The sequence below is a fragment of the Rhipicephalus sanguineus genome, chromosome 10 (assembly GCF_013339695.2).
Source record: "Rhipicephalus sanguineus isolate Rsan-2018 chromosome 10, BIME_Rsan_1.4, whole genome shotgun sequence".
Lineage (NCBI taxonomy): Eukaryota > Metazoa > Arthropoda > Arachnida > Ixodida > Ixodidae > Rhipicephalus > Rhipicephalus sanguineus.
In genome coordinates, this window is record NC_051185.1 from 116,615,656 (window position 1) to 116,759,834 (window position 144,179).

A 144,179-nucleotide genomic window follows, 5' to 3' on the forward strand; every position below is an offset into this window, starting at 1 on the left:
ACTCTTCTTCCGGCAGAAACTTCGAAGTTTCCGGGTGTTGGTTTTGCTTCCTGTTTTATGCCGTGATTGTTTTAGGTGTATGCGTTCAGCAGCGAGAGTGACATAAGAAGAAAAAAATGGTACATACAGCGTATCCCAGAGATCTTGGCGCCTTTGCTCTGTATTTACAAACTAAGAGTCCACAGTCGTTGAATTGCGGAAGAGGGAGCTCCTTGACGGCGAAGATTGTTTAACGAGGTTGTCCGGTGATTGCAGTCGCTGGGCGTGTCTTTCTATTATAGAAAACAGCCGGTCTGCTTTCACAAAAAAAACAACAAAAAAACAAGGTAAGCTCTCGTAAGTTAAATCTTATGCTACAATCTCTTTCTTTGTCGCTTCCAAACGACCGCGCTAAGGTGACCGGACTTTAGTGTGCTCAATTCGCTTGCTATCGGCCAGGGAAGAAAGCTGTAAACTGACCATGCTCCTTACTTTTTTTTTTTTGCTACGTACACATTATTCACGAACGTTGTCACCTCGGGCAAGAACTGGCTAGCAAGAATAACTTTCACTTTTCTCGTATTCACAACGAATAATCACGCATAACATATATCAACATCAAAAGAGGAAACATCACACCAATACCGTAATATTTATTAGAGATTGTGCGCGCCTAATTTATAGTCCACTTGTCATATTTATTGTATTGAGGTTACACCTGTTTAATCAAATGTCACATATAAATTACTGATTCTCCGAACTTCCTTTTTCTAATTCGAAAACATGTCCGCATTATTTTGGTGTCAATGCATATCGGTTTTCACCTGAAAGCCAACGTTTTCTTTTTAAAAATTTTTCAGAATTCGCCTGTATAAAACATTTTCTGCGTTTTAAAAAGGTTCTAATAAGCTATGGATAAGATGCTTATTTTCAGCTCTTTCTGCGGCATTTTGAAAAGGGTGTAAATATTACATAAGAAATGCAATGTTCGGACTGCTTACAATATTTCCTATCCGGAAAAACCACAAACTGCTTTCGTGCTCGTCGCATATTGTGTTGCCATTGATCGTTCTGAATTCGTATTCGGAAATCTCTACTGCACTTGTGCTCCCGTCGAGATACGAGGCACGTCCGCGCTGTTTGTATACCAACATCCTCTGCTGCAGAAACCTTCAACATTCTCACGCTTGAGCGTTTCTTAAGTTCGCACAGGCGTGGTTATTCAAAAGAAAAAAAAAAACAAAGCGTTCCTTACAAAATGCCATATATGGACTGACATAAAAATCTATATCTAGTAGGAGTGTGGGAATAGTGAAATTTAACCTCGAATCGAATAGTGCCGAATAGTGGCCAAAAATATCGAATATCGAATCGAATATTGAATAATATATTTATACGAAGTGTGTACTGCCGGCTACGGCAACAGAAAGAAAAAAATCAGGGATGCTACGGCGTGCTGACAGTTTTATTATTCACTTGTTCCGGAGGGGTTCTTGTTTAAAATTTTATGGGCGCGCAAGCATGTTGATAGAAGAGCCGCCATTCCAGCCAGAAGCGCCACTCCTAACCTCCTAATCACTGACAGAGGGGGGTACGGTAGGTAGTTTTTTTCCCATGGCCGCGCAATACGGCTCATCTGACAACGGTAATGCTGTGCTTCATCGCCATGGGCGCTCCGGGCCAAAAAACCTTCGGGCGCCCGTTCACAGCAGAGTTTTAACAGCGTGCCGGAACGATGGGAGTTTTTGAACGAGTGGTTCCGTGCGGCAGTGGCGACTGCCCAGCGTGAACAAATTTTTAGATGCGAAGCCAATGACTGGGAGTTCCGCAGGCCAAAGTCAAGACGTTTTACGGCGCTTGCGGCATACGCGACCGAACTACGCAAGAAGTCCGTGCCTTTGTTTCGGGAACGAAGTTATGAAGGGCTTGACAGTTTTCTCATGTGTTTTTCTACGAGCGGAAATGACATAATGTCCTTTAAGATCAGCATGCGCTAGCTCTTCAACCAGGGTATTGGCGAAAGGTTTAACAAAAAATTACACCATTTCCCGCTAAAGGGGACCATGAGGCGATGCGAAGCCGGACCACTTGCACGATCGCGTTCCGTTGGCGTTCTTTGGGCATGCTACCGACCTCGCGTCGTGGAACGCGAAGAGGAACGCTACGCGCGTCTTGTCTTCCCTCTAGCCTGGCTTTTAATTCTCACAGGGCGAGCGGGGAACGCGGTCGGCAGGCGTGCGAGAGAGGGGCAGCGTAGGAAAGGAGAGAGAGGGGGAGGGGACGCGCATGCGTTGGTGATCATCGCGGCGTTGCGCAGGAGAGAATTTCGGCATGTCTAGTCCGCGTTTCAGAGGACGAGTGGAAAGGGGGAGGGGTGAGGGGAAGTGGAGAGGGGGAGGGGAGAGGGAAGGTGGAGAGGGGGAAGGGGAGAGGTGAAATGGGAGAGGGGGAGGGGAAGTGGAGGCGGAGGGAAGAGGGTGAGTGGGGAGGGTATGCGCATGCGCAGTAAGGGTGGTCACGCCGCACACCACACTCTTATTCGAGTCCCGTATAACGTCCGGCACATAAGCGGCCCATTTTTATTCCACCACAAGGTACTCCATATAAGCGGCCCTTCAATCGCCATTAAGCGTGACAAATTCTGCGGTGACGGGCTGGGCCCGCTATATGCGGCCGCGAGCGGACGCAACGCTTATATGGAGCCCGGGTTCGTTGACGCGAAAATTTCTCGAGCGGACGCAACGCTTATACAGGGCCCGTTGTTTATGCGGGAAATTGAGATCGGCGCCGCGGCGAGAAGCGAGAAAGCGCCGAGCGAGCGTGCTCAAGGCTCGAAGTCCACGTTGACGCCGTGTAGTGTTTCCTGTGTTGGCACCGGATGCGGCCGGTGAACTCGAGATACAGCCAATAATACAGCCAGCGCCTCCCTGACCATGGCAATCGTATCTGATTTCGTGCGAAGCACGTGCGTTGGAAACGCAGCGGCCGTGCCGAGTTACGTCAGTCGCCTCTGCTGCCTCGTTCGCCTCGCACCGTTTTTGTTTTTTGCAGACGTGCCTTTGTTTCTCTTTACTCGTGAATACGCAAAATTATCACGCAAACAACGCCCGCGACGTCTACAAACTCAACGTGCGAAGGAAGTTTTCACCTTTGATAGCGTTCTCTCCCTGCTCACGCTGCTGACTTATCCCCCCTACAGTTCTCTCTCCCATGCGCGTCGAGCGGTGTCCGTCTCTTTTGCGCCCGTTCCTTGCATGGGCTCTCTGTTTTCGTTGAGAATTCGGTCCCGCGATCGTCTTGGAGTGCTTCAACGTTTCGGCAGTGCCGATCAGGCCCTGCTGCGTGGAATGTACACCTCGACCGACGTCAAAGGCATTCAGAGAGGAGCGTGCAGTTATGATGGCACGTGTGAGTGCAAAGTGTGTCAGTGCGATGTAAGTGTGAGTGCATCAGATTGCTCGCGTACAACCGCCAGCCAGGGGAACCAGGCGTGCCACATCAAGTTGCCTGGTGCTCTTACTGCGGGCACTGCCCCGTGAACCATACAAGACTGGGTGAGTTTATTTCGATGCTCCCAATCTTGTGTTGTGCTGTTAGAAACAAAGCACCGCTCCTAACGAGTCTCTATAGATCTGTGAAAGGCGCATCGGAAGAGCCTCTTGCTCGGACCTTTTCTTAGAAATGCATGAAGGTCGCAAACTGTCAGAAAGCGAAACACTGTTGCTCACTATTATGTGGTTCGCGAATCAAGAACGATATCAAGCAGCATCTGCAATTGTGCACCTGAAGCGGATCTATCTCTCATATATTGCTCAAAAACGGAATCAGTATTGTACTTGCATGACTATCGTAAAGCGTTCATAAACAATGTAACTATTTATCTGCGTTTAGGTACTGCAACAGATATAACTTAGATATTTATTTCTGGTGGAGAGTTGATAAATTACAATTAAGTCTATAGCTAGCTCATTCCATTAAAGAATTTTCTTTCGCACGACAATTTTGTCACAATTATGCAGCAATTTCCGGCGCAGCATATGAAATTAAAAAAAAAAGCTATTCTATGTCTGGCCAGACGACCAATACATATGTTTGTCATGACCACGTTGAAAGGAGATATTCAGGGTAATTTTACGCCCAATTATGCTGTATGCAAACACAAAATACTTTTGAATACAAGAATGTTTTTCTGCAAAAGAGCTTTAATTTCAATGAAAGAAAGACAATATTCAATAAGCAGGTGGTTGCACCACTCTCAGACGTGTGCATTGACAGCCGAAAGGACCTGCAAAGTTGTGATATTAGTCTATATACAACAGCACCATTCACTGCATGCATCTGTGCACACAAAGTGGGCCCTTTGAGTCTGCTAAAGTACTCTGACATAGATTTTGAATGTAATTTGTATCATTCACTCAACGAAAGATTATATGTCAAATTTCAGTATTAGAACATCCATGTAGATTGAAGTTTGTTTCCTTGGTGCTGCAAAGAATATTGATACTAGCCTATGTGTAGCCACCTTACATGCGTAGCCACCTTACATGATGACTGGGAACCGCTGTGTATCCTAGTGGTGACATGGCCTTTAGTTATTTCAGTGTGGACTCTGTCGCAACGTCCACCTTGTTTGTAGCAGAGTTCCTTTTCTGCCATTGAATAGGGTCCAGTCAATTCCTTTGGTTAAAATAGTTTAAGATAGTTCAAGTACATCTGTATGCACAAAGGCGTACACACATAAGCAATCATGTAAGTCAATGTAGGCAATCCATTCGGGCCTTTTTGATTGTCCTGTGGTTCTACCATTTCCCAACAGAAACAGAAACCAGGTATTTCCAGGTTTGCCCTGTGAGCGTGGCACTACAGCACTCAAGTTTAGTGCAAAAGGACATGCCCAACACACATGCCATCTGTCACCACCTATGATATGTCATCACTGAGAGGTGGCTACAGCCTACTATTGAAGCAAGCCAAGGCTCTGCTTTCCATAACTTATGGTCTCAGTCCGTCTCTCTCCCACGTCAACCTATGTTAAACAGCATGACGGGAGAGGGAAATAACGACCGGGCGTCACCCACTGCAAATTACATAACTGGTGGGCCGTTTAAAGATTCCAACCCATTACAAAGGGGTGAGCCTTAATTCTTCATCGTCATCAGTCGTCACGTCAACAAAGTGTACATAATGCCTTACAGACGTGTAGCTGGTGCCTCCCTTCTCCGCAGAATGACGAATAATGGCTTAGTAGGTGCTTCCCAACTTCACAAAAATTGTGATTTATGGCGTAGTGGGTACCTTTCTAGTGTAATTGTATTGTAGCCCCAAGAGAGCTTAACGGGCTCTAGAAACGCCGCTCTTCCAGCTTTCGCTGTGACTGTGCTGCGGTTTCAGCGCAGGCCTGGCGTTTTTTTTACCCATTTTCATGGAACAGATATATGATATGAACATTGCGTGCGAAACACAAAGAAACGCTTGCTTATACACTTGTGAGATCTGACTTTGTACTTGTGACTGCTTTGAATGCATTAGCAAAATTTCAAGCAGTGGCACCTATAGCTGCGTATCGGGGTGGCTGAAACTTATTTATTTACTGTGGCATAAACCACGCCCATAACAATGTCAATTTATGCACGGTTTTACATCTAAAGCTTGCAATATTTTAATGCTGGCATTCATCCATCCACTGCCTCTGAATTGTTAGCTTTTTGTATGAAGATGTGCTGTGCAGAACATAAAACATATATTAGTTTTTATTACTTTTTTCCAGTATCTTGCAGATGTCCATGGGTTGCCAGGGCCCATGATTGTTTGGAGCTCGGCAACAAAGCTTATTTTTTGTGCTTAGGACGAGCGTGTTACCCTGAAAGATGACTGCACGCTTAAAAAGACAGTTTTCTTGTGTTTGACCGTACATTACATAAAGGATGTTACCTACCCGTCTGCATTCGCTCAAACATTAGGACTAATTCAAAGTTTGCTGCACAAGGAAGAGAGTTTTCCATGTTGCTGGGCAAGCAGTAAACTGCGGGAGATTCTCGACAAGCTCAAGGACAACGCCTAATTTGTGTTCTTTTTTGTGCAGTTTTATTTCGTTTGTGTGTTTCTTGTTACATTATTAGGCTGGGTAGATAAGGCTGCTGGCTAGCTGAATTTTCACAAACTTTAGAGACACTTAAGTTTGTTTTATGTTCATGCACTTTTCAGTGCTCTTTCTTTTGAGGATACCTGAGTAGCACGTACATTAGCATTGGAATCTGTGGCAGATATAATGTGCAATAATAACTGTATGTGTGTGTGTTCATATATGCATATTCATTGTTCATTTTGTAGTTTTCCTCGGAGTATAACATGCACAGTCATCATATTATTTCTGATGCATGTACAATGAAAAGTCCTATTTATTAGGGCATCATATTAGCATATCACTTGTCGTTCATGCACAGCTGATACCCATGTTTTGAAATTTTATTAGCCACTACCTACAGAAAAGCTGCGTCCTCAAACTTCAGGCCTACTAAATAGAGGGTATCTAGTTTAGTCATACATTTGTGATAAATCATAGTACCTACGTGCACTACACAGCTCATGATATAGAACAGAATTTTTTTCACTGTGTATTCTACTCATATATTGCAAATTAAGTGCCAGAAACAGGCAGCAAGCACACCTCAAGCCCTTCGTCTGTTTCCAAGGCTACATATATGACGTCGATCAAGGCCCACTTACTTTCCATACTTCTTTGTTACTCTAGTCAATTCTGTGTTATCTTATTGTGTTTAAGTAAAGTTATTATAATTGAAGGCATTTAGGTAGCTCCTGCCATTTATGTGGTGCAATTTTTTATGTAAGTATTGACCTGCACTTTGCAAGAAAGTAGAGTTTTTTCTACGTATAGGCGTGCTGAAACTCAAGCTAGGTCATTATCAATTCTAGTCGGATGAGAAGGCCTGAAACCCCTACAGCATAGAAAAACAACAATCGTTCTGTTTAATTATTGGATCACCTCTTTCGCAGTTGTTTTTTTACCTTGTTTCTGTAAAAGTGTAAGATTCACTTATTAGTTTACAAACGCTGTATTTGTGTATACATTGTTGCTCAGTTTTGTTTGTAATTGAAAATAAAATATGTCAAACTACAAAAGTGTGCACTGGTGTTCAGGCTTACTGACTGTGCAAATAGAGGTAAGTCATGCTGTTTGGAAAAAAAACTAGTTAAGTTATGCAACATATTTATAGCTGTTACTGTCTAGAGAAGGACACAGGTGACTTGTGAGATCACAGGGCCAGTGATAAGATGCATGATTAAAGCATTGCAGAATGCATCAATCCATGCATGCCGATGATGGTACCGAGTCGCATAGCAATTGTGGTCATTACTGATGGAGAAACTGGTTAGGAATTTCAACTGAAGAGTTTTGAATGCATAAACTATATATGTCAGAATGATACATCCATTACAATGCTGCATTACTGAACGTGCAAGACTGTTCATAAAGAAAATTTTTATTGATGACCTGATAACCGATAGGCCACTGACTGCTTTTGGGACACAACTGCAAGGAAAGTGCACACATTCAAGGCCAAATTGCTAAGTAACTTGCTAGAAAATAACAAGTGGACTGCCCCCTTATTTGTTTTGAAAGGATAAGTTCACGAGATTCAGTTAGCTTAATCTGATCCAATAACAGCTTTTAAAACCACTTCAGAGAAACTACTGCCGAGATCCTTTAGGGGGCCACTATGTTCACAGGTGCTGAAGTGGAATACGTGGAGGTTGAGAATTGAGCAATAAGGAATATGGCATATATTTTAGGGTGATTTTATTATTACATTGATTATTTAGTTGACACAATGCCCTATTACTCCAACAATAGAGCATATAGGTGAAGAACCCTTGCGATGCATCCTATTGTATATGTATTGACACGTGCGCTCTGCAGGCAAGAAAGACAATGGGGGCATCAGTGAACATCAACGTCTAGTGGGTCTTCGGGATTTTGCCGAAGACATCATGTTTGTCATTCATGGTGAATCAGCAGTGCAGCCACACACGGACATAGGAAAGAAAGTACACAACACAGTGCTATGTGTCGTGTACCTTTGCTCTGTCCGTGTATGGTTGTGCTGCCGATTCATCATGAAGGACAACCAACTAGCCCAAGTTTCAGTCTTGTTAGACATGTTTGTGCCTGCTATTTTAAATGCGAAGCATTTCTTAGCGAACCTCAGCCACTTTGGGCGTTTCTATCTACGTATCTATCTATCTATCTATCTATCTATCTATCTAGCCGCCTACGTCTGGCCTCTCTCCTGGTCGTCTCCATAACTTGTAATATACCGAAATTGGCACAGCAGGGGATCAGTGTATGACGAACACGATTCACTGGTCATGACATGAATACCGCAAAATACCTGTCGCGTACGTCATGAAACCCTTTCTCTCGGTCACGTGTGGCACACACCGCATACCAGAGTTCATGTTATGCGGGTTTGTGCCACAGATACAAACTCTCAACCTACACAGGAACCGCGAACACACACATTGACACGCAAGGAAAGTGAAAATAATAGTTGTTGGGGTTTTCCGTCCCAAAACCACGATATGATTATGAGAGACGCCGTGACGAGGAGCTCCGGAAATTTTGACCATGTGGTATTCTTTAACATGCACCGAGATCGCACAGTACACAAGCATCTAGCATTTTGCCTCCATCGAAATGCGACCGCCGCGGCCGGGATCGAACCCACGACCTTCGCGTTAGCAGCCGAGCACCGTAGCCGCTACACCACCGCGGGGGGCACAAGGATAGTGAGCAAGCTGATGACAGAAGACCTTTGGAAGACGCTCAACTACCATGCACTCGTTGACGTGTTCCGCAACGTGGTCCACGTCGATTACGGGGTCAATTACGGGAAATTATAGGGTCGATTACGGGGTCGATAACGGGAAAAACCAGGGTCAGTGCTTCCTACAATAAACCTACCGAGAGAACCCGGCATCTCATCATTACCAGTGACTTCAACATTGATTTATCAAGACGCAACAACGTCTGGTCTTTATACTGCGTGAAAGAATGTTTGAATATGGACAGGACACCGAGAAACCTCGCTGCCACGTCCAGGAGAGGAGGCACCATAGATCATTTCATCGTAAGAGGCATACAGGACTTCCACCAGCTGTGCTATACCTCACACTTCACTACACTTAGACCCCTCGTAGCCGCGATCACGAGCGGATCTTATTAACAAGTCCGGTAGCTGCTGGTGCTCACTGATGACGGTGGTGATGACCTTGTTCAAGAACTGTCCAGAGCCCCTTCTACACATGCACATGGGTTCGTGAAACGTGCGTGTGTTCTCCTTCATAACGGACAATTATAAGGATAACTACTGCAACTGTGACTGTAACGTACGTGCAGTGCGCCTGCGCGTGACACATGGCTGTGTGTATATCCAGGGAAACTTTCCTGAATGAAGCTTAGTTGCGAGTAACGCCTGTCCTGTGCATATGTGTTTCTTTGCGCTGTTCGGATTCGCGCTATCCAGTATTGAAGAATATAAGCATTGCATGTCAGCTTACCGCGTCTGGTGTTGGTAACACCCATGTTGCTGTTGGCAGCGTTACGCAGCAGTAAACCACTGGTTATATAATATATATGCGACTCTTCAACATATGAGTGTGCGTATACCACTTCCACGTTTCTCTAGCATCATTCCGTAACGTTTCGCTCAATGTCAAAAATTACGCCACAGTCACCATCCCGCGCATGCTTCGCATAAGATCGATTCCCACGGTACGTGGGATCTGCCTTTTTTTTTGTGTCAACAAGCTGTCCTCCTATTCTTGTAGAACTTCTCACTGTCTTGTGTTTGCGTTGTACTGTGACAATATTCTCTATTTTTTCTCTCATGGCTCTGCATCTCATTGTTCTGCTCAGTGTACAGCTGCGCAGCAGCATAACATGTTCCTTCATTCAATTAATGCACTAAATACTGTCATGGGTACTCGAAGAAATGGCACAAAATGTAACAACAATTAGCGGTGCGAGATGAAACACCTAAATGCCACAGTTCTACAGTAATGGGTAAAGGGAAGGGCTTGGAGCAGAGAACAGAAGATCATAAAAATAAGGGACCCATGCATACATAATTAAGTACCAGTCTCGAAGAGTGATGGATTTGGACTCAATGCCTGACTAACTTATTGTAAAGAAATGTCTCAACACTGCAAGGGAAAGGCCATGTTTTGAAATGGTGCCAGAAAAAGAACAAATACAATTCAGGTCTCAACATTTAGTGAAGGACAAATCTAGTACAATATGCGAACACCCTTTATGTCTGACAGATGTTGTGCCGTGGTAAGTGCCACGGAAGGGGGCTGCATGTAAAGGATAATGTAGAATTGATCACTGGGTAAGTTGGTAATCCATGACTACAAAGAACTGCGCGAAATAAACTGGCACAAGGAAGACGCTTGTCCATGCGTCTCCTTGTGTCAGTTTATTTCGTGCAGTTCTTCGTATCAAAGAATAACAGCTGCACATTAGACATGTGTATGTCTGCATGCTTTTGTGAGCCACCGCTATATGAGCTGCTAAATCTGAAAAAATCTGCGACACTTGTGCTTGAACTACTACAGAATGTTTTTGTGTATAGCTAGTGTTGGTACTGGCAATAAATCTTGAATTCTCAAGCACAGTTTGTATTAGCTGCTGTACTAGCCAAAGCTGAAGATGTTGCATGACAGTTGATATTTAAATAAAAGTGCACGCAAAGCTACATGGTATGGAACAGGGGCTTAGCAAGGGTGTTTTTCGGGTGATGGGGGGGGGGGGGGTTCAACCCCCTCCCCCCCAGAAAAATTTTCAGTTTTGCTTGCGTATATATACACGCACACATACACATGCACGAACATACATAAAGTATGGTTGAACCCTCCTCCCCCCGAAAAAAATTTCTGGCTACGCCCCTGTTATGGAACATAAGGGAGGTTGACTGGGACACGTAAAGCTCAACATTTATGGGTGTGCTATTTGTGTGAAAGCATGCTTTTTATTTGCAGCTGTTACTTGCAATTATGACACGTATTGAGTATAAGAATTGTTCCTATATATGTACTATTTAGTATTATACGTTTACATGTCGCGTCCCGTGATCCGAATCAAGCAGGATGCTACTGACTGCACATTTTTAAGACAGGCGATTATTTATTCCTAGAAGCCAAGATTACTGCCCGAGTTTAGCCACTTTTAGCATTTTGCTAGTTTATACTTTAAAGCGTCGTTAAGCTCAAAGCATACTCGACTGGATCACGTGGAGTGAAGTAATACTGGCCCTTGTCGCCCAGATCACATCTCGTAGTCAAGGAAACAATCACTTTCACTCGTCGACAATGGGTGGAATACGAAAACTTCCTTCAACCTGCCACGTTCCCCAACACAGGGCCTCCACCAGATCGCTCTTCGGCGCTGATATGCGGTCAACTGAGGCATGTTGTAGAGCTTAACATTCATGAACCTTCAAGGTGCGAAACAAGTGCATATTTAATTTGGGGTTGTTATTTAGATTTCACAGCACCCATTAAATATTAGAATGTTTCAAGTTAATGTTTGCATTATTCAGTATAATTGTTCACATGATCCTTCTGAATCCTTCAGGCCACTTCTGACTTTTGAAGAAATAGCATGGTTTTATCCTTGAAAGCTGGATCATATTGTGACTTCATTCAATTTCAAGCATTGCTAGCTTCTTTTGATGCGACGCTTGGCAGGAAACAAATGTTCTAACGGGTGATGCAAGTGGTTTAATGCGTGGTATTTCCGCGCCAGTCATGCACTACGTTTCATCGTTTGTGGAAGCCAAGGGGAGCATCACTTCCAACTGTCAACAACGAACGAACCACGAGAACGAACAACCTCAGACCCGCCGTCCTCCCCAGCATGACAATTCCATGGCATCGCTCGTCGGCGCCGTCAGCCTCGAGCTCGGGTGACTGCATTCTTTTTCTGCGAAGGCTCGTTGTTCTTTCGACTCAACAACAACGTTTCCTTATCGTCTATACTGTATTCTTCTATACTATATATTATCGTCTATACTATATTCGGGGAGAAATGAGCGCGCCCGTTCTGAAAGCTGGTCCGTCGCCCCGTACGCGCTGCACTATACCAAACCCATCTGTTGCGCGAATAAGCGATTATGTGTTTTAATCCGATTCCCTGAGATGAACCTCAGCACAATACTGTCCGTATAAACGCACCGACATCAACGCGATGCTCGCGAAGGACGTGGGAGACTACTTCGCCGAGTGGAGATGACATCAGCTGACTTCCACCGCCTGTACTGCGTCAAACATCGCAGAATACTTTTCTTTGGCGGCTGGTTGCACGTCAGGGCACGTTTGGCTGCTGTATGATGTCGGCAAATGGAAATGCACTCGGAAACGCGTCGTATATGGTTCACCTCTGTCTCCGTGCGGGATGCGCAAGCCGTCGGACGAGAAACGTAATTCCACACACAAACTGACTATGACTGCCCGCGAGGGTTCGCTTAAGGTCGTGCACACGTATACACGCGCATTGTACGCGAACGATGCCTGTCATATATGCAAAAGTATAGCGTTGTAGCAGATCGTAAAATCGTCCAAGATAACGTGAAGTGCATATATAAAGCCGCGGAAGTCCACCCAGATCGTGTGGTGCGGTGGCGTAGTGGTTACAGTGTCTGCATGTCACGCGGTTGGCCTGGGTTCAAATCCCCATGGTGGAGTGTGTGTGTGTGTTGATAGATGGTTTGTGACTCTCTGTGCAGTGTTCTTGTGATGTGTAAATGCATATTCATGAGTTGGAAGGCTGAAAAGAACAAAAGAAAAAAAAAGAGGAACACTGCACGATCAACTACAATGTAGAAGAATTTCTTTTTTTTTTCTAAAAATTTGCGAAAAGTACCGCATATATTTCGACCGCATATTGAGCCGTATATAAGCCGGACAGATTTGACCTGAAATACCGCTTAACCAAATCGACGGTATGCGTTACTTTAAGCGGTCACTTTTAAACGGCCTTCTGGCAACGAGATGGCCTCGCATATGGAAGAGCCGCATAAACTTAGGCCGTATAAGAAAGAGCCGCTTAGCCAGAGGCCGCATAAAGAGGGGCCGCATGAAAGAGCCGTATAAGTAGGCCGCTTAGAGAGCCATTTATAAGCGTCGAAAATTTGACCTACTTTCTGCCTTATATGCGTTGTTTTAAGCGGTCGTTTGCTAAGAGTGCACCACCACCGGGTTGAGCTCCGCCATAAGATACTTCGCATCTAAAAGCCTACTGTAACGACGTTAGCATTTGTTTTAGTCACCCCACCCTAACCAAGTTGCACCATTGGTCTTTGTCGCGTTTTAGATATTCGTCCTGTCGAATTCTTCAGAACTTCGAATACTAGCTATTCGAAAGTCGAATCGAATTATTCGATTAGGTACTATTCGATTCGAATTCGAAACTCGAATATTTGCACACCCCTAATATCTAGACATACCAAAATATGGCGTCATAATAAGACCATATATGGTATATAAGGGTCATAAATGTCCATACCGGCCTAATTTTTAATATCTCCATTTACGGGCTCCTTATAGGATGTCATATGTGCATGTGTGTACAGCCATATATGGAAGTGCATGACCTTATGTGGAGCCGTATATGGCAGCATATGGGTTTATATGGACCGTTATATGACATTATATAAATTCATATATGACCATATATAAAACATACAGGGTGTTCAAAATTAAGCGTTATGGTTTTCTCAAAAAGTGAGACAATAATTATCGCTGCCAAGCGTCCAATTTACTAAGATTCAATTATGAACTTTATATTGAGTGCAGCAGGCGGGCATGTTTGCATTGAACAGTTGGAGGCAGTCGCGTTTCTACATAGTTCCACTTCGAAGAATTCTTCGAGCATGTCTGTGCCCCGACATATCGTGCTGCAAAGTTTAATTACGGTTTGCATAATTACACATGCAAGACAGTGAGCACTAGCGCAAAGCTCCTCCCCGATGTGCCGCGGCAGTTGCGTGCGGCGTTTAATCTGACAACGAGTCGATGGCATAGGCAAAGATGGTAACGGTTACCCTTTTTCTACCGGCAGGCGATAGCAAGCAATGACTACTCGTCACATCAGGGGGGGGGGGGGGGGGGGGGGCATTGCGCCGATCCTCCCCGTCTCGCATGCGTAATCATGCAAACCACAATTAAATTTTGCCGCGGGATATCTCGGGCCACAAACTTGCTAGAAGATTCGTCCAAGTGGATAATAATAATAATAATAATAATAATAATAATAATAATAATAATAATAATAATAATAATAATAATAATAATAATAATAATAATAATAATATCTGGCGTTTAACGTCCCAAAACCACGATATGATTACGAGAGACGCCGTAGTGGAGGGCTCCGGTAATTTCGACCAACTGGGGTTCTTTAAAGGGCCCCTCACCAGGTGACCTAACGAATTTTAGTTACACATTGCAAGTTGTTGCGAGCCCAATAAAGAGCATTATGCCGCAAGAATTTTTCTAATCAGTCGGTTAGAAGCTGAGAAAAACAATAATTTGTAGCGGCGCGAAACCATGATGCGAGGAGGCGAGCTGCAAACCCTCGCCGCTCGCCCCGCGTAGCCTTCGCAAGCCAAATCCCTTCCCTGCCCTCTTCGGTACGCGAGCGGAAGGATCACATAATGCATACGCATGAACACGTCATACGCACAGAATGTCACGAGCGCATGACGCGCCCGAACCAGCCCGAGCCCCCGAGACGCGAGCGGTGTTGTGGCGGCGTTCTTTGCGCTTCATCTGTGCAAGTTATGCCGAATGCGCCCTCGCCGATCACTTGGCTTTCAACCTATTACTGAGCAAGAAAGCTGCAACATTTGTACGCACGCGAGACTAGCGGTGCGCCGCATGAACATCTAGTTAGACGCGGGAGGATAAATGAGCCTAATGAGCGCTCGAACGCAGTAGAAAATTAGTTTCGTTGTAAAGGGTGGCGTCTGCACGATGCGCAAAGCGCGAGAACACGAACGCGTGCGAAACGGAGGTAGATTAGTCTCGAATCTCGCTGCGATTCACAGTAAAAATTAAAAAAAGAAAACGCACACATTCCGTTTGTGTATTTTATTATTGCTCTCAAATTTTATTCATCCATTCAAGCAACAAATTACAAAAACTACGCGTCGTGTCAAATAATTATCGCAGTGTCACGTGCTACTGTTGGCGACGTCAGGGTACACTCGTCTACGTAGAGGAGCGACGTCACAGCACTACCATCTACGTAGGGCCATTCTCTCATGCACGTCATCCCCTCATTCTCTGGGCGCGTGGACGCGAGAAGAAGGGCAAGCAGCGTTCAGCTTGAAATTTGACCCATTTACGCGGCGCGTAGCGTTGCAAATTTTTGCAGACGTAATGGTGAACGCCTAGTGCATGGATTGCGCTCGTCAGCTCAAAATTGTCAAACCTGGTGAGGGGCCCTTTAACGTGCACCTAAATCTTAGTACACGGGCCTCAAACAGTCCAAGTGGAACTGCGTAGAAACGCGACTGTCTCCAACTTTTCAATGCCAACATGCCCGATTACTGCACTCAATAAAAGCTCAATATTCCATCTTAGTTAATTGGGCGGCTGACAGCGATAACTATTGTTTCACCTTGTGTCTTCCTGGATGCATAACTGATCTGCAAAGGTGGTTCTCACGATCTTCCCAATGCTGAATTGCGACAAAACCATAAAGATTTCCTTTGAACGCCTGGTATATGAGCCGTATATGGCATTTTCGTAAGGGCTCTTCCAGTGACAACGTAAACAACTTGTTTGTTCAAGAGACTCACCTCTTCTACGACATAAATAACTTCGCTACTCAAAATAATGTATACTGAAACCTGCGAAGTCCCGCTATTGGCGGCGAGGAGTTACGGAGTCGCCCTCTATCGGACGCGCCTCGATTGCGTGCTAGGCAGGATGCCGCCGGCGCGCACCCCATAGGTTTTGCTGTCGGCGCTCTACAAAATCACCTCACGGAAGCCCTCCGGGACATTTCTGCAGGTACTTTCGAAAAGAAATATGTTCTTTCCTGTCAAAAGAATAATTTTCGACGAACAGGAAGCACAAGATAGTCTACAGTCGCTGTCTCAACGTTTATAGATACTTTTTCAGTTCCGTAACTCCTCCGCCGAAGGCGGCCGCCGCTTTTACCCAGGCAGTGAGAGGGCGCCAGAGTCGTGAATAGCGCTGTCGCTCACGCGGGTAGCGCGGGCACACGTGTTCTTTCCCGTAGTTGCTTCGCCGCGTGCGGTGCTGTTGTTGGCTTTACATGCGCGAGGTTACTCTTGACTGACGACTTCGGTGACTTCAGACAATCGAGCATTCTTTGCCACAGGAAGTCAAGCAGTTTTCAAGCTATGCGATGCCAACTTGTTTCGTGCCCGGCTGTACCAGCGGGTAGAAAAGCGGCACTTTTTTGCGCCGCAGCCCGGTCCGCCGCCTCTTGAAAGCTGGGTGCGAGCTATTTCTTGCGCCGATAAACCGCTGAGCAAAACATGTAAGACCATATACCATAGTGACTAAGTTTAGCCACTTTACCTTGCTTAGTGCATTTGAAAGCCTTTGTGCAAAAAAAAAAAATAAAGACGTCGTGAGGTCCTCGTCCAGAAAAATGCGATGAAAGACAGTGTGCCAACAGCTGTCCATGCCATTCCGTGACCTCTCAGGTGCTTCTGACGGACCATGGGTACTGTGCAGCATTACCAGAAGCAACGGCCTTTTTTTTACGTGACAGGCTACGTGGCTTTCAAATTGAAGCAAACGCGTTACGAGGTCTGCAAATACGATGCCCTTGGTAGGCGGGATTCCCTGCCGCTTGAGTCCATGCTGGTCACTGTGCGCGAATGTGTCAGTGGTAGCCTTTCAGAGAAACTGCTTGCACGTAAGCACGTACGGCAAAGCGTGCTTCCAGCATGCTAGCAAGGACACATTTTTTGGTGACCTGTTTTGGGGTGTGCTGAATACTCTTATAACGAGAGGCACAAACACTGTTGGCTTCACTTTTATTTACTCCCGTGCACTTCTTTGCGCAAGCCAAATGCTTGGAAAACAGCAGTACCATTAGGGCATAGAGAGAGCGCAAGAAAGCAAGCTTTAAAAATTAGTTGGCAGCAAACCTGCCAACACAAGCGTAGCCAGGAAGGGGGTGGGGTCAAACTTCCTCGTCCGATATTTTTCGATTTTGCATGTGTATATATCCACGCACACATACAAACACAAGCACGAACACACAAAAAATGTGATTGCCCCCCCTCCCGAGGCCCTAGCCTGGAATTTTTTTCGGGGGGGGGGGGGGGCACTTGCTGGAAACCTTGACTATTTGTCGAAAAACACCTATTTTCATTATTTATTTTTGGTAAAAACACATACTTAAAAATTTTCGAGGGGGGCCGGGCCCCTAGCGCCCCCCCCCGGCCAAGGGCCTGCCCCCCCCCCCATCCCCGAATATAATGCCTGGTTATGCTTCTGCCTGCCAACAATGCTGTGCAGTATGTACGCGTGTAAAAAAATTCCGTGTTCATTTTGCATACCAAGGATCTCGGTTTGCTTTCACAATGTAATATTTTTTGCGATGCCACCATATTCGAATTAATTGACCAAAATGCATGTTGCTTGGCGCTTTGAAACAATACAAATGCGCATGATCATTTCGTACAATGCAAAACTTTCGAAAACGTCACATAACGCGACGTTGCAAAATTATTACGCGCGGAATATGGTGCGCTCTTGGCTAGACCACATTTTTTCATGTTAATGAACGCACTAGAATTACTGAAATGATATGTGTCCGTCAGTTCTCGGGAAATCCGTGACGGGCTTGCCAACCGCGAAATATTCTCGGCGAATAATTCGAATATATTGATAGAGCAATGTTTGATTCGTACTACAAAATGTAAATTTCCCCGCGTTTGAGAGATGTTATGTAACCCTGAGTTTTCTACGTTTGAAATTCGTATTTTTGGAGCATGCTCAATAGCCAAACTAGTGTGGTCTTAACGAAACGGACATGGAAAGGCGCAGAGGGAAGCGAGCACGTTGTCATTGCCCAAAACTGACGCCTGCGAAGCGTGTCTGTAGATGTCTTTTCAAGTTCGTGAGCAATATAACGCGCACAAATTAAAGTAAATGTCCAATTAACGTTAAGCAAGTAAGGACCAAGTACAGTGTTCGCGCAATTCTCATTCGGCCGTGTGCAATAGCTCATGCAAAACCCTTCGTGCTAGCAGACGACCCTCGCTCTCCTAGCGCTAAGCGCGACTGCAGCGCTGTGGTGGCGGGTGCGGCGACAGGCCGCCTCCTCCCTACGCGCGCCGCGAGGAGATACGGAACTGAAAAAGTATCTATAAACGTTGTCGCTGTCTATCTCCAGAAAACCGAGCACCAGCTTCACGCGGTCACCGCGTTGGAGACCCCCGAACCGGCTTCTTGCGTGAAAGGTAGCCACTTCGCTGAATGCAAAATATGTGAGATATCTCGTTAGAGTACTGCCTGTATAACCAAACGGAGCATGACAGAAAGAAGCCTCAAGTCAGCGATCGCACGGGTTCGCGACGACTGACGGTGCCTCTGCATGTGTGAGCGTCTGCATGTATGCTCGTACTGATGGTTTCGCTTTTGCTACGAGAGCGTTTTGGCACCGCGCTGTGAACTTTAGGCCGCAAAATATGAGAATTTGTGAGTACACAACAACTACTGTTGCGCGGACTCTATCAGAGCAGTTCAAAAACAATTTCGTTACAACTACGGCTTCGGTGCGCATGGCAACTGTGTGATGTGCTGTCGCGACGATTCAGTGTTTTTTTAGGGGCGAAGCTCCTTAAGGCGGCACCCGTTCGTCCCTCGTAGTCGTCGTCGTCGTAGTAGTACTAGTAGTAGTAGTCGTAGTCCGTAACAAGTCTTACGCTTTGACCTCCAAGGTGGTGCCGGTGGGAGATTTTTCCTGTGCGTTGTTGAACAATAAAAAATTCGCAGCGTGCGCGTTAACTAAAAGCCGAATTCTTCTGTCTCTCATTCCCCATTAGCAGCCATTGGCATGTTCCAGTAGGAAACGTTAGTAGAAGTAGAAGTGTAAGTGTTAGCTAAAAGCCGACTTCTTCTGTCTCTCATTCCCATTAGCAGCCATTGTTTACCTCCAAGGTAGTGCCTGGTGAGATTTCTCCTGTGCGTGATTAAACAATAAAAATTTTGTTCAAAACGCCGTTGATTGATGAAATAAACCAACGAAAGACGCCAGATGTTTTGTAAAAGCAGAACGAAAGAACGCCAGATGTTTCTAAAGCAAAACGAAGAGACGCCAGCTGCTTAACGAAACACGCCAGATTTTTCTAAAGCAATAGTTTTCTAAACAATGAAAATTCACAGCGTACATGTAAAATTAAAGTGAGCTGCAAGTCGTCATAACTCATCGAACCTTTAGTGTAAACGCGCCCGATCTCACGTCGGTGATGATGTACTGGGCAGAATTCACGGAAGATTCACGGTTTACCGATGAACCTCCGCAGCTTCGCCCACTCATCTTCATTCACTCCGTGGATATGCTGTGATTTTTTTTTCCGGTCTAAATTCGTGTAAGTTTTAATGTCATTTGACGAGTTGTCTTCTCAGCGGGCAAATGCCGCTGCTTCTGTTTCTTTATTCAGTGCATTCGTTTCATTTGGTGCTCACGCAAAACGTGAGCAAATGCAACGCCTTTTTTAATGCTTCTTAATTATCGTTCCATTTGCATTCCACTGAACTTGCTGCTCTCTCTCATCAACAAATTCATAGACCAAAGCGTCACCACTTCGAGATTGCTGGTGGAAGGAGAAGTAGTCTACAAGACCGAGCATGGTAGTAGCATGCAACGTCAAGGAAAAGAAAGAAAATACAGTAACGTTCGCCGTACTTGTTCTGCAAACGTCGGCTGTGAACTAGGACCCACGTGAACTTGAAATAGCGGTGAATAAAATAGAAGTTATTGCAGTAACCAGCAGCGGCAAAACAAGATAGCAAATATTTGACGAGTCCCCCAGCACTTTTGGCAGCAGTGTCGTGTTTAACGCCAACAGGGTGGCATCTTTCCCAGTAAATAAACGAGGCTCCATCAAAATACATGTGGTTGGAGAGGCCCAACGTCAGTTTGAGAGTGACGCAAATAAATTTGGGACATTGTGTTTGCGTCAGGTGAACGCAAGCTTGACTGAAAAAATGTTATTGCCAGCATAAATGCAGCACACAGCCGCACCATTTGACTCTCGCTATGTACGTCCACCAGCAAACGTCCCGTAGCTTATGAAGGCGAAAGCCAGATGCCTCTTCAAACGGGAAGATTGACCGTCGCGGCGTCAAGACGAGTGACGCAAAAAAATAATCGTCACGTGATGAGGTCATCATATGACGTCATCATGACGTCACAGACCTCCTAAATTTGTAACTTCATTATGACATCACCATGACGTGACATAACGTGATGTCACATGATGACGTATTCACATGACATGGTCCCTTTGCATCGCTTCCATGATCGGTGATGGCGTTATCGTATGACGTCATCATGACGTCACAGATCGCCAAAATATGTAGCGTCATTATGGCGTCACATAACGTGACGTCACATGTTGAGGTATTCAACGTCATGGTCGCTTTGCATTGCCTCCGTGCACGGTCACGGAGGCCGTGCAAAACCGCGTTAGGTGCAAAAAGCTTTTGGAGGGGGGCGCGGGAGAATCAATACATTGACTGACAAGAAGATGGCTTTCGCCTTCCAGTCATCTTTGGCGAGGGCATAAGGGACCCTGTGAGTTTTTTTTTAATTCAACGTATCTAAACAATGACTTGCGCATCTGCAGGCGATTTTGTGGACGCTGAGCACGGGGCCTACGATCAAAAGGTCGCACGGGAGGGTTCTGAGATGATATCGCACGTGGTAAAAGGTAGCGCCTTTTCCATCCTGTGGCAATAAGCATCATTTCCCGGCGGGAAGCGCGCGTCAGCCATCGTCTCAGTGCGCGCTGTCTACTACTCACCGAACATCGCAGGCCCGACGCAGTAACGAAAGTCTTCGTCGCGCAAGCGCTTGTTGCACACAAGACTCGTAGCCGATGGCTACTTGCCGGTTCTTATCTTTACAACCCATGCTTCAGGCAGTTTCTTGTCCCGCGGTTACCGGTGCAGGCTGACACTAGGCTCCGTTGCGTAAGCCCGGCACTGCGGCACCGAGCGGTAGAGCCCCATGTTCGTCGCCTTCGGAGGCAGCCACTCTATTACAGTGGTTTCAATTGAGCAGAAAATGCGAGAAAACTTTCGTATTTGAACAGACCGCAGCGCATGTGGTACTTGAAACTCGTTTTCAAAGCACGCGGCAGCGCTCCACAAGCAGCCGACACGGCCGCTGAGACCACGTGATCCTGCCAAGCACGTCACGCAGACGGTGGCGCCGGCGTTTCCAGTGGTGGGCCTCGAGGCCAATAGACTTCACTTCCCGGCTTCCCTCAGTCAGCGAAATCGGCGCGTGCCTCTTGTATACGTGACAACGGGCGAAAAAACCACTTAAGGGATTAAAACTTCGCTGATCCTTCGCATGCCTCGGGCGATCACTGTAGTGAAACGTTCTATGTTAAACTTCGAAGAATATTTGCTGAAGGAGATTGCGTTATTATAGTCTACCAGATGGCGTTCCCGTGAACGACGTCACATTTTGAGCAAATATTGAGAAAAGAAGTCTAGCCAGCGCTCAGACACTCGTGTTAGGATTGAATCGCATTTGTCGAGAATCTTACTGAATGCGCTGTTCAACAAAAGAAGCGTTTTGGGCCAGCCATACGCGGAAAGTCTATGGCATGGAATTTCCCTTTGAATTCTTGAACTAGGAATGTCGCTGGTCTTGTGGAAACGTTGGCATCGAGCGACATTCTCTGTATTAGGATTTCCAGCACCCGAAGCATTTATCTGCTATGAATTAAGTGATAGAAACAAAAAAAAATTGCCGCGTATCTGCGTGGTTCGCTGCAAATGTCGTCGACAGGCGATAGTCTTCTGCCAGCCGTACTACATGAGTCCTGGTCTCAACCGCGACCACCCGTGATGCTGTTCCCAGGGCCACTGCCAGGTGGCAGCACCATATCGTCGGCAGAGGGCTTTTTCGTGCATAGCGTCGCATTTTCAGCGCAGCCGAAGAAACACTAGGGTCTTTAGAATTACGTGTCTATGTATTTTCTAGCGAAGGAACACACCACCTAATACTTACGTATTGATGTTGCGCCTCAGATATGCGTAATTGCTTTTTGATCGACAATGTACACAAGTATGAATGCAGCTACCAGTTCAAGATGGCTGGGCGTTCAGCAAGTGCTTAAACTTTGGCCAAGTGGCCGAATCGTGCGACAGACAGACAGACGGACAGAACAAAATTTCTGCGTTCAAGTATCCCCAAAAAGACTATTGTCTTTAAAAAAGTATCAACAAGCAGAATGATGCTACGAGTGTAGTTGCCGTAAAGCGACACCGCGTGACGGTGCATCAATGGGTGAACCTTTTCAATCTAACACGCCAAGGATGAGCAGGCGCCTTTGACAAAGCGCCTTGACACATGGTATCTACAGTATCTACAATAGCTTCGTAGATTACTAACTTGCTTTTCGAATGTCGTTATCACTATTTTATTGTTCGGCTAATGACTTGCTGTTGAACTTACTGACAGTAATTAGGACCGCATCCAAGGTAACACCGCCTTTAAGATATTCTGCGAGGTTTGCGTTCAGTGCACTGCGTGTTGTGACTCAACTGAATATGATTTATTCTTATTTAAAAGGGGTCATCACGTTTCGACACGTGGACTGCGCGGTTTTCAAGAAGTTGTATTTAAATCCCTCAATAGAAAAAAAATCGGATACGCAGCATCACACCGTTGCTCTATTATTAATCGTGCTGTACCAGAACCATGCCCTCGCGTAGCTGGGAATCAACGAAAGAACGCTTGGAACTACAAGGACATTAATTTAAGTCGTTGTACTCGCAACGTTCGCGACTACCTTCCTTTAATCCCACAAACACGTGTTCTTTGTAGTGGGGCACTCTATATTTTTGAAGCATTATTCAGACCTTTGAATTAGGACGTCATCAGCCAGGCGCTCACCTCGGCTCATAAGGAGAGTCAGTAATTAATGCAGCCCACTTCATTTGTGTATCGTGCCAGTGTTGCTGAGAATTTCACGTCGTTAGCGCCAGCTGGTCAGAATTCCGGCCAGTGAGAGAGTCGTGAACTTGATAAAAGTAAATTCTGAGAAATTCTGTGAAGGCGAGATCTGTTTAGGAGTCAACCTGTATAATGGGGCGCCGTCGAATATTATCGATCACCTCGATGAAGTTCTCGGATATCTTTAACCAAAGTTTTCTTATTTTGCCCGAATAGAAATGCTGCGACGGAGCAGTTCATGTTCGAACCCACTGCCTCCATCATAACAGAGCAATGTCATCACTAAATCTTAATTGACATGCAGTTAAGTCTCTGCAAACCAGTGGCCTCTCCCTTTCCCGAAGAAAGCAAAACCGGCTATCGCTCGACAAACTTGATTTTGTCGCGTTAAAGAACGCAACATTTTTTTTTTCAATATATGCTTAGCCGGCACTTATCGAAGTTCGTGGGATGAAGAGATAGGCACCTTTACTGCAGTCAGAGAGAATGCTGACTTCTGCTTGTAGACTGCATTATTTTACAGTCACCCCCGCGTTTGAAGCAAGTGTACTGTCGACCGCAAAAGTTTGCGGGATGTGCAGCGCGTGGCGGAGCGACGGAAAACTGCATTGCTGCGTCACCTACCGTGATGCGGCGGGTGTTGAGGCTATCGGCCTCGGCGATTAGCGACGGCGCGTTTAGACAACGTGCCGTTGCCGCATATAATCTCGGAGGCTGCGGCCGATAGCCTCAACACCCGCCGCATCACGGTAGGTGACGCAGCAATGCAGTTTTCTGTCGCTCCGCCACGCGCTGCACATCCCGCAAACTTTTGCGGTCGACAGTACATGTTGTTGACCCCAGTTATCAACCGTCAGCGTGGCCAGCTCAAGGGTTGCAAGATTGATTACGTCACAGCTGATGGCTAGCGAAAACTAGCGGGAACGGTGCGATAAGAACTAGCCGAACGTCACTGCCCTCGTTCGTTAAAACTTACAAACATGCGCACACAGCTTCCATTCGCAGGCGTAGTTTCCTACTATATTTACTAGAGGGAAATGCGGCGCTGCAATCTTGCAGCCACCATGGAAATGATGGGTAGTACATGGATTTGCCCAGTCTACGCGCTTGAGGCATAGAACGCACTTGTGGCTATGTTTATTGTCATGTTTTGACTTTTGTTTCTTACAAAAGAATGCCTCGTTGTGAAGCTCGTGAGCTCATTTGAACTGGTCCACCTAAAAGGTTCAGGGTGGTGTAGTGGGACCGCGGAACTGTTGCTGAACTTTGTCTTCCGACAAGGCTGTTTTAGGCCACATGGAGCCCCACGGAGGCGAAAGAACGAAGCTTATGTAAATCTAGGTACTACCCATTCTTCCCATGCTGGCTGAATCGTCCTGTGTTGCAGCTCCCTTCGATACTAGCGCCACATCTCCCTCTAGCGTACCATTAGGAAACCCTATGTTCGTAGGTTCTTCGTAAAGAAAATGCAGCGCGGGACGATTTCGCTTGTTTTTCGTGCAGGACGGGGTCCGTCACCTCCTTCGCCATTGAGACTAAGCCTACTGGAAGGCGAACAGACGTCACTTCCTTGCCCCATCAACATGACGTCGATGGAACCGGTGTCTGTCGTCTGGTTCCGCGTAGCAGACGTGAAGTTCAACGTGTCCAGCTACCTACCTCAAAGCGTGGACAACCACATGATACCAAAAAACGTTTACGCGTTGGTGGCTCCAGAACCACCGTCGGTCACTGTGCTGGGAGCTAGTGTTGGACTAGTGGACGGTGCTCATTGGAAGCAGCCACCATGGACGGGCAGGGCGTTCTTTTCGCTGCTCAGTGATCCACCAGCTTTGCTCCTGAACCGGCTGAATCGATCGGATACTGGACAGTACGTCTGCAACGTGTCGTACCGTAGTGACAACGTAACCAACGCCGGTGTGGCCGTAACCGAGGCTGTCGTCGAGCTATTCGTCGCGGGTGAGTTGCTTCATCGATGAACTGAATTTCACCTGTAGAAAGCTTCATTACTGGAAGGAGGCAAAAAAGAAAAAGAGAGAAGGCAGGGAGGTTAACCAGACATATGCCCAGTTGGTTACCCTACGCTGGGCCAGTGGGAAAGGGGAATGGAAAAATAAGAAAGAGAGATATGAGGGAAGGAAAGAAGCAAATGACCAATAAGTGCGCTGACGCGTAGGTGGCGGTGGCACTGTAGAGTTGTCAAAGGTATTAGCACAGGCCCGTAGTCCTTAAATAGCACAAAAGTGCTTTACCTGCCTTGTGAGCCGACGAGCGATAGTGTGTGTTTGAGTAAGGAGATTGAGTGTGCGTAAAATGATCCAGTGACTGCTTGTACACTTTTTTTTCCATCACTGTTCAGACCTCTCGAGAAAAAAAATCACAGGATCCCTTATGCATTGGCCTAAGACTACTCGAAGGAGAAAGCGATCTTCTCCTTTTTTTTCTCAGTCGGTGTATTAATTCTTTAATTCCTTTTGGTTTATAATTCTCAGAGCGAATGTCTCAAAGGCACGTACTTCGGATAATAAGGAAGGAAGAAAAAGTATGCATACACTGAGAACGTAATCTACGACAAAGAAAGCACTTGGCATATTTCCAAACTACGCGTCTGCATTGTTGAAATTTTGAAAGCGATATCTGCATAAGAGATAATAACTGTTGGGGTTTTACATCCCAAAACCACCATACGGTTATGATGGACGCCGCAGAAGAAGGCCCCGGAAAATTTGGCCATCTGGTGTTCTTTGACATGCAGCTAAATCTAAGTACACGGTCTCTAGCATTTCGCCTCCATCGCAATGCGGCCTCCGTGGCCGGGATTCGATCCCGCGACCTTTGTGTCAGGAGTCGAGTGCCATAACCACTAGTCCACCACGGCGGGTATGCTTGAGAGATAAAAAATGAGGGAAATTAAGGGGAGGGCAACCAAAAGTTCAATAAGGCCTCAATAGATTTCTGTTGAGACGACAGTTCGGATCGGCATTCTAGTACTGACCGTTCCGACTGGGACCTGTCGTCAAGGTGAGCCAACACAGCTGCTAGAGGCAGTCTCTGCGCGCTGTAGCGAGGACACTGACAAAGAATGTGTTCTATAGATTATTCAATGTCGCAGTGGTTGCCAGCAGCACTGTCTTCCATGCCGTTTCGGAAGGCAAGGTATTTGGTGAAAGTGACTCCAAGCCGCAGTTGGCAAAGCGCCGTTTTTTCGAGTCGGGAGAGTCCGGACGTGGGACGAAGTCGACGAAAAGTGTCCTGTATATGTGCTTGAAGCGAGGTACATTCATAACGCAAAATACAGAGACGACCTGCTGCGCACTCACTTTGGATGTATCACGTTTTTCTTTGTATGTTGATACTATGTGTACTGTTTCATGCTTCTTAAAACAACGGTAACTCCTTTTAAAAAGTACGAGTGTGGTGGTGCCTGAAAAGTGAATTTTCAAATATGTGAGCTATCACTCGACGACAGCCGGCACTGAATACCCTTTTTTCATGCTCTCAAGAAATGGCTTTCGAAAAATCAGTGTCCAATATATATTTTTCTGGTGAAAATGTCTTTATGTCCACCGCTCCCCGTCGTCTTATTCTGTTGCAAGTCTATTGTCCGAGTGAAGTGTAGAGGGAGCTGTTTTATTTTTTTGTGCTGGATTATATATTTCTGACAAACGCGGGTTCTCGCTTAAAGAAACCAATTAGCCTAAAGACACGAACGTACTTTCACTCAGTCAAGAAGCGCTGCAAGAGAAAACAAACCGGCTTTTTCTCACCTTGCGGCACTATAACAAGCCTCTTGAACAGGTCATATTGGTGCTTAGAATTTTTAACAGCATTTATTAGGGAGTTCTTTTTTTGTGTATCTGTATGTGTGTGTCCGGTATTTCGACATACGCAAAAGGCGTTTGCGAAATACTGGGTGGACGGACATTGCTGTTGACATCTTGGGACGCTTTGTCTGACTATAATTATTATCTTAGGTTTAACGTCCCAAAACCACGATATGATTATGAGAGACGCCGTAGTGGAGGGCTCCGGAAATTTCGACCACCTGGGGTTCTTTAACGTGCACCTAAATCTAAGTACACGGGCTGCATTTTTGCCTTCACCGGAAATGCAGCCGCCGTGGCCGGGATTCGATCCCGCGATCTTCGGGTCAGCAGTCGAGCGCCATAATCACTAGAAAAATACGTGTTTGTTTCTTTTCACTGGGTGTTCTTAAAGTAAATAAAATCGAGAAACTGCTTGGCTGCAATAAACAAGCTCTTATTGTGCAAAAGCACACTTTACAGCCACGTCAGGCGATGCTTGACCACTGCTTATCAAGTCAGCTTTTGAGGCTGGGCCACGCGAATTTCGAGAGTGGACCAAGTCAATTTTTGGAGTGGGTTTGTGCGTGGGCTAAATTGATTATTGAATTAGGTAAGGTCAATTTTGGGGCTGATTGAAGTCCATTTTAGGAGGGGGCAAAGGCAATGTACAGCACGCCCTGACAACGTAGGACTGGGCCAAGCCCATACTTTCCCGTGCCCGACTAGACTTATCAACGGCCAAAATAGGCCTAGTTCAATACAAGGTCAAACTTCGGGTGGGCTCATGCCGTGTCTTAGGGATGGTCAACGTACTAAACCATGCGTCAAGGAAAGAAGACTTTTAAGGGCTCGTATTTCTTTGTTAGACACCATATTAATGATAACTAACAGACAATAATGCCAAGTAAAGTATAGAAGATGTTATTTGTAGTAATTATGATATAAGTGGGAACAAAGTAAAGTGGACGAAAAGGTAACTTGCCGACGGCAGGGACCGAGCCTGTGACCCTCGAATAACGCGTCCGATGCTCTACCTATCTCTTCGCCCACTTTACTTTTTTCGTCATTATATCATAATTACAACAAATAACATCCCCTGTACTGTCCTTGGGATTATTGTCTGTTAGTTCTTATTAAAGCTTGCATCGCTATTTGTATCCTGCAGGGCAACTGTCAAATTGTGCATTGCTTATGTAAAGTATGAGCCCATGGATAAAAATGCGAGCACGAGTTAAAAATGAGTACAGCATCGTTCCTAAAGTCGAGCCCACTTTGATAATATCCAAGAACGCTTGATGATACTCGGGCTGTAACGTAGGCAAATCTTCAAACCGCGCAGCTCATTAGGTCGAACGCAAAGTCAACTTTTCGTGGTTTATTACATTGATGGCGGAGGGGGGGGGGGATGAGTGGGAGGGGTGCGTCATAGAGTATCTGATATTAAGGAAAATCAAGAAATGCGTAACAAAATAAACACGTGCAGTCTAACATCGTGCGATGCAAGGTCGACTTCCTCGAGTGTCTATAGATGGTGTGCGGCGAGCTCATCACATGTCTAGCTCGTAGCCGAGGCTGAGAACTGCAAGAGCCGCATCGGAAAGTGCCCACAGCGGGTTTCGCATGAAAAAGAAACTTCTCCGCGGCCATTAAGCCTAAGGAACTACCGATACGAGACTCTGTAGTTACGCGCATAATGTTGTACCTTCACATATTTTGCGTCTGCGGTGACTGTGGTTTGCTTAGTACGCTTAGTTAAGGTTGTTATCTGCTTGCGCCTTTGTTTGTCTGAAAGCTTAGCGACTCAGTAAAAGCAAAACATAAAATCACTCATGCTGTCTTTCAGGCAGATTTATGGCATACTTTATTTTGTGCCTAGACGGTGGAATCACTTAATCTCTCTGTCTAAGGGTATGCAATCAGGCATTTACGATTTCAATGTATTTTAATATTTCAGCCTTTTTCAAGCATAGGTACTTATCAGCTACAGGTTTCGGTGGCGGCGTTGTCGTACGTAAAATACCTGGCGCAGAATGCAGCCCTGGAAGGGACGGTTCACCTGCGTATTTGAATAATTGATACCCTGTAGATCGTGGGCTTTTCGGTGGTCAGCCGTTTCTCATATGGCAATCTAAATCTTTCGTCGAGGTCACTTGTCACTTGTCAATGTTGCCACATTTCATTGTTGCCTGGATATGAACGTGTGGCATGGGCTGACTTCTGGCCTTGTTGGTACGGTGTTTTTATGGCCGGAAAAAGTTCGCCGCTATATCGTATCTACACAGGATATCCCACAACATAAAAAAGGTGGGTGCTCGTGCAAACGTTGGCGTCGTGTTCACGGCCTCAAATAAGTTGGCTAAACTTTGCAAAAGCAGCAACCCAGTTGCTCAAGGAAGGCTTGGGTGCAGTAAGAACCACAGGGCACGTTACGTGCCCTGCAAGGAAGGTGTTGTTTACCAGATCCCCTTATCGTGTGGTAAGCATTATGTAAGACAAACGGGGCGTTGTCTTAATGACAGGCTCAGGGAGCACTGCAACAATGTCAGGAAAGGCAGCGATGGCTGGTTAGCCAAACACTGCACCGCGTGTGTTTGCGTTCCGCTTTTTGATAAATGTTTCATTGTCCGTAGGCATCTTGACAAAACTACTCGTTTAATCATCGAATCGGCAACTATACACAGGCTTGGCGAAGATTGTGTTAGCACCCCGTCACTATCGCTAACTAACAAATAACTTGTGTTCCTCGACGGTACTGTACCTGCGCATGCGTGATTTTTCCCAAGTGTATAAATATGTGTGATCACGATTCAAATAAATCATTTGTTGAAAGTTAGCGCCTGTGTACGTATTCTCCCTGCTTGTCCCGTCTTCATAATTCTGCGCTAAACGCTTCAGATATGAACGTGTGGCTGTCGTTGTTGCATGTAGCGTGTTGAGCTGCTAAGCACGTAGATGAAGCTCCCATTCCCGGCATGGAGGAAGGAAAATTTTAAGAGAGAGCATTGCGCACTACGAAAGAAAGAAAGAAAGAAAGAAAGAAAGAAAGAAAGAAAGAAAGAAAGAAAGAAAGAAAGAAAGAAAGAAAAGCAGCAAGTCAGGCACGCACACGCTAATCTTCGCTGGCCCCATGTTCTCGGTAGGGAAAGGGCTGCTGAAATTTGTTTTTTGTAATTAAATCAACTAGCCCCGTTCGCTGATCGCTAAAAAAGTCATCATCATCAATAGTACAATCATTACTGTTACTTTATTGGTTCAATCATTCATTGATTTATTCATGACCCTCCTAACGATGCGTTACACGAAATGTTCGGAAGGCGGTTAACAAGAAGTATACGATCACCAAGAACGGTCAGCGTTCTGTAATGCTGTTGGTTTTCTCAAATGCAACCGGTTGCTGGTGACTGCTGCCAACCTTCTTCCTTCTTTACCTTTATTTCTATTGTTTCGTAGGTCACCACATTCTTCCGGTTTGTTCACTGGTGCACTGAGGACGGCTTTATCAGTAAGGCCTTTCAGCTAATATTAATGATACCTAAGCTAATGCACGTATGCAAAGTTTAGATCCGCGTCGCGCACTTAGAGGCTGAGCTGTCAACGGTATAAAAGGCTTCGCGTAACGAATTTACGAAACCAGGCACATCTAAAGCCACTCGGGCACACTTCAGGTTTCCGGAACCTGATCCGCTTATCTTGTCCCCTGAAGTTCACCGCATAATTAGGTGCGACGCGGAGATGTATAGACACATGACCTGGTTTCAAAGTGTTGCGGAAGTTTGCCGCTTATGGCATTTCATCGCACTCGAGGATTTACTTACGCGCTGCCTACGCTGACGTCATCAATAAGTTCACTTGACAACCAGAGCCTGGCGTGTGCCCATTCAACTGCTTTTCAGACAATCCAGTTTCGTCGCTCCGTCTCCTTGGTATCTCCCGCGTTCCGCGATGGCATTTTGATACCAGGTGATATTATTAGTATCTTTCTTAGTAGCCTTTTTTAGTAGCTTTTTGTTTTCTTATTATGACACGATCCATCATGAGAACCACTTGTAGCACAATATAATAATAATTTGTGGGGATTTACTTTCCAAAACCACGAAATGATTACGAGAGACGCCGTACGGGAGGGCTCCGGCAATTTCGACTACCTGTGGGTTGTTTAACATGCCCCTAAATCTAAGCTAGAGGGCCTGTAGACTTTTGCCTCCATTAAAATGCGGCCGCAGTAGCCAATTGTAGCACAGTAACTGTCAAATTAGTACTACTGAAAATTGCTGCGTAACTCATCCACTGTGTGTGAAATATGTAACGGCCTTGCGGTTTCGTTCACTGCCAATGAGCGGCCACCAAATAATGTAAAATATTGTTTTAACTTGTTGTGGGCGCAGGTGCCTCTGTCAGGCGTTGCTCGCCATTTGCTCCTCTCCCTTCCTTGAAGTTGTATTCAATATCAGCTAAACATTAATTCATTCATTCATTCATGTCTTACGCACAATCGATTCCTAAAATGTCGTGGTACAACTCGCTCGCTACCATAGCCACAATTTACGAACGTTCCTGGCGTGGTAGAAATATTCCAAGATGCAAAACCTACAGCCGTGTGGCATTCCTTTTCTTTCGCCTAATATTGGTTTCGCGGCAACTGTATTGTTGTTTTTACAAAAATCTCGCATACAAATTAATGCGGCTTCAGTTGCTTTTTCGGCATCGCAATTCAAGGTGCGTATTGTTTTCACGTTTCTTGTCGACTACTGCTGCACAAACAAGGGCTGCAGTACTTATGTATGTATGTATGTATGTATGTATGTATGTATGTATGTATGTATGTATGTATGTATGTATGTATGTATGTATGTATGTATGTATGTATGTATGTATGTATGTATGTATGTATGTATGTATGTATGTATGTATGTATGTATGTATGTATGTATGTATAAAGGGAATTGATTGAGGGACTCGGTTCTTTGCAAGACGCAACCTAACGAAGCAATCAAAGCACGGAATGCGCTATCTGTAGGTTTAAGTTGTAGTGTAGTAAGTATTAGACAGGGGGGGTATGGATAAGGATATGGACAGGAGGTACGACAAGACAGCTTTCCGCCGATGAGAACTTTCGAAGGTGTGAGTTCAGGGCCCATAGGAAGCAAGTTGTTTTATTAGCGGAGCTGTTTACCTTCCCGCTGATCCATGACGGGTAAACAGAAGTGAGCATCATCATGAACAGGAACGTACTTTCTTCGTCCTCTTCTGCTTCACTCTAAGAACACATGCGCCGATTTCTCCGGCAATAACTCTGACAGGCATGAGAACGAGTACAGGCAGTGAGAGAAGAAAATGAGATGGAAATAAAGAGAAACAGAAAAATTCTTCGCGAGGCGGGATTCGAACCCGTGTACATAGGATCCGAAGACTAGCATCGTAACCACTTAGTTATCCAGGTACGCTAGCAGTGCATATCATAGCCTTCTATAGTATAGTATAGTATATTATAGTATGGTATAATATAGTATAGTATAGTATAGTATGGTATAGTATAGTATAGTATAGTATAGTATAGTATATTATAGTATAGTATAATATAGTATAGTATAGTATAGTATAGTATGGTATAGTATAGTATAGTATAGTATAGTATAGTATAGTATAGTATATTATAGTATAGTATAATATAGTATAGTGTAGTATAGTATAGTATAGTATAGCAAGGATGCGGGAAAGGAGCGTGAGCGTGAGAAGGAGGGCAGAGATCAAACGATAGCATAAAAAGAATAATAAAGAGAAATAGAGAGAAAATGATAGAAAGACAAAGCAGGCGAGCGAAAAAGAAAGGGGAGAGAGAGATAGAGGAAGAGAGAAAGACAGAAATAAATAGATATAAACACACAAAAATACACAGCAAACACAGAGAGAAGAGAGAAAAAGAAAGACAGTAAAAAAGAAAGAGAAAACTAAAGAGAAACAAAGCAGGCCGGAGGAGGGCAAAACTTTTATTGGAAACCGTTGAAAATGATTTCCTCCACTGCGGAAGTCGACGACGGTTAGTCGGTTGGGAGCACCTGCTCTTTGGCGGCTTGGCGTAATACAGAGACCACCTCCGCCTCTGCCCGCCTCGTGATCCAGACCTACTCGTCTGGGTCGGAGCTGAGCAGTGTGGCCTCCCACGGCTGTACCGTGGTAATTTGCAACCCCTGTGGGCTAACATGGATACGTATACTGGGACAGCCCCATAGCATGTGAAAGAGGTCTGCCCGGTGGGCTCGGCACAGGCTGCACTGAGGTGTAAACGTAGTAGGACTGTAGGATAGATGTAGGAACACAGAATCGGTGTCTACGTTCAGGCTTGGCGCCACTAGTGCAAAGCTGCCTTATTTTTTTCGTCCACATCAATTCAGTTCCATCTTTGTCGTCATACTACACAGCTGTATGAAAAGCAACTTAGAGAAGGCATAGAAGAGCAGTGAGAAGGCAGGAGGAATAAAAGTTTATTGTTCTAAACGGTATTGGCGTGCAAATCCCGCTTCTACCCTAAGTGGGAGGTCTCCTTATTCCAGAAGCTCCCTGGCCTTCGCTGCCTCATTGGCCCTCGCAACGAGACGTCGTTGTTGGTCCAGGTCCTCTGAGACGAGATTGGCCTCCAACGTGTCAAGGTCTTCGCTTTCTTGACAGGTGTTAGATGCACTCGGCGAAGGCGATTTGTCTGTGTGTATATGTGTATATTGCACGGGTACGCTGCGAGGATCAGGTATGCCAACGTGTAAGGTGCGCCGCAAATTGGACAGAGATAATGTAACGTCGAGCAAAATCTGTACATGAGTATACTTAGCATATAGATTTCTGCTTAGAACAAAGAGTTAACGATTTAAGAGACCCATTTGCACTCCAGTGTGTATAGGATTATGTTTAGAAAAAGTTTCTTTCATCGTAAGACGCTACGAACACTTAGTAACAGTGTCCGTACTACAAGAACACAGTAGAACACCTCGAGAACTGATGATTTAAAGCGCCAGCGGAAGGAGTAAGGCTACATCTTATCGAAGACAGTGTCGGCAATTGCTCTAGCTAACATTCCGACTATCTGATAAATATTTTTTCATGGTTTGGCAGCAACAACTGATGTCTATCGTCATTTCAATCTTCTCCATAATTAACAAACACCCTTTAGTTCAATAGGCCCCCAAAATATTCAAAACGAGCGAAAGTGCATTATGATAGGTTAATATTTCCAATTTTTTGCCGTGTACAACTTTTACTCGTATCTCAGTGCAGATATGGTACCGCGCCCCGGCCAGAGAGCGCATACTGCCGTGAAACTATGCCGCCAGACGGTGCTGCGCAGAGAAGGCGTGCTCAGAGTGCGTCATGTGCAATGCAGGACGCACTGACCATGCATGGGCAGTGCCTCAAGTTAATGCGGCTGTAACGAGGCTTATAGGCATAAAAACCGTTAGTGGTATACAGCATGCAATGCAGTGTCAATATTCTATCACCACATAGCAACGCATAAAAAAACAAGTGAGGAGATTTGAAACGAAAATCATAAGAAATTTAAATTGATATCAGATGTTTGCAGCGAAGCTGTCCCTGTGCCGTCATCGTCGTCGTAGTAGTAGGAGTAATAGCAGCAGTAATAATAGTAGTAGTAGTAGGTGCCACGCAGGTCACGTGACCAGAGGGGGTACTGATAAAAAAATAATAAAACAAGCTGATGCAGCTCAAAATGATTGTGATGATGATCAAACTTTTCTACGAATAAATACAACGAAATGATAATGATGAGGGTGCTGGCGAAAACGTTGCCGACACTTAGGAGCGAAATGTAATGCTTGATGAAAAAGGCGCGGCTTCGCTGTCCAACGGTTTTAACGGCGTGGAACTGGCTAGAATTTATTTTGAAATTATATCCGTTTGTTCATATTGCTCCTACTGTACATAATTGGTGAAAATGTGTGTGCCTAAAGAATTATTGTTACTGCAAAACTAAGCGCCTCACATTGCGCAATCATAACAATACACTTATAGCAATCAGCATAACTGGACTAGGAAAACTTTACTTAGATCCTGCATGACGCGCTTAGCGCGTAGCGGGGCTTCCCCCACGTGGGGACCGACAGGGAATACTCGGCGGCCGCTTCGAGGGCCTGCTGGACGGCCCATTGCTTGTCGGCGAGAAGCGAGCTTCGGAGGGACTTGTCCCACTTGTCCGAGGTTGAGTTGAGATAAGCGTTTCTACGCTCGCAGAGCATGTGATGAGAGTGTCGCCTTGTATCCGCTCGAGGGGCACGTGTCGCTGTGGTACGCGTTGGTGTAGAAAAGCGAGTGTTTGGCGGGGTTGGGGTGCGTGTGCGTTTATAGTACGCGTAAGGTCAGTGCCTGCGGCCTGTTAAGTTTCAGATGTGGGGGCGGAAAGATGCGGCGTCCCAGGTAGTATTGTTTTGTGATTTCGCTGTACGTAATAGGTGGATCCCGGTTGGCCTCTAGCTCGGCGAGATGGGGTTGCCCTGCGATTGCGCGGTCGATGAGCGCACGCGCGCGTCGTCGTGGGCAATCTCGTTGAGGTTGGACACCCGACCGAGATGGACAGGGAACCAGATGACGGTGTGGAACTTGAGGGTACTCGAATCCGCACTGCGAACGATGCGTAACGCTTGGTCGGAGACGACGCCGCGTTCTAAAGCTTTGATGGCCGGTCTGGAGTCGCTGTAGATGACTTCCCGTTTGCTGTCGAGCACAGGTAGGCTCATGGCTACTTGCTCCACCACTTCAGGGTCTCGGGCGAGGATCGTGGCGGAGGTGAGGATCTGCTGCGTTGATGAGACCGCGGCGAAGGCTGCGTTGTTTCGTTAGGCAGTGGTGTATTGATACTGACAAAATTGTACCTGCGCCGCCGTCGGCACTGATGAGGCATAAATCATTTCATGAGGATATCCGTACCAAAGAGTCACGGTTACCCTTCCATAACATTCCCTATAATACCTTATGGCCCGCCTCGGTGGTGCAGTGGTTACGGTGCTCGCCTGCCTACCCGAATGTCGCGCGTTAGATGCCGGCCACGGGGGTCGCTTTTCGATGGCGGCGAAAAACTAGAGGCCCGTGTACTGTGTAATGTCAGTGCACTGTCAGGGTAACTTATGGTTGGACGTAACGTCAGCACTCACGTTAGAGCACACGCGCCAGCATTATCGAAACAAAGTGCGCTTTACGGTGCGATGATGCGAATATCAGACGTAACGTTCGTTAGCGTATTCCTCCGAGGTCGAGCAACGCTGGAATATAGCTTGCTGAATGATGGGAATGAAACTGAAATGTTTATTAGACCGCTATAAAAGCAAAGCCAACATTGGCACCACAGACGTTAACCTGACACGACGCCTGTATCGTAGGAGTACACATGTAGGGTTTATTGCTTTGTTATAAAATTAGATACCCAGCACTATTACCATAATTGACGTTTCATTGACATTACGCCTGCATACGGTCTTTTTACAAAGCAATTTGTAGACCTGGCGTGACTCTGTGGTAGGATATCTGACTGCCACGCAGAATGCTTGGTTCCGATTCCTGCTAGGGTCCTAATTTTTATTCTTTGCATTCATCTGGTCTACGCTGCTGGTGCCGGCTTTTCTTAACGCTCTCGCATTTAAATTAACAATGTCCGTTCTCGCCGTTCCTGGGTAGTTATAAACTGTCAGTCACCTGTGGCGCATACCCGTATACGGCGTCCCGTGGTAAACGGGTATGTGCCACACGTGTCAGGAAGAAATGGTTTCGCAAAGTTCGCGACAGGATTTTAACGTTATTCATGCCATGACCAGAGAGTCATATTCGTCAAATCCTCTTACCCGCCCATGGCAATTTTGGTCTACACCATGTTAAGGAGGCGATCACGAGAGCACCCAGACGTAGGTAGCTAGATGGATAAAAATAAATAGATACGTAGATAGAAACGCTGAAAGTGCCTTTGGCTCGCTAAGAAATGCTTCGCATATGATATTGCCTTTCCGTGCCGGCAAATATTGTGTGTTACACCTTCTGAGAAAGGCTTCTTCCCCATTCGTTTGGATAATGCCAGGGGGCGCTCGTCCAGTGCGGATGTGCGAACACGTCGGCTCCCGTTTGTGCAAACGTTTTGGCACTGATTTTTTGCCTCAACCAGCAAGAACTGTGCATCATTCGACGCCGTTCCTTGCAGTGAACCAGCGGATACCAATCTTACCGGTGGGTGAAATTCTTGGACTTACTCAGGACTTTTTACCCCACGCCACGCAGACGCCTAGCGCGTCGACGCGTTTCTCGGGTTCTCCAACAGCGTCGCGACGACGCCTAACGCGTCGTCGGGCTAGAGCATGGCCTCCAACCCCAATGTGTCGGTTGTAGAAGGCATGGACATCAATCCAGAAGAAGCGGAGTGCGCAGGATGGATTGAAGTAGCCAGCAAGAAGAAACTTGCCGAGTGGGCGGATTGTAACGCTGGTAACGCGCCCACGACAGCGACAGGAAGCGGTAACGGCGGCTCCCGCACTACCGCCACACAGAACGTGTTGAGGCGTGTTGTGAAAGCTTCCAGGATCCCGAACCTTCCCAGGGATCACTTTAAGACCATTATACGGCCACGTGGAGGAATGGGTGTCAAGAAGACAGACCTTCTTATCTTCAAGCGCTCGCTTGCAAAGGCGGCTTCCCTAACAGCGGAGCAGGTGTTCGACGACACGCTGTGCACGAACCCCTTCCAGAACATTTTCGTCGTTGCCACGCCGTTCGAGGCGAACGCGCGCGCCTACGCCAGGGTCCAAGAGATAAGTATGGGCAAGACTGTCATAGGCTTGACGGCTTACGTGGCTGCGTCAACGGATCACTCCTTTACACATGTAAAGGAGTGATCCGTTGAATCAATGTGGATCTCAGTGACGCAGAACTGACGGAGATGATCGTCAACCGGAGGCACCCCGATGCTCTGGGAGTTCGAAGAATCAAGAAGACACCAACAGTGATCGTGTTGTTTGATGGACAAAAGGTCCCCCAACACGTCCTGTGTGATGGTGTTCGATACCCATGTTCCTTGTATCGCAGGCAAGTGGACGTGTGCTATGCGTGTGGTGATCTGGGCCACAGGTCCGATGTTTGCCCCAAGGGCGATGACCAAAAGAAATGCCGCGGATGCGGCGTGCAGTCACCGTCACCGGATCATCAGTGTGATCCAACGTGTGCCATCTGTGGCGGAGCGCACCCAACGGCGGACCGCAAGTGCAAGAAGCGCTTCCAGGTGCCGTACATCGTGCGCCAAAGACGGCGGCACCGCCGAAGGCGCGCGCGGCGTGGCTCCGACACAGCTGGTGGCGAAGAAGCAATGGCGGAAGAAGAACCCTTCTCCAGCCCTCATCGCGGCAGATCGGCATCGAGAGGACGCTCCCGCTCCAGAGGACGCTCCGGCAGCAAATCGCGCTCTCGCTCCAGAGGGCGTGACAAGGGCAGCAGCCGCTCCCGTTCCAGAGGACGATCGGATTCCAAGGGCCGAGTCCAGAAACAAATGTCTTGGGCGGACAAGGCCAGGATGAACATCCCAAGCGGCCAAGAGGTAATGCAGGGCATTTTACCAGAGCAAAAAAGAGAACAGAGATTTTAATGCTTAAAAAAGAAAATGCAGAGCTTAAAGAAGCACTACGTACGCTGAGGTCCGAGTTCGAGCTCTTCCGTAACTCGCGTGAACCCCGTGCAGTCATCACACCTATACCGGTTCAAGCAGAAGGGTTGAATAAGCGAAAGGCCGTTTCCCCACCCGCGACCGTGGAAAGCGAGGCAATGCAAAGTGACGAGTCCTCCGCTCAGGTCCCTGAGCAAAATGTACTCGCGTCTTTAGCGGCGATTGAGGAATCGCTCAAGCAGATGAGAGAGGCCTTAGCCGTTAATTCTAGCACAATCGAGCGTATGGACGGGAGCGCCTCCCACCTGGCACGTCGAGTAGGATTCCTCGAATCTAAAATGAAAATCATCGACTCTAGCAAACTCCAGACGACCAACACCGGTACGATTCCAAAAGCCAAGATAGTGCAGCAGGATTCGGACGCTACGAATTCGTCGCAAGCTATGCTCCTTCAATAAAATTCAACATGGCGGGCCAAACCGGAAACATAATTATCTGGCAGTGGAATTGCGCAAGTTTCTTAAGGCGTAAAGCTGCTCTACTGCAGCTCATCAAAGCACAAGCGTCAAGGCCGCACGTCCTGCTCTTGCAGGAAACCCTTAGCGAGAAGGTAGTTCTCTCGGGCTACCGTTCGATTAGCCAAAAAGGCGCAAATGGTAGAGGTATCGCGACGTTGATCAGGAAAGATACCTCCTTTGAGCAGCACGAAGTCAAAATTTGCGACTCGGATGAGAGATCCGGCCTCGAGGCACAATTAATTGCAATCATTCCCAACGGCAAAATCCGAAGTAACATCTTCGTTTTTAACCTGTATAGCCCTCCTTCGGCTTATAAACATAACATCCGCTCACTCCTTCATAGGGTCGCAACTGCCGCCAGATCGCACCCTTTAATAGTGGCTAGAGATTTCAACGCTCCCCACCCGTCTTGGGGTTATGTTACGAGGACAAAGAAAGGGGCCAATCTAGTTGCCGCCAGTATAGAGTTAAACCTAACGCTTATCTCCGACCCGCGTTTTCCCACGAGGCTGGGAAACTCGGTCGCCAGAGACACGATGCCTGATCTCAGCTTCACTAGAAATGCGGTGGTCCAGTGGTCCAACCTACAGGAGAACTTGGGAAGCGACCACAGCATCATAGAACTCCGGATGGAAATAAGAGCACGATCCCCGAGAACCTATAAATATACAGACTGGGACCTTTTTAGGCAAATCAGAGGTGAAGATGAGTCAGTACACGACACCTTCAGTGAACTTTTTGTAGAAATCCAGAAGGATGTCGAGAAGGCCACCAAAGAAATAGTCACAGAATTTGATGCCCCGGGGATGGATGCAAGGTTAGCGCACCTCTTGGACGCCAAACGCTCTCTCATCGAGAGATGGAAAAAGCAAAGGCTTAATCGCAGACTACGGAAAAAGATTGCGGAGCTCAATCGGCACATTGAGGAGCACTGCTCCGAACTCCACAAACAACAGTGGAGGGACGCCTGCTCGGCTGCGGACGGGAAAATGCGCAAAGGAGGCAAATGGACCCTCTTCAAACACCTCCTAGACGATGGACAATCCAAAGGCAATCAGAAACTAGCCATAGACCGACTTATTAATAAGGAGAAAATGGCAGGCATCTCAGAAGCTTCCCAATTTCGGATACTTGCCAACAAGTACCTTCCAATTAGCCAAAACTCAACTTCTGTCCCCCACCGGTATGAGGGCGTGCGTTCCCCAGAGTTGGACGCTCCCTTCTCGGAAGCTGAGATCAGGGAAGTGCTCCATAGCCTAAACGGAAGGTCTGCTCCAGGACCTGACGGAGTTACTAATCGGGTCTTAAGAAATTTGGATGATAAAGCCATTCAGGCCTTAGTGCAGGAGATAAACAGGGTATGGGAGGAGGGCGTCGTACCGGAAAGTTGGAAGAGGGCCACAGTGGTCCTAATCCCCAAACCAGGTAAATCACCCAGCTTGGATCACCTCCGCCCGATCTCTCTTACTTCTTGCCTTAGCAAAGTAGCGGAACATGCAGTGCAGAACAGGATCTCGCGCTACATCGAGAGGAATGACCTATTCCCATATAATATGGTAGGTTTCAGGCCCTCACTTTCTACGCAAGATGTCATGCTCCTCCTCAAAACACAAATAATTGACTTTCCAAGCAAAGATGTAAAAGGGGTCCTCGCACTGGACCTCTCTAAAGCCTTCGATACCGTGAAACACGACTATATTCTTAAGGAGATATCGGCTTTCAACCTGGGAGTTAAATTCTTCTCCTTCGTTGAATCCTTTCTCGAGAGCCGGACGGCGGCAATAAAATTGGGACAATCAATCTCAGTGCCTTTCAAACTCGGACGAAGGGGTACTCCCCAAGGGGCAGTTATCTCCCCCCTTCTATTCAACATAGCCATGCGCAAGCTGTCGGAAAGTCTTTCAACAATTCCTAATGTCGGACACGCTTTATATGCTGACGACATTACAATCTGGTGTCCCGGAGGATCGGAGGCGGCGGTTGAACAAGCTCTGCAGGGGGCTCTGGACGTTACAGAGTCATTCCTGGAAGGTACGTGACTGGCGCTTTCGCCAGAAAAGTCGGAACTCCTGCTGTACAGACAGGCTAGACGAGGTGCTAGGGGTCTCACCCCACTCGATCAGGTGCCCATTAGCGTTTGCACCAAGGACGGTCGCACAATTCCTAGAGTCGATTCTATGAAAATTCTGGGGCTTTTATTAGACTCTAAGGGATGCAACGCAAAAACTATAGCCCATCTCACCACAAAAACGGAGAATATTCTAAGATTAATTATGCGGGTGTCCAACAGGAAGGGCAGCATAGGCGAGGATATCCTCCTTAGGGCTCACCACGCTTTCCTCATGAGCCATATAATTTACAAAGGTGCTTGGCGTCCCAATCACGGCTAGCACAGAAAAGCTCATGAAGTTGGGAGTGCACAATACCACTTCGGAATTAATTGAAGCACAAAGGTCAGCACAAATAATTCGGCTATCAAGTTTCAAAACAGGAAGGCAACTGCTCGATGCGGCAGGCCTCCGTCCTATCTTCAATCAAGGAGAAACTACGCAACTTGATTATCTAACGAGGAATTCCTTTATTGTAGACCCACTTCCACGAAACATACATCCCCAACACAATAAAGGTCGTAGGTTGGCGAGGGCTAGGGCTTTCATAAAGCGCCTCTCCGGAACGGAGACAATTGTTGACGCGGCGCGCCACGCCAGCGGCAACAAGTTTTCCGTGGCAGTCGTCAGTGACAGGGGAGAACTCCTCTCAGCAGCTTCGGTGAAGACCTCCTTGGTCGATGTAGCAGAACAGCCTGCTGTAGCGCTGGCATTACTGGACACGAAACGCACAACGGTGTACACCGACTCCCGAGCGGGCGTTAGGGCGTTCGCATTGGGATTGATAGCCACAGAGGCAGCCAAAGTTCTCCGCAGCAAACCTCCCTCAGACACCATTCACCACATAGTCTGGTTTCCCGCTCACATGGGACCAGACGTACTGCCGGGTCACCTGAACCCAAACGAGATAGCCCACGACCGTGCGCGAGGTTTCACAAGCCGCGACGGGGTGGCCTCTCGGGTGAATTCGGGAGAGCTCGTCCAAAGTGATCCTCTCGTTACTTTTCACGAGATAACATCTCATTACAGAGGAGAGCGACAGACTTTTCCCTTTCCCCATTATAAGCTCCACAGATCACAAGCAAGCACGCTCCGCATGCTGCAGACGGGGTCTTACCCCTCTAGGGGCTTTCTGAGCATGCTTCATTCGGATATTGATCCACTTTGCCCAGATTGTGGTGAATTTGACTCCTTGAGTCACATGCTCTGGCAGTGCCCTGCGTTACAGGATTTTAAAAGAGAAGAAGACTGGACGACGGCAATCACAGACCCCAGACAAGACGTCCAGCTTCAGGCTGTCCAGAGGGCTCGTGAAAGAGCGGAGAGACATGGCCTCTCTGTTCCGACATGGGACTAGCCAACGGCTGGGTCGGGGGCTACCTAGTTGGCCCGCTGCCTTGCCTCTCAGTACCACAATAAAGTTGTTTGTCTGTCTGTCTGTCCCCATTCGTTTCTATCGTTTCGGACAGGTATCGAACCATGATCAGTCCGATCTTCTGTAAAGCTGAGTATGCAGCTCGTAGTGGTTTTCGGCGAGCTTTGCCTAAACAGCGCCGACACTAAAATATGGACATCGAGACAGAAATACGAGCTGTGCAAATAGGCTGCTCTCGCACCGACGGCGTGAAGAAACATACAAGAAGTTTTACTGTACTTGTAACTTGTACGTGAACAAAGAAAACAATGAAAACAACCTAGAAGAGAAAACGGTGAAGATTGAATGTCTGATCAGCGTCAGAAGCACGCACCACGATGCATAGCTCAGAGCCCAATCAATTTCTCTGGCGATCCTTGCTCTTCCCTGTTAAATATACTTGTTTAAATAGTGTTGGACAAGAACTGCAGAATGGCTATTTGAATCCAGTCGGCAGCAAACCAAAGTCTTTTAGTAAAACGTGCCGCTCAATAGCTTTTCTGAATGAGCGGGAACTCACTATTAAATGATAACGTGTACAATAAGGCCATCCTGACCGAACACTCTTAATTGGCGTTAAAGGGGCCCTGCAACACTTTTCGAGCATGCTCAAAAAAATCACAGCATATCGACGGGGTGAATGATGATGAGTGGGGCGAAGCTACGGAGGGAATCATCTGTAAACCGTGAAACTCTTCCGTGAAATGCGCCCAGTACATAATATAAAGAGTGTGAAACATCGTGTGTATATTAAACATCAAACTTTTATTGTACTGTTGGTTTACGTGGTCCCTTCATTATCACTTGTGATCGGTGAAATGCAAGGAAGAAGTCCGCTCCCGAGCGAAAGAGCGCCAAGAGCGACCGCATTCCCCGCTCGCCCTGTGCGAATTAAAGGCAAGGCTAGAGGGAAGACAGGACGCGCGTTCCACGACGCGAGGTCGATAGCATGCCCAACGAAAGCCAACGGAACGCGATCGTGCAAGTGCTCCGGCTTCGCATCGCCTCATGGTTCCATTTAGCGTCCCAAAACCAAACATATTGCTCAAGGTGTGCCTTGCGTTTTTCGTAGAAATAATTTCTTTATCATGTACAATAAGACGAAAAGTTGAAAGCTCACTAGAGTGTATCGCCCGCAAAGTATGTCTTTTAGTGTGATTTAACTCTCGTACGGCAGGGTCCTCGCGCCGTTGCCGGTCCACCTCGCCCGTTGACGATCGGGCGAGGTGGCTAAATACAACTACTACTACTACACTTTAAGAAAAACATCTGGCGTTCTTTCGTTCTGCTTTTACAAAACATCTGGCGTCTTTCGTTGGTTTATTTCATCAATCAACGGCGTTTTGAACAAAATTTTTATTGTTTAATCACGCACAGGAGAAATCTCACAAGGCACTACCTTGGAGGTAAACAATGGCTGCTAATGGCAATGAGAGACAGAAGAAGTCGGCTTTTAGCTAACACTTACACTTCTACTTCTACTAACGTTTCCTACTGGAACATGCCAATGGCTGCTAATGGGGAATGAGAGACAGAAGAATTCGGCTTTTAGTTAACGCGCACGCTGCGAATTTTTTATTGTTCAACAACGCACAGGAGAAATCTCCCACCGGCACCACCTTGGAGGTCAAAGCGTAAGACTTGTTACTCACTACTACGATCACGACGACTACGAGGGACGAACGGGTGCCGCCTTAAGGAGCTTCGCCCCTAAAAGCGCTGCCGATCGGTAGTCGAGGCTTCCGAGAACACGCGAGCCAAATATTATAGTGATGCGCACGGCCTGGAATTTACAATAAATTCTCAGTCAGCTGAAAATCGCTCCCTCTTCTCTCGACAAATGATGTATTAGTCCGCAAAATATGACGCCATTGTCGGCAGTTCCACCATTGGCTGATGTTATAATCACAGTAACACCCTCATTATTACTTTCGTTGTTAATTTTGAGTTCAATAAGTAGATAATATGTATGTTTATATTATGTTATCGCGTTAAAAACACCGAACAAACATTAATATTAGCACTTCCGGTCTCACCGACAGCTCGTCTGCTCGTAGTTGCGTGGTTCCGTTTTCTTGGCCATGCGCAGTGCCGAAAACGTGAATATTTCTGTGCTTTTGACCATCGCCGGTTGCCGTTGAGAGTGGCAGCCGTTCGAGTGTTGCCTCGTCAGCTGAGAACTGCATCGTCGGCACGTTCTCACGACCGACCGAGGCAGGGACGCAGCGTGTCTCCGATAACAATGCTGGCGTCCGGTAATGGCGGCGCTTCGGGGTCGTCTGCCAGTGCCGTCTTACGAGGCGGTGTATCGGAGTATGGGCCGAAACCGATCTCAGCTGTCATTCGTTCCAAACGAGCGCGCAGGTTTGCTTCCATGGTTGGCAGAGCGATGAAAACACTACGGCGTTCGAGGTGCACACCCAACATTACCAAACCGACGCGCAGTTTTCAAGCACGCGCGATACACAGTGCGATCGACTCCGCTCGACGAGAACGACGCAAGCCGACCGGAAGTGGCGGCACAGACCACGTGGTTGCGCCCAGACGTCAGAGAGAAAAAAATGAAGAAAAAAATTGGCCGCGTATCTGCGTGCTTCGCTGCAAATGTCGTGTAAAGACGATAGAAGAGGCGCTGTGTGAGATATGGACGCCATCTGGCAATACGTCGGGAACCATGAGTGCTGTGTTGCGTGCTGGCAGTCCCGGCGCAGCAGCAGGCGAAGACCGGCGGTGACCAACGCCAGCCAGCCCGAAAACGCGGTTTGGCGCGAAGCGCTGAAGCAGAGAAACCTCCGCACTCAACGAGTACTCTCCACACACTCTTTTATTTACACGTCGCCTGGGTAAAACAGGAACGCCAGAGCGGCGCCCACAACCGGCAGCCTGGAGTCCGCCCACAACGCTGCTTTTTCATTTTTTAAATATTTTTTTTCACCTTCTTGGCCTTCTCAAAACTAAAGTTTTTCAACACCAACCCATGGCATTCGTACAGTGCAATACAGAACCGAAACCGAAACACAACAATGAGCTCGTGCGAAGGGCACGGAGGAAGGCAAATTTCAGCGCAGTCGCATTTTCAGCTTTGTTGAAACAGCGCTCACTAGACGACGACGAAGTAAAAGAAGGCACAGGACAGGCAGCGCCTGTCCTGTGCCTTCTTTTACTTCGTCGTCGTCTATTGAGCGCTGTTTCAACAAAGTTGAACGCATACCAACTCGCTCAAGCTTCCATTCTTATGCATTTTCAGCGCAGCTTAAGAAACTAGGGTCCTTAAAATTACGTATGTATGCATTTTCTATTAAAGGAACACGCCACCTAATACTTACCTAGTGATGTTGCACCTCAGATATGCATGATATTTACTTTTTGATCGACAACGTTCACAAGTATGAACAGCCATACCAGTTCAAGACGGCTGGCCCTTGGGCAAGTGGTTCAACTTTGGCCGAGTGGCTGAATCGAGGGACGTGCCGACAAACAGAAAGACAGACAGACAGACCAAAATTTCTGCGTTTAAGTTCCCCAAGAAAGACTATCGTCTTTAAAACTCCGCCGGCGCTCTTGGGCGGAGCCTCGCTCCTCTGCGCTCCCTCCGTCGACTCGCTGCCTAGCTTTCCGCGCGCTCGCGGCGTTGAGTTGAGGGAGAAAGCTGCGGAACGTGATCTCTATAATTTGGTAACACCACTTAGACTTGACGGATTCGAAAAATTTTTGTGGCATATGACTCGTGAAGAGTCATACGTCAATAATGAGACTATTCCAATATAACTAAGGAAGGTGTTGCAGGGCCCCTTTAAGTGAAGCCGTTCGGGACTTGCGTGAACAGAGAGCGGATCCCATCGGCACTGTCGCCGGCAGGTGACTCTGTGAGCGTGTTGCGAATACGTGATCAAAGTGTTTTGCAAATACTAAACAATACCCACACTGTTAAGCTACTATAATTCAGTACGATTTGATCTTTTCACGGCTTCTCCCAAACAACTAATGCTGGTGAATACTCCTTATATGTAGTATCTTGTCATATATACCTGTTTGATTTCATTGAGACTAAGAGGAAAGGGCGAGCTGTAAACGTGTTGAAGCATATGTATGCTGTTATATGTATCTCTCAGTGTGCATAGTTCTTGCTAAAGGGAATCCCAAGCAGCACAAAAAAACGGAAGAAAACTGAGAGAGCGAAATAGACATAGAAGGAACTGTAATAATAACAATTGTTGGGGTTTTAAGCCGCAAAACCTCGATATGATGATGAGGGACGCCGTAGCGTAGGGCTCCCGAAATTTCGATCCCCTGGGGTTCTTTAACGTGCACCTAAATCTAAGTTTACGGGCCTCTAGCATATTCTCCTCTCCTGAAAATGCGGCCGCGATTCGACCCACGACTTTCGGGCCAGCACTCGAGCACCATAACAACTAGACCACCATGGCGGGTACAGAATCAACTGCAACGTGTTAAAGGGCCCCTAAACTACCTACGATTTTTTTTTCCCATTTCAAGTAAACACGCGCGTCGAGATCAGAATGCCGTCATGATCAAAAATAACAAAAGCAGCAACGCTAGGCACTGCGGGAACGCCACCAATTCAGAAAGCAATCCCGTGCTTTTCTTTGGGCCTTGCCGTCACTTGGTCGATTAGGTGATGTCACCTGGAGCAGGCGCTGTCGAGTGTTGGAGCGTGAACCTGTGTTTCTGCGAGCAGGTTGGCGCGCTCCTTGCCCGCCATCCTCGCATGGCGAGGAGGAGCACTTGGAGAGGATGAGAGACGAGCTGACGATCGGAGCGTAGCGAAGGAAAGAACGAAACGAGCAAGGGCCGCATTTCTATCATCAAGCCCGCGTAAAACCCTTATTACTGCACCATTTGGAAATATTACACCATTTCCCGCTAAAGGGGACCATGAGGCGATGCGAAACCAGAGCACTTGCACGATCGCGTTCCGTTGGCGTTCTTTGGGCATGCTACCAACCTCGCGTCGTGGAACGCGAAGAGGAACGCTACGCGCGTCTTGTCTTTCCTATAGTCTGGCCGTTAATTCTCACAGGGCGAGCGGGGAATGCAGTCGGCAGGCGTGCGAGAGGAGGGCAGCGTAGGAGAGGAGAGAGAGGAGGCAGGGACGCGCATGCGCTGGTGCTCATCGCGGCGTTGCGCAGGAGAGAATTTCGGCATGTCTAGCCCGCGTTTCAGAGGAAGAGTGGAAAGGGAGAGGGGGAGGTGAGAGGGAAAGTGGAGAGGGGGAAGGAGAAGTGGGGAGGGGAAGTGGAGCGAGTAGGGGAGAGGGTGAGTGGAGAGGGTTTGCGCATGCGCAGGGGGGGTGGTCACGCCGCACACCACCACCACCACCACCGGATTGAACTCCGCCATAAGATACTTCGCATCTAAAAATTTTCGCGGCTACGAGTTCATTGTAGACTCGTGCATAACTGTATCACCACAACTGCACTTCGACCTCTGGATGGTTTATGGGCCTCTTAAGTAAACGATCTTAGAGCACTATCTATTCAACAATGGGAGGTCGGTGTTTCTGTATTTTTAGCTGTATTTAGATCCAACTGCCAACGACTTCTACTGATATACACTCTAATATGCGAGAGCTGTCCCTGCACTCGAAAAACCTCTGGGCATTCGGAGCGCTGTTGAAGCCATATTTCATACGAGAAAGCGTACTCATTGCACAACACAACTGCGAAAACTCACAGGTTCAATTTGTTATTCGCTGAAGACGACTGGAAGCCGAAAGCCGTCTTCTTCTTTTAGAGTGCAGCAGTTTAGGGGCCCGGCTTGTCGTCAATCCGTGGTCAACACAACCAAGTGGTCAACACAGGCCCAAAACAAATCTAGGAATTCTCAGAACCCGGTTAAAGTAAACCAAACAAGGTCTAAAATATTTTAATTAACAGAAATAACCATGAAATCTTCGCAATAATTAACTTAAGATCGCTAGACGCTTCGGAAACGTGCGGCTGACGTTCGCTACGCGCGAGAGGGCGCCACCGCCTCGACAAACGCGCGATTGCTTCTCCCACCGGCACTTCTCCGGCGCCTTCGTCGCTACATCTGAAGGGGGAAACAACCTGGCGGAACTCGCTGCAGACGACACGTATCTCAACTGCAGTAACCAGCAGGAAGTCAATAAACGCAGCAAAAAGTAGAGCGCACGTCGCACACTGAATTTTCTAATCTCCCTAACAAGATTCTACTTGTGTCGGGGAAACCCTACCTGCTTACCTCAAACATTGAACTCAAACCTTTCATGCTGAAGCGTGATGGCGGCGCTCACTTCGTTAAGCGTCCCACCAGAGCGGCAATCATGCTGAGTTTAGAACAAATTGTTCTAGCCATCCCCAGAAGACTGCGGCTAGAGTTAAAGCAGACAAACCCCCGTATTCTCGAACACGCCTCAACTCGAATTTCGGTCTTCTCTTGACCGAGTTCAGCACAGCGCCGCTGCTCGACTGAAAATGACGCTGCGCTTCTCAAGAATCGCTGCATATTATCGCTGATATGCAGTGACTTCTTCTGCCTAAAGACAGCGCTCCCATCGACTTTCCCAAACCAAGGTGAAGCGTTGAGTGATTGGACGTTCCAGAATACGAGGGCAATTGATGTTAGCTTCGCAGAGCATACTCCAGCGCTGGGAGGTGGGTGCACGGCCGGTCTGGAGGCGCGCGCTCGCTCCTTCCTTTACGGCCTGCGCACGGGGGGTTGTTGCTACCTATGGCCGCAATTTCGTGGGGGCGCTCCGAGCCAACTGCTCCTAGAGTCACTGTATATGCTACCTTTAGGTAGCAGAGTTGCGCATAGGTCCGGCTAGCAACCACAGCTATGCGGTGAAGTCGCACTTCGTTTTTGCAGGCGACATGCCTACCGTGTCGCCGATTAACCTGTCTGGCGTGTCGAAGACCGGCGATAAACATTGGCTGTCGATGGCTAGTGTTAATTCAGTTCGCTGCAGCGGCGGCGTCGAGAAATAAAAAAAATTGGCCCAAGCGGCAGCTTCTCCGCAATGCACGGTTGCTAGCGGCGTTGGAAGACAGATGCGCAACTCTGCTACCTAAAGGTAGCATATACAGTAACTCTAACTGCTCCCTAACTCACTCCCGTCCGTTGCGGAGGCTAGCGCGCGCAGGGAGTGCTCGGTTTCCGACTTACCGTGGCGCTTTCTGAAGTTACTCTATATGGTATTCATGGTACCAATGCGATAGAAACATGGTAGCAAGTATATATGATGACTCTGGTAAATTCCACTTTACAGAAGTGGTGGCGCAGGCCGCTCAGAAGCCCGCTTCTGTTGCTCGGCAAGGCATCGACGCGGTTATAACACAGCCTTGTTTTTTTTTAGGTTTCTGTAACTTCGAGAATAAGTAAGAGGATGAACATTGCATTTGGTTGAGGAAAGGGTTTAATCATGCTTTAGGAAATGTTTATTTCACCTGTATGTGCCGGCCGTCGCTGTACTTGAAAATAACAAAATTGCACATTTTTTGTTGGAGGCATATATCTTAATTCACGCTTTAATATTGAAACAAATACTTCAAAAAAGTGAAAGTCGCTGCATAATGGGGACGACCACGCTGCAGACGAAGAGGAAACATAAAAAAACTTTCAGAGAATCCTTTCAATGGGAAACAGAATGTTTTCCTTGGTACTACAACAATATGCGCATGGAGAACTGAAAAAAATCACTGCTGGTAAAACACTGTAGTGACGATCACAGTTTAAAGGAGTCAAGTCTGTCACAGTCTGATATGCTTCCGCGAGGGCTTGTGAATAAAACCGGAAGGCCTGTCATTCTGATCTGTTAACTTTTTTGTGTAGTTAACAAGAAGAATCCGGAGAAACTTCTCAGAAAAATATGGTGGATCCCTCCGTCATAGGAATCGGAATAACACGAAAGTAAAGGGTTCCCTTACAGAAGTAACTGAATGTTTACTGTATATATATAAGATATAAGAGAGTTTGCACAATGTATATTGATGTCTGGCAGCTATAGCACCGTTTAACGTGGATGCACCCACTTTGATTATTGGTAGTACATCTCCATCCCGACGACTAACGTTAATGTTAAATGATTAAACAAATATTTGTGGTAGCTGCAGTAGTTAACGGTGAAAGCGTAATCAGATAACGAGATGTGATAGCCAGAAGAGCGTCGCATATTGAACGCAGAACTTGGTCGCCATCCCGCGGCATGTTAAGATGTGATTGAACACCACGGCCAGACTATGGTGGCTAGCTAGACTAGAGGGAAACGCAAAGCGCGTCGTGCGGCGCCGCTAGCCCAGCCGCGATTATTCTCGGGGCGAGCGCGTGAGCGGGGAACGCGGTGTTACAGCCAGGTGAGGCAGGCGCGCGTCGCAGAGCTCGCGGTATGTTAAGGCATTGACAAAATTGAACTTGTATTGAAAACGCGCCGAATGGGACGGACGTGTAACGCGTTGCAGGTGCTAATCGCAGAGGCCACAGTAATGACGAATCACTTTACTTTACCGTTCCCACGTAACCACTCTCCCGTTTACCGGGAGAGTGGTAGATATAAAAGGCGCGTTTGTAAAGCTTGCAGAGTCTGTGACCGTGGCGCAGTGGATAGCGTGCCCGGCATCTGTTGTTGCGGACCGAGCGGTCGTGGGTTCGATGCCCCGTTGACGGAACTTTTTTTCTTTGCTATCTGATCGTGCAAATCTTTTCGACGTCATTTCCGTGACGGAAATACGTCACTGAAGTCTTTGTGGACCCCGGCATAAAACACTTTCGTGTTGATAATACGAGCCAGCACTCTCGCGTGACTCTTGTCCACACCTTCCGGACAATGCAGAAGTGGTGAATCTTCAAGGTATGGCTCAACAGTCAATTGCAGAGTCTCGAGGATTTTCGTTAGAGGAAGATATTTGACTGCTTTCTCGAAGAACGTCACAATTGTGTCCAGCATTGATAGTAACTCCGGCTTGGGGGTAGTGTAGATCATAGGCTTCTTGCTGATGGAGAAGATGATACAAAGGGCTGCTCGTTTTGTTTGTCGTCACTATAGCACGGCGCATGTTTCGGAACCGACATCAGTGATGAGTTTGGCAATGTAACCACCTACATACACCAAGCCTGAATAGGCAACAGAGATTGGTGGTTTGCGAGGAGGTTCTCGCAGAGCTTCAAGTTCCTCAATAACATCTTCCGGAATAGACACCGCCGCTTCTTCAATGTTTTCGTCGCGAATGCCCATGTCTTTTCAAGGTAGCGCCTTTTCCTTGACAATGTGGGTCAAAGCAGCTACGACGGCTCTTGCGTCTAGCGCGTCATTGCCCCCGCACATTGCCCTCAATTTTCCAAACAACGCCTCTATAAGATCACTCTTAAATTTATTCGTGAGCACATAGTTTACTCCTTTTCTCAGAAGAAATCGGACTGTCTGCACTGTGGACTTCGTGGTGAAAAGCAGGGCAGTGTGCGTCTTGTCTGTAAAGTTTCCAACGCCAGCGGCGACAGAAGAATCCTGGATGCGCTTAATGTAGCCTGAAAATTAATTTTGCAGCCGCAGCAATCTAAGCACACGGGCCTCAGGCATTTTCGGCTCCATCGAATATAAGGTGGTCGGGCCTTAAAAAATATTGTTGTTGCTAGTAGCGCTGCGTGTGCGTCTTCTATGGCCGAGTGCCGAGAAAGGCACACTGTCGCCACACGCACCTGTACTTCCTTCGCCGCTTGCTACAACCGAAAGAAGTAATTAGCACGAGAAATTGGCCGGGCACAGCTGGTTTACAACACGAAGTGCATGCGGCGAAACGCGCTTTGGGCGGTTGGCTCGCGACGCCCTCACGCGGAGCGCGCCGTCGTGACTGTATAGAAAAAGTTCCATTGTACTCCCAGCGGCTGCTCAGGCCGTAAGGGAAGGAGTGAGCGCGCGCCTCTAGACCGGCCGTGGTAGGTGCTGCTGGAGCCGGAAGTCAGCCCGAGATGCTGTACTTGTTATAGAGTGTAACCACCATTATTGTTCTGGAAAGCTTTGCGACTTTCTGAAAAAAAATGCTTGCTTATAGTCAGATCGCTAAAATCCAAAATATTGCGTTTCTTTACCTTCTCCGCAAACATAGCAAACCCTTTAGTTGAATATGCCTCCATCACCGTATAATCGGAGTGACGATGCCATATTTCGTGTTCAAATTCCCAGCAACGCATTTCTCACTATATACTCTGCCTTTGTAGGGCCGCGCTTAAGGACCACGGATGTTTGATAAGGTGGGTACCTCATGAAACGCAAAAATTGACCGTCGGCGTCAACACGAATAATGCAAAAGATCATCACGGGATGACGTCGTCATATGGCGCAGTGATGACATTATGGGTCGCCATTATTTGTGGCGTTATTATGACGTCCCTACGACGTTACATAACATGACGTCACATGATGACGTCATCACATGACGTCTTCCGTAGGTCAAAGGTGGGCCGATCACGGAGACAGTGCAGAACCAGATGAGGCGCAGAAAGCTCGCGATGCCTCCGATTTTTGAGGCAATGCAAAACCACGTTAGGTGCAGAAACCTATCGGAGTGGTGCGGGGAGGATGAGTACATTGACTAAGAAGAAAAAAAAAGGCAGTTTCGCACTAGTGGTGGCAAGCCTGAAAGAACAGCGGAAATGGGCGGCCTTCCTTGTTTATCTTTGTTTTTCTCTTGCTATCTTCCTCTTTTTATTTCTCTTTCCCTCTATGTTGTCTATGTCTTTTTTATCTCTGCTTCTTTATATTTCTTTGTTTCTGTTTCTATTTCTTTCTCGTGCTCGCTCTTTCTTTCTTTTCCTTTCCTTTATTTCTCTCTCTCTATCTATTTTTCTGTTTCTTTTTCTCTTTCTTTCTATTTCTGTCTCTCTCTGTTTCTTATACTCTCTTTGTGTGTGTTTGTTTCTATGTCTTTTTCCCTGTCAAGTTATTTCTATGCCCTGTATCATTTTGTGTGTTTATCCCCTTTCTTTCTCTTCATTTCTCTCTTTCTCTTTCCTGTTATCTCTTTCTTTCTTTCTCTCTCTCTTTTTCTCGCTCTCTGTGCTCGTTCACTCGCCCATCCGTGTTATTACATTCCACGCCGGACAAATCGACGCTGCGCGTTCTGGGAGCGATGCAGAAGATCAAGAAGAGGACGAAGAGAGCCCGCGCCGGCCGAGTTTTACTGCGTTGCACGCGCCAGGCGCAGATGTGCTAGGTGCTGGGCGGTGCGAGATGCCATATACGGTAGAGGCCGTTCATGAGGATGATACTTTCGGTTCGCCGGAAACGGACAAACGAAAAGCTTAAACGGGTCCTGCGACACAAATTCACCATGTCGTTTTCATCGCTTCTTCTGATAGTCTGGAATGCGCCGATATTGTTGCACAAGTGGCAACGCCGAAAACGAAGCTGTTATGATTTTATTTCACCGGATAAACTTACCCACCTCAAATTTGTACTTTTTGCCGCCGCAATTAACTTGGGTTTCTTAAAACAGAAAAAATACGAAGAATGAGCGCAATACCGACGATTAGAAGAAAAATGTATAAAAAAGAAAAGAAATACTCCAAATTTGTCGCACCTCTGTTCAATTTGACTAAGTTAGAGCCACTTCATTCTGTGAGGTTAGGTGAAGAGCGGAGCTGACGGGCACACTCCCGCCTCTGCCCTCGTCGCCGTCCCTCAGAAGCGCCCTGCTCATCGGGCGCTCTTACAAAGCGCGATCGACCCATACTTACCACGCACGATCGCGCGGAGTTAGCGCCTAGGCTCGACTGACGCGGCGAAACACGTTCGAAGAGCGCACCGCTCCCTGGAGCTTTCTGAACCTCTTTTGGTGTTGCACTGCCGCCGGGATCAGCCCACCTTTGACCGATAAATGGTGGCGCGTGATGACGTCATCATGTGACATCATCGTTTGACGTCACGATGACTAAATGGTTACGTCACTAGTCCTGGTGTTCTGTGACTTCATGATGACATCATTAGGTGGCGTCATCGCTCACGCTGAATAGGTCATCCGGGTTTGTTTGTTTTTTGGCACCTAGACGGACGCCAAAAAAATCGAGATGGTGTGCAATTTTTAGCTCCGCTCTAAAAATGATAATTTCTGTGGTTTTTACTTGCAAAAATTAAAATATTATTATGAGGCATGTCGTAGTGGGAGGGGGGGGGATCTGCACAAGTTTCGACCTCCTGTGGTTCTTTAACATGCAGTTAACCTAAGTACACCTGCCTGCGGCATTTTCGTGACCATTTCAAATGCTACCGCCGCAGCCGGCCGCTCTAAAAACACTATAGTTTAAAAAAGAAACGCCGTACAACAATGAATCAAGTATGTTTTCACGAACGACGCGCATTCACTGCGTGTTGTTCTTTGAAAAAATTACGGATGAATTAGAGTACTACAACCTGCCCACAGAGGAAAGTTTATTGAACCGGTACACGCAAGCGCTAGAGATGCTTATAAACTAAATACTCATAAATTGCTTACACAAACGCTAGGCGCATTCTTATGCAGACTGTAGTAATGCCCTCTACGCTACTACCCCTTAGACGGCCGTACTTGAGCTACTGTAGCTGGAGCCAACATATACATTAGAACAAGGCGACTTGCTTTAAAACACAGCCCCATCAATTACTGTGGCAAACATTGCAAGAATATGAAAAGTATTTCTTGAAATACTGATAAACCGGAATGGCAGAACTGGCGTTTCAATCTTGTCCATACACCGTATGAGACTTTTAGCTCATTTAGTATCGATGAGCTTTCAGTAGGAGCTTTGCGATTTTCTGCCCAATTGAAATCACTGCAAATCATCACCTCAATGACATCGCTTGTGGTCGGCAGAATTTCTAAAGGCTCCCAGCGTCGTAAATATATTTAGAAAGTTCGGCAGCATGTTAAGCCGGAACTTGAAGGCGAATACCTTCTTCACACTTGGTAATGCATTAAGTTATACAATCGGGGACCAGGCTTCTTGAAATACAAGAGAGACAGATGATAAGATGCAGATGAACAGAATCACGCACAGACTTTGAGGGGCACATCAATTCTACAGGCGGCCGCACGGTTATGCTGAGCTTAGGTATTTCAGTAGCGTTTCCGTTACCTATTGCGCCTTCGACGCACACGTCCATGTTCCCGGATTCGAGATCATTGTTGACTATACGAAGATACCTCCTCAAGCTCAACACAGAACAATGGAACAAGTTACCACGCTCACTTGGCTTGAAACGTCACGTCCACAAACATTGTCCCGCTCGTCGTACCTCAGATTTCAATTTCAATTTCAATTTCAATATCAATTTATTTCGGACATAGTTACATAACATGAAATATGTCCACGAGGCAAGGCAAAAGGAGACTCGTATGTCTCCTGACGAGGCCTTCACCCCGGACTTACACGTCGGACAGCAGGAGCCAGTTCAGAGAAAATAAATACAATGCTCATTGCACAGCTTATATAAACAATATGAACAGTAAAAACGCATGGGACAAAAATTATACAAAGTTTACATTGTTCAGGTTTAACAATTTTATAAAGTTATACAATATGCAAAATTACATAATTTTCACGTTCATAGCAAAATAATTGTGTATTTCAAGGAGGCAGGAAAAGTAGCTTTACTTGTTTTTTAAAACGAGACATACTTGAGTTCTTATTGGCCAATTCGATTAGGGATGGGTATGCATTCAACAAAGAAATAATCTGATAATCTATAGTTTTAGTACCATAATTAGTTCTTGGTCTTGATCCCGTCAATGAAATAGTGCGAAGGTCATATGCCACTTGTCTGTTAGATATTTGTCTGAGAACATGGTACGATCGTGTTTGAATTCGCGGAAAATCATTGTTGCCAAAGAAAGCTTATGTAACTCTGAAAATGGTGGTACGTTGAGAGTTTTATACAGTGAGTCAGTTGATGGGGGAGGATGGGAAGAAATCATTTTTAGGCTCCTTTTTTGTAGAGAGGAAACACGTTCAGCATCCGTCTTGTTGCACGTACCCCATACTAGGTGACACTATGTTAGGTGGGAATGAATAAAAGCGAAGTACAATTGTTTTCTAACACGCAACGGCAATAAATATTTTAGCCTGTATAACATACCAAGAGACCTAGACAGCTTAGCAAGAACATAATTTATATGCTCGGACCAGCTGAGGTCAAACCTAAAAGCGACTCCCAAGAATCGGCAAGAGTTGACTGGCGTTATTATATTGCTGTTGATACTCAATTTTAAGTTATGAAGAAGTGGTTTATTTTTTGGACGAAATATTACGTACTGTGTTTTCTTTACGTTTATTTCGTTCACATTAAGCCAGGTATGAAGTTCGTTTAGCCAAATATTAGCACGCTGCTCTAATAAACGTAGATCTGGACCAGAAAAGAAAACGTTAGTGTCATCGGCGTACATAGCAATGGCGGGAGTAAACGAAATGTTAGCGATATCATTAATATATAAAAGAAAGAGCAAAGGACCCAAAATAGATCCTTGTGGGACCCCAAAGTTTATGTTACCTAAGTCTGACTTTAATTCATGAAGCTGTGTATATTGCATTCTGCCTTCGAGGTAACTCTTTAATAATGTTAGGGCCAGTCCACGGATACCATATGTCGTTAGCTTATGAAACAAGATTTGGTGTTTGATCGAATCAAACGCTTTTCGAAAGTCAAGAAAAATTCCCACTGTAAAATATCGCTGTTAGAAATTACTAAGTATCTTTTCTTTTACCTGCAGTAGAGCAGATTCCACCGATTTTCCAGATTGAAAGCCATACTGGTGTTTCGAAATAATCTTTTTAACTTGAATAAAATCGTACAATCGTTTATAAATAATCCGCTCTGCAATTTTTGAAAAAAGCGGCAGTACCGATATTGGTCGATAATTATTGAGGTCATTTTTACTGCCACCTTTATGAATGACAGTAACACGCGCAACCTTCATTTTATCAGCGAAAAAGCCAGTCTGCAACATTCTGTTGCAGATATAAGTTAGTGGGCCAGAGATGTCACAGATAGCAGCTTTAATCGGCGAAACGCTGATTTCATCGTAACCGGGCGAGCAGGTGTCTTTCAGTGCGAGCACGGTAGATGCTATCTCTTCATCTGAGGTAGGTGTTAAAAACATAGAATCCATGTACGCTGTGGGAATGTAGGAAATAGCAGGTTTAGAAGATGATGCTATCTTGGGGCCAAGAAAAGCACCTGATGTCAAAAAATGCATATTAAACTGATTTGCAAGCGTCGTGCCAGAGATGGCTGTTCCATTTATGTGTAGTTCAGTAGGTATACGTGGTCGTTCAATTCCTATAATTTTGTTAACAGCACCCCAAAGCCGTTTAGGGTTATTAATTAGCGGGGAAATCTTATTTTGATAATATGCATTTTTTGCCTTTTTTAGGTCTAAGCTTAATTTGTTCCTATACTTTTTAAACGCGAATAAATCTGCGTGATTCCTTGTTTTCAAGAAACGAGCGAACATGAAGTCTTTTTCTTTAATGCGTTGGAATAATGACGGTGTGATCCACTCTTTTCTAGCTTTTCTGTGCTTCTTAACCATAACATGTGGAAAAGCATAATTATAGTTCTCACTGATTTTTTCAATAAAGATATCATAGGCTTTTGATGGATCAGATTCGCGGTACAATTCATCCCAGCTAGTTTCACTCATTAAAGAACAGAAGTTAGTAACGCTAGTGGAATTTATTATCCGACGTGTGTAATTAGATTTTGATACTTGTTTTTTTAAGGCGAACAGAGCAAAAAATGGCAAGTGGTCACTCAATCCCGACGAAAACACACCAGACACTATGTTTTCCGGATTAAAACTTGTAAAACAGACATCAAGCAATGTGGTAGATTGTTTAGTAACCCTTGTGGGTTTATTAACGACATTTTCACACCCATAAGACGACATTATCTCAGTCAGATTTATTTTAACATTGCTGGTTGCAAGTAAATCTATATTTAGATCACCAAATATTATCACATTGCATTTGTTGAGAGCAGCAAATTCCAAAAAAGACTCAACAAATTCAAAAAATGTTTCTACCTTACTTTGAGGAGGACGATATAATAAAAGAACAGAGACCTTGTTAGTAACAACACAAATTGCTTCATAGGCATCATTGATAACAGTAAACTCATGAACAATGTCATAAAGCAGGTTTGCTTTTATATACAGGGCCACACCACCTCCCCGTTTATTTTCACGGAGCATAGAAATGTTGTTGTAACCAGGAAGATGCCTGACATCCATATTGGATCCAAACCACGTCTCTGAGAAGCCAATGATGTCAAAGCAGTATTTTAATATTTGCATATCTGCCTCCCATTCCTCTGCTTTGTTTTTAAGGCTTTGCGCGTTTAAATGGTATAGGGAAAGGGTTCGATTTGGAGAGTGACTACCGTTGCTTATTAGATTATTAAAGAGGTCTGCATCAAAGTACGACGTCATGGCTGCTGAAGATTACAGTCACTTCTTGCTGCTCTTGGCAGCAGTTCACGAGATCTTAGCTACATCGTCTTCTGACGCGATCCTTATCGCACGGGCGTTAGGTTCTTTTCTTGCAAAGATCCTGCCCTTGGAAGACCACACGAAGCGATAGTTTGCTTCCCTTGCTTTTTCTTTAGCAAGCCACAGCAATTTTTTGTTCAGGGCCGTCAGGTTGGGAAAAAACCGAATGTCGTCTCCAAGGTGTTTCAGACTACCACGTTTTGCAAGCCAGGCATCCTTGGTAGCCAACGCATGAAAGCGTATTAGTGTAACTGGCACTTTGTCTTTGTTTTTGCCGAGCGGAAGACGATGAAATGTTTCTGAGTTATTCTCGCTCAAGAGTGGTAAGCCAAGTCGTTGAGCAAGGTTGTTCAGTTTTTCAAGAAGGTTCTCGTTTTCGCTGTGGGGCAAGCCATGGACCTCCAAGTTGTGGCGTCGGCTATACTGCTGCAAATCGTTCAATTCTTGCTTTAATTTGGTTATTTCTTGTTTTTCTTGGCTCTTTTCGACAGCATCGACTCTATTTCGAAGGCTCTGAATGTCCTTCTCATGTCTTGTAGATACTTCAAGCAACTGATCATGCTTTTCTGAAATGTACTGCGCTGACTTTTCAATGTTTGCTACAGTTTGTTTTAGAACAGACAGGTCGTCTACTTTTGTTGTAAGTACATGCGCGTTTGTACACATGCGTGTACATACGCGTTTACTTGAGAGGTGTTGCGCGAAAGTGGTATGAAACATGCATTCTGGAAGACAGTGACGACTCTTGGAGCCAGTGGAGGAAAAAGTTTTTGACTGCATTCCGAAGCAATCCAGTAGAAAGATGGAACACGGCGCTTAATTTCAAGTCTGAGCAAAGCTGCCTTGTCGAGTACTTCTTTGAGAAACGCCGTCTTTTAAAGCTGGCGGAGCCTTTGCTTCCATCTACGGCCGTAGTTGCCTTAATAATGCATGGATTGCACACTAACGTGTTGAAGCAAGTGCAAATACTGTCACCAAAGACTCTAGATGACCTCCTCGCGTGTCTTCAGAACATACCATCAGCTTCGGAAACAAGCATAACCGCCGAGTCAAGCAGCTGTTTCAGTCGGAGTAAAGCGGACTGGTCAAGCCGCGCTCAGCGAGAACCGAGCCACCTCGCAAGTAGCACAGATAACTTGCCCTGGCGTGTTCCAAGAGGTCGAGTGAATAATATCGACACTGAAGCTCAGGAGTATTCGACAGAAAAAAACTAATAAACGAGGGTGATCAGTCCCACCCGATGACTCCAAATGAGACTGTTTATTTAAGTTGCTCTAGCCTACTTCACATTCCCGTCAAAGTAGGAAACAAACATATGATGGCTCTGGTAGACAGCGGTGCTTCTGTGTCCATTATAAATGCCAAGCTGGTGGATGCAAGTCGCTTGCATAGTGGAAGAATCCTACGAGTACAAGGCTATGATGGAAAAGTAACGTTGCATGATCAGTGGGCCTTTGTAAACATCGAGTTCCAGGGTCAGGAAATAGAGAGCGAAGTGTTGGTGATAGAGGGGGTGACGTACGACTTTTTGCTATCAAGACCAGATATAAAGAAACTAAAGATCAACGTGTACTGGGACGATGTGGTTCTAGTCGAAGGAGTTGCAAGGAACGAGACAAATCAGGGTAGACAAGATAATCTACGAGTTGTCAAGTGCGCGGAGGATATCGCAACGACCTACCCTGAACTTGTATGCATAGGAAGCTATCCTCAGGCGATGAAGTCCCACAAGGTTCCTTTCGAACTCGCTGACAAGACCGTCATCCGAAAAGCACCTTACAATATGTCAAGGGAGCGAAAGATGTGGCTCAAGAAAGAGTTGCAGGAGATGCTAGATGCTGATATCATACGACCTTCGGTATCACCCTTCGCTTCTCCCATAACGATCGCACCGAAAGAAGACGGAACCTTCAGATTATGCACCGACTACAGGGTTCTCAATCGTCAGACAGAACTCATACCATTTCCTATGCCGAAGATCGACACAATTATAGATGAGACCGGGGGTTGCCGACATTTTTCCCGCATCGATTTATGCAAAGGTTTCTGGCAGATCCCACTAACCGAAGAAACAAAAATGTACACCGCTTTTATCACGCCATTCGATCTCTACGAATACAACCGGCTTCCTTTCGGTTGGAAAAACTCGCCAGCGTGGTTCCAGAAGATCATGAACGACGTCCTAAAGCCATTCCTTGGTGTTTTTTGTAATGTGTACATAGACGACATTATAGTCTTCTCCAAAACAGAGGCTGAGCATCAGGACCATCTGTCTCAGGTGTTAAACGCCTTGAGCTTGGCACATCTCAAGGTTAATTTTAAGAAGAGTGCATTCTTTCAACAAAAAGTTGTGTTTCTTGGAAGAGTCTTCGATGGGAACACCAAAAGCACAAAACAAGAGTCCGTCGAGAAGATCTCCCAGTTGAAGAAACCATATGACGTCCATTCACTGCGTGTGTTTTTGGGATTGGCAGGACATTTCCGATCTTTCATAAAGGACTTTGCTGTCAAAACTAGATGCCTCACGCGCTTAACGCAGAAAGAAGTTCCCTTTGAATGGAGTGACGAATGTGAGAGAGTCTACCGTGACTTGGTGCACAGAATTTCTTCTGACCCAGTTCTGCGCATACCAGACTTCACTTTACCCTTTGAATTGAACACTGACGCCTCATATTATGGGACTGGTGCAGTGTTGTATCAAAAATGTATTGAAGCATCTGGCCGGGAAAAGCGACACGTAGTAGGTTACTACAGTTACACTTTCAAGCCGTCTGAAACAAACTACACTACTACGGAAAAGGAAGCACTGGCGGTTCTGAAGGCCGTTGACTACTTCCGCACGTACCTGGAAGGTACGAAGTTCACTTTGTTCACCGATCACCAGGCACTCACTCATCTCTTGAATATGACCCAAACTAAAGGGCGTATCGCCAGATGGGTGAATTACTTGCAGCAATTTGACTTCACCATCTCGCACCGACCAGGACCGCTTTTAACCGATGCAGATGCTCTATCAAGATTGATGGTACAAAACAACACAGAAAAATCTGAAGAAATCAATGAAGTGAAGCTGTGGGAAGGCTCAGAACAACTGGTTTTTACTGAAGGTCGGTATCAAGTCCCACCAACTCTTGTTTCCAAAGTGCTTTACTTGTACCACGATAGCCCAGAATCTGGAGGACACGACGGCTTTTGGCGTACCTACAACAAGTTGGTCAAGAGGTTTACGTGGCCTCACATGAAGAAAGACGTCAGTCAGTACGTTCGTTCATGCCATGTGTGTCAAGTACACAAAGTCAAGTATAAACAGCCTACGGACACCATGATACTACCTTGCCACTCGAACGTGCCTTTTGAAGTAGTTCACCTGGATTTCGCCGAACTTAACAAGAAACGGGAAGGAGTCAGAAAAACGCAAGCTTTTCTGCTGGCCATAGATGAATGCACCAAGATGGTCGCGGCACGAGCAGGAAAAGAAGATGCAAATAGCGTCATAACCCTTCTCGAAAGAGACATGTTTAGAACTACGCGGACAATCGTATGCGATAACGGCCCCGCGTTCAAGAGTGAAAAGCTAGCAAGATGGGCTCGAGATCACAATGTATCGATCAAGTTCTGTGCGCCATACCATCCTGCGGCGAATGGGCTTGCAGAACGTGCCATACGGGACGTGAAACAGTACATCAAGATGTACGATAGTTTTCCTGGTGGATGGAAATGTTCTTTAGAAGCAGCCGTAAAACATCATAACCGATCCTACACAAGTGGCTTGGGGTGCAGTCCACAGTACGCTTCTACAGGAGAGACCCCTATTCTGCAGGCAGACCGTGAGTTGCGACTCTTGGAAAACCTCAAGATTGTCGAGGAGAGGCAACAAAAATCCCAGGAGGAGAGGTACCGAAAACGAATGAAAAAGAATTTCGACAAGAGGCATCGAGCAGACATGCCAGACATTCAAGTCACCGACCTCGTACTAGTGAGAAAAGGAATAAGAGATTCCAGTGCCAAATTTTACGGGCCTTACTCTGTGACCAAGACAGCCACCCAGAACGGAATTTTGAAGACTGTCTGGTACACTGGTGAACGTGGATCTGTTGAATGTGCTTCAATTGGGAATGTCTTCAAGTATTACCCCAGGAGGGGTAATTAAAAGAAAGCGGGAAGGGTGAAGCGGTATGAGCCTTTGGACAGAAGATGAAGAAGCACGAGAGCCGGGGTAGGAAAGAAAAGGAGGATGAAGTTAAAAATAAAGCGGATTAAGATGGACGCCAGTTCCATACTGAAGCTTTAATGCTGTTCCGTTATTTTAAGTAGGAACACTACATAAGTATGGCCAGGTTCTTGGTTATTTCACTCAGTTGCTGGCTGAGAACTGTCAGCTGCGCTGCAGACTGTTTATCGGTGCTAGAATAGCCGCGAGACGCAGATATACGACATGCGGGACATTTCAGTTCCTTCCTCACATCTTCATTTTTACCCTTGTACACGCGTTCAGTTATCCCGGCACATTTCCCAAAATGGTAGTTTTGAAGGCAGTCAGCACACTTCATGACTGATTCATTGTCGTGAAAATCTTGATAACATGATAAGCAAGTATCTCCTTCCCCGGCAGCCATTGCTATAACACCCAGAGTAACAAGCAGGAACAACAGTAACGGCAGCAGCAGCAGGTATCAGCGTTGCATGCATTCAGTCTTCTTTGTTTAAATTATGTCACCACTTGATGCAACAAAGTTTTGCAAGACAGGTGTCCAGACTACAAGAAGCAGAATACCCCACTTGGGTTATCACGAGAGCTTGTGAAAAAGTGGCGAAAACAGTAAAAGCTAGACCGAACAGAACAGCTGATGGTAATCGCGCTACCACAAGAAAGAATTTAGCAGTGATTCCTTATGTGCATAGGTTATCACACGGAATTAAAAATGTGGCAAATCGGTACCATGTTGACGTTGTTTTCAGTGTTGGCCACAATTTGCGACAGGTATGTCCAGCCGTGCACAGAAAGTTAAATGGAGAAAAAAGTGACAAACGGCTAAGGTGCGCGGTCAAACATAAGAAAAAAATTGTAGATTGTCAAACTAACGTTGTATATAAAATTCCATGTTCCGGCGGTAAGCTTTACATAGGGCAAACTAGTCGATGCATAAACATTAGGATCCAAGAGCATGCGCGAAATGTTAAAAACGGCACTGGTTCTCATTTCGCTCTTCATTGTCGCAAAAGTGGTTGTAATCCCAGTTTTGATAGGACGGAAGTTTTGCACAGGCACAGCGATCAGCGCACACGAGAAATAATGGAAGCTTTTTACATGTCATTGGAAAGTCACATATGCGTCAGCCAACCTTCGGTAGCCTTGTCACAGGCTGAAATGTCTTATCTCAGAGATAACTTCCCTCATGTTCATGACTAATCACTCACGTAGGTTATTTTGTTGTTGTTGCTACTTTTGTCGCCTTATGCATACGTGATGGTCTTTTGATATCCTTTCCCAGATGCTATTTATTCTGTTCCTTGTGAAATAAAGTTTTAGTTGCGAGTCAGCGCTGTGGTCTGTTGTTTCTTCTGTTCGTCCTCGTTCTTTCGCGCGTTTTATTCATCCGAGAATACGTCTTTAGAAAACCTACGTGGCCACATTGGGGGTCATCATGGAACGTGGAACAAATTTCAGACCGCAGGTGACGTGGAATGACGAGTAGCCACTGACGGCCACCGGGAGTGTAGTTTCGTCGGTAAAGCACGTCATCGCGAGTGGTGAAGTGCTCGACTTGACGACGCAACGTGTGAGTAGATGGAGAAGCGGTCCGACCAGCCAGGATGTCCAGAATGGAGGCAAGCCACGGGTCCTTGTGCTGCTCGGACGGCATGTCGGCGATGGTGAGGGCAGTGGTATTACAGAGAGGATTTGTGCAGCCGGCAGGGTCAGACGAAAGGGGCGAACGGGAGAGGGCGTCTGCGTCCGAATGTTTGCGGCCGGAGCGATACACCACGCGGATATCGTACTCCTGTAGGCGTAACGCCCATCGGGCGAGGCAACCCCTTGGATGCTTTAGTGACGACAACCAGCAAAGGGCGTGGTGGTCAGTCACGATGTCAAAAGGGCGTCCATACACGTAAAGCCGAATTTTATCTATCGCCCAAATAATGGCGAGGCACTCCTTTTCGGTGACAGAATAGTTGCTTTCGGCTTTACTAAGAGTTCGGATTGCGTAGGCAATGACGTATTCTTGGAAACCGTCTTTCCGCTGCGCAAGAATAGCGCCCAGCCCGACACCGCTAGCGTCTGTGTGGATCTCTCTGGCTGCGGATGGGTCATAGTGTCGCAGAATAGGCGGCCACATAAGGAGGCGGCGCAGTTCGTTGAAAGCATTGTCACAAGGGGGAGACCACGCTGAAAGATCACTAGAGCCGGCGAGGAGCATGGTCAAACGAGCGATGATGGTCGCGAAATTGCGAACGAAGCGCCGGAAATAAGAACAGACTAATGAAGCTTCGGAGCTGTTTCATGGTAGTCGGTTTTGGAAACGCCGAAACGGCTGTAAGTTTGGCTGGGTCAGGGAGAATGCCGTCCTTCGACACAGGTTGAAAGCGCAAAAGACGAAGATAGAGAAGAGGCTTGACACACACACGAGCGCTGACTTACAACAGTATTTTATTCGGAACCGGCGAATTGCTCCAGTTTTACCTTTTGTCTACCTTTATTCAGTGGGGAGACCAGCGATACATACAGAAAGAAGGGATATGCATTGGCTCCTGCATTGCCCCTATTTTAAGCGATTTGTTTTTAGCTGAACTGGACAGAAACCTTAGTGGTCGCCTTCATGACTTTAGCATCACAAGAACTTTCCGGTATGTGGATGACTTTTTAATTTTTCTTGATTGCAATTCTGGCGGATTCGAGACGCTAGCAACTAGCGCACTTACCTTTTTTCGTCATGGATTATCACCCCTAGTTTTAACTCATGAGTTACCATCTAACAGACGCTTACGCTTTCTTCACATCAATCCTTTGTTATGCGACCAACGTGTTTACTGGAATTTTGAGCCGCGCGCGAATAAACCGTTGCTCCCGTATGCCTCGGCACACTCGAAGCTGGTAAAAAGGGGTATTGCGAAGTTATGTCTGCCCAATGCTTTGCGTAGGTCTTCCCCCGAGCTCGTGAGTGACAGTTTCTATGAGCAGGTTCTTCGCCTCAGGGATGCGGGGTATCCCTCGCATGTACTCGTTAGCGTTGCTGAAGGCCTTCTGAACCAAATGGCACCGAAGAGAACCATTTCTCCGCCTTCAAAAAGTAAACTAGCAGTTATTCCGTACATTCACGGTTTTTCACACCGTCTAAAACGTATCGGTGAACGTGCAAACGTTAGAGTTGTTTTTTCTGCTCCAGATAAACTGCGATCTTTGTGCAGGTTGACTAGCGTGTGTGCCCCCAAGAATAGTGAGTGTGATAAGAAGCACAAAAATTCTTTCGTTGACTGCGCAAAAGGCACAGTTTATCAACTGCCTTTGACTTGTGGCAGCTATTATGTTGGCCAAAGTGGACGATGCCTTAATGATAGGCTCCGGGAGCATCGTTACAACGTATCCGAGATGAGAGGGGGGTTTTTAGATGCACACTGTAGATCTTGCGCTGTTATGACCACGTGTGACCCGTCTTACGACGAGTGTTCAGTTGTGAGTAGAAATAGAAATAGGCTAACCCGCGAGATTATTGAGGCGGAGTTAATTGACAGATTAGGTGACGCATGTGTATCACAACCGTCTATTGCTCTTTCTAGGAAAGAGTTATGTTTCTTGCGTCGGGAGATGAATTTTGTGCCGACAGCGCACACGTGATGTGTCACGGCTTCTGTGCTATATATGTGGTTGCCTGGTTCCGAATAAAATACTGTTGTAAGTCAGCGCTCGTGTGCGTGTCAAGCCTCTTCTCTGTCTTCGTCTTTTGCGCTTTCAACCTGTGTCATGCCAAACCAACAAGCCCAAACAGCTACCCTACCGTCCTTCGAAACCACGTGGCCTAGGATCGTAAGCTCTCGAGCGGCGAAGTGGCACTTCAAGTTCAGTTGCAGTCCAGCAGCGGAGAGGCAAGCGAGAACTTGCTCGAGGCGGGTTAAATGGGTCGAAAAATCGGTTGAAAAGACGACAATGTCGTCTAAGTAACAAAGGCAACTATTCCACTTGAGGCCTCGAAGGATCGTGTCCATCATTCGCTCGAATGTAGCTGGCGCGTTGCACAGGCCAAAGGGCATGACTGTGAATTCGTAGAGCCCGTCGGGAGTGACGAAAGCTGTTTTTTTTCGCGATCGGCCTCCGCCATGGCTACCTGCCAGTATGCAGAGCGCAGATCTAAGGAAGAGAAGAATTCTGCTCCCTGTAGGCAGTCTAAGGCATCGTCGATGCGCGGCAGAGGATAGACATCCTTGCAGGTTATTCGGTTGAGACGCCGGTAGTCCACGCAGAATCTGATGGATCCGTCCTTCTTCTTCACCAGCACTACTGGAGAGGCCCAGGGACTGCTGGATGGTTGGACTATGCCACGTTTGAGCATGTCATCGACCTGGTCACTGATGACACGGCGTTGGACAGTTGACACACGGTATGGGCGCTGTCGCATTGGTGCCTGTTGACCGGTATCAATATGGTGAACAACAGCTGACGCTCGACGTAAGGAAGGCTGGTCGTGGTCGAAGGAGGCTCGAAAACGCTGGAGGAGCTTGACCAGCTGTTCCTGCTGCCCAGGCGTGAGGTGGAAGTCGATAGATTTGCGGACCAGATCTATAGAAACTTCGGTGTCAGTTTCAGGTGTAATGGCACAAGTCGGTAGTGATGGCTTGTCTGGAAGCATTGGTTCTTCGAAAATGCAATCCAAGGTCTCGAGGGTCCCCAGACACTCGCCATGTAGTAGGATATACGGGCAAGCAGAGACGTTGCACGCGTAAAGTGCCGCGGAACCATTGGAAAAGTCGATGATGGCAAATGGGAGGAGGAAGGTTCGATGGCGCGCACTAGCTATAGGTGGTTGAAACAGTAGGGTCGAATTAGTGGCAGCAGGCGAAAACACAGGCACTAGAAAGGCAGACAAAGGCGCGACGTGGACGTCGGCTGCGGCAAATACTTTAGGCGCACTGCGGTCGTCGAGGTCGGAGCACGCAGTCGTCAATGTCAATTCAGCACGAGCGCAGTCTACGAGGATCTGATCGGTAGAAAGGAAATCCCATCCTAGTATGACGTCGTAGGATGAGCCGGGAACAACGACAAACTTGACGGCATACCAAACTGTGCACTGAGCCGTCGGTGATATGTAATGCGAGGTCGCCGTACGCAGGGCAAGATTGGTAAGCGGCGTTGTGACTTTTCTCAAATTGCGGCACAGTTTTTACTAATTACAGAAACGACAGCGCATGTGTCGACAAGTGCACGTACGGCGACACCTTCTACTTCTATATTGATTTCGTTGGGCGGATAGAGAGGAGGTCTTGAAGAGTTCGACGACAACGCAGTTCTTGCCTCCGGAACTGCGGCTGTCAGTTTTCTACTCGTGCGGGACTGGGGCGGCGATGCATCGGGGAAACGGATCGGCGACGGGGCGGTGACGACCGGCGGGGGTCGAAAGGTCGTCGTGGCGAAAATGAGTCGGCGAGAGGAGAAGAAGGTCGTGGGGGAAACTGAGCAGCTTGATTTATGGAATTCCCACGGTCTTGAGACTGGAGGTTGCGACGGCGACAGTAGCGTGCTATGTGCCCCACAAAACCTCACGCAAAAACATATGGGCCGATTGTCGAAGGTACGCCATGGGCTAACGGCAGAAGAGAGAAGAAATAGTAGAGAAGGAAAGGCAGGGAGGTTAACCAGTATAGGACAACCGGTTTGCTACCCTACACATGGGGACAGGGTGGGGGAGATTTAAAGGAGAGGAAAGAGAGAGAGAGAGAGAGAGAGAAAGATAGATAGATAGCACATGACACAGCACACATAGAATCAGTCGGTCACTCTTGCGTGGTAGCATAGCACACATAGAAACAGTCGGTCACTCTTGCGTGGTAGTTGGTCACTTCTGCGTGGTACGCGATATTTCTGTCACAGGCGCTTGGCCAAGTTCGTCGCTCTCAAAAACCTCAGTAGTGCCTTCGTCGCCTTCAGTTGTGATGTCTTCTGTTGACAACATGCAAGTATTCTTTGAACAGACATTGGTCTACTATCAAGGCGCGCTAGAACGGACGCCAATGACTGTCTCTGAGCATTATATACCGGACAGTCGCACAGGACGTGGTGTAGCGTCTCCTCGCAACGACAGGCATCGCAGAGAGCGTTGTCGGCCATTCCAATTCGAAAGGAATAGGATTTCGTAAATGCCACCCCTAGCCACAAGCGATAAAGCAGTGTGGCCTCTCTTCGGCGGAGACCAGTTGGCATACAGATATGCATCAAAGAGGACAGGTGGCGTTGACGATTGGTCCGGTTGGTTTGGCTGCTTAGTGGGCACCATAGAGCGAGCGTGATCTCCTGTGCAAGGCCTCGAAGACTGCTGGCAGCGTCAGACCTTGAAAGTGGGATGGTATCTTCCTGTGTGCTTTCATGAGCTGTCCGAGCGGCATTATCGGCCTGTTCGTTCCCTATAACGCCGCAGTGACTTGGCAGCCATTGAAACGTCACGTGGTGCCCTTTCTCATATGAAGTGTGGAGAAGACCTCGAATTTCAAATACGAGCTGTTCATATGGCCCGCGACGCAGAGCAGATAGCACAGATTGTAGGGCTGCCTTTGAGTCGCTGAAGATAGACCAATGTTGAGGTGGTTCCCGATTAACCAAACAAAGTGCAGCGCGCAGAGCAGCTAGTTCCGCAGCTGTCGACGTCGTGGAGTGGTCGGTCCTAAAGCTGATGGCAATAGCTCTTGCTGGGACAACCACCGCACCGGACGAACACTGGATGTTTGTGGAACCATCTGTATATATATGTACACTGTCCGCATAACGGCAGAAGATCCGGTGGGCGATGTAGGGTGGGGTACCATACGTGTGGGCGGCGTCGTAGTGTAGAAGTACCCGGGGCCCCGGTTGGTGCCAGGAACAGTTGGGGCCGGTGGTCTGGAAACGACGGCAGCGTACGTCAGCGGTGTAGTGGTAAACATGATGAGTGGTTTTCAGCGCAAACGACGAATACACAGAGAAGGAACACGAACACCAGCGCCCCTTCTTCTCTGTGTATTCGTCGTTTGCGCTGAAAACCGCTCATCGTGTTTAACGCAATCCAACTCGTCCAAATGTCGGTTCTTCTGCAGTGTAGTGCTAGGCGGCGATGGCGGGATTGCCTGCACTACTTGTGTCTCAATGACCTGGCGTAGACGTGGGTCTAATGATGTCACTGGCTCAGGTGTTCGGGTGACAAGGGAAAGTTGACGTGCAACTTCTTCACGGATAAACTGCTTTATATGTGGCAGTAAAGCGGTATAATCAGCGGCGACGTCGTTGACAAGGGCGGAAACCTCAGCTGTATCTTCGGCTGCACGGCGCGTCGAGACGCGCTGCTTTCGCAACTCGTCTTACGACTGACAGAGTTGGACCACGTCGGTGACAGTCTGAGGTTTCCGAGCGTCGAGCATCTGGACCGTATCGTCGTCCACTCCTTTCATGATGTGCTTGATTTTGTCTATTTCGGCGAGAGATGGGTCGACGCGCTAACAAAGAGACAAAGACATCTTCGATGTAGCTTGTAAAGGTCTCGTCCCTGCGCTGGACTCGATTACGCAGACGCTGTTCCGCGCGAAGCCGGCGCACGGCGGGACGACCGAAGACCGTGGCGATGGTTGTCATAAAGGTCGACCAGTTGGTGATTTCACCTTCATGGTTTTTAAACCAGAGGCTGGCCACATAAGCGAGGTAAAAGCGCACGTTCGTGAGGTTGTCGCAGTCGTCCGGTTTGTTGGAAGCGCTTACTATTTCGTACTCGACGATCCAATCCTCCACGTCGTGTTCGTCGTTGCCGCGAAAAACGGGTGGGTCGCGTTGCCGAGGCACACCAGTACAGAAGACTGTCGTGGTTGCGGCAGTTTGCGAAGGGCCAGGAGCAATCATGGTGAAAGGCGATGGTAGCGTCCGATTGCGAAATTCCTGGTTGATGGGAACCCCGCCTCCTCCACCACTTGAAATAGGGGTGTTGTACGTGAAGAAAGGGTCAGACGTTGCCTTGCGAAAGGCTCTTTATCAGGCAGGGGTGGCTACTGGCGAGCGCGTGCGCGAGCGACAACCACGGCCACCGATCGTCGTCGTAACAGCGAAGTCGAAATTATTCGAGCATGTCTGCGACGTCTTTACCTCAAAGTTTCTCACGAAGGAATGCCGCCCGCCGTCGTCTAAATCGAACAGGGGGGCAATTTGATGGCGACTCATTTGCACATAAGCATCGCCACGTGCCGAATCCGTAACAGGTGCTGAATATTACGCGTACGCCAAGAAGCCTTCCTGCAGCTTTGAAAGCTTTACCACCCACGATGTTTTTACGATTTGAGCTAGAGCTAGAGTTCAGCTAGAGTGCCTATAATAAAGTGCTTTGGTTTATTTACGTTTTGTTTTTCGTTGGAATATTTTGCATAAGGCCTGGGAGCGACCTGCTTTTAAAAATGGCCGTTTTGTAAAATTTGAACGGCATCTACGGAAGGTATCGAGATCGTGTTTTTACTCGGACGTCTGTTTGCACCGGCGTACTGCGTCGGTGTTAAAAAGATATTTTGTAAAAGGACTTCAATACCACAACGCATAAGTAAGTGAATAAACAAAGAGACGAACAACTAAATAAAGAAATGAACGTGGTGGTATATTACACTTACAGGGGCATCAAGCTTCACTCGAGGAAGATATAATGCTCAAGGACGTTAGCTTTCACGTAGAGTACACTAATTAATAATAACGATAACAATAATAATATTGATTACAAAAATTATGCGTGCTTCTGCTATTGCAAACACCAAAGGCCGGCGGAGCTGGTGGAAGGCCAGTAAAGTAGTGCCAAACCACACCGTGTCTCGGTTAGACACAGGAAGACGTCATCGTGTTCCGTCTGCATAATGTTTGCCAAGCTGTATGACATTTAGAACGGTGATTGTAAATTCATCTTCGGACACCTTGTCAAACGCATCGGGATACCTTTGTAAATCGTGTCAATGGGGTGTTCTTTTAGCCTTGCAAACTAGGCAGCTGAAGTCTTGTATACATTATGCTTTGCCTGTAATGAAGTGTAATCTTCGTCTTGATTGTTCAAGCGAAGCTCTTCGATGCTTGGTATTCGCACGAACGCAGCATTCCCACTGCCTCATCGTTCGGCTCCCGATGTTCAAGGTATTGACAAGCTGCATCGGGTCATTCAGGTCTTCAATCTCTGGTGCAGTTTCAATTTCATTTTTCTTTATTGGTTTATTGGTTCGAGACTAACAATAGCACTGTGTCAATATCACTGGCATTTGGTACATTGTATGGGACGAGGAGCTTGCGCGTGCCTAGACAGCCTCTTCATTTTTTGTCTGCCGGAGGTGAATAGTGCAGCTTGCCCAATTTCTGTGGCGCACACTCGCTAGGCGAAGCTGCGCACGATGACATGAGAAACGTAGCGAGGTTCTAACATCTCCGCTGTAATAATAATAATAATAATAATAACAATAATAATAATAATAATAATAGTAATAATAGTAATAATAATAATAATCAATCAATCAATCAATCAATCATTTATTTAACGTGCCCAGGAACAACCGTAAGGTCTTTGTGCAGGCGCACGCAAAAAAAAACAATAAAAATAAACTATACAATACAGACAGTCTTCAGAAATAAAAAGAGCAAATACACGTAGACAAAGAGAAATGAACACAAAAGGGGAGGAGTAAAATAAGACAACACGAGAAATATTGAACGGGAATGAAAAATTAGATTGCATATATACAACTATGCGGAAAGACGGAGAAGGGAAGACTTTGTACATTGTGCCATACTATGTCAAAACAGTACAAAGCTCGGATAAAAACAATGATTGTGGACTATGAAAAATGTCAAGATCAAGAAAATTAACATTATAGAGACTTTGTATTCTGTGAACGGTAGAGTGTTGGAAGAAGCAGGCGGGTACATGAAACGGTCTGTTCTCTCTGGTTAACTTACGCGGAATTCGAAAATTAACACAATTGAGAAGTACAGGGCAGGATATGATACCGTGGACTAGCTTGTAAAGAAACAAGAGATCAGAACGATTTCGTCGGCAGTGAAGTGATGGCAATGATAATAATTCAGCAGTATTTGAACGAGATTTTTTAGCAAAGCGATGGTTATATATGCTAAGGAATTTTTTCTGGACTCGTTCAATGGTGTTACCGCTGGATTGAGCAATGCCATTCCATATCACGGACGCATACTCCAGTTGAGGAAGACATAGCGCGGTGTACAATTTTCGGAAGGGCATAATAATAACAATAATAATAATAATAATAATAATAATAATAATAATAATAATAATAATAATAATAATAATAATAATGTTTATTTTCATCATTACATTGGTGGACAGCTGTAGGTAAAAGCTATTGTCCGTAGAGGCAGCTTGACGTAAGCCCACAGCTACCTTTGTACAAAACAGTCAGCAGTAGCAACTTCAATAGCGTGCTAACGTCAGCAAACAGAGGGCAATTAGTCTAAAAAACACAAATGACAATAATTTTATTCCCAGAAGTGATTGAAGAACTCCACATATGTATTTCGCGCAATCGAACATTATTATGAATATTTTTTCGAATGTGCTTCACTTTGTTGAACTTACGCGAAATGAGCCTAACTGTGCAGTTGCTCGCCTGTGATCGTAGTTTAGCAGGTAAGGTGTCACGCGGCTAACGTCGAGGACGCGGGTTCGATACCCAGCCACTGCGGCCGCATTTCGATGGGGTCCAAATGCAAAAACGTCGGTGTACTTGGATTTAGCAGCACGGTAAAGAACCCAAGGTGGTCAAAATTGATCCGGTATCTCCCGCCACGGCGTGATTGATAATCGCACTGTGGTTCCGCATGTAAAACCCCGTAATTACGGTACATTAGTGGAGCGCGCTGGACTGGCAGTCGCGTGCAACTGCTACGCTTCGAAGCGGGCTGAACACATGGCATTCTTTATCCACTTGCCAAAGAAAAGATGGACGCAGGAGCACCACACACTTATTATACTCCCCGAAACCACGTAATTTGCAAGATGCGTAGGCAGCTAGCGCCCCAGACAACAGGGAGATCGTACATCAAACCTGTGCCATTTTCAGCGCTAAACATTTTTCGTTCTTTCTCTCGATCAAAGACACGTGTTTACAGCTGCTTCTCGGGCGATGAAACAGCCGTATATTTAAAAAAAGTGCTTGTTTTGTGACACGGTTCCCGGAAAACTTTCATTGAATCATGGGACCGTATTCTCTATTTTGTGACGCGGTTCCCGTAAAGCTTTCACTGAAGCATGGGACCGTATTCTCTTTTTGTGGCGCGGTTCCCAGGAAGCCTTCATTGAAGCATGGAACCGTATTCTCTAATTTTTCATTTCAGTTTGCCACATCTCATTTTCTTAACTCGTCCAACCACTTACTTCACGGGACCTGAACGGCAAATTTTTACCCAGGAAGCGAAGAAAATAATTTAGAAGAAAAGGCGTATGTTTGGAACCGGCGGCACGTGGCATCGTTTCCAGTGTCTGCTAAAAATTGTATCAGCTTTCATATCTTTGTTTTGTGGGTATTGCCATAATTGTTGCCCGTCCACTTGTTTAATAATAATAATAATATCTGGGGTTTAACGTCCCAAAACCACCATATGATTATGAGAGACGCCGTAGTGGAGGGCTCCGGAAATTTCGACCACCTGGGGTTCTTTAACGTGCACCTAAATCTAAGTACACGGGCCTCAAACATTTTCGCCTCCATCGAAAATGCAGCCGCCGCGGCCGGGATTCGATCCCGCGACCTTCGGGTCAGCAGTCGAGCGCCATAACCACTAGACCACCGTGGCGGGGCGTCCACTTGTTTCTATAGTCATGTTGAGACCACTTGCGGTATGAAATATATGGATTCGTTCATGACTGCTGCAGTTACTGAGACTGAAACATTAAAAAATATACAGGGTGTTTCAAGAAATGTGTCCAACCTTCCTAAAAATCAGGAAAATGCGACATTTGCTCGGGGCTTTCAGAATTGCTTTTTCTGTTGCGACAGGAATCTTAAGGTAGTTAGGGACATCATTCAGAACATTAATTAAGAAAGTTACAATAATTAACTTTTAATTAGTGGAGTTAGGTGATTGTGTTAAATGGGAGAATTGAAGTTCTTCATGCGAGGAATCCATCCAAGCTTTGAGTTTTCGAAAAAGCGTCCTCTAGTAATTGTTGTGGCGTAATGAAATTCAACCAAATGCAACGGCTTTCAACAGCGAAAGCCATCGAATTCCTCTGAATTTCATTACTTCGTAATTATTGCTAGATGCCGCTTTTTTCGAAATCTCAATGTTGGGATAGGTTTCTGGCATGAAGAACTTCAATTCCCCAATTTTACACAGTCACCTAACTCCACTAATTAAAAAGTTAATTGATTTAACTTTTTTAATTACTGTCTCAAGTCATGTCTCTAACATCTTAAGATGCCTAGCGCTACAGAAAAAGCCATTCACTCATTTTGAACGTCTCAGAAGAATATGGCAGTTGCGTTCTTTCATGTTTTTGTTTAGGTTTCGCCATTGAATTTGGTTGAATTTCATTACTTCGTAGTTATTACAAGAAGCCACTTTTTCGAAATCTCTAAGTTGGGTTTTGTTTCTGGCATGAAGAACTTCAATTCTCCCATTGGACACAACCACCTAACTTCGCTATTTAAAAAGTTGATTAATTAAACTTTTTTAATTACAGTGCCAAATAATTTCTTTAACCATCTTGAAATCCCTGCCACTACAGAAAAACCAATTCTGAAGGCAGCAGTCAAATATCTCATGTTCCTGATTTTTTGAGAAGGTTGGACACATTTCTTGAAACACCCTGTATTGTTTGTCCTGCTTACTAAAACTGCGACTTGATTATGCGGCATGACGCAGTGGGGGCATTCGGATGAGTTTTGAGTAATAACCTTTTTTTAGACAACATATTAGTGCATGGTTACACGACTACGCCACCTGAAATCAATCTCACTGGCCTTCACGTAATCATCGTGTAACTACACTCTTAATCAGGTCTCCGATAAAGGGCTTGCTGTAGGAAGGAAAATAGGCGAAAAAGGCTTCTTTCTCTGGTTATATCTAGCACTACCACAGCGGCGACTCGGTGGTTACGGCGCTTGGAGGTCGATCCGAAGGACGCAGGGTCGATATAGCCGTAATATTTGCATTTTGATAAAAGCGAAATGTCGAGGAGGTGGAGGAGTTGTGACTGAACAATAATAATGCCCATTAAGAGGCAGTTATGTTTATCTTTGAACAATGTCATTCATCTTTTCGGCTATGCCCACATGCAATGACTTTGTTCTTTCTCTCTCGCCTTTATATTTACATGCAGTTCCCCAGCAGCCTCCTGTGATAAGGGACTCCCAAGGCAACCTACTGCGCATGACAGCGGGGCCTTACGCTGAGGGCGACACCGTACGGTTGACTTGCGCCGTGCCTGCAGGTGTGAAGACCAAATCGCTTGTTTAATAAACAACAACCTCGTAATCATCAGCCTTTTTATTTTTTAAAAACAAGGCGGCGACGCTATTACAACAGCGCACGACGGGTCTGTTTACGATCGCTTCACTACATCAAGACGGCGATTTTCCTTAGCATTACGCCTGCAACTTCATTCGCGATCCTAGCGCACAAGTTCACATGTCGAGTTTCAAGATTTAATTGATGGAGTGAATTTCTTACCCTCCACTCGTCAAGTGGACTTCGTCGTAATACCGTATCCGAGATTTTGGAGAAGCAGGTTAACCAGTGGTTGCCTCCAGTTGGCTACCTTGTACGCACTCACGTTGGCGATAACTATTCTGTGAGAGGCACTCCCCGAGTCTGATGTTTTCCGTAAATGAAGTTCTTCTCTGATGAAGTTTCCTTCCTATCTTCTTCAGCGATGGTGGTGAAAGAAAGAACTGGCACTTCCTAAACGGCGTTCTATCTACGCAACTCAGAAAAACGTTATCGAAGGTACTCCGCTCGTCTCGTTAAAATACAGCGACCTAACACGGGCTTGCTTCAACACTTCACTGCCTCTCAAATAATAAAGCGCGCATAATGCAAAAACGCTCATGTTAGCTTCTTCAAAAAATTTGTGATTATCACGGCTTTTGCTTGCGCAGCCGATCCCGAACTGAAGCTCACCTGGAGGCGAAACGGCCAGCCACTGAGCTCGCCGGTAGCTACTGTAGCGACGACTAGCGGCGGCCGGGAGACCCACCTAGACCTCGGCTCTCTATTCCGCGAAGATCTGTTCTCGAACATCAGCTGCGTGGCAACCAGTAACGTCACTCTTCCGATGGAAAGCTCTGCGCTTGTCGACATGTTCCGTAAGTACGTACGAACCGCACAATCGAAATGCCTGAATTTAATTACTTGTATAAATTTAACAGCGGAGCTCGTTTAAGGCCCAGGTAAATCCCGGGGGATCCGTCGTTCGCCCTTTCCAGCCCGGCTGCAAGGGCGAAACCTGACGAGAGGGAGAGCATGGTTAAAGCTAAGTGGGTGAAAGGGAAGCCTAGTGCAGTGAGTAGAGCCTGGTAGAGAAAGGGCAGCTACATGGAGGGGAGAGCAAAGGAAGAGAAGAGGAGAGTAAAATCGAAGGTACGGCGCGAGCGAAGCACGGGGTTTGGAGAGGAGGACAGGCTGATAACCATCCTGGAAAAGCTGAGGGTCTCGCATTCGTTCTGGAGTGTTCGCCTCGCCATCGTTCGAAAATCTTCGGCTATGGCCAAGCTAAAACTGATGCCACCAGCTCCGCTATTAAAGACGATAGTCTTTCTTGGGGAACTTAAACGCAGAAATTTTGGTCTGTCTTTCTGTCTGTCCTTCTGTCTGTCCTTCTGTCTGTCTTTCTGTTTGTCGGCACGTCCCTCGATTCAGCCACTCGGCCAAAGTTGAACCACTTGCCCAAGGGCCAGCCATCGTGAACGGCTAAACAGGTTCATACTTGTGTACATTGTTGATCAAAAAGCAAACATTACGCATATCTGAGGCGCAACATCACTAGGTAAGTATTAGGCGGTGTGTTCCTTTAACAGAAAATACATAGATACGCAATTTTAAAGACCTTGATGGTATGCGTTTAACGTTGAGACAGTAAAGCGTTTATTAAAAGATTGCCACAGCTGAAGCGATCAGCGGTCCAAGCCGAGCAAGCGCGAGCGCCAACAACAACCGTCTTCGTCGTCTTCTTTCGCAGGCGTTCTTGTCTGCGCCCTACCATGTTACAAATCACTCCCCCGCGGAAAAGGAGCCATCCTGGCGACCTAAGGAACAGGTACAACTGGTGGGTCATAATGCGGCTTCAGTCGATCGACGTGAACAGTCTCGCGGCCGCGACGACGGCGGTCTGTAGATGATTGAACAGGCTCAATCATATAGTTAACTGGGGATGTTTGACGTAGGACGCGGTAGGGGCCTTCGTACTTAGGCAGTAGCTTTGTGGAAAGGCCAGGAGCGGAGGAGGGAACGCGAAGCCACACCAACGTTCCAGGCGAATACGACTGAGGAGGCAGGTTTTCGTCGTGACGGTCCCTTCTGGCCCTACTCGCCCTACAATGTTACAACCCTAGTTTCTTAAGGTGCGCTGAAAATGCGACTGCGCTGAAACTTGTCTTCCTCCGTGCCCTTTGCACAAGCTCATGTTGTGTTTCGGTTTCGGTTCAGTATTGCATTGTACGAATGACAGGGGGCGCCGCTCTGGCATTCCTGTTTTACCCCGGCGACGTGTAAGTAAGAGAGTTTGTGGAGAGTACTCGTTGAGTGCGGACGTTTCTTCTCCTTCGGCGCATCGCGCCAAACAGCGTGTTCGGGCTGGCCGGCGTCCCCACCGGTCGCGTTGGTCACCGCCGGTCTTCGCCTGCCGCTGCGCCGGGACTACCAGCCCGCAACACAGCACTCGTGTTTCCCGACGTATTGCCAGATGGCGTCCATATCTCACGCAGCGCCTCTTCTATCGTCTTTAGACGACAATTGCAGCGAAGCACGCAGATACGCGGCCAATTTTTTTAATCAGCCTTTGTGTCATTAAATCAGTTGGAACTGCGCATAATTTTTGCTCTGGTGAGGGGCTATGACGTCTATCTTTGAAATGACGTCTATCTATGACGTCTATCTATGACGTCTATCTTTGGTTGTTACCTATCAATGAATCAGGTTACAAACAATAATTCCGATATGCGACTGTGTTCCAGATTTCGTGAAATTTATTTCTTTCGTTTTCCTAGCTCTAATTCACCGCAACAGTCCTCACATAACAACTATCTAAGACCTGCCATATTTACATCCACCAGAAACAGTCGTGTGCTTAACGTATCTGTGTTTTTATTCGCGGACTGACTTTTTCATATATAGCCTCTTCTCCCGTGCCATAGAAGTGTGGAACAGAATACTAGGTCATATTTGTTCGTTAGCCAGATACCATTTCTTAAATGCCTTAACGCATTGTCAACCGCAATCCTCTGTCATTTTCTGTAATCGATGTTGCTGTTATTGTTTACATAATTATGTTTATATGACTGTGGCTTCACGACATGACTTTGAATCACGCTGATTGAATTTTGAATTTATGCTGACTATGCCTTTTTTGTATGGTAAACGAAGAATAAAAACAGCGCTAAACACGGGACGAGAAGAGGACACATACACGGTGCTGGTCAGGCACACTGTTAACAAGCACACTGTTAACCTTTTTTGTATTTTCACCCAATCCTTCGATTCAATTCACTGCTTCATTTATATTTCAATGAAAGAAACGAGAAGTCCCAGAAAGCTACTGCAATCAGTAGCTGAAATGAGCTGCGGTCTATGGCTTCAGCGCGAAATTTGCGATGAAAGCAGAACACGTTCGCAGCTATGATCTATCTGTTGAACCTCCTCAAGCGTACTGCAACGATGGCTCTAGAACTGGGCTGTATACGTGAAAATAAATAAAAGTATATACTTTGTTGCATTCTCTAAACTATAGGTATAGCCGGTTCCACACTAATGGCACCAACTACTCCTGTTCATCATTTCAATAAAACAAATAACCACATTCCTTCCATAGCTGATACTTCACCTAGTTCCGCCTGCTGAAGTATCCGTATGGAGCTGGCCTCAAGAGAACGCGGATGCCTCCGGCTGGGTTATGGCCGCCTCTTCGGCAACGAACACGACGTCTTCGGCTTTGGCTTCGACTTCTGCTCGCGATACTCAGGATATCATCTCGGGCACGTTCTCCGGTGGAGCCAAGCAATCAGCCAACGCCGACTCGTCTTCTGCCTCCACTTTCTCCTCGCCGCGCAGCTTCGAGTGCGAGGCAACCGGAAGTCGTCCGCCGGCGAACATCACGTGGTTCCTGGACGGACTGCCATTGGACGAACGCCTGAGCCACACTCGCGTCGAAGACAACGTCACGGCAAGCGTGCTTCTTCTGCCGTCTTCGGAGCGCGCGGGAAAGCTTCTCGAGTGTCGTGCCAGCAACAACTACTTGCGGGAGCGTCGTGGTGTGCTGAGTCGCTACCTGGCCGTGAATGTATCAAGTAAGCAAACGCAGGGTATTGAAGATAAAAGTATAGTTGGAGTCGCCAAGCAACGAGTTTGTCAGAAAGGTTATCGACGTTATCTCATGTACGGTAAGCTCGACGTGCATCGGCTAATTGCTATCGCAATAAAATCAATAAGTTACGTATACCTAACTATTTGCGACAAGAATCAGTTGCACGTGAAATAAACAGAAGTTGTTGTTAACGTCAGGTACATCTTCCAAGGGCCGAACTAAGCCGAAACGTTCATCTGACGTCATCGGCTTCAGCATATGGCTTTGGAATAAAAATCTAATGAAAGCAAGTAAAGAGAGAACGTTAGTTATATATGACGTGTACCAATGCGAACAAACATGAAAATTGTGAATGGATAAATCAGAGCCTAGTAAGCACTTAAAAAAAAATGGAACATTAATACTTTGTTTGCATTCTTGATCCACATATTCGTCAACTGCATCGCCAAGTCACCGTCACGGCGTTGGTTTGCGCCTGAAAAGATCAATTTGACTTGCGACTTTCTCCTCAAGAACAACTCGCCAATGACTTTGGGCGATTATCTGACATTACCGCAGTCTCTCTGTTAAGGAAAAATTGTCGAGAAAGCGCTCTTCTCCGACGTAAACCGGTGTCGCGATGGCACGGGGAAGTAGACAATATTTTAAAGAAGCATCGTAAAGTCCTGTAACGGAACAGTATCTGTGTTGAATGGTACCATTTTTTGTAACGGGAAGCTAACGGAGTGGTAACTATTCAGTAATGGAATTGTACCTGGACGCAGGCCCGCAGCCAGGGGGGGGGGGGGCGCAGGAGGCCTGCCTCCCCCCCCCCGAAATTTTGATGACACATGGTGTTTTATCGAAAATAAATCATGAAAATAGGCGTTTTTCTCAAATAGTAAAGGTTTTCAGCAAGTCCCCCCCCCCCCGAAATAATTCCTGGCTACGGGCCTGCCTGGACTGTAATGGTACGGTAACGCGATATAAATGGTTTAGTAATGAGAAAGTAAGGAGGTAGTTATTGAGAAGTAACAGGTTACTTAAAAGATAGGACATATTATGGCTGCATGAGCTGGGCGCCTCGACGTCAGACGAAAATGAACACATCCACTAACCTTTTCTTTCCCTCTTATTTTGCTCAGACAAGCCGGGAGTGAGCATTAAGCTAGGCACGGGACTCAACGCGAGCCACATCACGGAGGGAGCGGACGTTTACATGGAATGCTCCGTCCTGGTCGCTTCGAGAATCCCCGACGTCACGTGGAGTCGCGACGGTCGAGAGCTGGACGCCGACCTGACCCGGGGCACGGTGATCACTTCCCGGTACTTGGTGATTCGCCGGGTGACTCCCGGTCACGGCGGAAGCTACACGTGCCGGGTCACCAACAGCCGGGGTGACACCGTCGAGAGCACGCCGCTTCTCATCCGCGTCAGATGTGAGTAGACGTGTCAACCTTCAAGGTTTTATAGCATCACCCTTTCATTGAATAGCGTGGTGAGGCCAGAGCTAAAACAATTCTGGGTGATACCTGAATCGCCCGTTCCAGAAAAATTTCTCATTTACGAAACTGTTAAGCTAACGAGAGCTGATATATTTAGCAGGAGACGGGACGGACAGGTACTCATGCGCATCGTCTTTAAATTAACTACCTGTACCTCAAGCATTTCTGCATCGGTAAACTTGCGGTTAATTGTACTTTGTTAATTCGGCCTTGAGCTGCTACAAGGTAGCCTCCTGTTTCACCCAGGTGGCTGGGCTACCTCGCAGCCACCTAGGTGGCTCCGTACACCATCTACCATCTGCTATTCTTTAACGTGCACTGGCATCGCGCAGTGCTACATCCTCGAGCACTTCGCCTCTGCTGAACCGACATCTGAGACCACAGCCTTCTGGGTCCACTTTACTTCCTTCCAATTTAGGTCAACATCATTTCATTACAGTTTAAGAAACAACAAATAATATGTCCTGTGCTTTCCTTGGCGCAATTGTCTGTTGATTTCATTACGTGTATCATGATTGCGAGGACAATGCGACATGCCCTGCATAATTATTTGCAGCGCAAGAGAAACTGAAGATGATTAAGGACGACACGACAGAAGCGCTGACTTGCGGCTAGAAGTTAACGCTATAAACAACTTCTAAATGGGGAAGAAAATAACCATGCGCAGAGCAGTATAACAAAGCGCCAACACCCTCGAGCTGCAAACCACCATAAAAACAACGAATACCAAGAGTGCAGATAAGACAATATGCGCCTTCAAGAAACTTGTTTTCGTTGCTTTCTGATGATAAAAAGCTTCTGATATGTATATATGATTTAAGTAAAGCAGTAATTATGCATTTGCGCCGACTCGCAAGTAGCTAATCATAAATTCTGACCACCCGCTGTTTCGGCGATTCGTGCAGACTCTCCCAGATGCGTTTCCGAGGAAGACCTCGACCTGAGCGTCGAGAGTGACGCAACCGTGAACCTGACCTGCCTCGTGCGAGCTGATCCCAGCGAAGGCCTACGCTATTTCTGGCTCGTGGTGAACGGCACGCACGGTACGGAAGCCGCGCGAGAAAGCCACCCTGACAGGCGCCGCCAGCAACTGCTCTTGCCAGTGGTGACGGAATCCAACCGCCTGGAGATCGTCGCCAACGCTTCGATATTCGATGCGGCGCTCGCATGCTGGGCGGAGAACGCCGTGGGAACTCAGGAGAGACGCTGTCGGTTCAAATTTGTACGTAAAGGTATGTAGCTGCGTGTCCTTTCGAAAGCATCTGTCCAAGCAACAATTACTTTGTTACAGGGAAGCGGTCTTAGTCTCTTCTGTGCCGCCGTCGTCGTCGTCGTGGTCGTAGTAGTAGTAGTAGTAGTAGTAGTAGTAGTAGTAGTAGTAGTAGTAGTAGTAGTAGTAGTAGTAGTAGTAGTAGTAGTAGTAGTAGTAGCTGTAAGAGTACTAGTAGTAGTAGCAGTAGTAGTAGTAGTTATATTATTCTGTAAAAACTGCGCGAAAAACGTGGACAAAGGGAGAAACGGACGACACAACACTCCCTTTGTCCACGTTTTTCGCGCAGTTTTTACAGAATGCATTACCAACTCGCCCAACAGTCTGTTCTTCTTAGTTATAGTAGTGGTAGGAGTAGTAATAGTAGTGGTAGTAGTAGTCGTCACACAGGTCACGTTACCAAAGGGGTAGTGAATAAATAAACGAAACCAAATTATGACGATGATGACTGAAAGGCGACTAAACTGTCTAAGTCTGCACTGCGCTGTCGTCATCGTATTAGCAGCAGGAGGAGGAGTCATGCATGTCACGTGACCAGAGGGGGGAGTGAATGGAGAAGTAAAGAATCACAGCATATCCATGTGGTGAATGATGATGAGTGGGGCGAAGCTCCGGAGGAAATCATCGGTAAACCGTGAAACTCTTCCGTGAAATTCGCCCAGTACATCATATAAAGAGTGTGAAACACCATGTATATATTAAACATCAAACTTTTATTGTACTGTTCGTTTACGTGGTCCCTTCACTATCACCGCTTTGTGATCGGTGAAATGCAGGGAAAGTGCCCGCTCCCGAGCGAAACAGAAAGCGCGTCAAGAGCGAGCGCCTTGTCTGCCTCCATCCGACGACGAGCGAAAGAGAAAGCGCGCCAAGAGCAAGCGCCTTTTGCGATCGCAGGCATCCAATGACATGCGCCATTCGCATTATACAAGCGCCATCTGTCATCTTTAAACAGCAACTCTCGATGGATGGATGGAAGGATGGATACTATGATCGTCCCCTTTATAACGGGGCGGTGACAAGTGTGCCAGCAGGCTCGATTAAAAAAAAGCGTTTCCCTTTTCTCTTCTTTTTCCTAATGTTTGCCTAATGTCTCTACTTCAATTAAATCTTACTACAGGAAAAACAAAGCGTAAGTTCTCAGCCCCTGTACGGCAGAATGTCCTTATTTTTTTTCCCATTATTTATTTTTGTCTTTTCTCTCTAGTTTTCTGCCACCAATACTCTAACCGTCTCTTACTTATTTCAATCGCGGGTGTGTTCAGCTTTCCATTGTCTCTAAAACCCAAGGCGTCATGTATGCTCGTGCCCAAACGTACACCTGGGTGGATGTCTCCACATTCAATCAGAACATGCTCCGCCGTTTCCTTATCTTCCCCGCAGCACGTGCATTGTTCTTCTTCTTTACTGAATCTCGCTTTATAACTGCCCGTTCTAAGGCAACCCGATCTCGCTTCAAACATTAAAGCGCTTCCCCTTGAACTTCGTAAAATGCCTCCCTCCTTATTTCATTTTTGCCGTTTCGGTAGTTACTCAACGCCGGTTTTTTCTCTAAAAATACATGAAACGCCATCTAGTGAGCAATTCATTAAACTAGAGCTCTAAATACATGAAACGCCATCTAGTGAGCAATTTATTAAACTAGAGCTGGCTACATACATACTACTACAGAGGAGGGAACCTCCCAAACCCTAAGGAGCTTCGCCCCTAATAAAACGAAGCGCGCGTATTTCCAATCTAGCGACAGATTAATCACACCACGTGATGTCGCTAGCAAGTGACATGCACTCGCGCGCTTTCAGCTTCGTTGTCGGACTGCTTTGACGGCGTGAAGCTGGCCAAGTTTTTCTTTTATAACGCCTTCTTTGCAAAGTGTAACTATATGGAAATACTTTCGCCTTTAATAATTACTTCGGACATTCTGTCACCCTTTCCACAACATCTGTTGAGCATTTGAAACGAAAGTCCACCTAGTCATTGTGGATATACCTGCACTTAACTTGAACTCGAGACTCCAACATTGCAATGCTAGCTCCAATATTGGAAGGACGAAATTGAACTTCGAGAAGACGTAGAAACACTCCTTGATGTCCAATTGTTCCCTCTCTTATTATGGTTCATTCTGGCGATTTGCTGCGTTTCGGGAACCTGCTGCATGGCAGTAAAACCTAGCTACCCCAGCCTAGCACATTTATTAGAGAAGAGTTGTTCACGAATCATTGAGTAGATTCACCTGAATGTTATTTGCACTATAAGCACTTAGTTCGGATACTTCAGTTGAAACCAACTCTCTTATCTCCAACTCCGTAACGAACCTTGATGTATCGCCGTTTATTCTTGCGCTGTCTGGTGAAAAAAAATCTGTACACATAGAAGAAGTAGCACATGTCGCGTCGAAAAGCAAAAAAAAAAAACATTGCTTGTCTGTCATGTGCGCAGGCGTGAACGCACCGGCCTTGACATGCAGTGTGGGCAACTACACCGACAACTCTTTCACCCTGACCTGCTTCGCACCTCTCGCCAACGCCACCACGATATCGTCAACCAAACTAACGCCGGAACAGAGACTGCGAGTACAGGTGTTCGACACCAGGAGAGGCAACCGATCAGAACGCAGCTTCTGGAGCACGGACCTGGGTCCGGTTCTCGTCAACAGACTCCGCTCTGCCACCGAATACTTGGTCGTGGTTCAAATGCCTCCCGAGGCTAGCTTCCAGACTTACGCGCGAACCCTGGGTCCAGCACAAACTCTTATTGCCCAAGGAGGTGAGAACCGTGAAAGCCTTGATTATGATGCTCTAGTGACGCTATCTTCCTCACTGAATCTTCTTAAACAATGAAAAGAAAAAGAATAATGAGGGAAAGTTATGTGCCATAATGTACTACTCAATCTGGAAAATGGGAAGAGAAATGGCCGGCATTATTTCCTTTGTATGATGTTTCGTGTAACTGTATCTAGTGGACGATAAAGCCTCTGGAAAGGACGGTAGGGTTAACTGCCATAAAACATATTTTCGTGGTGCCAAAGGTGAAAGCCAAAGGTGAACCTGTTGACTGAAACAGATGACAAATGTTTGAACATGGGTGTTGCTGGAGCCAACGTTTCGACAATGCTGTGCCGTTTGTTCAAGACAAACGGCACAGCATTCAACAAACGGCAACGCTGTGCCGTTTGTCTTCAACAAACGGCACAGCTTATACAAACTGCAGTGCTGTGCCGTTTGTCTTCAACAAACGGCACAGCGTTGTCGGCACAGCAAAAACGAAGACAAACGGCACGGCACTGTAGTCCGTTTCATACATCGGGCACAAAGTTACGGAAGCTCGCGGGACTGTTTGCAGTAGATGCGTTTACACCAAGAAATAGTTGAGTGATTTGACCTTGCGGCAGAACAGCGAAAAAACGGGCTGAAGTGCACAAAGGATAAAGCGCTAAATGTCAACTCCTGTTTGTCTCGTGTGTGCTTCGCCCCTTTTTCTGCATTGTTCTGCCATAATGTTCACGAACGAACTAACCCACCGAAGAACCCTTGATAACTTTACCACCCGTAATGTGTTTTTTTTTCGCTTTTAGGCTGAGTAATAAATTAATATGCTTTGTGCCGCAGAAATAAACAAACCCCATTATTTATATTATTTATACGGTTGTAAATAGGTTTTTCTGGATCCCTTAGCGTCTCCTCGTTTTCGTACCGTGGCCGCCAGGATTTGTTCCGGTAGCGCGCAGCCGGAGCCAGTCGCGGAGGCCACGTTTGCAACGACGAAATCCAAGCGCCAGACGCGCGGACTTACAGACTATGCTGACCGAATTTCTTTCACGGGTTACACAGCGTTGCAGCTGACGTATGGAACAGAGCATAGCTCCGAAACGTTCTCAATAAGCTGTAATTGCTCTCACTTAACTCTATAATTTTAATGTCTTCCCTCCTCCCCTGTACAAGCAGAGTAAGCAGGATTCATCTCATTGTTTCTGTTGAATTACGAACATAATCGTCAAACTCACTCATGAATCGACTCACTCAGATGAGGCCGTGAGTCTGAATGAGTCCGGGTGAGCCAGGTTGAGAAATATTTCAGTGAGTCTGAATCCGGGTGAGTCCAGTTGAGGAAAATTTTGGTGAGACTGAGTCCTAGTGAGTACGGTTGAGGAATGTATTGGTGAGCCCGAGTTAGCCATAACCGCAAAATATATTTGTAGAATCTGAGTAAGCTCTGCTTTTTTGGCTGATCTATGATTATGAATGCATCACTTCACTGACACGCAGATTTCCAGAGGAACAAACGTGGGGGACGCTGGACACTTGCCCTGAGCGTCGTCCTGCTGGCGTGCAGCCTCGCTGTGACTCTGACGGCACTGCTCGCCATGTACTGCGCACACGTCCGCAAGAAGAGGATGAAGAAGCGACGAAAGCCGCCGGACAAGGAGTGCAAGAGCGACACCAGTTCAACGAGTAGGGAAGACGTCGACTCCGTACACATTCGGGACCACAAGGAGTACCTCGCGGTGACGGATGGCTGCTGACAGCGCAGACTGCACGGGTGGTATGCCAGAACTGGACGGGCAGTCATCGGTAACAGTAACACAGAGATCTTGTGATGTGGAACGTCGTTTCGTGACGTGAGGACCAGATAATGAAGCGCGTGTTTGGCGGGCAAATTGCGTTAAAAATGACGATCCCAGACTCATGTGATAGGCCACGTATGAACGATCTTAATTAAGACGCATGGGCGGCGCCATCTTCGTTTGTTAGGCGAACGTTTTCTTATTTCTGTGTATCGCGACGGGAATTTATAAGGTCATGAAACGTCGAATGCACCGACCCAACCAACCGTTTCCATGCGTATGCGCGTACAGTATAGTACTGTTGGTTTAAGTGTTATACAAAACGGCAAGGACAATATTGCGGTACCAAAGCCCTTCCGTAAAATAGTCTATAACAGACAACGGGACCATTCATAAGCAACTGTCTTCTCCACACAGTCACGGTGTTTGTGGCGGTGAAGCATTCAGCAGACAAGGCCTCCAATAAAGTTGTGAACTACTTATCGGGAAAAATTGCGTCCAGCAAAGCAAGTAATACTCATAGTACATTAATAGCGGCAAGCGCCGTCATCGGTCATCGAAAACTTGATCTGGTGATCTAACGTGTAAGGCCGCCATGGAAGCTTAGCATGGGCGTAGCAGAGGGGAGGGTTCACACTTCTTCCGAAAATCTTAAAGTTTTGCAGATGTATATTTACCCGTACACATACAAACGCACCCATGAACATGCAAAGCGTGTGCTTGAAACACGCACCGCTCCCCTCCCCCCTCACAAAGAATTCGAGGACGCGGGTTCGATTCCCAGCCATGGTGGCCGCCTTTTGATGGGACAGAAATGGAAGGACACCGCCGTGCCTCGATTTTATTGCAAGTGAATGAAATCCGGGCTGCAATGTTAATCCTGGGTTCCAGACTACCGCTTCATCTTCAAGTAAACTACGCAGCAGACGGGAAACGAAGGACGAACGAAAAGAGACAGACGTTCTTGTAGAAGAATCCGTTGGTGGGCTAGTTGGTACATGCCTTGATATATATTAAGTATGTGCGGCGCAAAGAAAGGAAAGCAATAGAAGACACAGGACCAGTCTATGTGGTTTGTGTGTTCGCTTGTCTCCGTTTCTCTGCGCTGCACATAGTATATTACAGCGAAAGCGATGATGAGATCACAACAAGAGCCGATTTTGGCGCCGTAGTTGTCCGCCGCCGTAGCCGCCGGTGTCCGTATGTGCTATCGCGCGAAATAAGTAAAAATGAAATGAAGACAATTCCCGGGATCAGATGGGATTTGACCCCGGGCCATCTGCGTAGCAGTCGAGTGTTCTACCACAGAACCACACCGGACGCCTGAAACTCTTTCGCAAAAAGACCCTATACAGGCGTCATGTCGGGCAAGGAATCGCGTTGACATGTGTAATATAGCGAGTTAGAAGAGTAAAATAACAACCAGGCGTCACACAATGCGAATTGCGCTACGAGTGGGTCGTGGAATGCTTCCAACCCATTACAAAGGGCTCAGCCATAATTCTTCATCGTCATCAGCCACAGCACAAATTGCACACGATGCCTTGTATAGCAGGTGTCACGCTTATCTGCAGAATGACGAATAATGACATAGTCGGTGCTTCCTTACTTCACAAAAATTGTGATTTATGCCATAGTGGGTACATTGAAAGTGTACTAATATTAGTTTCCCCAAGGGAGTTTACAAGTTACAACAAGCTCTAGAACGGCCGCGCTTCCAGCTTTCGCTGTGACTGTGCTGCGTGTTAGGCGCAGGACTGGAGGTCTTATTAAAGGCGTTCTTTCTTTGTGTCCCGTATGCCGCGCAACTGCTGGAAGATGAAACCTTACCGACTCGTTCATCTTTCAACACTTGTTTCACTACAGCTTGTCGCGTAATAGTATCATGGCTGCGTAGTGCCATGTAACACATCACAATTTGATTTTAGACAGTACAGTGATTTATTGTGTAGTAGTGACTTGGCTGACCTATTCAGAGAAATATTTATAGCCCTCTCACACTGTGACGATGGAAACCAGGAATGCCGACGGCTTCGGCTACAAATTATGCGGCAGCGGCTTGACGTCATTTTCGAGCCCATTCACGCTTCTTGGCGCGGTGACGATCCTTAAGTTCCCGCTGCTCTTCCTCCGAGCGAGTGACACGCGTCCGTCCCGTGGCGAGTCAAAAGAGCAGCTGCTGTTAACCCCTCTAGCGCCATCTCTACGTCACGAAACAAACGGGCACAACGAGGGGTGGGAAGCACCGCCACCCAGTATCGCGGCGCTTGTGAGCGTGGCATCGGCGTTGGCGAAGCGTCGAGGGGCGCCGAAAATAGTTGTCCTAAGCGTCCGTTTTGTGCACGGGCGCAATCCACCAGAACCTAGCCATAAACAGTTTCATTGTAAAAAACATTCACCCGATCCCATTGAATACTCTGCTCTACACGTGAATTTTCTTCGCTTCCAAGGCGCAGTCACCTTTGGCCGGGGGCTGCTAGTCAGCTAGAGCGAAGGACCACGACAGCATCCGGAATGTCCTTGTCACGTGTCTACTGCCAGTGTTTGCTCGCCGTTAGCTGTGACGTCACAAAGCCTGCCGCCCCTGTGGTGACCGTGCGAAAAGGTGATAACTGTGAACAAGGTTACGTATGCTTGCCCTAAATACGGGTGCGACAGTACAATTATCTGGTCTATTGATTATCTAATAAACGTACCGCGCTTAAAGGCCTCCCTGAAACAGCCTCTGCAAATGCACAGAACGAGCGCGTCATTGTCTCCTGAGTTTCCCGTCTATTCAGCACAATTCATGAGGCCTGCATAACAAAACTCGCTACTGGGCTAGTTGGTTCACAATCTTTAATACTGGATAGCGCGAGTTCGAACAAGACAAAGAACTGAACACACCTGTGCATTTTGTTTCTTCTTCGTCCTGTTCGAATTCGCTCTATCCAGTATTCAAGAGCGAGGCCAGCAGTCTGTCCAACGCATCGTCATGCGGAAATAAGCTCTCGATTGGTGCATATATAAGTGATACATGTTGTGAATTGTCTCCTTCCCTGCTTTTTCATGCAGTCACACGCCCGTTGTGCCTGTCTCTCATGACTAGCGTGCGCGGTCAACTGATTTCACTTCTGTGTGTTTTCGACTGCTCACGCGCAGATAACAGCGTGTGGCCGAAAAGTGTTGAATTCTGATAGCCTCGACGCTTAGTGCTGACGTTTATGACGCGTTTCATGAAGAAATAAGTGGCGAGGAGGAAATAGCCCTAGCATAAAGGGCAGCGAGGGCGAGAAAGAAACAGCTCTCTCGTCTTTCAACTTGGATTGGTTTAGGGGCCCTTCAAGAGCGCATTGTGCACCTGAACAAAACGTGGCACAAATAGCCTTTATTTAGTGCTATAGGTATGCGCAGGAACTTTTGCGCACGCAGTCAGAGCTTCAATAAGGAACTGACTGGTGTGATTTGACCTTGATCAAACGGGTGATTCATATGGAAAAGAACACATACGGCAGCGTAGACCACTCATATCCAATGTTGAATGAAGTATTTACCCCGGCCGGTTACATCAGCGTACCAAAATGCCGAGCGTCAAGGCGATGTCCTTAAAGCGAGTTTCACGTATCAACTGGTGAGTCTATCACTCCATTTTTTTCCCTTGAAAAAGGCGCTCAGTTTATACAAGCGCGTTAATATTCTCGTCTTTATGGTTGATAGTGTAGTTAGTCATAAATTTAGCTAGCGAACCAAAAACAACCTGAGGTCTCTTAATGGTGCCAACGTTCTAGCACGTTAACTACCGTATCGTGCGTAACGTTGAATAACTGATGAGGATTCACTTGCTCGAATGGCTGGTACATTCAAGCGAACGTCACGACATGTCAGAAACCACTGTGTTCGCTGACAAAAGCCGCGTTTAGAAAACATGATGCTTGTACCGTTACCGCGCCAGGCGCGGTATATACTTTTTCGCATGGCCCACAAGCGCCTAAAAGAGAACGAGCTCTCCTAGCGTAACCTTCCGCATTAAATGCAATGCCGACAACATGCTGACAAAAATAATTGCTGGGGTTTAACGTAACAAAACTGTGACATGAATATGAGAGACAGCGTAGTGGAGTGCTCCGGAAATTTCGAGCACCTGGAGTTCTTCAACGTGCACCTAGATCTAAGTACACGGGCCTCTAGCATTTCGCATACATCTAAATATGGCCTGGGTTGGATCCCGCCACATTCGGGTCAGCAGTCGAGCACCATAAGCGCTCGACCGCCGCGGGGGGTTGCTGACAAAAAAAATGCCGTATGTGTACGTCAATGACAACTAAGGAATGCGCATGCGCGAAGTCTTCCCTTGTCATGAGGCGCTTGCTTTGTCAGCGACATAAAAAAGTTTGGATTTGCACGTGCTTGCCGACGCCGTATTAGTTTGTCACGGCGTGTGAATCACATTTCATGTAGCCTGCACTCTCGTACCAATTGAGAAGCCTCCTCGCTGCGTCGCGCGTGTGCACGCGAGGAGGCTGCACACATACACGCGCTCGTGTGCGTAAAAAGCAAAAGTACGCTGGCACGTACACAAACAAGTAAAACGCAATAGTAAAAGCACCCGTATACGTGTGTGCGCGCACACACACAAACGTAAAACGTAAATGTAAAAGTATTCTTGAAACGTAAAAGTACCCATGTATCTGTGTGTTTATGCGCACGCACACACACGCGAAACGTAAAAGTACCCGTGTGTGCGTTTGTGTATGCACACACACAAACACACACATACACATACACACAAAAAGACGTGAAAGTATCCGTGCAACGTAGAACGCAAAGTACCCGTGGGTGTGTATGCGCGCGCACACACAGACATAAAGCGTAAAGGCAAAAGTGCCCGTGAAGCGTAGAACGTAAAGGTACCCGTGTGTGTGTGTGTGTGTGTGTGTGTGTGCGTGCGTGCGTGCGTGCGCACACACACGTAACAGTGCATAAAAAAGGTTTGCTACTACACCGCGAGAAGCATGCATAGGGCCTACAATAAATTCAACTACGTGTTTCTAAACACCGATATCCGAGCATATAATGAGGTGAGTCGTCTTCAGCATTCATTTTTTTTAACTAAGACATTGCCTAACGTCTCACCAAATCTTACGTGAAGCTCTGCTTTTGTTGTACTTATTGTCCTGCTGAATTTGTTTTGCTGAACTTAAGGCTCTTCACAAGATTGCTCTACGTTGCGAACCTTATTAATAGCCCGCGTTCTATCAGGCCAGATAAAAATGAACAAATCGAAGTCGTGCCGTGGCTTCCAGGAGGTACCCGTGTCGTCCTCGCTAAAACGTTGCACACTCTTAATATCGTAAGTAACCGCCCCCTCAGCCCCTCTTGCTTTCCTTTGCTGTTCCTTTTCTTTCATTATTTTCTTTTACGCTGTCAAATTTTTACTCCCCTGGTCATTGTCCACATTGTTACATAGAGAAGAAGCTCTAGCCGTGCGCATAGGCAAGGTGATTCAGGTGTGGCCAGTAAAGTTTTACTGAGTTCTTTTCATCAAAGGATGATCAAATATTATTTTAGCTGTGCTGCTCAAGAGACTACGTCACTTTAATATCGGTAATTTTCATGTACACGCATTGGCGCTTGCCTCAGTTCTGTTCTGTTCAAGTACTCTTTTGTTACGTTCTAAATAGCGTCACAATTCACAAAACTCTGTGTGATCTCAAACATTTCTAGACCGTCGGAATTAAGAGGAAGCTCCTATTGAGATACGTGAAAGACGCTGAAGGGATTTTATTCGACACCTACTGCATCGATTTGAATGATAGTCGCTCTACATGAGAGGGTTCAAATGTAGTGGCAGTAGCAAGAGGGTGCTTGATTTAACGCGCGATGTTTATAGAGCACAACTGAAGTTCCGGACGAAAACAACTATATATATATATATATATATATATATATATATATATATATATATATATATATATATATATATTACAAGATGCACCAGGGTCTCGTGGGTAGCATGACACGAGGGCCAAAGGACTGGGCTGGGAAGATCCAGGCAGTGGCAAGGCAACAGGTAGCCAACGAAAAAAAATCACAGCATATCCACGGAGTGAATGATGATGGTGGGCGAAGCTGCGGAGGTTCATCGGTAAACCGTGAATCTTCCGTGAATTCTGCCCAGTACATCATCACCGACGTGAGATCGGGCGCGATTATACTAAAAGTTCGATGAGTTATGACGACTTGCAGCTCACTTTAATTTTACATGTACGCTGTGAATTTTCATTGTTTAGAAAACCATTGCTTTAGAAAACATCTGGCGTCTTTCGTTAAGCAGCTGGCGTCTTTTCGTTTTGCTTTAGAAACATTTGGCGTTCTTTCGTTTTGTTTTAGAAAACATCTGGCGTATTTCGTTGGTTTATTTCATCAATCAACGGCGTTTTGAACAAAATGTTTATTGTTTAATCACGCACAGGAGAAATCTCACCAGGCACTACCTTGGAAGTAAACAATGGCTGCTAATGGGAATGAGAGACAGAAGAAGTCGGCTTTTAGCTAACACTTATACTTCTACTTCTACTAACGTTTCCTACTGGAACATGGCTGCTAATGGGGAATGAGAGACAGAAGAATTCGGCTTTTAGTTAACGCGCACGCTGCGAATTTTTTATTGTTCAACAACGCACAGGAAAAATCTGCCACCGGCACCACCTTGGAGGTCAAGATCTGGTACTAGCGTTACGACTGGTTACGCACTACTACGACTACGATGGATGAACGGGTGCCGCCTTAAGGAGCTTCGCCCCTAAAAAGACGTTTAATACGTGAAGAACACAAAACACACACAAAGCATGTGGAAGCAGACGCTTTCGACGCTCGATGCGCCGGCCTTTTATCAGCTACCAGACGCTAAGAGGAGGAGGGCGCCGCTCCGCTATTCGGATGCGTCCGGCGTCTCCGAGGAACGCGTCCAGTGTCTCTGAGAGGGACGCCAGCAAGGAAGAGAGCACTGCACAGGGGTCGCGCGTTCAGCACGTTAATGCAGCTCGGTTCTGAGGCACTGAGGGAGCCTTTACGGTGGGTCCTGGCGCGATCATAATATATATATATATATATATATATATATATATATATATATATATATATATATATATATATATATTTCTGGTCGAACTGCGCAAAGGACGGGACACGAAGAAAAGCAAGACAAACGAGCGTTTGTCTTGCTTTTCTTCGTGTCCCGTCCTTTGCGCAGTTCGACCAGAATGAACTCGTACCAACTAGCCCAACTCTCCACGCTGCTTAATATATATATATATATATATATATATATATATATATATATATATATATATATATATATATATATATATATATATATATATATATATATATCAATTTGGAAAGTGCATGTATTTCGCCATGCCAAGCGGGGAAATTTGATATAATAATTTAAAATTTGCGTTAATTTATTATGACGTCCTAAGGGATTTCACGAAATTCGCACCCACTTGTTTGTGACGTTTCCTGCCGAATGGTGTGTACTGCATCCTTTTTTTTTTCTTGCGCCCTTCACACGAAGTATTAGGCACAGTTTCCGTATTTGTGATATTTTCACTCCTGCAGTGCAAAGTTCTAAACTCCCCGAAGGTCGCGAGATCGAATCCCGGCCGCGGCGGCTGCATTTTCGATGGAGGCGAAAATGTTTCAGACCCGTGTACATAGATTTAGGTGCACGTTAAGGAACCCCAGGATGTCGAAATTTCCGGAGCCCTCCACTACGGCATCTCTCGTAATCATATTGTGGTTTTCGGAAAGCTGTAAACTGGGTGCTTTCGCTTTTTGTTTATTTGAAGATTTTGCAAGTGTTATCAAAAGCACTGCAGGACCTGCAAGCGATGTGCTTCCTACAGTAACTAGACTTTCAGATTGTCTTTCAAACGTAACCAAGCCTCACAAAATGTGGCTAAGTGTTTTCGAGAGAAAACATTTTTCTCTTTTTTTTTCTACTTCTGATTCACTTAACTTATAGCCACCCCCGAGCTTACTCTTTCTCGCGAAGTAGCGTAACTCTTACGCACCTCCCAACGAACTGCACGGCGCGAATTTCTCAATGACGCGCACGAGCGACGAACGCAACCTCCGAGGATCCTCGCAGCGTGATCCTCTTGGGGAAAACAGCTTCTCTTGATGAGACTGGCGTTGTAAATTATTCAGCGTAAAACGGAAGCCCTGAGACACTTCCATGGATGAATAAGGAGGGCGGTGACATTTCTTTTTTTACCTGGCTAAGGGGGAACAAGTCGTATTTCCTTCTTGAGAAGCCTTTAATTACGCGCTTTTTAATTGAACGACATCACCTTAAGTGCTGTGCCACTCGTGAGCGATGCACTTAGCAGTAATTAAGCGCCAGCCTACTCGCAGAACGTGGCCGCCACTCCTTGAAACCGAAACTAGTTTCTTATTTTGCTAACAAATGACTAGAAAATGCTGTCTTATTTCTTGTTTCTAGTGACACCTGTCCTCTCGAATTATTTATTACGACAAGGTTCAACTATCGCGAATAGTGTCTGCCGTCACAGAAGCACTATGTGATGTTAGGAAAACGTGTCAAATAAGAGTCAACAAACGCGTAGCGTTTTTAAAACCTCAACGATGACGTGAACGATTACTTGCGCATCCGTTTGACCGGGACCATTGGCTAACCGGAGGGGGGCGGGGGGAGGGGTTATATTAAAGCCTTCCCCCGCAGATTTTAATTTTGCGTGTGTATGTATGCACGCATACATACCAACGCATGAACGTACAGTTGGCCTCAGAATTTAGAGAACACTAGGTGTCAGCAAAATTTGAATTTCCCAACAATTTGTGGCTCTATTTGGTCGAACTCTACCGTACATGTTAGCGCGTTTTGGAACAGACCTGAAATTTAAATTCAAGACTACCTGCCAAAGCAGCGGGAATATTCCTCTTTCTCGTGTCTCGTGACCCCTAAACATTTTACGCGTAGTGTACATTAAAGATAGCTGCGCTAAGCGACGCAATAATGTAATTCGGACTGGTGTTGATCTAAAGAAAGCTTCAAAGCATGCAAAGAAGGCACTCGCTCAGTGTGCGTGACAATGTTATTCTATCAGAATGTGAACGGTTCCTTGCACGGGAATCCACCGCCGGCCCATTCGATGAGCAGTTACGTAAGGTTGGGACGAAATAAGAGAGCTTCGGATTATGCAAACCAACCACTCGAACTTAATCCATCATTAAAGGAGTTCCTAATTTGCATAACACGCCAATGAAGACGGTGAAGCAGCCACGCAAGGCGATGGAGGTCTCTCCGAAAAACTCAGATAATCAGGTTCGCATGCAAATTCGAAAACCTTCATGGCAACCTCGAGTGCGGCGGTGTCTAATACGCCTTGACCCTAGCAGCGTGTAACGCAGTTCCGAGCTGTCGAGTTCAGAGTTTTGAAATGGGGAAGGAAATCACGCTGGAGAGGCATCTCGGAATGTTCTTTTTTTTTCGAGGAAGCACTCTCTGCCTCGCAGCACTAGGTGACTTTGTCACACGCCTTATTTTACTATTTCATGTGACCAGCGCATTACACGTATAACCACTGCCTTGCGCAGGTTGCGCCTGAATGTCTAGGAGCGTTCCTGATTTTTTTCAGATCCTCCGACAATATTCTGCGCACAGTGCGAACAATACAGTTTATTCTAAAGCTAACCCAAGCACCAGCGATAAAGCTGGAAGGTTTGATAAGGGATAAATAAAAGCCGGTGTGTTTCACCAACGAGCAGGTTATTCGATGACTGCATGCGCCGAAATCGTTGCACCTTGAGTGTCATCCTCTTTCTGGGCACCAGCTCACTCAATAAGGAGTTTAATCTTTACCGGCTGCGATTGCTTCTCTTCACCGTCACAGCCGCATGGCAATATTCTTGCCGTGTCAATGTACGAAAAGAGCTGGGACCCTGCCTGCAGGTGATTCGTCAAAGCCGTCGCTGTAGTTTAGTGACTGTGGCGTTTCACTTCTGAGCTCGAGTAGCCGGGTTCGGGGAGTATCTCGGTCTGAGCTAGTTGGCGTTCTCTCATAAATGAAAAAAAAGCTCTGCGGCGCAAATTGAAGACGGACGAAGAACACGTAAAACAAACGGACGGGTGCCGTCCTGTTGTCCTATTTTTTTAACACCGGAGCTGTCTAAGCTTATCGTAGCGCCGGGTAGTGAGAACGGAAATTATCATCATCATCATGAACCGAAAGAGAGAAAGAGAGAAACAAAGAAAGAGGAAGAAATAGGGGAGGTACAGTGAAAGAGATAGAAAGCGGAAGCGAGAAATACAGAGAGAGAAAGGCAGAAAAGGGAAGACGAGGGGAACGTGACGTAAAGTCACGTAACACTAGTCACCTGACATGTTGCCGCCAAATTCACGTAACACACTAGTCACGTGACGTAAAGTCACGCACCTACAGTCACGTGACGTAAAATCACGTACCAACACTCACGTGGCATGTTCCCGCCAGAAAAATCACGTAAGGCTAGTCACGTGACATGTTTCCACCAAAATTATATAAAACTATTCACGTGACCCTCGCCAAACCGACGACACGGGTTTGGCGGGAAGATGAGTGTTTGGCGGGAACATGTGACAGAGACACGGGCTTGGGAGGGGGCAACTTGTTCCTCGGGAGTCCGAACACTAGCTCCGCCGTTGGTTCTCCGGCCTTGCAGCGCTAGTGCAAGCTGCGCCAAGTTTTTTTTATTTAAATATAAAAAAAAACATGGTGATGTAGGTAAGGTTAGAGCCGGCGCTCTCGACGTGATAGTAGTATTTAATAATGTCACAAAAACAAGAAAAACTAGAATGAATAAAGATATAAGAAAAGAGAAAAATAACCAGAAGCACTCTGTACATATGCGATACATGACGTATAAAGAAATAGCAGTCTACGGGGGGGGGGCGCCACTGAGCGCGACCAACGAAGGGCGCACTTCACATGGGCTGCGCCGATTTCCTGGCTTCACCCCGGACAGTGAGACCCTAGCGTATTTTAATCGGCGTCATCGGCTTCCTAACGACGAAAGGAACTCAGAGGCACCAACCACAAGTACGTACGACGACGAGTGACCATTCTAGGCCAATTTTTTTCCCGCGGCCACGCCGGATGCCTCGCTAGGCCTACTGCGCCGCGCCGAGGATTACGGAGCTCGGCGCCGCAGCGGCGCGTCCGCCAGCTGCGCCGCGCCGTCGGCCGGGCCTTCGCGCCGTAGTCGACCATGAAGGTCGCCGTCGAGGGCATCCCAATTTCTCGTGAAGAACTAGCCGCCACTGACTGGCTCACAAAAGTAAACAAGCTCCGGGTGGCGCGAACAGCACCAGGGTCTGCCGTACCCAATTCCCCCGGAGATAAAGCGGGACCGCATCAACCGCCCCAAGTCAACAAAGGTCATGCCTCGGGTGCACCTGTAAGGAAGACGTCAACCGAACTCACGCCTCGACAGCGAGGACGCGTACTAGCCAAAAATTCTGTGGCTTCAAAACAGCCTCGATTACCGAGCGACGCACTCAAGCTGATCGTTCGCCCTCATGGCGGACTGCTACTTTCCAAGATTTCGACCTACCAACTGCTGGAAGCGGTGTGCAATGCTGCTCGCTTCACCAGGGACGCCGTGCGTCACGAAGACCTAATACAAGCCAACCTAATTCAGAACACTTTCGCGTACTGCACCCCAGATCTCGAAAGAGCTGAGCGGGTCCTACAAGTCAAAGAGATCACCATCGACAACAAGGACTACGAGGTGTCCGTCTACTGTGCTCCCGATGATAGCTCGGGCGGTGGTGTGATTCGCGGAGTCGACCTCCGACTGGACCGAGATACGATTCAAGCAGAATTACAAAATAACCGCAACCCGCCCATCGTGGATTTTCGGCGGCTCGGGAACACCACCGCAGTACTCATCACGTTCGCTCAGCCTCAGGTACCGGCATGGATTTACTTTTGCAACAGTCGACACAGATGTAACTTATTCAAGAAGAAGTACGAAGTGTGCTATCGCTGTGGCGAGCTCGGTCATCGAGCTGACGTCTGCGCTAGCCCAACTAAGAAATGCAGAGGCTGCGAACTACCAAATCCGCCGACTGACCACACGTGCATACCAACCTGTCGTCTGTGCGGCAAGGAGCACCTCACGGGCGATAGCCGCTGCAAGGAAATCTTCAGGATCCCCTACACCGTCAAGCGCCGACAGTGGGAAAAGCACCGACAAGCGGAGGCACACAGAAGCAAGACACAAGAGCCAGGCAAGCAACAAACGCTTCAGCACACCAGTCGATGGGACCAGCAACGCTCCGGCAGCCGGCAGAGGCAGCGGCAGGGCCGCTCGAGCTCCTTTCCACCGCTCGAGTCTACCACCCCCAAAGGGCGATTTCAGACTTCCTCCCAGAACAGAAAAGAGCCGCCTGCAGTCACCCAGCAGCATGGAGCTTCTTCTCCTCTGCAGCATCCACCTGCGCCACCGTCATCTTCCCCCGACCCACAAGGACATCAACAACCGGTGAGTACGCAGGAGGGAACTCCCAGTACTTCAGACACACATAAAGCGATTGTAGAACTGACAGCAGTTATACAGCAACTCATAGTTCGAGTGGAGGCTCTCGAACATCGAGCCACGTCACACACCCTATCTCCGCCGGCCGCGCAGTCACCACCTACAGTAGAACCTATGGAAATCGCGCTTTCCAGCGGACACAAACACAAACGCAAGGCCCCGGCTGACAACGATCCTAAAGCCGAAGACTGGCAAACACGTCTCGACAGACTCGAGAAAAAATACGAACTCACCCACACTCGCATCAGGGCTCTAGAAGCGCACATCGAACGTTCACTTCACACAATCGGCTCACAGGTCGCCCAACAAATTGAGAACCTGAGCAAAACCATAGAAGCCCAGGGAAAACCCCCAGCTATCGCTGAACCCGCGGCCGCTGTGCCGGCACTCCCTCCAACGCCAGAACTTTCCCAGCCTAATCATGGCATTCAGCTCGGCTAACACAACCGTCTGGCAGTGGAACTGTCGGGGGTTCGCACGAAAGCGTTCGGTCCTCCAACAGTTCCTCACCGCAAGTGATCGCCCCGAGCTGATAGCCCTCCAAGAAGGGGGAAAGAACACGCAACTTGCCGGTTTCACAACATACTTTTCAGAACGAGTAAAGCCTCAAGTAGCCACCCTCGTCAAACGTAACCTCACGGTCCTGCAGCATAATTTGGATCCTACATTCCCCGAACACGTATTGTTAGAAGTATTACCTCGAGCCGGGCGCAATCGTTGCACTAGTTTGTTTGTGCTTAATGTCTACAGCCCTCCACGGGCCCGTAAAGACTTTTTCGGACCCCTTTTCCTCAGTGCCCAGGGTAGCGCGAGGGCAGCCTCTCCTTATCATCGGTGACTTCAATGCGCATCATCGCGCTTGGGGCTACCACTACGACTCGGCCAAGGGCAGACGCCTCTGGAATGATTGGCATACCCACCAGCTCACCCTTATCACAGATGTCTCCTACCCCACTAGGCTCGGTTCGGGCCTACACCGAGACACAACGCCAGATCTCGCCTTTACGAGCTCCGGAGTCGAAGCTTCTTGGTGTCATACTAACGAACATTTTGGAAGCGATCACTTCATGCTCGAGATCGTGATAAAAGAGCCCACGAGGCAACGTACACGGCCGGCTAAGGTGATAGACTGGGACCTTTTTCGCGCACACAGGAAAGAGCAGGACGCGCCTCCCACCATTACGAACATCAACGCATGGACAACCGAAATTGTCAAACAAGTGGCGGACGCCACGCAAACGGTCGACGTGGAAGACACAGTCCCTTACTGCGACCGTTACTACGCCCATCTCTGGAAGCGCAAGAAGTCGCTCGAGGCCCTGCTGTCCACTCGAAAATGGGACCGCGATATCCGCCGTCGGCTGGCACGCGCCCACACAAACATAGAGAACTATGCAATCGAACTCACCCGGCAGAGCTGGTACAACATTTGTTGCCAAATGAACAAGACCCTTAACACTCGAAATACGTGGAGCCTACTCAGACATCTGCTGGAACCAGCTGGAGGAAAGCTCCAAGCACGCCAACAGCTAGAGCGAATCTTCCACTTGTATCCTGGCACGCCAGATGAGCTCAAACAAGAGCTAATTGACACCTACATTCGGCCCGAACCGGCAACCAGCCTCCCCTTTTATCAGGGTTCGGACAATCCTACCTTAGACGCTCCGATCACTTTAGCTGAAGTCCGAGCAGAACTTAATCGCCTTAAGACCAACTCAGCAGCAGGCCCCGACCGCATTTCTAACACAATGCTTAGGAATCTAGACGACGCCTCTATTCATGCCCTCACCGACTACCTTCAAGAATGCTGGGCAGCGGTACCATTCCGAAAGAATGGAAGTGCGCCGATCTAGTCTTTATTCCTAAGCCGCGAAAACCACCCACCTTGGCCAACCTCCGCCCCATTTCTATCACTTCCTGTGTGGGGAAGTTGATGGAACGCGTGATCCAGACTAGACTCCTTCGCTACCTCGAAGACAACCACCTCCTACCAGACACGATGTTCGGCTTTCGCCCTCATCTAGCAGCGCCGGACGTTATGCTTCTTCTTCATCACCAGGTCGTCATGCAACGCACCCTTGACACAAAAGTCATTGTTGGTCTCGATGTTGCCCAGGCTTTCGACAACGTCCTCCACGAAGCGATTCTTCGACAACTACAGACCCTTGGCGTCGGACATCGTACGTATGCATACGTGCGAGACTTTCTCACCGACCGAAAAATAAAACTGGGCGTCGGCACGGCAAATTCCTGCATCGTCTCTCCTGGCAACCGCGGCACATCACAAGGCTCCGTTCTGTCACCGCTGCTTTTTAACGTCGCACTGATAGGACTACCTAAGCTTCTGGCTGACATCCCCAACTTACACCACAGCCTGTATGCTGACGATCTGACTCTTTGGATCACGCAGGGCAGCGACGGCCAGATCGAAGAGGCTCTCCAGACCGCCATCGATCGTGTCGGTAGGTACCTCGATACAGTTGGCCTTAGCTGTTCGGCGACTAAGTCAGAGTACATCATCATCCCGTCCCCAGGACGACGTGCACCAAAGGTACTTCCTGAGATGAACCTCCAGGTCCAAGGTAACCCCATCCCTCGAACGGATCACATCAGGATTCTAGGCCTGCACTTACAGGCAAACGGCAGCAATACTATTTCGCTCCAACGCATCGACCAGTCGGTTGTACAGATCGGACGCCTTCTCAAGCGAGTCTCCAACAAACACCGAGGTATGCGAGAGTCCAACCTCCTGCGCCTCGTCCAAGCCTTCATCTGCTCCCGCATCACCTACTCTGCACCTTACCTACGTCTCACCCGCGCCGAAAGCGAACGGCTAGAGGCGACACTTCGTAAAGCATACAAAACGGCCCTGAGTCTTCCCATGTCCACAGCCACTCACAAGCTTATGGCTCTCGGCATCACCAACACAGTGAGCGAGCTGATTGAAGCTACCCTCACCGCCCAATATGAGCGGCTGTCACTCACACACGCCGGCCGAGCGATACTGCAGCAAATTGGGATCTCACCAACGAGGGCGGCCCCCAACTATGCAGACCTCACACCAGAATATCGTCGAAGTCTCTGCATCCCTCCCATTCCCAAGCGGATGCATCCGGAACACCACGCCGAGAGACGGGCCGACCGGGCACGTCAGTTCGAGAAGCGCTTCAGCGGACGTCCAGACGTCACGTATACGGACGCCTCTTACCACCCCTCGAAGCCAGCGATGGTGGCGGTGGCCCTCGCCCCCTACCGTAGCTGGCACACAGCATGCAGCATTCGCAAAACAGAAACGGTCACCGCAGCAGAAGAGGTTGCCATCGCGCTTGCGCTAGCTGACTCTACTACCAAAGTTGTCATCAGTGACTCTCAACAAGCCATCCGCAACTACGATGCCGGCCGCATCTGCCGCCAGGCATTACACATTATAATTTCTGCTCCCCCCTCTTCTACATCCCGTTTACTCCTTTGGGCTCCAGCCCACGAGTCGTTGAGCGGAAACGCCCAGGTGCACACACTCGCCCGAGATCTTAGCTGCCGAGCCGAGTGTAGGGTTCACCGCGCCGCTTCCCCTGATACAACTATGCCGCGCGACTCACTACTCACCACTTATACGGACATCCTCCAGTATTACCGACTCGGAAGATGCGTATACCCCCCTGCACACCACGATCTAACAAGACGTGAGGCCGTCCAATGGCGCCAACTACAGACAGGCAGCTTCCCACACCCCCTCTTATACAGCAGAATCTTTCCGGAACGGATAGCGCCAAGGTGCAAACATTGCTCATATCCGGCGACACTCACACATATGGTGTGGACGTGCACGCACTACAACACAGACAACACAAACACTCCAGAGTCGTGGGAGTCCCTCTTGCGTACCTCCGAGCCAGAAGACCAACGCCGGCTCATCCAGCGCGCGGTGGAGGCTGCGGTATCCCAAGGGATCCCCGCCGACCTCCTCTGAAATAGCGCAACCAGTCTTCGTACTGGTCCCCTCTTTATTATTTTTTTTTGTTTGTTCTGGGAGCTATAAAGATATCACCACCACCACCACTACGGGCATTTAATCTCATTTTTCTTGTTTGCAAATTGTTACATGTCAAGAAAAGGTACGACTAAAGGTAAATTAGCTGCCTGATAATCGCCCTACAGCCCAACCACTATTCAACAGTTGCGTGTTCACCATTTAGAAATTATGCAATAAAAAGCTGATGCACTGACCGGGGAAAAAAACTTGGCATAGCACAACTAGCGGCAGTTCACAACTCACACAAAATACAATTCAATCAAGTTCGTTTTTTTTTACAAAGATCGTAGTCCACATAATATTTGAGGTTTTACTTTTACTATGCAGGTACACAGGGCAACAAATATTATTTAACAAGGTTAAAAAGAGACAACTGACATGCGTTCTTTCACGTTAATTACAACTTGCGGATGTTGATCGAGAAAAGTAGGTATATTAGGTATTTAAGTTGTTCATTTCCGTCAACACATACGAAGTGGTCATATAGATTACCTCGGATAGAGTCCGTACAGATAGTTTTCTATGCAATTACGTATAACGCAATTGTGAAATATGTTCAACAATAACACAGTACTATAAAAGGAACCAATGATGAAAATCATAAGCTATTGTGCATTAACAAAATACCGAACAGTTCTCACTGCGCGTCTTTGATTATCAGGATGTGGTCACGATCCAAGCAATTTTCTTCTTGTGAGTGTTCGTCTATCGAGGCTATTCAATCGATCACTCAGTTGAGCGCGCTTTCTTCGTATTGCGGGCATTCTGTAACGAGATCCTGCTGGGTGATTCCACGAGAGATCGAACATGCCTGTCCGGTCGCATTTTTTGTTTTGCCTGGGTTTTTTATATGTTGTGTGGGCACATTCAAAGTGCACGGAACTGAAAATTTTATTTCCAAGGAACGCTCCCAGCGCGCCAAAAAAATATTTGAAGGTGGCGGCGCATGCCTCCTGTTTTTGCTCACTGCAATGTTTTGGGATTTCACGGCCGAATTTAGCGCGAACTATAAATGATGTGTCGAAAATTTCTTTTGCTGGTTTTAATACGCATTACTGTGAATTACATCCATGGTATTTTTATGCCGTCCTCAAAAAGAAGAAAATGTGAAAAAATGGCAAACACGGCCGAAATCAAAAAAGGGTCCTAAGTTCGAGGCGCCTTGGCGCCTTTACTATTTCGAACAGAAACTTGAAAACAGTGTCAACTATAGAAAAGAGCCTTTGCAACATTTATACGGAAGATCATTTTCCTACGGGCAGCGCAAAAAAAGAAAAAAATAGTTAAAGAAGCGAGTTTTTTCAAAAAAGTACATTTTCAAAAAATAAAATAAAAAAAAAACTCCGGTCTCAATTTTGACGGCAATTTTTTGTCGAAGAGCGCTTATGTCAATGAACACACGGTTTTAATATCATATGTCCTCATTTGCTTTGTTTACGAGATATAACTGGCCAAAGTTACCCTTGCTGTGAGTGCTCACTTCAGTGCGACTGATGGTTGTTAATAGCTTGCATTGTGTGTAAATCACAGTTTTATTTATTCTGCTGCACCAAAACCTTGCTCTGGTGGCTTTTCGTCAAGAAAAATGTGTTCTCAGATTTTATTTGTGTCTAGCGTGTGCAAAAGCGGGCTGCTGCCGCCCTCTAAACGGCTTACGTGTAAACAGTTTGCAGCCTACAACCTCGCCTATAAATCATCAGAGGAAAGATGGGCGCGCCTGTTCAAGATATCAACCGCTTCTTCTTCCTGAAGGAATGCCTGGTCTACCTCATCGCGGTTAGATGTAGACAGGTTTTCCTTGAGGAGCCTAAAGCAATGCAAGCAGACCTCGCAGGTGTCGCGAAGATCCTCAGCCTATGACAGTAGCTTCTGGAGGTAGGCAACAACAAAAAGAGCAAAGAAAAAAAATTGCGCAACGAAAACGTTTTCCTCAGCAATCTTACTTTTGTGAACGCGTAAATAATCGGCACAGAACAATCGGACGTAGCCATGGGCCGCGCGCATCGCGTGTAGTGAACAGCTAGACTAAGTCGAAACGTTTATACTGAACGGCGCCGCACAAATTATCTCACATCTGCGCAGCTGTCATGAATACCTTTCCAGAACTGCTTACGGTTTAACATTTTATGACTAAGTGTGTCTAAGCGCTTTGGGCTGTAATGTTTAATTTGTAGGCCGCACTCATTGTCAAAACTAAGGGTAATGTCCGTCTGGTGCCACCAATGATCTTTGCTGTCCTCGACATGGGAAAGCACTTTAGTAAAGTGGCAACGAAACATCATAAATTGGGCAGCTTCGGCCACTCATGGCTTAATCATGCCGCACCGCACGTTTTCTGGCTGTTGAAACGCTGAGGTAAAGGTCGAGATGATACAGGAAGACGTTATCTGCGACGCCGAAAACATGTGATAGCGGGAAGTGAAATAAACGGCTCGGAAATCATTAAGCTAACTTTTTTACAAATGCTGTTTAGGCACAATGTGCGTCGAATGGGGAAGATGGTTAGAGCGTACAATGCATGTAATGGAAGGGAAGCAAGCAGGCAGTGAGAAAACAACTGCATAACAGCGCGCCTGCTGATTGTGGCATTTAGTTACAGAATAAATTGGCCTTCGCTGCATACAGATGCTTTATTCTGTGTGCAAGGAGAGTTTTGACAAAGTGACCTAAACCATGTGTTCGCGGTGTCTCGCGTGCTTCTGATTAACGAATACTGGCGGGTAAGTTGAGGTTGTAAGCTGCAAACTGCGTACGCGTTCGGCCTTTAGAGAGCGGCAGCAGCCCACCCCCACACACGCTAGACACAATTAAAGTTTGAGAATGCATTTTTCTTGACGACCAGATACCAGAGCAAGGTCTTACTGCAGGAAAATAATTAAAACTAGATTTAAGTGCAATGCAAGCTGATGACAACTATCGATCGCACTGAAGTGAGCACACACAGAAAGGGTAATTTTGGCCCGTTAAATCTCGTGAACAAAGCAAATGAGGACATACATATTAACACGGTGTTTTCACTGACATAAGCGCTCTTCGACAAAAAAAATGTCAAAATTGAGGCCTGAGTTGTTTTATTTTTTGAAAATGTACTGTTTTGAAAAAAACTCGCTTCTTTAACTATTTTCTTCTTATTTCGCGCTGTCTGTAGGAAAACGATCTTCCGCATAAATGTTGCAAAGGCTCCTTGAAATACTTGGAAAAAAGCATGGATGTAATTCACAGCAATGCGTATTAAAACCAACAAGAAAATTTTCGACACATCGTTTATAGTTCGCGTTAAATTCGGCCGTGAAATCCCAAAACATTGCAGTGAACAAAAACAGGAGGTCTGCGCCGCCACGTTCAAATACTTTTTTGGCACGCTGGGAGCATTTGTTGGAAATAAAATTTTGGGTTCCGTGCACTTTGAATGTGCCCACATAACATATAAAAAACCCAGGCAAAACAAAAATATCGACCGGACAGGCATGTTCGATCTCTCGTGGAATCACCCTTTAGAGGGCGGCAGCAGCCCACTTTCGCACACGGTAGAACCAAATAAAAGCTGAGAACACATTTTTCTTGACGAAAAGCCACCAGAGCAAGGTTTTGCTGCAGCAGAATAATTAAAACTGCGATTTACGCACAATGCAAGCTATTAACAACCATCAGTCGCCCTGAAGTGAGCACTCACAGCAAGGGTAACTTTGGCCAGTTATATCTCGTAAACAAAGCAAATGAGGACATATGATATTAAAACCGTGTGTTCATTGACATAAGCGCTCTTCGACAAAAAATTGCCGTCAAAATTGAGACCGGAGTTTTTTTTATTTTATTTTTTGAAAATGTACTTTTTTGAAAAAACTCGCTTTTTTAACTATTTTTTTTTCTAATTTTGCGCTGCCCGTAGGAAAATAATCTTCCGTATAAATGTTGCAAAGGCTCTTTTCTATAGTTGACACTGTTTTCAAGTTTCTGTTCGAAATAGTAAAGGCGCCAAGGCGCCTCAAACTTAGGACCCTTTTTTGATTTCGGCCGTGTTTGCCATTTTTTCACATTTTCTTCTTTTTGAGGACGGCATAAAAAAAGCATGGATGTAATTCACAGTAATGCGTATTAAAACCAGCAAAAGAAATTTTTGACACATCATTTATAGTTCGCGCTAAATACGGCCGTGAAATCCGAAAACATTGCAGTGAGCAAAAACAGGAGGCATGCGCCGCCACCTTCAAATATTTTTTTGGCGCGCTGGGAGCGTTTCTTGGAAATAAAATTTTCAGTTCCGTGCACTTTGAATGTGCCCACACAACATATAAAAAACCCAGGCAAAATAAAAAATGCGACCGGACAGGCATGTTCGATCTCTCGTGGAATCACCCTGCTCTGACGCATCCGCATTAGTACAGCGGTCGCAGTGAGGGTACGTTCTTCTGTTGTTTTGTGGGTTCGTATCCATATTCTCTTTGCGCCGTAAAGTTTCTTTATTTTTATGGTCCCGGGCTCGATGCCCGACTCCGCATTTCGGTGATGAACGCTGATCGCCGGAACACTCGCGCACATAGGTATAGCTTAAAAGTATGTTTGGCGGCGTGAAAAAAAAATCTCGATGCTGAACTGACACAGTTCCCAGTTTAAAACGGTAGCGGCGTTTCGGGACTGGCTTGGCGATCGGTTTTGAGACTGTTTTCGAGCAAGCAATTTTTGAGGAAGAGATCGTACCGGTTTCGAAACGTCGGGGCCGTCGCAACTGATGCTTAAACATTACGTAATTAGAAAGAGCTGCTCATTAAAAAAAAGGCGTCAGGTAGTCAGACTTTATCGGATGTCCTCCCCTTCCCCCCCCCCCCCCCCCTACACAAACACACGCAACGACTGAGGATCAGTACAATCGAGTGAGAAGTGAAAGGTGGTCACTTTCACCTTTGAGTCGTCTAAGACGAATGCACGAGGGACTCTGTGAGCTTTTCTTTTTTGTAACCTCAGATAGGTTTTATATGCAAGAGCGGAAAAACAGCTGTATGAAGTTCACTAAGCTGCTGTATTCACTGCAACAGCACACGCTGCCCTCTAATGAGCTTGATTTATGGCACCCATTCAAACCAAACTTTACTAACAAAAATTTTTAATCTGCGTGATAACATCACTCCATCTAGGTGCGTGCTGCTGAATATCACCGCTACCGGAATTCGATACAAGCACTTGGAAATGCATTGGCGTGCGACAAGATCAATTCGTTACGCAGATTCGTGTGTATAAACAAACACTGGGTTGCAAGAAACGGGAGTTCTCAGGAACTGGCGAGGTTTGGGTAAGAGTCGAAGCTCGCGATCACTCCTAAGTAAGAGCAAACACCAGAAGCCTCGGAACCGCGATCCTCGGAGTGAATACGAGATGGTAATTTAAGCTTTGCTTCTCGTGAACGATGAACACAACAACAACAAGTACACACAAGTCATTTCCACTCCGGCAAGCACACATACAGCGGCGTATTCGAACGTCCCGCAAGCTCAAACTGCAGCCTTCGTGCAATCAACGAGACTCTTGGCGCTTCGCCGATGGCATCGCTTCGCGAGCGAGCATTCGTGCGCTGCGGAAGTATCTTCATTGCAAGTCTCGTTCCCCGAATCTGAGCGAAACCGTGGCAATGGAGCGAGAGAGCCGTTCGCAGGTAATCGTGGGTGTGGATTTCCGCACGGGAAACAGTCGTACTTTGTCTTGGTTGTAGTGTATAAATAGGCGGGTAAGTAAAGGTAGTTCCACCGGCGCTGGTCACTCACAGCATCGGAACAGCTCTCTAGGAAACTGAACGGATCTCGCGGTTTCTCGCAATGCGCGACGGCGAGAGAGTCAGATAAGTCGAGAGGCACGCGTAGAAAGAAGCTGGAGGGTATGTAGTATGTATGTATGTAATAATAATAACTTATTATTATTATTATTATTATTATTATTATTATTATTATTATTATTATTATTATTATTATTATTATTATTATTATTATTGTCACGTGGTCGTGACGTCGACGAAGACAGCAGTCGGCGTTTGCAGAATGAAACTGTTTATTTGGCCGAACTTGTGGCCGGAAAATGAGAACTAGAACTACAGCAATACACGCTGTACAATGATAGCGGCGAACAGGGCGTCGTCCGTCGATCAATTGACAAGCAGTCAAGCGCGTCGGCTTTTATACAGGCGCTATCGAACTTTCCAGCGATATCGCTGGTGGCGGCGTTATCTCTCGACAAAGCTGGAACATTCTCGTGCGGCGCGCAATCTTAACAGATTGTTCCAAAACAATCGCGAAGCTTCCTACACATCACGGCGAGGCCTGCGCAGCGCGTTGCCCACAGTCTTTGTGGGTGAAGCTTACACTCATGAAATACAACACTCGCGGCAATGCCCCCCTCTGAAAAAGCATCGTCCCGATGCTTTTTGAATGAATACATGCAATACTAAAGAAAACTAATAAAGAAAGCAAACAGAGTCCTCAGGTGCGCTAACGAGCATAGTACGGTTTAAGGCGCACCACATGCACGACCTCGGGTCGAGCTCGGCGCCTCTGGGAGTTCGTGATGCCGTCGGGGACAACCTCGTAGTCGAGTGCGCCGAGACGTCGAAGTACCCTGTACGGTCCGAAGTATCGTCGAAGAAGCTTCTCGCTCAGTCCGCGTCGTCGTATTGGCGTCCAGACCCAGACACGGTCGCCGGGCTGGTACTCGACGAAGCGTCGTCGAAGATTGTAGCGACGGCTGTCGGTGTGCTGCTGGGTCTTGATGCGCAGGCGGGCCAGCTGTCGAGCTTCTTCGGCACGTTGTAAGTAAGCGGCGGCGTCGACATTTTCTTCGTCGGTGACGTTGGGTAACATGGCGTCGAGCGTCGTCGCCGGGCTCCTTCCGTAGACCAACTTGTACGGCGTCATCTGCGTCGTTTCTTGGACGGCCGTGTTGTAAGCGATGGTCACGTACGGAAGGACGGCGTCCCACGTCTTGTGCTCAACGTCGACGTACATGGCGAGCATGTCGGCGATGGTCTTATTTAGACGCTCGGTGAGGCCATTGGTCTGCGGGTGGTAGGCGGTGGTGCGGCGGTGGCTCGTCTCGCTGTACTTCAAGATCGCCTGAGTTAGGTCCGCAGTAAAGGCGGTACCTCTGTCTGTGATAAGGACCTCTGGGGCGCCATGACGCAAGACGATGTTCTCCACGAAGAACTTGGCTACCTCGGAGGCACTGCCTTTGGGCAAGGCCTTTGTCTCGGCGTAGCGGGTGAGGTAGTCAGTCGCTACGACAATCCACTTGTTGCCGGAAGTCGACGTCGGGAACGGCCCCAGTAGGTCCATCCCAATTTGCTGGAACGGCCGGTGCGGCGGTTCAATTGGCTGCAGAAGTCCCGCTGGCTTAGTCGGCGGTGTCTTCCGTCGCTGGCAATCTCGGCAAGTCTTGACGTAGTGGGCGACGTCGGCAGAAAGGCGTGGCCAGTAGTATTTTTCCTGTATTCTGGCGAGCGTGCGGGAAACACCGAGGTGACCAGCCGTCGGGTCGTCGTGTAGGGCCTGGAGGACTTCTGGTCGCAGTGATGAGGGCACGACAAGAAGGTAGTCCGTTCGCAGTGGCGAGAAGTTCTTTTTCAGGAGAACGCCGTTCCGTAAGAAAAACGACGGCAGTCCTGGCTTGAATATCCTCGGAACAACGGCGGTCTTGCACTCGAGGTACTCAATAAGGCCCCCTAGTTCCGCGTCGGCCCGTTGCCTTTCGGCGAAGTCGTCGGCACTTATACTTCCGAGGAAGCAGTCATCGTCGTCGTCTTGCGGCGGCGCGTCGACAGGGGCACGAGACAGGCAGTCGGCGTCAGAGTGTTTTCGTCCGGACTTGTACACGACGGTAATGTCGAATTCTTGAAGCCTCAGACTCCATCGTGCGAGACGACCTGAAGGGTCCTTCAAGTTAGCTAGCCAACATAAGGCGTGATGGTCACTGACAACTTTGAAGGGCCTGCCATAGAGGTAGGGGTGAAACTTTGATGTAGCCCAGAGGATGGCAAGGCATTCCTTTTCTGTTGTAGAATAGTTTGCTTCTGCCTTGGATAGTGACCGGCTAGCATAACTGATAACCCTTTCAAGCCAGTCAGTCTTTTGTACAAGGACGGCACCGAGTCCTACGCTGCTTGCGTCGGTGTGTATTTCCGTATCGGCGCAATCGTCGAAATGCGCAAGTATGGGTGGCGTCTGCAGGCGTCGTTTAAGTTCTTGAAAGGCTTGCACTTGCGCCGTTTCCCACCTGAATTCCACGTTATTCTTCGTGAGAAGCGTCAGTGGTTCGGCGATACGTGAAAAGTTTTTGACGAAGCGTCTGTAATAGGCGCATAAGCCGAGAAATCGGCGCACGGCCTTCTTGTCGGTGGGTGGCGCGAAGTCGGCGATGGCAGCTGTTTTCCGCGGGTCTGGGCGCACTCCAGACTTGCTGATCACATGACCCAGAAACAAGAGCTCTTCGTACGCGAATCGGCACTTTTCTGGCTTCAGGGTCAGTCCAGAGGCCTTGATTGCTTGAAGTACTGCCTCAAGCCGCCGGAGATGCTCGTCGAAGGTCGAGGAAAACACGACGACGTCGTCCAAATACACAAGGCACGTCTGCCACTTCAATCCGGCCAGTACGGTGTCCATGACACGCTGGAACGTCGCAGGTGCCGAGCAAAGACCGAAAGGCATGACCTTGAACTCAAACAGGCCGTCGGGTGTTATAAAGGCAGTCTTTTCTCGGTCTCTCTCGTCGACTTCGATTTGCCAGTAGCCGGTCTTGAGGTCCATCGACGAAAAGTACGTCGCGTTGTGAAGTCGATCCAGGGTGTCGTCTATTCGTGGGAGGGGGTACACGTCCTTCTTCGTTATTTTGTTCAGGCGCCGATAATCAACGCAGAAGCGCAGTGTCCCGTCCTTCTTCTTCACTAACACCACGGGTGACGCCCACGGACTCTTGGACGGCTGGATGATGTTGTCGCGTAGCATCTCGTCGACTTGTTTCTTTATCGCCTCGCGCTCTCGAGTCGAAACTCTGTAGGGGCTCTGAAGGAGGGGCCTCGCACTTTCCTCCGTTATAATTCGGTGTTTCGCCACCGGACTTTGTCGAATTCGTGATGACGACGAGAAGCAGTCCTTGTATTGCAGAAGCAGGGTTTTCAGCTGGTCTTGCTTGACCTTCGTGAGGCTCCGGTTGACGTTGAAATCTGGTTCGGGACCTCGATTCGTTGAAGCAGGTTCGGCAGCATCGAAGAGGGCGAAAGCATTGCTGGCGGCCACACATTCGTCGATGTAGGCGACTGTCGTACCAATGTTGAGGTGCCTATATTCGTGGCTGAAATTTGTCAGCACTACCTTTGCTTTACCGTCACGCAGTTCGGCTATACCTCTTGCGATGCAAATTTGACGATTCAAGAGTAGTTGCTGATCGACCTCGATGACGCCTTCAATGTTCGCAGGTTTTTCGGTGCCAACGGAAATAATGACGCTGGAGCGCGGCGGGACGGTCACCTGCTCTTCTATCACGTTCAATGCATGCTTCCCTGGCGTCGCGTGGGGCGGGAGCGCTTTGTCTGAGGTAAGCGTTATCGACTCAGACCTCAGGTCGATGACGGCGCCGTGGTCACTTAGGAAGTCCATTCCAAGTATCACATCCCTAGAGCAATTTTGTAGGATTACAAAGCTCGCAGGATAAGTCCGGTTATTGATGGTGACTCTCGCCGTGCAGACACCAATCGGCGTTATCAGGTGGCCTCCAGCTGTCCGGATTTCGGGTCCACTCCAAGCGGTCTTTACTTTCTTCAGCTTGGTGGCGAACGGTCCACTGAAGACAGAATAGTCGGCTGCGGTGTCGACGAGAGCTGTGATGCTGTGGCCGTCGATAAGAACGTCGAGGTCGCTAGTTCGTCGTCTCGCGTTGCAGTTAGGTCGTGGCGTGGGGTCACGGCTGCGTCGGGGTGTTCCGCTGCTTCCATTTCGCGTCGTCGGGTCTTCTTCAGTCCGCGAGATTTCGTCGTCAGGGGTCTGTCTGGTGCGCGTCGTGTTCTGAAGGTTTCGTCGCGGCGTCGTCGTCGGCGGCGGAGGATCTTCGGTAGTTCGTCGTACAGCAACCGCACCTCTATCGGTTGCTGCCCTTAGTTTTCCGGATACGGGCTAGGCGACCGGCCCCGGTTTGGGCCAGTGTACGGCTGGCGGTGCGGTGACATGTAGCGGCCGGGCGACGGCGAGCGGGAAGGTCGTCGTTCTTGCCACTGTGTTCCGGTGAGGTAGTCGTTGATGTCGCGCGGCCGTTCGCCTGGCTGCGGGCGCGGCGCGTTGATAGCGAATCCGCGTAGTCCCATCTGTCGGTACTGGCAGCGGCGGTACGTGTGGCCGGCCTCTCCGCAGTGGTAGCAGAGCGGGCGGTTGTCGGGGGCACGCCAGACATCGGTCTTCCTCGGGGTGTTGCGCTGGCCGACAGGTGGTCGGTAGGGCGTCGGTGGCGGCGGCGGCGTCTGGCGACGGTACTGCGGCGGTGTGGCGTCTTGGCGGGGGCGTGGAGGAGGAGCATGACGGCGGGCTGCAGCAGCATAGCTAATAGCTTGCGGCTGCGGCTCTGCTAGCTGAGGCGCGCCGAGTGAATACTGGATCTCCTGGCGCACGACGTCGGCGATGGACTCTACTTGAGGTTGCGACGGAGGTAGAACTTTTCGCAACTCCTCTTGCACGATTGCTCGAATCGTCTCACGCAGGTCGGCGGGTCCTAGGGCTTGAACGTCGGCGTAGCTTGTAGCCGAGAAGCTGCGGTTGTATTGCCGCGTTCGCATCTCAAGCGTTTTCGCGATCGTGGAAGCCTCAGATGCAAATTCAGCGACCGTCTTCGGCGGGTTCCTTATCAATCCAGCGAAGAGTTCCTGTTTGACACCCCGCATGAGGAACCTCACTTTCTTCTCTTCGGGCATACTTGGGTCGGCGTGTCGAAACAGGCGATTCATCTCTTCCGTGTAGATGGCAATATTTTCGTTGGGTAGCTGCACACGGGTCTCCAGCATAGCCGCGGCCCGTTCCTTGCGGACCACGCTCGTGAATGTGCTTAGGAACGTCGTCCGAAAGAGATCCCATGTTTGTAGGGCGGATTCTCGGTTCTCGAACCACGTCCTCGCGGCGTCTTCTAGGTAGAAGTATACGTGGCGCAGCTTGTCCTCGCAGTTCCAATTATTAAATGTTGAGACCCTTTCGAAGGTCTCGAGCCAAGTCTCGGGGTCTTCACCTGGCGAACCACGGAACGTCGGCGGCTCCCTGGGTGGCTGCATCACGATCGCCGTACGGGGCACTGCGTCAGTCATCGTCTCAGCGGTCGATGTGGCGGTCTTCGGCTGCCTGGCGTTTTCGGGAAGGAGCCCGTACTCTGGTTGTAGTCCCTTCTGCCGGCGGCTGGTTCGAGGATCCGGTTTGTCCTTAGAGTCGTCTTCTTCGCGGCTTGGGCTTGGGTCAGCGCTCCGCGGTGGCGTCCGGATCATGAAGCAGCACCTCCACCAGATGTCACGTGGTCGTGACGTCGACGAAGACAGCAGTCGGCGTGTGCAGAATGAAACTGTTTATTTGGCCGAACTTGTGGCTGGAAAATGAGAACTAGAACTACAGCAATACACGCTGTACAATGATAGCGGCGAACAGGGCGTCGTCCGTCGATCAATTGACAAGCAGTCAAGCGCGTCGGCTTTTATACAGGCGCTATCGAACTTTCCAGCGATATCGCTGGTGGCGGCGTTATCTCTCGACAAAGCTGGAACATTCTCGTGCGGCGCGCAATCTTAACAGATTGTTCCAAAACAATCGCGAAGCTTCCTACACATCACGGCGAGGCCTGCGCAGCGCGTTGCCCACAGTCTTTGTGGGTGAAGCTTACACTCATGAAATACAACACTCGCGGCAATATATTATTATTATTATTATTATTATTATTATTATTATTATTATTATTATTATTATTATTACATGTATGTATGTATGTATGTGTGTGTTAGCGGCATGACGCAGTTATCGCGAGCGATAACTGCGTAACGTCGCTGAAAATATGGCCGCTAAAGGGCATGTTGGCTCTGATGTAATTGTTCGTGTGAAAATTACGCCCATATGACACCAATCACACACGCTGCAGACGAACGTACGTGCATAACTTAGCCCTAAACTTTCGTGTTTCAATCCGGAAGTGTATGTAGATCACAGCCATCTCTAGGGTGCATCCACCTTCAGTCTACTCACCTGAATACACTCACTGCAGATAAAATTATTACGTCCCCGGCGGGGATGTTCCAAGCCGTATCGAAGAGGCGAACATCGCTTCCGGCACAAGCGACTCCTCGCGAGAACATCTGCTAGAAACGTGGATTGTATACAAGTCTGAGCGCACACCCGGTAATTACCTCTCTCTCGGGAATCCGAGCTGCAGAATTGCATCCCATCGATCTTTCGCAACACGGTAACTTCCTGTTTCGCAACTCGGTGTTTCCTTGCAGACTAACCTTTAGAAACGAATATTTCTTTAACAATTGCTTTCTGGTTGTTGTAACTACAAATTGTACATTTTCTGCATTGGGCCACGTACAGAAGTACCGTAGGCTATTGGTCCAACTATTATGTATTATGCAGTTTTTCGAGTGTTAGAAGAGAACTCAGTTTATTTATTAAGGCGAGAGCCTTAGGTGCTTCATCAAATACTAAATTTAACATTGACGTTGGCGTCAGCGTCAACAAGACTGATGCAAAAAACATCATCATCACGCGATTATTTCACCATATGACGTCATCATGACAGCACATGATGGCATATTTCCATGACACTGTCGCTTAGTCAAAAGTCGGCTGGTCTCGGAGGCAGTGTACATCCAGATAAGGTGCAGAAGGCTTGCAACGCCTCCGATCATGGATGCGCAGAAAGCGCGCGGAGGGGGGCCGGGGAGGATCAATACATCGACTGAGGAGGAAAAGGTGGCTTTCGCCTTCGCGTCAGGCGAATGCATAAGGATCAATGTGAATACACTTATTTATTTATTTATTTATTTATTTATTTATTTATTTATTTATTTATTTATTTGACACCACGACCCCTAAGATTCTTAAACAAAACATCAGTTTTTCTTGTTCGTCGCGCTTTATGGGTGATTTGATATAACTAAACGAAAGTTCGAGAGGTAAGAGGATGTTTCGAAAAACAACCTCTGACTGGAGCAAAAAAAAATATTAAAAAATGTTCCACGGTTTCGCGCTTTTTTGAACCCAAGGTCTCGAGATTCCATATTTATTGAACGCGAGGTTCTTCGTCACGCCTTATCGATTCGATGTTTGCTTCCGGCTGTCGATATCGCGCTCCCAGTTGTCTTACGGTGCATTTGCGCGGTCTCACGGGGCCGCGCTTGATTCAATGCGGACTTCCGATCACAGTGAAAAGGCACAGGGGAGCTCTCACATTTGTGAAACCTCAAAAAAACTCACAAGGTCCCTTGTGCATTCCCTTAAGGCTACTCGAAAGTGGAAGTCATCTTCTTGTTTTGCTTCTCAGTCGGTGTATTGATCCTCCCTCGATAACCCGGCAAGGTTTCTGCACCTCGCCTAGTTTTGAACTGCCTCCGTGATTGGCCAACCTTTAACCAAGCGATGACATCATCATGTGACGTCACGTTGTCTGACTTCATGATGATGCCACAAGCTTCTGCGGCATGTGACGTCGTGATGACGCCATCACGCGATGATGATTTTTTGCGTCACTCGTGTTGACGCCGCCGACACTCACGATCAATTTTTGCGTTTGATAAGGCATCTGAGGCTTCCGCCGTAATAATAGTAATCATAATACCAGGGGTTATTTTTACGGCCAAGACCACGATACGACAATGAAGCACGCCAAATGGAGGGCTCCGCGGTTTTCGACCATCTGATGTTTTTTAACGTGCACTGACATTGCACAGTACACATGCCTCTAGCATTTGCTTCCACAGAAATGCGACCGCCGCGGTCGGGATCGAACCGCGACCCTCGGGTCAGCAATCGAGCGCCCTGACCGCTGTATCACCGAGGCGGACATTTGTGAAATTTATTTTAATGTGGTTGTTTTTTAGTGGTATGAACACCGTGGCACTTCCGGTCTAGCAGTCATTTCCGGTTTTTCCGAATATTGAGAAAAAGGTCTTCTAAAACATAAAACTAGTACGAAATCGATGCTTCCGGTCCAATTTTAGAGCTACGTTGGGTAGATGTGATATCCGAGCCTAACTCCACTTAAGAAAAGGGCCGATTAGCTTTCAGGATAACTGCTGAAAATGATGTGAATGACTTCATTGACAGAATAGACGGTTCTCTTCCTAGCAGCTTGGATCTTTGCGACACCAGACGGATCTGCTCTCAACTACGCGTGTTTTTTTTTTCTACCTGACCTCTGAGATCTGTTTCGGCAGCGCGACGAAGGACAATCTTGACGCAAGGGATACACCAGGGCACACAACGCCCATGTGGGAGTGCCAGCGCCATACATCTAAGTCAGGGATTTCGGTCGCCTCCAATTTTGCGTTCAGAACCGTGGATGTGTTCGAGACCTCGTCGTGCACTTCGCTTCATTGTTCGTGGAGACCTATATACTGTGTTCCTATTAGTTATCGTGCACAGTTAACGTATGACGTAGTGTCACACGTCTAAATACACGATTAAAAAGTAGATTAAGCTTTCATGTTTCTCGTATCGAAGGAAGAATTTCCCAAATCGTGTTATCCTGAATGCGATCACGGATACTTAGGGAGTAAAGGCGATTCTACGGCTTAACCATAACGCTAAGAGATCTATTTGACTTGAGATTCGTGTCCGTCTTCGTAAAACGAACAGCTGTCTTTTTTTTCGCAGACATTGCTTATCCACGGCCGCTACATAAAAAAAACAGGTGTTTTTTTATGTAGCGGCCGTGGCTTATCTTTCTTCCGCCCGCGTACGTTCTCTGCTCCTCATTTCTTGTTCTCTCGTGGGACCCATTTGGGATCCGCACAATGAGCCCACCTGCAGAAGCCCAACTTCCTGAACGCAAGTAGCGTTGCGCTCTTCGATGCAATCACTTGGGCGGCAATTTATTAGCGTAAGGAACTGGCTGTTTGTAGTGGCAACATTAGGTAGCCTATTCTGTTAGTTAAAGGCCTCTTGGTTTGATCTTTCCGATAAAAATTACCAGAAACAAGCCTAAAATTCTGTTTATGTTAGTTGGATTTATTGCATATTGGCATGTATATGAACCCTTAGATACGCGTAGATTTTGGTAGGTGTGTGTGCGTGCGGCAGCTGGGGGGGGGGGGGGGGAGTAGGTGAATTGAACTTCAGGTTTTGGTTTACATTACTTTGTGACGGTTCTAGGAAAGACCATTTTTTAAACAAATGATAAGTGCGTTCGGTAAAATAATTGGACGTGATTATGTAATATGACGCATACCTTTACTCTTGTGTTTTGAGAAAGGAATGCCATAATAATAATTTCTGGGGTTTTACGAGCAAGAACCCCAATATGGTTATGAGGGACGTCGTAGTGGAGGGCTCCGGAGACCACCACGGAGGGTAAGCCTCGTGAAAGGCGAGGCCCTTAGGTAAGAGGACAACCGTGAGATGGACTCGAAGGAAAGCTTCCTTTTGTGTTGGCTCTTTGAGTTCTGATATCAGGTGTGAAAATAAATAAATAAATAAATAAATAAATAAATAAATAAATAAATAAATAAATTCACATTCGCTTCGGCTGTGGGCGACCTAATTCATCCGACAACTTAACCAAAACGTAATTTTTTCATTAATTCTTTTTACTAGGCGTACTCTGCTTTTCCTCTTTTGTCGGACACACTTCGGTCCTAATATGATTGAACTCCTTTCCACCAGTTGGGGCGCTCAGTGTGCATTCCTCATTTCGGATAAATGACCGTTTACCTTTTCCCGCACTATTCTCAGGGCGTCCGTACGAACAGGTCTTCAATTTATCTATCTTTTTCCCCTTGGCTCCTCTACCTGTGTGAGATGCGTCGATCGTTGAACCACTCCATCTTATCCGACAGACTGCAGCTCAAAGCGATTGGCTCGAGAAAGTTCTGTTCCAGACGTGTTCGAGTTGCTCGTGCCTCACAAGGCGCCCTATTCAAGTATCGCTGTCGGTGTTATAAGTTGTTCCTGCCTTCATTTTTCGAGTATCGCACCTTGCGTTGAAGCTTCTTCCTGAATACCTCAAAAGAGAGCGGAATGTCTCGTAAATTGATCCCGACAGAAAACATCCCCCAAAAGCTTCAGCTTTCTTATATACGCATAGCCGTACTTGTAGTATGGTTTAGTGGCTTTCTTTAGTTTTCAACTCTAAGCTGTGTACGACTAGGAGGTCGAAAAATGTGGCGGTCGGTGAGTCCGTGAGTGCGCAGAAAGTATAATGAAGGAGCGATGCTAGCATACGCTACCTCGAAGGGTCTTCGCACTTTCGATGGTTTCTCTTCAGGTTTTGTCAACGTATATAGCCTAGAGCGTGAATCTCTACCCATAACATCCCTCAAGTGTTCTTAATATCAATTAATCTAACGTAATTGTGGTGTTCCAGAAGTCAAAAGCTACAACGGGATACATTTCGACAGATCACAGCTTCCGATACACACCCGTGCCGCACGTTTCAGTTTCCTCGGTTAACCATCTGTAGAGAGTTCTCGGGTGGTGATTTTTTTTTTCAGAAACCTTACATGTGTTTACTACAAAAACACTAGGCTTGCATGTGAAGTTTCGTCACATAAATGCTAAGCCATCATTCGGCTCTTTCCATAAAAAATGTTATGGTATACGACAGTGATCTAAACATTCAGAATTATAAATACTAACAGTGCATGTTTGCTTACCTATTAACTTACACTTTAGTTATTATCAAGGTTGACGCAGCCTTACGCCGAGGAATCTGTGGTAATTGCCATAATGATATCATCCCAAAAGAGCATGCACCTGCGGTACTATTGCTTCCTCAAGCATTGCAGAAAACATTGTTTTGGCGAAACCGAACAATAAAAAATTACACCATTTCCCGCTAAAGGGGACCATGAGGCGATGCGAAGCCGGAGCACTTGCACGATCGCGTTCCGTTCGCGTTCTTTGGGCATGCTACCGACCTAGCGTCGTGGAACGCGAAGAGGAGCGCTACGCGCGCCTTGTCTTCCTGGCCTGGCCGTTAATTCTCACAGGACGAGCGGGGAACGCAGTCGGCAGGCGTGCGAGAGGGGGCAGCTTAAGAGAGGAGAGAGAGGGGGAGGGGACGCGCATGCGCTGGTGCTCATCGCGGCGTTGTGCAGGAGAGAATTTCGGCATGTCTAGCCCGCGTTTCAGAGGAAGAGTGGAAAGGTGGAGAGGATAAGTGGAGAGGGAGAGGGGAGAGGGAAAGGGGATGGGAAAGGGGGTGGAGAGGGGGAGAGGGAAAGTGGAGAGGGGAGAGGGTATGCGCATGCGCAGTAAGGGTGGTCCCGCCCTACACCACCACCACCACCACCGGTTTGAACTCCGCCATAAGATACTTCGCATCTAAAAGAGGCTACAGTGGCGAAAGTTCCCGGCAATATATCCAACCCACTAGCCTGCTTCGTGAACTGAAATAATAAAACATAAGGGAATGGTTTTGCTCCTCCATAGCTTCAATATATCATCCGCGAAATATGCAGAAGGGTATCAGTATGTGAGGCGAAGTTTCATGTGCATATTTCAGAATTGTGCAGATGAGTTGCCTCTTACTAGGCTGTATTGAGAGAAAGCTTGGTCCGGTGATAGCTGTGGTACATTATGCAAATGGCTGCGTAAACTAGTACCTTAAGCTACGCGCTGTGGTAGCTTAGCAGGCGAGGAAGGTGCCACACTGGTAAGCTCGGGGACTCAGGTTCGATTCCATGCCGTCGCATATCGATGGGGTGAAAAAAAAACAAGAACACCCGTCTACTTAGATTTAGGTGCCAGTTAAATAACCACAGCGGTCAAAAGTGCTCAGAATCGAATCCCATAATAATATTGTGGTTGTGGCTTGGCTTGTAAAATCAGATACACTTCAACAACTTTAAGCGAAATACGTTGAAACACTGTTGTTGCCCAATATAAACGACGTTAAATCTTCTCCTTTATAGTTTATTTCTTATCTTTAACACTATAGATATCGATTACTCTATAATCAGCTACGTGGAATGACTTCATTGTGGCAATAAATGTTTATGCATCGTAGCTGTAGTGACGTGGATGTCACAAAAACGACATTGCTGAAGAATAAACGAACGGACCCTCTCATGATATTGCCTTTGAAAGCTGCGCTGCATCCTATCTCCCTAGCATATTTTTCTTAAACTGAGCTGCGCATGGTTTCCTGTATCTTCAGGGGCCCGCCTTGTCGTCAAAGATATATCCTCTCCTCAAAGTTCCCTTGAAACGAAGCCGCTGCGTGACTTAGCAAGAGACCTTCAGAACGCATCTTTTACGTTCACCGATTATTTGGCTCGGAGCTTAAGTCATGCACACGCAGGAATACTTCCAAGTGCGTTCGTATAAAGAAGCCACTTAGAGCTAGTATTTCTAAAAAGCCAAATACGCATACTTCTCTTTACGTGCAAGAAAAGCTGGTTTCATCTACGTCACTAGACGTTGTTTTGTTTCTGCGAGGCACGCACAACGATTCAGCAAACGCTGAAGCAGCAACCACTCCTTCCGTGTCGAGTTGGTGATGTCATGTGTCGTTCCTACTGCATGACACTGGAGTCGCGTTGCAAAGAAGTGATAGCGATGCACTTTGGCCAAGCGGTGCTCGGTTGCACAGGGTATTGCTTTCGACGACGCGGATCGCTTGGTCGACGATTCCGGTATTGCGCTCAACATCGCGTGCACCGATTCAGATTACCTTGGCCTCAGATTAGGTGACTCTGAAGACGATGAAGCGGTTCAGGGAGCTATACCGTAACCCCTCAAGGGCCTGAAATGTCGGGAAAAAATATCAGATTCATATTCGCTTCTTACGTGGGTTCTTAATGCTGACTATGTGAATCTTTAAAATAAATTATTTTAGGGGCGAAGCTCCTTAAGGCGGCACCCGTTCGTCCCTCGTAGTCGTAGTAGTGCGTAACCAGTCGTAACGCTAGTACCAGATCTTGACCTCCAAGGTGGTGCCGGTGGGAGATTTTTCCTGTGCGTTGTTGAACAATAAAAACTTCGCAGCGTGCGCGTTAACTAAAAGCCGAATTCTTCTGTCTCTCATTCCTCATTAGCAGCCATTGGCATGTTCCAGTAGGAAACGTTAGTAGAAGTAGAAGTCTAAGGGTTTGCTAAAAGCCGACTTCTTCTGTCTCTCATTCCCATTAGCAGCCATTGTTTACCTCCAAGGTAGTGCCTGGTGAGATTTCTCCTGTGCGTGATTAAACAATAAAAATTTTGTTCAAAACGCCGTTCATTGATGAAATAAACCGACGAAAGACGCCAGATGTTTTCTAAAAGCAAAACGAAATAACGCCAGATGTTTCTAAAGCAAAACGAAAAGACACCAGCTGCTTAACGAAAGACGCCAGATGTTTTCTAAAACAATGGTTTTCTAAACAATGAAAATTCACAGCGTACATGTAAAATTAAAGTGAGCTGCAAGTCGTCATAACTCATCGAACCTTTATTATAAACGCGCCCGATCTCACGTCGGTGATGATGTACTGGGCAGAATTCACGGAAGATTCACGGTTTACCGCTGAACCTCCGCAGCTTCGCCCACTCATCATCATTCACTCCGTGGATATGCTGTGATTTTTTATTCCTTTAGCGTCGTGTTTGGATGCTAATCTCTGAGTATCTTGACCGATTAGTCGCCTCCACACATCTTTATTGTGAAACAGGATTTGCTTGTTGTAAGTCCCTCAACTATATATTTTTGTCGTACTACCTGTCATTTACATTTTATTATTCGCTAATTATACTACGTCTACTTCGTGTACACCTGCTACGGTGGTCTAGTAGTCATGGTGCTTGAATGATGACCCGTAGGTAGCGGGATTGAATCCCGGCCGTGGCGACCACATTTCGATGGAGGCACAATGCTTAGGGGTCTGTGTGCTTAAACTTAAGTGCACGTCAGAAATTTTATTTGCCTTTTGCGTGCTTTTGCCTGATCACGCCGTGAGCAGTACACGTGTAGCTACTGTGAACGCATCTAGTGCTGACCAGCTGTCCAGTTAATCGTAATGTAAAGTAAATCAGACAAGAGTACCTTATCTGCAACGTAGACATCTAAAAAATAGCACATTTTGTTTTTAAATTCCGTTGCCTGTTGCCTGAAGATATTGGTGCAGAATTGCGTATATTCTCAGAGCCAGGGAGACAGCCATGGGTGCCGAGCGACCGCAGCAAGATCTGCAGCTTGCACTTCAAGCCAACAGATTACAGGGAAGGTTTGAAGCTGCGGAAACTGAAAGCAGATGCCATCCCGTAAGTATTTCCCGGCTACCCAGCCTACCTGCAGAAACAACTTCCAAACGAGCGAAAGCCTGTCAAAAGGTATTCTGTTCTCAACCAGGGCTGTCGGCAGACAAGAATCATACAGAAGCCATGAAAAATAGGCAAGCATTTTGCATCATTTTTTTCCATCTGTGGCACACCCGGTGTAAAATATGCTTCATCGCTTAACTCATAAGCCAGTAGACATAATTAAAAAAATCACAGCATATCCACGGAGTGAATGATGATGAGTGGGCGAAGCTGCGGAGGTTCATCGGTAAACCGTGAATCTTCCGTGAATTCTGCCCAGTACATCATCACCGACGTGAGATCGGGCGCGTTTATACTAAAGGTTCGATGAGTTATGACGACTTGCAGCTCACTTTAATTTTACATGTACGCTGTGAATTTTCATTGTTTAGAAAACCATTGCTTTAGAAAACATCTGGCGCCTTCGTTAAGCAGCTGGCGTCTTTTCGTTTTGCTTAAGAAACATCTGGCGTTCTTTCGTTTTGCTTTTAGAAAACATCTGGCGTCTTTAGTTGGTTTATTTCATCAATCAACGGCGTTTTGCACAAAATTTTCATTGTTTAATCACGCACAGGAGAAATCTCACCAGGCACTACCTTGGAGGTAAACAATGGCTGCTAATGGGAATGAGAGACAGAAGAAGTCGGCTTTTAGCTAACCCTTACACTTCTACTTCTACCAACGTTTCCTACTGGAACATGCCAACGGCTGCTAATGGGGAATGAGAGACAGAAGAATTCGGCTTTTAGTTAACGCGCACGCTGCGAATTTTTATTGTTCAACAACGCACAGGAAAAATCTGCCACCGGCACCACCTTGGAGGTCAAGATCTGGTACTAGCGTTACGACTGGTTACGCACTACTACGGCTACGAGAGACGAACGGTGCCGCCTTAAGGAGCTTCGCCCCTAAAATGAGGTTCTGAATATTTCAGACAAGACACCTCGAACCCCAATTGCTCCCTATTTGAAGGGACTGGTCACCAGACAGGCGTTGTTGGGGATGACAGCAGTATGACAAACCAAGGCGCTGAAACACTGATGGAGCCTCAGTTGTCACCTTTACAGTCCCACACACAGGCAACGCACGTGGAGATTCCTGTTACTGAACTTCCCCCTACACTTCCATCATCACCTAAATCTGCTGTCTGGTTGGCTGAAAGTTGTGAAACGCCTGAGCTTACCAAGTGTACGCAATCCTTCGCAAGCCCGCCAAAGGCAACCAAGCAATGCGGCATTCAGACGAGGCTTACTTCATCACGTATGATGAAGCTTCTGAAGAAAGTTAAAAAATGTCAAAGGCTACAAGAGATGCAGGAAAAATGGCAAGAAGAAATATCTACTCTGAGACAACAGGCAAAACAGGCGGAAACTTTGATAAAAAAAAACAAATGTCGCAGTCCTCCAGCTGAAAACTAATTTCTATTTTAACATTCCTTTTGAAAACATCCCATTGCTGCATATGTCATACTTGCAGGAAAAGGTGGAAGAGAACGATGGAAAAGCCCTCTTTCTTGAAGAGCAACTCGCTTTCCTAAGCAAAAAGAAACGCCGGTGGCGTGAAGAGACCATACGAAAATGCGTTCTTTGGCATGCAAAGTCGCCATGTGGTTACCGCCTTCTTCGAGAGACTGCGGTGCTGTCGCTGCCGAGTCGGTCTAGCCTGAAGCGTTACATTGGCGCATGAACTGGAGAGGTGGTGTCCTCTCTGATAAAGCAGCGCCTTCATGCAGAAGTTAAACTTCATTCAAAGGAGGTAAATGTTATTGCATCTTTTTCTTGTATTCAGAAAAAAAGAATATTGGAGCCATCTTCATGGAATCCTTGCAGGCACGCTGTGGCTCCTTGGTAATGGATGAAAAGTCACTGAAGCAAGCTGCAGTGTATTAAAAACAGTCCGATGCCGTGCACGGACTGGTAGACCTTGGGGGTGCTGAAGTGGATTATGGCTTGGAGGAGGAATTGGCGACTCATCTGTTCTGTTTTGTCTTTGTAGGACTGTCCACCCACTACAGGTATGAGACGTTTGGACACTCTCTGTGTGTGTCACATAGACCTGTGCTAATATTCTTTTCAATCCCTTGAAGGGGTAACGTTTTCCTTCACCTTACACTTCATGCTTTTACTATTACAGGCTCCCTGTAGGATATTACTTCACCAAAGGTTTGACAGGAGAGCAGCTTGAGCTTCTTTCTTTGAAAGTATTGAGATCAATTGTAGAAGCAGGCTTTCAAGTGGTGAGTTTAGTCGCTGATAACCACAGCACTAATTGCAAGTTTTTTGCCAGCTTGTCTGGTGGGAAAATACGCCCTGTTGTCACGTAATTGCTAAACCACATTTTTGCTAAAGGTTGCGAGCCTTTTGTTTGATAAATGTTTTTTCGTAAAAATAGGCTGTACTAAATGCAAATATGTTGTTTTAACAATTTTACTGACTGTACTAACAGCATTCACTTTTTTTTCAGTCGCCCCCTAGATTCAGAGAGGCCACTGTTCCTCTAATTGATTATTGCCATGTAATCAGGAACATCAGAAATCAGTTCCTCGACACAAGAAGAATTTTCAGAAATAATGGAGTGCTGATTGTTCCAGACTACTTGAGGTAAATGAAATAATGCAGCTTTTCGTTACCTTAGAAATTTATCGTGCAAATTGCATTTTGTCACATGAACCTACATGACATGCAAGAGAAGCTAGGTGGTGCATTCAGGCTTGTAAGAAGCCTGACGAAAAAGCACCTGTGGCCAAGTAATTTTGAGAAGATATCCGTTGCCAGGGCTGTTGCCATCTTTTCTTGAGGTGAAGCGCATAGAATCACTTTTTCGTATAAATAATTCACAGAAATAAGATATTGCTCACACCTACAATTTGACAGTGGTAATCAACCAGAGTGTAATGTTATTCTAGGTCACATCAGTCCTGAGGTTCCTGCAAAAACATGGACGGCAGATGGGTGCCAGAGGATTTGATGACTGCCTCCCCACCATTGAACTTATGGAGCTTGTGTACAAGTGGTTTGCCATCCACAACATCAGAAGCACAACATCGTTCTGGTTGAGTAGAGACCCATTGAGGATGCCCTTCTATGGCCCAGATGATGAACGGTATGCCAATTGACTAACTGCTCATGATCATTTGTCACACACCTGTGTGAAAGTTTCAGTAGCTGAATTTTCTTTCAAATGCATAGTTTGCACGCACAGCCCTCATGGATTGAAACGCGGTATCACATTTTTTATTGTAACAACTCCCATGAACAACTTCTCCAGATAACTGCATTATGTGGCTACGAATCTGGCAGCTAAAGTTAATCTTGGTTCTGATGCAAGTGTTCGAGTCAAATGACACTGACATGACATGAACTGAAGGTGCTGGAAACAAAAGTACATGCATTACTTAGCCCTAAAGTTTTCAATTTCTATCCATTAGTACTGCACATATTCTTTTCTGATATAATGTCAACCGAAAAATTTTGCATCTGGTGTACGTGCTAAGTAACACTTTCTAATTTATGATATTGTGCATCATTTTATCATGCAGGCTCACTTGGCTTGAAGATGTGTGCCATCTATTCTTTGAAGCTTGGAAAGAGAATGCTTCGTTCAAAGTGGAGTTCCTTTCGGAGGAAACCTTTAAGAACTTCCAGATAACGACATTGTCGACTGTCCTTTGCACAAAGCACCGTCTTGGGCTCGGATTTAAGTTCGTTTTAACTTCAAGGTTTTCCAGTGACAATGTAGAATCCTTATTTTCAACTATACGGCAGCTCAACGGATCCAATGATCAAACGGACGCCTATTCAGCACTCTCATCTCTTCAAAAGATTTTGGTCACAGGTTGCATTCATTCCTCCCCAAGCGGCAATGTGGGCAGTGTCATAGGCTCCGTTGAGGAGGCAACAATTGACCCTCAACCTCCATCAGCAGTAACAGCTGCGAAAGACCTCAAGAAGCTTGTGCTTCCTCACCTGGCTGCACTGGAGTGTTACCCGAGTATGTTTCAATCATATTACTACCTATCTATGGTCATCACACACACAGGTTTCATTACTGGAACTTCCATATCATAAAGATAGTACAGAACTTTTGGAAAGGTAACCTGCATGCAGCTGCATGAAAATGACAACATGCGTATGGCATAACAAGTCTTTTGTCATTACACTTTTTAAGTGAACTCTGTGGGCACTGCTCAACACATTGACATACATATTAGTGCACTTTTGTATGCTGCCATTTCTGAACCTAGTTTGTATTAACGTTTTACATGTTGCTACTGAATCAATCGTTTCAATTGTGCCGTTATTCTCTATCCTTTCTTAATGCTTCCAGGCCCCCCCCCCCGCACAAAGTTTGCGAAACAGCACTTTGGCAATGATTGCTGGTTTTATTCCCAATGGACAACGAATATCCTGACGACTTCCGAAGAAGAGCCTAACGTCCGCGTCCCAGAACGGCGGTTCACGGGGCGTGCAGCGGACGTCGCGTTTTGGATGTCCAAAAAAGGTCTTCCGACAGACGTCCAAGAATATAGCACGTGGACGTTTTCAATAATCCAGGCGTGGATATCAAGAGGACGTCGACAGGAGATGGCCGTGCGGACATTTCAAAGCTGTTTGAATGCAAACCGCTACACGCTAGTTCATCTGACAATGCGTGAAACTGATTTTGCAACATATGGAAACCGCCGCTAATTTTTATCTTTCGGAAAATATGTGATTGAGGAAATAATTCATGGATAATTGTGCGAGCATGTATGCATTGCATTCGTGGCATTTCTCACGATTATTTACGTGCTTAGGAGAAAGGTGAATGGGTGACGCACATACGTAAACGTGACTGCAGTTTCTTCCCACGAAACACAAAACGTCTAAAAAAAGTCTTAGTTTACGAAAAGACCAAAAATATATATTTTTTCAATATAGCATTAATTCGCCCCTCAAATGTGCTTGCATACTCTTTATTAGCATTTTCAACAGCTACGGCATACCCAGAGTCTATTTTGCCAAAGAAGTTCATAACGCCTAGTTTCGAGACATTTTTCAGACATTTTGTCTGAAAGTACGAGTGCACAACGACTATCTCAATGATTCTTCGAATGTTTTCTCGAGAAGGGCCAATATACAAAAACGGCATGTCAAAAGAGCGGTTACCGTCGGTTTTACTCAAACAAATGACGCAGACAACCATACCCCCAAAATAATTTGTTTCACAACGATGCCTCTAACAGCACGCTCGCACAGCAGCGACTGACAACAGTAGTAAAACCGGCAAAACGTAAGCACTTTACGCACGCAGCGCACCCGGCGCACCATGCGGCGCACCGTGCAATCAGCTTCGGCGGCACTCATGTTGAAACGTGTCCTTCGCGATCGTGCTGTGCACCGGCGACTGCGGAGACGCCGTTGGCGTCGTCGCGTCGTTTTGCGTTGGCTCGGCTGTCATCGTTTCGCATTTTGTGTAGCGTGCCAGCTTTTCTGTACGGTTCACTGGCTGTTATCTGGCATGAAGTAACTGTGCTCATGCCATTTGCCGCATATTTTCCATCAGTGATTCGTGAAACAAGCTCTACTGTGTATTTTCGCCGACGGTCCGTTACACCAATGGCCTTATCTGCTCGCCACCTTCGTTGCAGCTAGCAAGCAGCTATTCGGATAACCTACTTCTTTCGGTAAAGTGAAATTAAGTGTGCCTGACTTTTCGTCATTACTGCTAGAACTTTTGACAGTTCTTGGTTGGTGGTTGAATCTTGGTCGAACGCGAAACTATATACGGAGGACGCGCCGTTGCGAATCGTAAACCAGACTTACTCGCCCCATTCCAGGTCAGTCATCTTGTTCTTCTGCGGGTTACAGCTCGTGTGTGGGTGGTAGTATGCGTGCGAGCGAGCGTTTGCTTGATTACAACCATGCCGACCTGTCGCTGACAAATAGTGCAACGATTCTACAACAGGTGCCTCGCTTTGTGAGTAGTTATGATTGTCGTTAATAAATACATGACAGCATTTGTGCACATCTGTAATTGGATATCTGTCTTTAGAATGACTTGATGCTCAATTATTTGTTGTAAATTATACCTAGCTTACTTGCTTCTTGTATGCAGCTTTTCTTCACCGCTGTTTGTACAAGACATGAGGCCCGAGACCACGCCAGCTTGGGTGAAAGCCAGCGCAGTTTCTTTGACGGGACCTGCAACGTATTCATGCAGAACTTGAATTTATGTTGCTGCTGCGTCAATCAGCTTCACCTTGTGCGGTCACCTTCTGTCGTATTTTGTGCCACATTCGGTGTGCTTTATTCATTAATAAAGCCGCTTTTACAAGATCATTGAATACTTTATTGTTTCTGATAAGCATGATTATTTGTGCGCCACACACTAAACGTCAATTTATGAAGTACGTGTTCATCCTCTGCATGTTCAGATTTATTATTTGTTCAGTAGTAAACCGATGTGAATTCTGCATGGAAATTGGATATAAGTGGTGTGTAGAAGAAAAGTAAGAACACAAAGAAGCGCTTGTTTGTGTCCTTACTTTTATTGTCTGCGTCTCGATTTTTGAGCTGTATTTACAATGAGCCCATTGGTGCCCCGCTGGATATAGTGAGGCTTTTGGTCAATATCACGTCCAGAGCTGTACTTTCTGTGGATTTTTGGGCACCTTCAGGATATGATATCCTGAAGGTGCCAAAAATACACAGAAAGTCCAGCTCTGCACGTGATAATGACCAAAAGCCTCACTGTGTCCAGCATATGGGTCATTCCACGGACGTTTTCTGGACGTCGGGTAAGATTTTTACTGAATTTGCATACGTCCAAGCACGTCCGAATATCCGGTTTTGACGCCCGGTGAGATTAACTCGGGATGTTCAATTCCTTTGCGCCATATAGTCCTGCGGACGTCCCGTTGAACGTCCCACGGTATTTGTCGTGCATCCGCCGGATGTACGTAATGTCCAGTAAAGTGGTTCGATAGACGTCCCAAAGTTATTGGTTGCCCATTGGGTTGTGAGGGCTGTCCAAGACATCTGCTGCGAAGGCTGCCTGCAGAAGATACAGTCACCAAAGACCAGCTATACTACTGCTGCACTGATTGCCGGAGTTGACAGGGGAGGACTTTCCTATCCCATATTGCCACTTGTTGGGTTCGTGAGCCTACTTGAGAGTACAGTAGCTAGAGTGGCTGCTGTCCTTGTGAAAGGTCCAAAACCATTGCAGAAGTTTGCCAGTATAGTGCTCCCTGCAGTTACAAAGAATGCCCTATTTGACTGCAGTATGAATGACAGCACTTCACACAAAGCGGCCATCGTGAATTTAGTTATTCAGAAGTTCATGAGGCCCTTCCTGGCCAATTTTACGAATAATTGAACTGAGGCGCATGCCAAAAGGAAGCTTTTGAACAAGATATCCTTGTCAAGGAAGGTTTTCAAAGTTTAATAAGCTTTTTCATTTGTGCCAGATATGTAGCTACTAGACCGAAAAGTAATGCAGGGTTGGTGAGCATTTAGTAGACATTTTCAATTCATGACTGCTAGTTCCCCCTGTCACTAAAGGGAAAAGTGTCCAACCTGTGTACAACAAAATGTGTGGTAAAACATTTTGCAAGTTCTAACATATGTGGAACAAACTTGGAGAATAACAAGTCAACTACAGAATAACCGCACTATGTGCAATGGAACGAGAAAAAGGTAGCAGTCACACAAAGATATAGGAAGACGTCGGAGAATAAACAGGGGTAAGTGAAATCCTAGTCAATTTTAGGAGACAATACTGCACATGGGCTGGTCACATCATCAGAGGGACAGACACACGGCGGTCAGTGACTGGATGGATACCAAGGGTGGAAGTGTGGCCAAGGAAAATCGATGGTTGCGTGGAGCGACAAAATTAAGAAATTTGCTGGCATGAAATGGAATTGGATTTTGCAGGACAGGGTGGGCTGGGGATCATCGGAACAGACCTTCATTTTGCAGTGGACATAACATAGGCTGGTGATGATAATGACTGCATCAATGTTGGAAATGTTAACCAGTATGTGCATGCCAAACGTGGGTGTTGTAGTGTATACTTAGTGAAATACACTCATTTGAATTGTGAACTTGCTTCTTATTTCTGCTTCTTGCAGTGGGAAAGCTCACACAGCTACCTGCAATAGCTTCCGAGCATTCCAATTTTCTTGTATCTTCAGCACCAAGCATGAAATTTATGAAATTGTGTACCAGTCATATATGTGGGACTTGTCTAGTGAATATTTCATTGTTATGGTGAATCTGTAAGCAGCAATGAAATTTCGTTCTTCGGAATCCATGCCAAACAGGCCTTTCTGGTATCTGTACATCACAGGATGCATGATGTCAACCAAGAAATTGGAAGTGCAGCCTTTGGTCAGAAACAGTACACACATAGTAGGTATTGCTGTGTAGGTTGAGGCGTATGATGTACCAGCAGTGATAAGAAAGCGTGGAGGCACTGCCGATGCGAGATACGCGGTAATGGCAGTGGAAGTGCATCGACGTTCCAACTGTGACTAACCGCGAGAACTAAAGGTGCTGGCGCGTGTGAAAATATTGTTCGCGCGAATAGTCGTCGTAGCAACGTAGCGGTAAACCGACGACTCTGTTGCATGGGCCAACCACTTACGTCGCTTTAATGTCGCTAGACCCATACCACTCCTCACGCTCCCTTCACATCTGGACAGTATGACGGTATGTCTTGAAACGCAAGTTTTTGCAGCGGCAATAGACAGGTCCTAAAAACTTAGGCGACAGCGTAGGTCCAGCAGGGTTGAGTGCCCTGCAGAAACTCCCGTTTCAAGATGTACCGTCAAAACCTGAATTACTTTTCCACAGAGGGTGTGGGGCGCCGCTATGCAAAATGAAGTAATAAATGTAACTGTCGCACCCTACACTTCATTCTTTGTATATCATGTGTGTTTGTTTTTGCTGCCTACGTGTTCCCGCCGCCCGCATTTAGAATTGGCCGCGTATCTGCGTGCTTCGCTGCAAATGTCGTGTAAAGACGATAGAAGAGGCGCTGCGTGAGATATGAACGCCATCTGGCAATACGTCGGGAAACGTGAATGCTGTGTTGCGGGCTGGTAGTCCCGGCGCAGGAGCAGGCAAGACCGGCGGGGACGCCAGCCAGCCCGAACACGCGGTTTGGCGCGAAGCGCCGAAGCAGAAGAAACGTCCGCACTCAACGAGTACTCTCCACACACTCTTTTATATTCACGTCGCCTGGGTAAAGCAGGAATGCCAGAGCGGAACTGAGCTCGCTCGCTGGATTTCAAGCAAGACGGACGTGCCTGCCGCGATGTCCTGGATTACTCCTCGTACCTCTCGCTGACCGGCGCCCCGTGACGGACTCCTCGCCCGCTATGCCGTGCGCCGCTCATCGACGGGGCCTTCGCCGCTTCGCCGATGTTGTGCACCGTGCCTCTAGCTGTGCTTCGCGGACCCGTCACTGAACTCCCGTGACCGTTTCCCCATCTTTCCTGTCCTCTTTTCTCTTCGTTGGATGGATGTGCTCCTATCACTTTTCTCTCTATTTTCCCACTATTCTTTTATTCCCTCCTTACCCCCACCCCTACAAGGTCTGCTGTAGGGGTAGGGTGCCTTGATGCCCGCGCGCTCCGCTGAGGGTGAGGACAGGCGCGTCGTCTGCTACGACGGCCGCCATTGCGAATCCCGCCGCAGCTCGGCAGCATGCGAAACGCGCTACACAAAGCGCTTGCGGTATGCGGATACGTCCGGAAATAAGTGCACGCTAGTGAGCTTTCTCTTTTTCTTTTCTTTTTGAAGCTTGGGCAGCTTTTATTGCTGTTGTTGCCTAAATGTTTATCAAGGAAGCATGTAATTCATGTAAGCTGATGGCCTGTGCATGTGTTATGCGCTAGAGGTAGACGTAGACTATGTTATGTTGAAAACGAATCCTCTTCCTTACGCCGAAAACGACAAAGTCTAAAGCCTTACTTAATTTTCTCGTAAGCTCCGCATTCCAAATACACAAATAATCGTTTAAAGTATTTGTATACATGTCAGTAGCAGCAGCAGTATATGTATCTGAACACACACAATTTAGTATTGCGAAGCTACCTAAGCGCGATTAAGGTGGCTCATTTTGCTAAGTTTGCAAACAATTTACTCGTTTATTATAAATGGCATCATACATATTGTATACAGAATAAAGGGCCGAGGGGCAGTATGGTGCGAATATCCTGCTAAAATGAAATGAAAGCTTCTTTATCATTATTATTGCAGACATTTCTCGTTCACAATCTGTAGCCGCTACTGCATCGGCACTCGAGTTTCACCTTGAGTCCTTATCAAAACTATGAATACGTTGCTGAGTAGTATGCCGTAAAACTTTGCATGCGCGCAGTATCAGTGCGTTGTTCCTTCTTCTTTTTGTATCTGCAGTTTCTTTATCTGTATCTGCAGGTTTTCCTGCATGCCCAATTGCATGCACATATTATTGAGTGCTTCTAATACTGTTTTACACTTTGTGCAGCAGATGCACGGCGTCGTTTATTTGTCTCTTTTATTAATAATAATATCTGGGGTTTTACTTGCCAGAACCATGATATGATTATGAGGCACGCCGTAGTGGAGGGCTCCATGAATTTTGACCATCTGGTGTTCTTTAACGTGCACTGACATCGCATAGTACACGGCACGGGCCTCTAGCATTTCGCCTCCACCTAAATGCGACCGCCGCGGCCGGGATCGAACCCGTGACTTTCAGGTCAGCAGCCGAGTTCCGTCACCACTATACCACCGTGGCGTCCGTATTTTTTAAGGCGAAAGCCTTAAATGCCTCATCAAACGCGATATTTGACCGTCGGCGTCCCGCGTCTACGGCGTCAGCGTACCACGACGTCGGCGACGAGGGATGCAAAAAATCATCCTCACGTGATGACGGCACCATATGACGCGATCATGACTTCACAAATTTTGACGTGACGTCATATGATGCCGTTATCACATGACATCGTAGCTTGGTCAAAAGCGGGCAGATCACGGAGGCAGTGCAAAACCAGGTGAGGTGCCTCCGATCTTGGAGGCAATGCAAAACCGCGCTAGGTGCGCGAAAAACTGAGAAGAAGATGGCTTTCGCTTTCGAGCCGTCTTAAGCGAACGCATAAGAGACCCTGTGAGTTTTTATTTCATTAACTGGTTTTCCATGACGTACTCATGGTACAACGTGACTTTTGTTTTGTATTTTTTTACTGACATAGCGTGTCTACTGTACACAATGCTTCCCCGTCTTGTTGTTTTCATGCGTCTTCTTTGTATAGACGCTTCGCGAGAACTGTTTGTATGCGCATTCCTGTATGTGCCTTCAGGGCTTCCATTATTAATAAATAAATAAATTATGCTTGCTCAAAGAAATAAAATACTGAATGTGTGTGTGTGTATGTGTGTGTGTGTGTGTGTGTGTGTGTGTGTGTGTGTGCGCGCGCGCGCGTGTACAGGCCATTATTTGTGCGCATTAATGCTGCGCTGACAGACGCAATTACACAAATAAAATTCAAATTACACAATAAAACACAACTGCCACTAGTCGCTTCACAGTGATCGTAAGTGATTAAAAAAAGGAACTGCGTAAAAATTTAAGACAGGACGAAAATGTAACCTTGAGACACAGAAACAAGGAAAGATAAAAAACATTTAACTGCACACATACATACATGGGGATCAGACCAGCACATAAGGCGTACTTGAAACACGGAAAGGAATGTAAAAAAAACAAGAACCCGCCGTGGTTATAGTTATGGTGCTTGACTGGTGACCCGAAGGTTGCGGGATCGAATCCCGGCCGCAGCGGCCCCATTTCGATGGAGGTGAAATGATAGAGGCCCGCGTACTTAGATTTAGGTGTACGTTAAAGAACAACAGATGGTCAAAATTTCGGGAGCCTTCCACCATATACGGCGCCTCTCATAATCATATCGGGGTTCTTGGGACGTAAATTCAAACAAATAATTATTATTAGAAGAAAAGAATGATCTGACCTGCAGACAAACGCGCATAATATATTTCATGATACATTTCAAGTCACAAACGCGAAAGCAAAAATCAAAGGCAGATACAAGACCGCCACGGTGGTCTAGTGGTTATGGCGCTCGACTGCTGACCCGAAGGTCGCGGGAACGAATCCCGGCCGCGGCGGCTGCATTTTCGATGGAGGCGAAAATGTTTGAGGCCCGTGTACTTAGATTTAAGTGCACGTTAAAGAACTCAGGTGGTCGAAATTTCCGGAGACCTCCACTACGGCGTCTCTCATAATCATATCGTGGTTTTGGGACGTTAAACCTCAGATATTATTATTATACAGGACCAACCAAGTGCAGTAAAGAATATGTGCGAAGAAAATGCAGGACTCATGCACATGTGAACCAAAGCATTTTAAGCATGTAGCTGATATCAGTGTGTCCATTTATTACGCAATGTTAACACCGGCAGGAGTTATCCTTGCATGTGCATTTGAAATACCAGCCGGAAACTTACGCTGCAAGTGCATAATGTGTTCTTCGGATGCCGCTTGTCATGTTTGATTTTCACTGTCCAAAGAAACCTCGTATCTTTTAAAACAATACAGCGTTCCTAGAATGATTGGTGCACTGCGACACGCAACACCCGGCCATGGTGACGGTTAGCGAGCGCATAAAACTGGAGGGAAACGGCCACCGAGCTAACAACAGCACGCGCGCCACGCACAAGTGGCCTGGCGGGGGATTCAAAATGGCGGCCACGCAGCCGCCAAGGCCGAGGAGGCGGCACCTGCCCTTTCAAAAGCTGACACCACTCTAAGCGGGGGCGCGCGCATCGAAGCACTCTATATGGGGGTAAAGTCACTGGAACGGGAAAAGTACCGCGACCGTCCTGCCCGCCGCCATATTTGGTCCAGCGCGGCCGAAGCTTCGGCGGCACCATAGCGGCACGGTGATTTCACGCGGTGCAACGCATGTTTTACGCATTGCGTGCGCTTTTGCAGCCTCGAATGAAGCATATCGTTGTTCTATAACTGATTAGGAAAGAAACTGCGGCAGTTTTCACTTACCTACATACGCACGCACGCGTACCAGAAATGCGAACTGCGTGGCATTTATGCTCTCGGCTGTCTGCATTTATTAAATGCGAATCATTTCTTAGCAAACTTCTGCAAGTTCGAATGTAGCATGCATGCATGCTTGCATCCATCCATTCATCCATCCGTCCGTCCGTCCGTCCGCCCATCCATCCATCCGCACACGACTATGTGCTCTCCTGGCGGTTTTGTTAACGGGATGTATAACAAATTTGGTATGGCAGAACATGACTGTATGACGAATATAAAGTACAGGTGATAACATGAAAATAATGACACGTACAGCATGATTTACATGCCACGCTCATGGTGCGCTCGCGGCCGCTTCGCTAGCGTGATACACACCAAAATGATATGGCGTAACAAGAGTGTATGACGAACATAAGTTACTGGTCATAACGTGCAATCATGGCAGGCAACCCTGTAAAACATAATTAACATGACATGGCCTCAGGGCGCTTGCGGCCGTTTAGTGAAATGCATATATACCAAATTGATATGACGAGATATTTCTGTATGATGAACGTTAGTGACAGGTGGTAACATGAAAATCATGACTTGTATGTCATGTACAGCATCACGTACTTACCACGCTCATGGTGCGCTCGCGGCCGGTTCGGTAGCTTGATATTGTCACGTGGTCGTGACGTCGACGAAGACAGCAGTCGGCGTTTGCAGGATGAAACTGTTTATTGGGCCGAACTTGTGGCCAGAAAATGAGAACTGGAACTACAGCAATATACGCTGTACAATGATAGCGGCGAACAGGGCGTCGTTCGTCGATCAACTGACAAGCAGTCAAGCGCGTCGGCTTTTATATAGGCGCTATCGAACTTTCCAGCGATATCGCTGGTGGCGGCGTAATCTCTAGACAAAGCTGGAACATTCGCGTGCGGGGCGCAATCTTAACAAACCGATCTACTACAATCGCGACGCTTCTAGGACACTACTTCGCCGACAGCGTCGAGCGTTGATAACCGTCCCTGCCGGTCAAACCCGAATACATCAAAACAAGACAAGAAGTGGGCGTGGCATTGCCCCCCTCTGAAAAAGCATCGTCCCGATGCTTGTGAAAGAACATAGAAGAGAGAAAAAAAAACAAGTGCATACACAAATAAATCACAATAACAAGGAAAAAAAATAGAGTCCCCAGGCTCGCTAACGCGCAAAATACGGCTTAAGGCGCCCGACATGGACGACTTCAGGTCGCGCACGGCGCTGCTGAGAGTTCGTAATGCCGTCAGGGACAACCTCATAGTCGAGTGCGCCGAGGCGTCGAAGAACCCTGTACGGTCCGAAGTATCGTCGAAGAAGCTTCTCACTAAGTCCTCGTCGGCGTATTGGCGTCCATACCCATACACGGTCACCGGGTTGGTATTCCATGTGGCGTCGTCGAAGGTTGTAGCGGCGGCTGTCAGTCGTCTGCTGGTTCTTGATCCGTAGGCGGGCGAGCTGTCGTGCTTCTTCGGCGCGCTGTAGGTAGGTGGTCACGTCGATGTTTTCCTCGTCGGTCACGTTTGGTAGCATGGCGTCGAGCGTCGTTGCCGGGCTCCGTCCGTAGACCAACTTGTACGGCGTCATCTGCGTCGTTTCCTGTACGGCCGTGTTGTACGCGAAGGTCACGTACGGAAGGATGGCGTCCCACATCTTGTGTTCGACGTCGACGTACATGGCCAGCATGTCGGCGATGGTCTTATTTAGACGCTCGGTGAGGCCGTTGGTCTGTGGGTGGTACGCGGTGGCGCGGCGGTGGCTTGTGTGGCTGTATTCCAGATCGCCTGAGTTAGGTCAGCCGTAAACGCCGTACCTCTGTCGGTGATGAGAACCTCCGGTGCGCCGTGTCGAAGGATGATGCTCTCAACGAAGAACTTAACTACCTCAGCGGCACTGCCTTTGGGCAGGGCTTTTGTTTCGGCGTAGCGGGTGAGGTAGTCGGTAGCCACGACGATCCATTTATTTCCGCAAGTCGACGTTGGGAACGGCCCCAGGAGGTCCATCCCGATCTGCTGGAATGGTCGCCCAGGAGGCTCGATCGGCTGAAGGAAGCCTGCTGGTCTTGTGGGCGGTGTCTTCCGTCGCTGACAGTCTCGGCACGTCCTTACGTAGCGAGTGACGTCGGCTGCAAGGCGCGGCCAGTAGTACTTTTCCTGTACTCGTGCGAGCGTTCGGGAAAGTCCGAGGTGTCTGGCCGTCGGGTCGTCGTGCAGGGCATGCAGAATTTCTGGTCGCAGTCCTGAAGGTACAACGATAAGGTAGCTGGCTCGGGCCGGAGAGAAGTTCTTCTTTACGAGGACGTTGTTTTTCAAGAAAAATGATGCCAATCCTCGCCTGAATACTTTTGGGACAGCGATGGTCCTGCCCTCCAGGTAATCCACTAGACCCTTCAGTTCCGGGTCGGCTCGCTGTCGTTCGGCGAAGTCTTCGGCACTTATGGCTCCCAAGAAGCTGTCATCATCTTGGTCGTCGGGCGGTTGGCGGGTCGACGGGGGCACGAGACAAGCAGTCGGCGTCGGAGTGTTTCTTTCCGGACTTGTACACGACAGTAATGTCAAATTCTTGAAGTCTTAAGCTCCACCGTGCGAGGCGACCTGAAGGGTCCTTCAAGTTAGCTAGCCAACACAAGGCGTGATGGTCGCTCACAACTTTGAAGGGCCTGCCGTAGAGGTAGGGGCGAAACTTTGACGTAGCCCAGATGATGGCGAGGCACTCCTTTTCTGTTGTGGAATAGTTGACCTCTGCTTTAGACAGCGACCGGCTAGCATAACTGATAACCCTTTCCAGTCCGCCCGTCCGCTGCACAAGGACGGCGCCGAGTCCTATGCTGCTTGCATCGGTGTGAATCTCTGTATCGGCGTATTCGTCGAAATGCGCAAGTATCGGAGGCGTCTGCAGGCGTCGTTTCAGTTCATGAAATGCTTCGACTTGCGCTGTTTGCCACCTGAATTCGACGTCGGTCTTCGTGAGCTGCGTTAGTGGTTCGGCGATCCGTGAAAAGTCTTTGACAAAACGTCTGTAATAGGCGCACAAGCCGAGAAATCGGCGCACGGCCTTCTTGTCGGTGGGTAGCGGGGAAAGCGGCGATGGCAGCTGTTTTCTGCGGGTCTGGGAGCACTCCAGTCTTGCTGATCACGTGACCCAAAAACAAGAGCTCCTCGTACGCGAAGCGGCACTTTTCTGGCTTCAGGGTGAGCCCGGAGTTCTTTATTGCTTGAAGTACGGATTGAAGTCGCTGGAGGTGTTCGTCGAAGTTCGACGAATACACAACGACGTCGTCCAAGTAAACAAGGCAAGTCTGCCACTTCAAGCCAGCCAGCATGGTGTCCATGACGCGTTGGAACGTCGCAGGTGCGAGCAAAGACCGAAAGGCATGACCTTGAACTCAAAGAGGCCGTCGGGTGTTATAAAAGCGGTCTTTTCTTGGTCTGTTCGTCTACTTCGATCTGCCAATAGCCGGTCTTGAGGTCCATCGACGAAAAGTACGTCGCGTTGTGTAGTCGATCCAGGGTGTCGTCTATCCGTGTGAGGGGGTACACGTCCTTCTTCGTGATTTTGTTCAGGCGCCGATAATCAACGCAGAAGCGCAGTGTCCCGTCCTTCTTCTTCACTAACACCACGGGTGACGCCCACGGACTCTTTGAAGGCTGGATGATGTCGTCGCGTAGCATTTCGTCGACTTGTTCTTTATGGCCTCACGTTCTCGCGTCGAAACTCTGTAGGGGCTCTGTCGGAGTGGTCGAGAATTTTGTTCTGTTATAATGCGGTGCTTAGCAAGGGGCGTTTGTCGGATCCGCGATGACGACGAGAAACAGTCCTTGTATTGCAGGAGCAGGGTTTTCAGCTGGTCTTGCTTGACCTTCGGAAGGCTCCGGTTGACGTCGAAATCTGGTTCGGGACCTCGATTCGTTGAAGCAGGTTCGGCAGCATCGAAGAGGGCGAAAGCATTGCTGGCGGCCACACATTCGTCGATGTAGGCGACCGTCGTACCAATGTTGAGGTGCTATATTCGTGGCTGAAATTTGTCAGCACTACCTTTGCTTTACCGTCACGCAGTTTGGCTATACCTCTTGCGGCGCAAATTTGACGGTTCAAGAGTAGTTGCTGATCGCCCTCGATGACGCCTTCAAGGTTCGCAGGTTTTTCGGTGCCGACGGAAATAATGACGCTGGAGCGCGGTGGAACGGTCACCTGCTCTTCTATCACGTTCAATGCATGATCCCTGGCGTCGCGTGGGGCGGGAGCGCTTTGTCTGAGGTTAGCGTTATCGACTCAGACCTCAGGTCGATGACGGCGCCGTGGTCACTTAGGAAGTCCATTCCAAGTATCACATCCCTAGAGCAATTTTGTAGGATTACAAAGCTCGCAGGATAAGTCCGGTTATTGATGGTGACTCTCGCCGTGCAGACACCAATCGGCGTTATCAGGTGGCCTCCAGCTGTCCGGATTTCGGGTCCACTCCAAGCGGTCTTTACTTTCTTCAGCTTGGTGGCGAAAGGTCCACTGAAGACAGAATAGTCGGCTCCGGTGTCGACGAGAGCTGTGACGCTGTGGCCGTCGATAAGAACGTCGGGGTCGCTAGTTCGTCGTCTCGCGTTGCAGTTAGGTCGTGGCGTGGGGTCACGGCTGCGTCGGTGTGTTCCGCTGCTTCCATTTTGCTTCGTCGGGTCTTCTTCAGTCCGCGAGATTTCGTCGTCAGGGGTCTGTCTGGTTCGCGTCGTGTTCTGAAGGTTTCGTCGCGGGCGTCGTCGTCGGCGGCGGAGGATCTTCGGTAGTTCGTCGTACAGCAACCGCACCTCCATCGGTTGCTGCCCTTAGTTTTCCGGATACGGGCTAGGCGACCGGCCCCGGTTTGGGCCAGTGTACGGTCGGCGGTGCGGTGACACGTAGCGGCCGGGCGACGGCGAGCGGGAAGGTCGTCGTTCTTGCCACTGTGTTCCGGTAAGGTAGTCGTCAATGTCGCGCGGCCGTTCGCCTGGCTGCGGGCGCGGCGCGTTGATGGCGAATCCGCGTAGTCCCATCTGTCGGTACTGGCAGCGGCGGTACGTGTGGCCGGCCTCTCCGCAGTGGTAGCAGAGCGGGCGGTTGTCGGGGGCACGCCAGACATCGGTCTTCCTCGGGTGTTGCGCTGGCCGACAGGTGGTCGGTAGGGCGTCGGTGGCGGCGGCGGCGTGTGGCGACGGTACTGCGGCGGTGTGGCGTCTTGGCGCGGGCGTGGAGGAGGAGCATGACGGCGGGCTGCAGCAGCATAGCTCATAGCTGCGGCTGCGGCTCTGCTAGCTGAGGCGCGCCGAGTGAATGCTGGATCTCCTGGCGCACGACCGTCGGCAATGGACTCTACTTGAGGTTGCGACGAAGGTAGAATTTTTCGCAACTCTTCTTGCACGATTGCTCGAATCGTCTCACGGAGGTCGGCGGGTCCTAGGGCTTGAACGTCGGCGTAGCTTGTAGCCGAGAAGCTGCGGTTGTATTGCCGCGTTCGCATCTCAAGCGTTTTCTCGATCGTGGAAGCCTCCGATGCAAATTCAGTGACCGTCTTCGGCGGGTTCCTTATCAATCCAGCGAAGAGTTCCTGTTGACACCCGCATGAGGAACCTCACTTTCTTCTATTCGGGCATACTTGGGTCGGCGTGTCGAAACAGGCGATTCATCTCTTCCGTGTAGATGGCAATATTTTCGTTGGGCAGCTGCACACAGGGTCTCCAGCATAGCCGCGGCCCG

The 144,179-nt window shown here is 47.3% G+C and overlaps 2 protein-coding genes across 2 annotated transcripts; both read left to right on the forward strand.

The window, feature by feature from the left end:
* The first annotated feature begins 24,756 nt into the window (after positions 1-24,756).
* Positions 24,757-88,241, forward strand: LOC119406679 (hemicentin-1). The gene is made up of 8 exons (XM_037673409.2): positions 24,757-25,207; positions 76,769-76,879; positions 77,547-77,753; positions 80,490-80,948; positions 82,090-82,383; positions 83,355-83,681; positions 86,159-86,485; positions 87,985-88,241. The coding sequence occupies exons 1-8, from the start codon at positions 24,832-24,834 to the stop codon at positions 88,239-88,241; spliced, it is 2,358 nt and encodes a 785-aa protein (XP_037529337.2). The 5' UTR covers positions 24,757-24,831.
* Positions 88,242-102,801: 14,560 nt separating this feature from the next.
* LOC119371646 (uncharacterized) lies at positions 102,802-104,871 on the forward strand. The gene has a single exon (XM_037642092.2). The coding sequence runs from the start codon at positions 102,802-102,804 to the stop codon at positions 104,836-104,838; it is 2,037 nt and encodes a 678-aa protein (XP_037498020.2). The 3' UTR covers positions 104,839-104,871.
* Positions 104,872-144,179: the final 39,308 nt, after the last annotated feature.

What these genes read in the sequence shown, in the direction of transcription:
- LOC119406679 (XM_037673409.2), top strand. Translation starts at nt 24,832, where the DNA reads ATGACGTCGATGGAACCGGTGTCTGTCGTCTGGTTCCGCGTAGCAGAC. An exon ending in CGTCGAGCTATTCGTCGCGG is followed by an intron (nt 25,208 to 76,768) that starts GTGAGTTGCTTC and finishes ATTTACATGCAG; the next exon opens with TTCCCCAGCAGCCTCCTGTG. An exon ending in GCTTCTCATCCGCGTCAGAT is followed by an intron (nt 82,384 to 83,354) that starts GTGAGTAGACGT and finishes CGATTCGTGCAG; the next exon opens with ACTCTCCCAGATGCGTTTCC.
- LOC119371646 (XM_037642092.2), top strand. Translation starts at nt 102,802, where the DNA reads ATGGAACGCGTGATCCAGACTAGACTCCTTCGCTACCTCGAAGACAAC.